Genomic DNA, 127662 nt, shown 5'->3' with positions numbered 1-127662 from the left:
TGACGAGGTCCTTTCTTTAAACAAATTAACCTTTATAGAAGGAAAAACCATCCTTCCGTTGAAGGAATATATAATAAAAAAATATTTTGAAGAAGAAAAAGAAATGAAAAGCGATTCAGTAAAGGTAGAAGGAAGTTTATATAGCTTGGGATCAAAAAATCCTGAGCACGCCGACGAAGAATTATCCGTCAATAGTTTGGGATTCAAATATCCTGAGCCCGCCGTCGTTGAATTATCCGACATCCAAAGTTTTAATAGTTTGGGATTAAAATATCCTGAACACGCCGTCGTTGAATTATCCGACAATAAACAATTTAAAAGTTTGGGATGCAAAAATCCTGAACGCGCCGTCGTAGAAATATCCGACATTCAAAATTATGCAAATTCTGAATTGAAAAAAATGAAATTGTATAACACAATAACCTACAAAGAGGACAATTTAGAAAATCTCAGAGAGAAAATGGTATCTATCATCGAAGAAGACCATGCCAATATAAATTTACAGTTACCGTTCAGAACGGATATAAAAGGAGAGATTAACACTGAACACGATAGACCGGTATATGGCAAGCAGTATCCATACGCTTATTCGGTTAACGATTTCGTTAATAACGAAATAAGTAAAATGTTAGATGAAGGTATAATCAGACCTAGTAAAAGCCCATATAATTCACCGGTAATAGTAGTACCAAAGAAGGGAGTAAATGAGGACGGAACTCCTAAGCATAGATTAGTAATAGACTTTAAGAAACTTAATGAAAACACTATACCGGATAGATACCCTATGCAAGATCCTTCAGTAATCCTTGCCAATTTAGGTAAAGCGAAATATTTCTCGGCCATTGACTTAGAGTCAGGTTTCTATCAGATTTTAATGAGGGAATCAGATATTGAAAAAACATCTTTTTCCATAAATAACGGCAAATATGAATTTCTAAGAATGCCTATGGGATTGACGAACGCTCCCAGAATTTTCCAAAGGGCAATGGACGATATACTTAGAGAACAAGTTGGGAAAACTTGTCACGTTTATATGGACGATATAATAATATTTTCAAAAACTATAGAACAACATTATAAAGATCTAATTCATATAATTCAGATATTGCAAAACGCTAACATGAAAATTTCACTTGAAAAGTCTAAATTCTTTCAATTGGAAACCAAATTTCTGGGATACATTGTTTCCCAAAATATCATTAAAACAGATCCAGACAAAATCTCCACAATACAAAACTATCCAATTCCTAAAAATATCAGAGAGCTACGTAGCTTCTTAGGACTAACAGGGTATTACAGAAAATTTGTCCGAAATTATGCCACAATTGCCAAACCTTTAACAAAATATCTGAGCGGAGTAAATGGGAAAGTTTCACGAAGGGCATCCAAGAAAGCATTAATACAGCTGGATGAACCAGCAATTGGAGCATTTAATAATTTAAAGGACAGTTTAATAGCACATATTGAATTAGTACAACCAGATTACAATAAAAAATTCACATTAACCACAGATGCATCGGACATAGCAATAGGTGCAGTTTTGTCGCAAGATGGGAATCCCATAACATTTATTTCTAAAACTTTAAGTAAAACCGAGCAATTATATGCTACTAATAAAAAAGAATTATTAGCTATTGTATGGGCATTAAAAAATTTGCGAAATTATTTATACGGAGTGAGTGGAATTGAAATACATACAGATCACCAACCTTTGTCCTTTGCAATGTCGCAAAAAAATCCAAATGTTGAAATGAAACGTTGGTATTACTTCATAGAAAGTTTCACACCAAAAATCATTTATAAGCCAGGCTCAACTAACGTAGTAGCGGACGCGTTATCTCGGATTAAAATAAATCATATGACAGATAGTGATGTCGACCAGACAGAATCAGAATCAGACATAAATACTCAGCATTCAGCAGAGAGTAGTTTCGAAAACGTCATTCAAGAGACTAGCAAGCCTCTAAACCAATTTAAACAGCAGCTACTATTAGCGCAAGGGAGATTCACAGTTCATGAGTTAGTAAGAGTTTATGAAAATACCCGACATATTATTGAATTTGATACGGTTGACAATCTGCTAATCATTTTAAAAGAATTTATTCAGCCTCACTTAACCACAGGAATACACTGCACTTTAGAAGATTTATACCTTATCCAAAATAAGCTAAAGGAAAACTTCATAAATAAATTTCTCTTCACAAGAAAGTTCCTCCAAGATGTAGTAAATTCAGAAGATAAAGCTATAATTATAGAAGAAACACATTGCAGAGCCCATAGAGGACTAGACGAAAATTACAAACAAATAACTAAGCTGTATTATTGGCCAAACCTGCACAAAAAATTAAAAGAATATATAAAAAATTGTGAGATCTGTAACAAAAACAAATATCGGAGACACCCTGTAAAAATTCCAATTGGGGAAGCTCCCATTCCAGCAAAAGAAGGAGATCAATTACACTTAGACATATACTATGCCCAAAACCTAACATTCATAACTTGTATAGATTCTTATTCCAAATACTTGGTGGTCAAGGAAATTCAAAGTAAATTAAACATTGAAAATAAGGTAATGGAAATTTTACAACACTTTCCGTTAGCAACATCATTAATGACTGACAACGAACCAAGCTTTACTTCAGCACAATTTAGATCATTCATACAAAGAAGTAACTTAACTATTTATTATGCTGATCCCAGACACAGCACCTCAAATGGTCAGGTAGAAAGGGTACATTCCACACTAACAGAAATAGCGCGGTGCATCAAGGATGAACTAAATCTAACAGATTATTCAGAAATAATAATAAGGGCGGCACTGAAATATAACCTGACGATACATTCAACGACCAATCAAATGCCATATGACATATTGTATAACAAAATAGAACACAAACATAATCCAATATTACTTAAGGAAGCTCAGACCAAAATGCTTAAGATACATAACAAAGATAGAAGAGAAAAAGATTATAAAATAGGAGAAGTAGTCTATGAAAAGAAATTCGGGGAAAGAAATAAACTTCAATCCCGATACAAAAAGCAGGTAGTTAAGGAAAATCGACCGAATAAAATTATAATCAACAATAGAAACAGAATTATACATAAAGATAACATCAAATATTAAATATTTTTTCCAGAAAATGTATGCGAATATACTAATACTGACTTTTGTTATATTGACGACTGCGGAAGTAATTGACTATACGCATAGTGACTATCTATTGCTCAAAGACGACAGAGACGTTTACACTTATGAAACATACGCTGAACTTTTCCATATTACTAATTTGAGTTTTTATAGAGAGATAATTGATAAAGAATCCAAATATGTCAACAAATCAATTAATTCAGACGATGAGTGGGAAATATCAATGGACTTAAGTCTATTAAAATTAATGATTTCAGAATTAGTTCCAAAACGGAAAGAAAGGGGAATAAATGAATTAGGTACCATTTGGAAATGGATAGCAGGCAGCCCTGATCATGACGACTTTTTGAAAATACAAAATAAAGTAAATGAATTAACTGAAAATAATAATAAACAATTTGTAATAAATTCCAAATTTTTCAAAGAAATTGAATTGCTATCAAATTCATTAAAGAATGTCATCTTCAATGAAGAAACGATACTGAGAAAGCATCGTTTAAAATTAATAACTTTTGACCTACTAAATTTAGTTGATACCATAACCCTCTTAAAAGTAAACATTTTCAATACAAAAATTTTAAATAAAAACGAAATAGAGGACATTTATAAGCATGAAAAACATAATGTTGAACTGTCTGATCTGTTGGACATTGCAACGGTTAAAATAATTCGAAATGCAGATTTAATAATCATTTACATAAAATATCCTCAAATTAAAGATATTTGCAAGTTTTACCATGCAAGAGCCATCTCACAAAATGATGGAATGTTAGTTATAAGTGAAAAAGTTTGTGAATGTAAGGAGAAATACTATTTAATGAATAATTTTAAAAGTGAAACTTTTAACAATTACGCACAAATAAATTTAAAGAGTACCTGTTTCACCAATTTACTTAATGGCTTTAAAGCCAACTGCACTAAAAAAAGGGAAAAAAAACAAAGAAATAGACATCATTCAGGATGGTGCCATATTAGTTTCAGGCAAAAATATCGTAGACAATACTACTTTGTTAGGATCGTATCTCCTTATATTCAACAACACAATTGTAATAAATAATATAAGCCACATAAATGATAAGGGTAAAATTCTAAAATATATATCGCATCATAGATATAGCGATTTTGAATTAGTTGATTATATACAATCAAATGATAAGCAATTTTCTTTTGATAATGTTAATATTTTAAATCCCCTTATAACATTAGGTAATACGGCCTTACCATTAACAACATTATTTTTAATCATTTTGATATTGTTAATGTTATTTTACTTCTGCTATAAATTAACCAAATTTGTACTTATTAAATCAATAAGAATACCGTCAGAAGAAATAGTGGAAAGCAACATTCAAATACTGTCAGAAGAAATTAGAGCTCTATCAGAACTTCAAAATGTATCGGGACGAAACATTTAAGAATGGGGGGAGTTAACGTACCCAATTCCATTGAGCTCTTATACGAGTTGTAAACAATCTTTGGTTTTCCAAAACGAAAACAATTTCAATCTTGGGCCTCCGCCTAATTGATTTCTAAGATGTACAATCTCAAGCGCCCCCGCCGCAATCCCATTCTTTGACACTCGCCTAAATGGAAAACCAATGTTTGCCCACACCCGGCTTCTCATAAACAATCTCACTCCCGGCTTTCTGCAGATCCTGCACTTTAGGCCTTTTACAGTTCTCTCTTTGGATGACGAAATCTAATACTCGGGATGGCGAAATCAATTGAAATGTTTATAGAAAAACGATTCCCGAAAGGGATCAACGATGCAAAGATCAGAAAGTTCAAATCAGTCTTGATCCAGCAGCGACACCGCAAAGTCTAGCTAATTATTAAGATCGCGCAATCCCTTGGCCCGGAATTCCTTTGTGACCCTCTACTTAAATCTATATCAGTGAAGTTCGAAGTAAAATAAAAACTTTTTAAAAACACAATCCGCTACCGCAGTTGTTTAATTTGCACGCTAATTCTCCTATGCTTCGTCCCTGACCTCGTCCCCGCTGTTTTCTTCGTCTATCCCTCAATGCCCTGGTAAGCTGAGTCAGTGCCAGAATCCAACAACAAAGGGGGCCGAGGCGAAATTTTGAGATATACGTTTTATAGTAAGATCTAACAGGAGTGCGGATACTAAATTTGGTTACTCTAGCCTTAATAGTCTCTGAGATTTGTGAATATCCCCAGATTTGCATCCTTTGCAGGGGCGGAAGGGGGTGTGGCGAACTTTTGAAACAAACTCGTCTCGGTCCGATATTTTAGGAGTGTGGACACCAAATTTGGTTGCTCAAGCTTTTATAGTCTCTGAGATCTAGGCGCTAATGTTTTACTCTAAGCAAAGCCGCCTATGCTACGTGTGTGTTAGAGAGAGACAGGGCGAGAAAAAATGAAATTGTTTTCTTGATGCTGGCTATAATATTAATACGATCCAATTCAGATTCTGCAGTCTAAAAGATATGGTAATTCTCTACGATTCTGCGTTTTTGGTTTTATCGTATCTTTAAAAATGTGGATGCCTCAGATTTTCGTCCTTTGTGGGGGCGGAAGTGGGCGGGGCAAAGTTTTGAAATATTTTTGTAGCAGTGACATATCACAGAAGTCTGGATCCAAAACATCGTTGCTCTAGCTCTTATAGTCTTTGAGCACTAGGCGCTAAAGGGGACGGACAGACGGACAGACGGACGGACGCACAGACAGACATGGCTCAATCGACTCGGCTATTGATGCTGATCAAGAATATACATACTTTATGGGGTCGGAAACGATTCCTTCTGGACGTTACACACATCCACTTTTACCACAAATCTAATATACCCCAATACTAATTTTGAGTATCGGGTGTAAATAGGTTGCTTGGTCATGACACAGCAATTTATGTTCGATGACCTCGCACTAGTGAATGGTTCAAAGCGGAATACCCATTGTTGAGTCGACTGAAGTCTGGTGGAAAACCACCATATCTTGCGGTGATCACGAAATAGCGGCATCTCTCTTTCGCAAAGGTGAGTAGGGAAAAATAGATGGGCAGTCCGAATGCACGGTGATATAAATATATATATATGTATGGATTGTATCAAAGACAATACCTAGATATTGCATCAGGAAAAAATTCCGGTTCAATTTTCATTTGGCGCTTCGTGGCACGGGCGTTCGGGTTACCGGTACTTCAATTCTGTTTTAAGCTATCTGTAAGCTTCATCTCTGACCGCGGCCCGCTGCCTACCTACTCGGGCCCGGTACAAACGCGCAGAAACTAGGTAATTTTCGGCACGGTAACTGTCTAGCCAAAAATACACAGTCTTTGGCGATGCACAACTTAGATCGAGGCTTGAGACCCTTCTAGGTCGCAAGATTGTAAACCTAACTGCATTGCTTGGGCATGATTCAGCCCATGGGTTATATGGGCTCTTGAGCAGAGCATCCGATTTTCGAGACGAAAACAGGTTTATGCATGAATGAAATAGTCCACAAATGACAGCAATATTGAATGACAGAATGCGTGTGCACCCACGCATGATTTACAATATGTTTCCTCAAGGGAAACAGAAATATGTAGATGCGAAACACGAGTATGCATTAAAATAGTGAATTACAATGAAATAAGAATAACAATCACATATTTGTTTTTGTGTCTTAAACAACACAAACAATTGCGCCATGAGCTGAACGTGATGCCACCGGATGCCGACTGCATAAACACCGGAGCCGAGGACCCTGGTTCCTCTTGTATTCGTTGTAGGTTAGACTACAAAATATGTACATATATGGTTTATATGTACGTATATACAAGGAAAAAGGTCCAAAACTATTTTACTCGAAAGTATTTATTTATGCTGAATACATACGTATGTATAGTATATGGAAAGTGCAGGCTGTAGCCTGTTCAAATCACCAACAAAATATGTACAAATGGAAAACGTAAGCAGAGACGTGCCCTAAACGCCGAATCAGTTTTGAAAAACAAAAACAAAACAAAATACCTTTGTGTAATATCAATATTTTTCGATACAAACATAAAACGTATCTGAAGTTCTTTGCTCGATCGAAGTTTTGCTCTTTTAGTATTTATTCAATGTTTGTATTTCAATGTAATATTTCATGTAAGTTTAGAACTTGTTTATCGGGAACAACTGAATTAAATAAAATCATGAATATACAATTTAAAAAAAAAACCTTAGGCCGGCCTTATGGCAAGATAAACGTTATCCAAAAAACGGAATTTCCTCGGGATGGGATTTGAGTAGTTAATTATCGTTTTACACGACGGTTAAATTGTATCTTGACATTGAGAAATGGGCGCTTAAATATGAGCTAATTATTCAGGCTAATTTTAACATCATCGGATGGGCCCGATGCAGATATAAATGTGGGAATTACAATTTTAAAAGAAGCTGAAATGCCACTATAAATAAATTAAATTACAATGTAACTATGGACTATGGGCAAACAAAAAAAATATATGATCCCGATTACGACCAGGTTTTGGGTACGCTGAACGATCCGAAGCGCTGATGAGCGTCCACGCCACGCACAGCGAAATAGTAGCGTTGGTTCTCTTGAAACTGGTTGAGCGTAACGGCCATGGGCAACAGCATGGCTTTGACATCGCCCACGTGCCTCCAGGAGTCGGTGCTGGGCTCATGTAGTGTCTCTTGGTACGCAAAAATCTGATACGTTACGCATTCGGCATATTTACTACTCGCATCCTCCAAATTCCAGGAGATGACAATGCCTGTATCCATCAGGCTGATGCGTATGAGAGGCCGCGACGGCGGAAGTTTCCAGGCGGGATTGAAGGGCTGTGCAGGCGATGATGGCAGCGGCGCTGGATGCGAGTACCTTAATCGAGTGGCGGCAGGCGGCGTATTCTCCGAACGTATCTGCATCGTCACGTTCGATCCAAGGGAATGGCGCTGACCTGGTGAAGACGTCAAAGCGAGTCAGCCAACGATCGTGGAATCAATTAAATGCACTCACCTCCACCATTATTGGTGACTATTTGTCTGGCATTGGCTCTCGGCATTTGCAGGGGCGACAATCTCACAGCATTTCCACTAGCAAGTGTACGAGATGATCCCGAGGCTCTTGTCTCAGACACTGTTGCCCCCAGAGAATTCCTCTTCACGGCCATGTTGGATGATTGCCGTGAATGTGTGTGGCCCTCTGCAGCATTAGCTGAAGCCGCCATAGCTGCCGCAGCATCGTCTTCATCTGTGAGATCAATTACGGCCTTCTCTTTCGGCTTGGCCGTAGCCAGGTTGGGTTGGCCATAATTGACGGCACTGCCGCCTGGTCCTCCACTGCTGGTTGAGGAAATGGGTACAGAAACCATACTAGCTCCCTTAGGACCCATTGAGCGCACTTTTGTTGCACATTTTGGCCCCTGCTTGCCCGACTTGGGACCAGGAACAGGGCGGGTTCTGCGAGGAATTAGAAGAGCATATATTACAGGAGCAAACTTGGTAATCGAATGACTTACGCTTGATATTGTTGCTTTTGGGTTGTGTATGGACCTCTGTTCCGCATTGCAGCCGCCGATGCAGTGCTTCCTGTGTGCTTTGAGGCATGCATAGGCCTTTGAGGTCCAGGGGCAGAGGTCTGTAAGCGACTTATTGTGGTCTGGTTGTTGACCTGGGCTGCTGGTAATACATTTCCTGGCACAGGTCGCTGTGGGGTAATCTTCTGCATGCATCCCCTGCGTACAGGAGGCGCAGCAGTAGAGGCAGTCGAGGCAGGAGTCTGATTGTAGGAAACGGAGGAGCGTTGCGGTGGCAGTTGCTGCTGCTGGTTCTGCTTTTGATGTTGTTGTTGTTGTTGTTGCTGCTGTTGCTGCTGCTGCGCATTGGAAGTCGCGACCGAGCTAGCTGCCCGCATCGACTGCAACGGCGCACGCATAGGAGCTGTGCTCGCCTTTGAAGTACTGCTACTAGGAGGCGCCAACATGCTGCCCGCAGCAAGTGCCTGATCTACAGCACTGGGTGCTGCACTCGGCTTCATGACCTTAAAAGGAATGCCTACTTGCAGTCCAACAGCTCGTGTAATTCTTACCGGTGCCGTGAAATGTGCATTTTTGGTCTCCAGATCCTTCAGCACCCGCTTGTGCACCGTGTCCAGGTCGAGGTACTGTTTGGATACTTCGGCTATCCTGCGACGATAGATGGCAAGTGTGTTCTCATACTTGTCCAGCCGGCAGCAGATATCCGCGAGCTCGCTTTTCACCATTATACCCTCAACGACCTTCTGGAGGACGAATTCTTCCAGATCATGGCGGGTCATGTTGTCAAAGCTCTTGCGAAAGTTCTTAAGGAACTCAAGGCGCAGAGGTTTAACGTCTATTTTGCGCTCTGGCTCTGGTTTCAGCTGCAATTTAAGCTCCTTTTGTTCCTTTGTATTTACTGGTTCTTCCTTATTAACCAACTCGCAATCCACCTCTTTGTCCTGTACATCCAAATCAATTTGAAGTGTGCCATCATTAGAGCTACTTGAATCGAAATCATCAGTCCTGAGCTTCTTACTGGGAATGCCTTCCTCTCCTTCCTTTTCCGCGGGGCTGGCGTCTAAGGAATCGTGGCTACGCTTGGCAACAGTGGAAATGGGTCCGGTCTCGCTGCCATCGGTGGACAGTCGAGACTGCTTTGGCTCCGCATCCACATCTGCATCAGCTTTCGTCTCTGACTCCACATCAGAATGGGATTTCTCCACGGTGCTAGCCTCCACATTGTTCGGCTCAACTGGTTCGACAGCTTCAGCGGGACACAACAGATTGCTGCTCGAGTTGCTGTCCCCGTCTTCCGTGGCAGTGGTCTTTATATTATTGTGTGGTTTCAGCTTCTGCTTCTCGAACTGATCGCATGCATTGTCGGAATTGTCCGCTTGAAGTTCTTTGCTTTCAGTGGACTCTATTGGTATGTCATCTGGAGTGGGGCAGGAGGACTTCTTTTCGCAATCCTGGGTTCCCTTATCTTGGGGTTTCTTTGGAGGTAGCTCCTCCTCTTCGTCCTCGGATACCAAAACGATGTCGTTTTCCATATTGTTAGTCACATCTGATTTAATTTCCTTTCCCTTCGCAGGATCTTCTGGATCCTTGGGATTTTCAATAGGTTCAAAGAAGATGACTTCGTCATCCGAGTCTGCATCTTTGAAAGCTCCTTCAGGGGATTTTTTCCCCTTGTACAATTCCAATTCCATGCCCTTCCCATCAGACAATGTCTTGGGTGGGATCTCTAGTTCGCTATCTGTAACCCCATTAGTCGTTGGCTCCTTTTTATTTTCACTAGTTGTGTCTTCCTTTGCATTCTTTGCCACCTTTTCCGCCTCTTTGACAGCATCTTTGAGGGTTTCTCCTGTTACTTCCACTGCGATCACACCAGTGGTACTCGTGGTATCCATTGTTTCCTCCGTCTGAGCTTTATCTTTTGGCTTCTGGGTATCTTCTGAAGCAGCTATCTTTTTGTCTGCTACGTCAGTGTCCATTGGCTCAAATGAGTTGGTATTTTCTAGGATCTCCTTGGCCTTATCTTCAGTAATCTCATCTTCAACCTTTTTCTGATCTTCAGCTAGATCGGCAACTGTTTCTTTGTTATCTGTTAGGTCGTTCTCGCAAACAATACACTCCTCCGAAGAATCTAAATCGATGACTGGTACAGTTGAGGGATCCTTACCAGGGGTCTTATCTTTGAGAATTTCCTCATCTGAGGAAATGTCATCTAGAGCATAAGTGGGACTTTCACGAGAAATGACTTTATCCTCGGAAGCCTCAGCGGTTTTCTCGTCGGATGTCTGCGATTTCTTCAAGTCCTGGGAACTGGTGGCATCAAAATCATCTGAACTCGTTATGTTATCCAGAGCATCCAGAAAAATATCATCCGTGGATTGGCTTAGCTTTTCCTTGATCTCGGCTGCAGAACTATCTCCATTGGTTTTCTCCCCAGGTTTTTTCACATGTGATGCTTCTTCTTTAATTTCCTCCCCTGTCTCGGAATCTTCTTTGTTGTCTACCACTTTTTCCACATAGCTTTCAGCTTCAGCGGAGTGCTTGGGCTCTTCAATATCCTCCTTTGCTTTCACGGAAGATTCAATCTCTTTCGCACTATTTTCAGCTTCAGTTTTCTCCGATTCGCGCGTCACGCTGCTTTCACCCGCTCCGGCTTTTTTGCCTTCTTCTTTTGTGTCAGCTGTGTTTTCCTTTTCGACCACAGGGTTGCTTTCCTTTTCCTTATCGCAATCGTCTGCTGGCTCTTCGACGAATGCCGCCTTCGAATCTGGCACAGCTTCTGGGTTAGAAACTGAAGAATCCTTGGGACAATCCACAATTGAACTGATTTTATCCAGCAACGCGTCCAAGTCATTTCCAGCGTTTCGTTTTTCTTTCAAGCCCTCTGTTGTCTTGAGACAGGCGATTGCTATTGTTTCGTCGCCATTAGTCACTTCATTGAAATCTTCGTCATCCCTGGACGATCGTCCCGATCCATTACCGATTTCTGTAACAATTTATGGCATAAAAAAGATTCGTTTTTTTATTTTTATTTTATTTTCACTTACCACTGGGGCTGTTATTATCAATGAGTTCCTCGGGGATTGCTCCCATGATTGCGCCTTCTTTTGAGAGTTCTTCTAATTCCACGTTCTGACTTACTTCCATCATTTTATTATGGTGTTTATTTTTTTATTTTTTGTGGTTGCAAAGCATTGAACTGTTAAACAATTTAAGAAAAGGAATGTCAGCAACTGAGAACCGGATCAAACGTGCAATGGTTTACCAAAGGAATGATTCCTCGTAAATTAAAAACCTTAAAGCATTAAAAGCTTTGAGGGAAAAGCTTGTGCGAGCTTTGCGAACTTTCGGCTTGATTGGTGCAAAGGTCAAGAATTGGGTTTACAAAGCATGTCTCATGTCTTCCAAAGTTAGGCCTACTAACGTCCAAGGGACAAACCCTGGAACACCCATCCAGCCCGGGGAAGACCCGCCATATTTCGGCGAGACAAGGCGGCTAAGGGATTTTTAATTATTGTTTTTTTATCTCCTAATAATAGATAGTAACACTATCTAAACCACTGATCCCAAAAATCGAAACTCCAAACCAGAAATATAACTCAAGACCACCAGCTTTCTGCCTGACGCTTTGCGCTATTTCGGTTTCGGTGTGTATCTATCAAACAAAACCATGTGTTGTTGTTGCTTGTTCCGAGCGGTCGGTCGTCGTTCGCTTGTCGGCGAACGCGAGCGCAACAACAACACAACGAAGTGATTGCAGCAGAAAGAAACAAAGCAAAGCAAGGGAAACGGCGTGCAAAAAGAAGAGAAAGAAAGCTAAAAGAAACTGGAGGAAAGGCGAAACATGCACAATGTGTGGGACGGGACGGGACGTAAAGGAAAAATTTTTCAGAATCGTCGCTATAATAATAACAAAAGTGAGGTTATGTTATGTCAGAAAACTGTGCCTGCACATTATATATTTGCATTTGTATCGAATTATTGTTTGAGGTTACTTACTTATTATAAGAAAACTTGGACGGCTTGAATTGTTTTGCTTGGTATTTTATTATTTGAGTTTAACTACACTTGAAGAAATCGAAATGACTTGGAGTTCTCGCCGAGTTCACGGCAGCACTGAAACACAGTGCCGTACCGAACGTCAAACCAGCTGACGACGAGCGCAAAGAGAGAATAGTTTCGGCTGAAAGCGGCGAGAGAGGAAGAGAGCACGTACAGCAGTATGGTGGTCGGTGGTCTAGGGAAAGAGGGCGTGTCAAAGTGGGACGATAAGACACGATAGTAATTCTACAATGGAAATCACTTTAACATCCATCTTAAAGCCCTTACGCTTATTTCCAGCCGTACATAATGTATGTACATATGTCGATGTCTGTGCTGATTTTGTAGGGCAGCAAAGAACTCTGGCCACAGTTGCACCTTAAAATGTCCTAGAGTCTACAGCACCTCGCAGACGATGTTTTACGGGTTTCGCCATAGCAAGTTGGCAGTCTCGTTCATGACGTCGTTGACCCACTGGATGGTCGTACGGGGTAAGGGTAAGGGTAAGGGGGTTTTTAAATTGACCAGGGATCTTCGTTGGTTGACGAGTCAACCCCGCACCGTTTTGATAACAGCGCAAAGAAAAAGCAAACGTAAAATAATGGCAAAGGTAGCGCCGCGTTTTTACAAACAGATGCGCTTGAGTGTGTGCGAGTGGGAGGGTAAAATGTGAGAATAGTCTGCGAGAGCGGGACGACCGTATGATTTGGTGATTGAAATGTAAGGGGGGAGCGTAAATTAAATAAATATATTTAGTATTTGTTTTAGTTCCGAATTCAAAGATTATTAAACACTAAATACCAATTACCAGGGAAAAAATTAAAAAGTATACAAACATACATACATATGTACATAGCTTTGTTTGTAAAACTAGCCGTCATAATAGAAAAGTGGGAGGGGTGGGGTGGGGTTGCGTTGGGTTGGTGTTATGAAAATAATGTCTGCCGAATATAAAATTTAACGTTAAGACTTGGAATCTAGGGTTTTTAATGCAGTTAGGACCATGTCAGGATACCGGTTTAGAATAGAGTTGAAGAGTGAGCGAGATGGAATGAGAGCGAGAGAGTAAGGTGAAGAGCGTACGAGAGAATAAGAGAATACATTCATATATGCAGCTATATGTATGTATGTATGCATGTAGATATAATTGAATAAAGTTCGCGTAGCGCCGAACACAAAACGACAAAATTGTTGTTGGAACGAACCGAAAGATACAGCAGCAGAGTGGAAAAGCAACTTCCCAGACCAACGAAAAAACAAATTGTTGCGAGGATAGCCATATTTTCTTGTGGAATCTTGTAACTCTAACTCTATGTGGAAAGTTGGTCCTACCAGGGGAGTTGGATGCGTATGATCCCATTCCTATTCCCTAACAATATGAGAATATCCCGTTCTCCTCGAATAGTATTTGATTTACTCATACATAAGTGTTTGCACAAGCAAACAGATACTAACATAGATAAATGTATCTTTGCATCTTTGCATATAACGAAAAAAGCTAAACTGGACAATTGGCTTTAAAAATCGGAATTTCATCTATGGCTCGGTCTCGACCCTCTTGGGCGTTATGTTCATTATATCTGTTTCGCTCACACTCACGATTACGCCCGCTTAAGCAATTGTGTGTGTGTGAGCTCGTGTGTATATCAGAATGTCTGTGTGTGTGTATGCAATTTTGCAACGCGTTCACATTCTTTTTAGGTTACGTATCGATTTTGGTACAAAGTGAGGTTAGGTTGAAAAATATCTACGTTCCCGAAAATTCTAGAGATCTGAGGACATGCATGTAATCTTCATAGCATTCTTTATAAGGATCTAAGATAACATTGCCAAAGCGCGAAAAATAAAACTCAACCAAACTAGCATCAGCCAAAAGTAAAAGCAAAAGGGGAACATTTTTATTCATCTATTAAACATATTAATGTTTGCATGGTTGCCAGGTCTGCAACTCTGGTTGTGGAATATTAAATAGAATGGAAAATCATATACGTTTATATGTAAATATATAATTGTGACCATATTGTGGAGCAGGGTTGTCACCTGCAATAGGTCAGACAGCTCAACAGATATATATGTGCTTAATGGCTATTGTTAAGCTGTTGGGAACAGGTGCTTATGCCAAGGGCACATGTCGATTTTTCAACATAATCGTTAGAAAAGATAGATCTGATTTGATACTATATACATATCAACATATCCAAAACGAAACTGCCTGACAACTCTGAAACACACAAACAAATGATTTGGGAATGGTGACGACAAACGAAACAATCCAAATTGGATCACACAAAGTGTAATTCCAATAAACCAGCAAATTAGTAGCTTATATTCTAGAGCCAATACTGGTACACAAGTTAAAACAACTTTAAAATATAATAGTCTCAAGAAAAATGAGCACTTACCTTCTTAGACGCGATAAACGTGTTTATTAACTGGATTATAGTTGTTATAAGGCAAATTTTACGATGACCCAAGCTTTCTCAGGTTGATATTCAATAGTTTAAGTCTCGTTAACAGTTTTTTTAACAGATTTGTTTACAAATCCGCAAGGAATCCGCGTCCCGATAGCCGATGCCGCTTCTCGCTGGAACAGTGACCAAATCGGAGTAGCAACAACAAAAGAGTAAGAAAAGAACCAGTTCAACCATTACTAGATCCAAAGTACTTTCACCTTATCCGAAACAAAACATCTGTTCGCTTCTAGGGGTGGAAAAGTACCAACAAAAGGAACCATTTTTACTAAGCGAAGTAATAGACAATGCAAGAAACTCAATTCTGATCAATCAGTGAAAGTATGACGAACATGTTTTTTTTTTGGAGCTATGAATGTTGACTTTATAATCGCCAATTACACATGATATATAATAAAACGAATCAGTATTTAAAATCGATAGTTCACTCGGCTCGCGTAGACACCAACCACTGCTGCCACCCCTGAAGCTCTGGTATGAAACAAGTTCCGGTTCGTTCGCATGAAAACATAAACATCTGTTTGTAGGTTATTTTGTTTTATAATAAATGCCAATCAAATCCCAGAAATATCAATTAAAATGAGTAATCTCATAAACTTTGCCCTAAGAAAGGGTGCAAGTTTTTTGACACGACACAGCCTGCCATGTTTTCGACTAACAGTTCCGTATGTGGTTAACAAAACGCCGGTTTCTGGCGCAATTAAAAACTATTCGACTCGAGCTGCGCCGTTTGATGTGAGCACAAGCGTACCAAAGGACTTAATCCTGTTTAAATATGAGAATCCAAAGTTCTACAAGATGCTGAACTTTTTCGGAATCTGCCAATTTGTGTTCTGGACCTATCTTTCCCATTTTGCGTTTACAACGCTGAAGGATGCGCCAGTGGTGGAGAAGCCAGGAGAGGAGCTGAAGTGGTTTCAGCGCATAAATCTTGGCGACAACAAGTACAGGAACGGCATCACTGCTTGCTGCTTTTTGATTGGTTCGTATTTGGAATTGATGGTGTGGTTCGAAGCAAATTATGTCTTTATAAATTTATAGGATACGGAATTCTGTTTGCGGTTTGGATGTTCACACTTCGTTCCGTGCGCTTTCTCATCCTGCGCAAGGGCGGTCAGAGCATCTCCTTTGTTACCTATGGACCCTTTAACAGGAACCGTATCATGACTGTCCCACTTAAATGCATCTCAGCGCAAGAGTCCCGTGAAATGGCCAGGGTACAACTGCCAATCAAGGTGAAGGACAGGACACTTTACTACGTGCTCGATATGCGTGGAGAATTTCGTAATCCCCAACTGTTTGACTACACGGCGGGGTTAAAGCGACGTATTTAAAAGCGATTTGTTTAGTTCATTGAAAATTTGTAAACTTATTATTTGTAAATACACATGTACCCTAATTAAAATTCAACTCTGCTCTGTCTTAGTACACGGGCTCAGGCTTCTGTGTGAGCAGCAGACTAAAGCGCTTCTTGATGGTAATGCGCTGGCGGGAGTACTTATCTTCCGGAGAGAAACGGGCTGGATGGGCCGACAAGGTCGGACGACCATCTTCGGTGCGTTTCTGCAATATCAACGAAACATATAAGTTTAACACACTAGAAAAGCTGGAGAACTTTTCATTTACCTTCAAAGTGTACACGCGGTTGCCGCTTTCGTTGATGGTGTACATGAGATACATTTTGGTGAGAAAATTCAATAAATTTCGCAGTAAATAAAAAAAACACGTGCGTGCTTTGTAGTTTTTATCGGACTTATCGATAAAATATCGACCCACAGAAATATACCAAAATATACCGTCTCATTTCAAAAATATACCGTAAATATACTTTCTATATACCGTTGAAAATGAAATTTAATAGAAATAAATGTCGAAACAAACAACAATAAATACCGAAAAGTAAAAGTCTCACCCGCAGAAATATACCGTCTCACTTTCAAAATATATCGTAAATATACCGATGAAAATAGAAAATAAGCCCGCTTAAACTTCCTTTATTTAAACAAGATAAAAACTTGAGTTAAATCGCGAAAAAAATGCGTATAAACGTAATACAGTGCCAATTAACAACGGCAGGTGACAATTACTCGCACGTGACAAAACAATCGCAATGAAGTTGCGTATCGATGATAACTATCGTTTTCCAAATCTGGCTTAAAATGGCGCAAATTGTTTGTAAAAAATGTCGAGTAAATTAGACAAGTTAAAAAAGCAAGTGATACGGGAGCAACAAAAGCGAATCAAACCAGGAGAATGCCAGAAATATGTGCGTATGGTTATAGACGCTGGTTTCTTGGACATTCCGGTTGGACAGGAGCTTTTGCAGCAAATAAACTCCGCCGATCTGAAGTATGAAATTCGCAGGTTGCCCATCAAAAACTGCATCATCTGGGAGCGCAGTATTGGCCAGCACACAATAGTTTCAGGAAGTAGCGGTTCTGGCCTGGACGAAGCCTGGAAAATGGAGAACCACGTCCTCCACTGGATAACCGAAGCAAATTTGCATCACTCTCAGAAGGATCAAAGAGCCTGCCTGGGCCACAAGTTGCAGGTTGCATTTCCCGACTGCCAATATACGGTGGCGTTGCCGAAACTGCGCCACAGTAAGCACAGGTCGGGTAGTCAGGATCCGAGTGGATTGATCGAGCTCCAACTGCTGCAGCAACTTCACGTTGAGCAGCTGGCAAGTCCTGAGAGCCAAGAGCTGTTGTGCCTGCTCCGACGCTATACAAAGGCAATTGCCGAAGCCCCGTTTAAAAAGCAACGCGATGAATCTTTGGGGTTCTTCAAGAAGTACTTGGCCAACGACAAGAAGCAGTGCGTCCGCGTCGAGCAGGGCAATGGCTATGGACGTCTATGGCAGCAGCATCTAAATCGGTTGCCGCTGGTCACGCTCGAGGTGGCCGAATCCATCATATCTCAATATCCCTGTCCCAAGAAACTGTTGGACCACTTTTCCAATGATCCTACGGCTGTGCAGTCCCTAGCTGATTTAAAGATCAAGCGCTGTAATGGACCACAGCCCCTTCACACCGAACGACGCATAGGGAACGTACTCAGCAACAAACTTTACACTTTGTACAATTCAAGGGATCCCAATACTCTGATTTAGTTTTAGAATCTTCTCGTGTATTCGGCTGGTATCTTATGTACAATTAGAGTAAATATTACAAGTAAGATCTAAATATTTTACATTATTCCTCTGGTCGTATATAGTATATGTATATTTAAAAATCACAATATTCTTATACGCATATCTATGAATTTTTATATTTGTTGTCGAGCATCTTTCAAGATGTTCTGCGAAAAACGAATAAAAAAAGTATGATAATGATTACAAAAGAAAATAGCAAGCGACGAACGTTCTATGATGAAATTTCAGACCATAATCTAGAGCGTGGCCAAGATTCGGGTGAAGCCCAGGCATGCCGAGACTATGGTCTGTCCAAGACCCCAGACCATTGCATAAATAGGTGACATGGGCAGGCTGGAAGCGCGATGCACAAATGCAATCACCGCACTGCTAATGATCCCACTAGAAGCTGGGGACAAGAATCCCATGACCAGAATTAGTATGGAGAAGAATCGACCGAATTTATGCTTTCGAAGCGTGACAAACGCCACAAGGGCGGCACAGGTGTGGATAAAAATGGATGAGAAGAGGGCCCACAGAAATAAGTGGTACCACATTTCGCGAAATGTGTTTAGGCGAGCCTGTGAGCGGAGTCCCATGACATCGGCGATGGTGTCCAGCTCATCGGTGTCATATGCTTCGGAAAACATGGCGATGCGCAATTTTGACCTTAAGTTTTGGAAGAATATCGGGCTTGCTACTAATTACGTTGCTAATTATTGCTTTTCCGTTCCTCTGAGTTGGTCATTTGTGTGCTCTGCTGATTGATTTCTCCTCCGACACGGTCCGAGGGGGATTGTTCATGTCAATGGTGCTATCAAGTGACGTTCGTAGACCTGTAAGTTTAAGTGGATCATGCTTTAGTTCTGTTGACCTTTTGGCAGACTCGTACGATACTCACGCCCACACATGTGGCCACCTCACCCTCATTAGCTTGATTGTTGCTGTTGGCCGGAATGCACTTTCTGTGTTACTTGATTACATTAACATTTTTGCTGTTTCCTTTTTGTAAAGTTTTCTTTTGTTTGATTTTTTATTTGCGTAGCAATCGATTTGGCATTCAATACGCCCATTCAATAAGCGACTTGCTTGCGGCAGTGAATCTTTAAGTCATAATTTTTGGCCAGCCCTTTAGGATGGGGGCATGTGTGCCGTTCAATATTGTCCAAATAAAACACTGATTCTATTTTAATTATTATTTAATTTCGTGTTTTCCTTTTAGCAACTGGAGTGGAACGACGTGGAAATGGGCCAGTTCGGGAGTAGTCAGCTGTGATTCATAAGTGAACCAGCTCCGATAAATGAGCAACATAGTCGCACGACATGGCACGGAATAAATTATAAATTATGTAGGCAGGGCTAAGATTAAAGTATTTAAAATAAGCCAGGCACGTAGAAAATTGATTCATTAATCGGATAAAATTATGTGGGCAGGGTTGATGGTTCTATCAAGCTAGTAATATTCCACGGAATATCAAAAACGAGGAATATGTATAATAGACCTTAAATTCTTCAGTATATTTTTGAAATGAGCTAGTATATTTTGGTATATTTCTGAGGGTCATACTGTATTTTTGTCATTTTCATCAATCTATTAATTTAATTTTCAATGTTATATAGAAATTCAATAAATGCAAGTATTTCGAATAGACCAATCATGTATAGAATTGATTCATCAATCGTACAAAATTAAGTGGGCATGGCTAAATGTTCCATATAGATAGTATTATTCAACGGAACAAAGAATATGAGGAATTGGTCGTTTTTTTTTAAGTCTCATTCCATACACAAACATGTTGCTAATTCCATGCACACATACCCTGGGGGAAATGAATGTTATAGAGTGGTGAATACGTTTGTCTTCCAATGCTCAGTAGGTATCAGGATCGACATAAATATATACAAGATACTAATAAGGTACTTGAATATGTCTAAAGAATATCAATTTGAGAAAAGGTCTTAATAAATTACGTTTGATTTACATATACAATTAGCGAAATAGGGTGTACAAAGGCCTATACACGCATCATGTCTTTAAATACCAGCAACATTGCGACTCTTTTTTTGTTGAACTTTTTCGTTTAAACCTTTCTTTAGTCAAAATACAATAAAAGCAAGGACTAAAAACTAACCAATTGTGTAGAAATTGATTCATCAATAGGCTAAAATTATGTGGGCATGGCTAATTGTTCTATATAGCTGGTAATATTCGACGGAATATGAAAAACGAGGAATATGTAAAGTAGAACTCGAATTCGTCAGTATATTTACGGTATATTTTTAAAATGAGACTGTATATTTTGGTATAATTCTGAGGGTCGTATACCGATAAATGACAACAATCCATAAACAACAAATTTTGTGTAAACTAAAAAAAAAACATAAGCGGAAGTTGAAGGAACTCTTTTGCCTCTTATAATTTGTTAAATTTTTGTTCAGAGTATGGGATGCTAACAGGCCCTTACCAGAGGTGTAAGTAACTCTCCTGCTATGACACATTTCTGAACCGCAGACATATGTAAGTACGTACATATGTCGTGTTTATACTTATGTATCTTACGCACTTATGTATGTACGGACAGATATGCATACATATGTGTGCGTGAATCTGGAAGGCATTGTGCGGTGACTCCACCGATCGGAGAGAATCAGTTATAGGGTCCACATGCATATGTGCACTAATGTGACAGCGCCGCGAACAGATTAATTAATTGCCCTTCATTGCAGACTGTTGCAGAAGTATATTCAGCCCAACCACACCAACAACGCATTTAATCAATGTTCTCCAACGGATTGCCGTGCAATCTGTCGTTTCCGAGCTGTCTCAGTGTTCCAAAAGACGAGATTGGTAATGAAGAGCTCTTGCCATCCAATATGGGGACTAGAGAGCCTGTAATCCTCAATGTCTACGATATGGTGAGTAGTTCTCTGGTACTCCAAGAATATCCAATTTGATTTGGGATTTGGGGTATTTTCAGTACTGGATCAATGAATACACAACGTCAATTGGTCTCGGCGTATTCCATTCCGGTGTAGAAGCATTCGGGACTGAATTCGCCTACGGTGGACATCCATTTCCCTTTACAGGGGTATTTGAAATATCTCCGCGAGATCACGATGAACTGGGGGACCAGTTTCAGTTTCGGCAAAGCATTCAAATAGGCTGCACCGACTTCACGTACGAGGAAGTGCGTCGGATTGTTGAGGAATTGGGCAATCAATTTCGCGGCGATCGTTACCACCTTATGAACAATAATTGCAATCACTTTTCTGGCTCTTTGACACAGGTATGATGTCACCCTAATTAGGTGCTACAATTCCAATATAACTTACGGTTTGGTTTCAGATACTCTGCGGCCAAGAAATACCTAGCTGGGTCAATCGTTTAGCGCATTTCAGCTCCTGTGTGCCATTTCTACAAAGGTGTTTGCCCAAGTAAGCGGCCTTCATATTTCATTGTCCACTTGTACTGTACGCCATTGTATTGCTTCTGATTTCAGAGAGTGGCTGACACCGAATGCCTTGCAGCAGAGCATAACCACAATCCAAGAGCGCGAAGACTCTGACAACAGTCCTCTTTGAGACATTACCTGATCGAAAATACGAAAATCACTTGCGAACACCCCCCCAAGCGATCATACAAAGTTCACTCCCAATTGCAGTCCGAAGACCAACATTGTTAAGTTAAATTGTGCGAAATGACGGGTTACTCAAATTTACATAGGCATATATACATATATACATTCATTTCCAAGCCAACAAACGCCCCAAATCCAAACAAGAAAGAAACAAAAACAACTATTATTAATAGAATTAATTAGACGAGATAGACATATACATATACATACTTACGTACATGCATAGATACATAGATACATATACATGCGAAGTGACTAAATTATTGGCTATTGTAATTTGTATTTGTAATACGACTATTCAGAATTAAGATTAATTATTAAGTGGCCGGTTAAATCTAAGTAGCAGGCGAAGTCAGCAGCAGCAATAGCAGCAGCAGTGTCATTTATAGAATTTTAAATTAATAACTGAAAGAAACATCGAGAAATCATTATTAGGCACTTGCTAAATTGTACTAACAAGAAAAAACCACAACAGACATACATATGTATATGTGGGTAAATGATATCAAATGTTGCCCAATTTACTGGTTTACGGAGGGGGGAATTTTATTTTTTGAATTCCCCGACCGACCATTGGAACTCGATTATGGAATTAGTTTTCTGTTTAAATTCGTTGTAGCATTATACAGAGCGCTCTCATAAGCAGCCGCATGTCTATCAAAACACCAAAATGATCTGTTATCAATAAATAATATAAATATATGTACTTGACATTCTGATATTTACACATGCATAAATACTATTATTAAACATTTTTAAAGAAAAATATATTTTGATCGAAAACATTTTTTTTGGATTTCATTCAGCTGTTTAGAGCCCAACTACCGATGATCATCAGGTGCACCTTAACTTTGAAATACTGTTATTTTTTGCGTACCAATGTCAAAATATTGTCATTAAGCTCAGAAATACCATCCCATCCCTATTGGGTTGAATATGTATAAATGTGAAACTTGCTTAAGCTCCGTCCAGCCTCCGCTACGCATAATTTTCACATTATAAAGACTAAAATTTAGAAATGCTTGCTAAAGTCGATACTTCGAATTTATTAATTGGGGCAGTGGGCCATTCATTCAAATACTCCTAATAACTGTAGTATAATTTATGGTAATTATGGGAAGCTGCCAAAATTCTGCTCTAATCAACTTAGCAAAGTCACTCAAATAAATCCCATAAGATGCCAACAAGTTTTGCGTGTAATATTTATGTGTATATTTTTAAAATCCATCTGGACAGGATTGGACAATTGAGAATAAATTAATTTGTTGCTTTAGTACAGTATATGATTAAAATTATGATAAATATATTAGGAATAGCTATGTACAATAGAGAAAAGTTACATCCGATTGGTCCTCCAACTAGTCCTTGTCTGATCAAACCAGACTCGAGACATTATTGTATAAGCCAATGGCTGACAATTCCTCCACATCGATATCGTCCGGTGGCAGGCGGTTCTGCCAGGCAATCGGATGTATGCTGGGGTTGGGCGTTGCAAGTCCTTGGGAATGGGGCGACTGTAGAGGCCTATAGGTGGCTCGATTAACGTATTCTCCGCTCATAGATATATTGGATTGGGGAGTGGTGAGCACTTTTCCCGCATAGAGCTCTTCATTGCGATAGAAATTTCCATTTGGTACGTAGCCAGAGCTGATCCGCCTGTGCTGATGCTGTGGCTGAGGCGGCGGGGGCTGGGGGCGATGTGGCAGCTCATGGAAGTAGGCATCCTTTGGAATGTGTCTGTCGGGGAGTCCAAATTGGGGAACAATTCTGTGGGGTATGCTGTATGTTGGTGATGGGTTCAGCGAGGCAGCTTCAATGTGCTGGAAATTGTTGTTCAGATGGGACGGCGATCGCGAGGCCATCAAAGTTGCTGGCTGTGAGTCCTGCTCCTGTCCCTGCTGTTGATTAGAGTCTATTGTGCTCTGCAGTTGGGCCACCATGCCTCTGACCTGGCCCACATTGGGCTTTTTGAGGCATTTGATTTCGCTGTTTCTGATCTCCACTTTGTTTACGGTCTCGCTGCCATTCTGCCTGATCTCCGCTTCTTCGGCATACTCCATAATGGGGTTCGAGTAGAACATGTTCGGTATGGTGGGAAAGCTGTCCTCCAGACAGAGCGGTTGTCTCTTCGTTAGATTTGAGACCCCTCTCTGACTGCTGGAGTGCGGCTGTCCAAGAGCTGCTACTTCGCAGGCCTGTTCTTTGTACAATAACTTATCGCCACAGATTCTGTCTACACTCTCGTTAAGGGCAGCTTCCTCCTTGCTCAGCTCCGCGAAGGAGGCGTCTTTTCTCAATGCCTTGATCACGGAGTTAAGCATGTTCTCTCCTCGGCCGATTCGATGATAATATTTGTGATAGTCGCCTGGGGGTGGGTGACTGCCGGTCGGTGATGCCTGCCAGTCCCAACTGTTGGAGTTCTGGGAGGGATTTGACGTCTCACTGGAGTTGGGATAGCGCCGTAACACGTGCGTGTACTCATCAAAGTTGGGGCTGTTTACACTCTCCTTGTCTTCTTGCAGTCGGGCTGAGTCGGCTCCCGGACTTGGTTTATACGGAGGGGAGAGCGAGGAGAGCTGATGTTTGCTCTCCTGTTCGCTATCTCTTTCCATAATCAACGTGGTTTTCTCCAGTAAAACCCCCAATCGTTCCGACACTTTCAGGAAATCTAGCTTCAACTCGTCGAGCTTCGAATGCTCCAGATGCTCGACTTTTTCCGTCTCTTTGGCCTCCGCCCGGCATGGAGCCAGATCAACAGCTGCATCTTCTCTGGCCGCATCCGAGTCGTCATCTGTGTCACTATCGAGCTCTACTTCGGGTGATTGATGAACAATAGCTTCTACTGCCTGATCCTCCAGGACATCCACACTTCTGGAGTTGGTAAGCCTGCCAGTTTCATAATTTTTCTCTAGCTCGAGCAGTTCCAGGCTTCGACAACGCGAAAGTGTCCGCTCGATCCTTGAACTTTTGTTTTGGTTATCGTATGTGGATCGCATGGGCTCACCTCTTCGCAGAAACTCGTTGAGATGCTGCCTCTTGTTCTCGCAGCGCAGCCGATCCTCGATCATTGTTCTCGTTAGCTGCTCTATCTGGTCATTTGTCTTAATGGCCAAGGCTTGGACCTTGTGACCCAAACGCTCCTTAGTCTTGTTCACGTACTTCTTCAGGCTCTTGCGGTTGCAGTTAAGTTTGTTTTCAATGTGACGAAAGAAGGGACCACAGTAGCAGGTGTTGCCCACGCTCACGGGCCCCTTGTGTATGTGCCCGGCTAGATCCAAAAAATATTGCTCGCCCGGCTTCAGTGGGTCTTTTGGAAGGGTTTCCAGCTTTGGTGAGGGAAATGCTCGCGGATCGGGAAAATAGTGGCAGCCATAGGGCGACCAATTAATGCCCTTATCCACTACATCCCTATCCCTATCCTTGTCGGACCTGCTGCCCTCCTTGTGCTTTTCTTTGCGGTTTCGGATTTTCTTCGGTGTATTCAATATCTCAATTATTTCGCGATAGTTCTTTCTGATGGCAATGTGCATTGGGCAATCGCCTTGAGCGTTTTTGATTCCCAAGCGAGCATCAGCCTCGAGAAGAATTCTGGTTAACTTTCTTCGGCCCATGGCGCAGGTGATGTGCAAAGCGGTGTCTCCGTTTAGGTTCGTCTTGTTGGGATCGCACAAGGCCGAGAGCAAAATCCGTGTGACCCCGGCATGCCCATAGCGGCAGGCTGTGTGCAAGGGCGTGTCGCCATACTGTAAAGCCGATGTGAAACATATTACAGCTAGTAAATAATTACAAACGAACCGTCTCGCTTACATTGTTCTGCACATCAGGATCGGCTCCAGACATCAGCAGCTCCCTGGAGCTCTGATTGTGCCCGTTCTGGGCAGCCAAGTGCAGGGCCGACAGACCCTCGTGGTTGACAACCCCCAACGTGCTATTGTGTAGGGCTTCAATTGTGTTGGCCACCCTTGCCTTGAGCCTGCTCTTCTCTTTGGGCTGCACCTTGGCTGCGGGTGGGGGTGCGCAAATCAGTTTAACACAGCGACTGAAGCCTCGACTGGCCGCCTCATGGAGTGGCGTGTTCCCGAGACTTGACTCCTTGGCCATGCGGTCTGCATTGGTGGACAGGAGAACCTCCAAGCGCCGGTCGTCCCCTGCGACCACTGCCTCATGCAGGGCTGTCCAGTTGCTGGAGTCGGGCTGAAATGTTCAAGGGTTAAGCGCCACACAACTTGGACGTTGCTGAACTCACCCCAGAAATTGCGTTTGGCAGAGCTTCCTGTTTCTGAATGCGGGTCGATCCATGCTGCATCGTCTTCAGGAAATCAAGACACAACCACTCGAATTAAACTACCTCAGATGGCTGTGGCCATTGACCATTGATCTTGTCGGAGCCAGACATCAAGACTGTCAATTCTGCGATTACATACAAGTGTTTGCTTGTATGTGTCCCATGTACGAGTACGTAATGGCGTACACGTAGTAATTACAATTTCAAATCAAAATACTCGTTTGTAAAACCGTTTTAAGAACCCTATCTAACACACAACTTGTTTCAACTCGATCCAAGAAGTTTCTTTCTTGGCACTTGCAAGAACTCGGCGATAGAATTACATGTATATCCAGAGAGACTACATTTCACTTAATCCTCAGGTTAAAGCCAACTTGAAACTGCGTCTTGCCACAATTGCGATCCGATCCACTTTAAATTGAATTCTAAACTGCGCGCCCTTGTTTACACACTATTCGTGTCAGCTAGGACGCATGCGCACATGCTTCTGTTGAATCAGATTTCCAATTCCGTTTTTTGCACTATTTTGCCTATGGAACGGAACTATGGAACGCCCAGGGAGATAATTTGGCTAAGCCAGGCCTAAAAGAAACTACAAGAAGAAAGCCATTCGGGCAAAATTGGCAACAGGTTTAGCCAAGAGTGGCCATATGCGCAAATATCGCCTCATTCAGGCTTCTCGATAGTTCAGTAAGTTCAGGATTATACGATAAGACGATATATCGGTATATAATGGTATAATTTCATAAATTTTATTTTCAACGTTATATAGAAATGCAATAAAAGCAATGACTAAAAACTAACCAATTGTGTAGAAAATTGATGCATTAATTGGATAAAATTATGTGGGCAGCGCTGAGGGTTATATTTAATTAGTTATATTCCATGGAATATGAAAAACGAGGAATATGTAAAGTAGAACTCGAATTCGTCAGTGTATTATGGTATATTTTTAAAATGAGATGGTATATTTTGGTATATTTCTGAGGGTCGGACGGTATAATTTATTGGGTCACACCTCTAATGAATACCCTGGGGGAAATGAATGTTATAGAATTGTGAATACGTTTGTCTTCCAAGGCTCAGTAGGTATCAGGATCGACATAAATGTATACAAGATACTAATAATACACATGAATAAGTCAAAACATATCAATTTGAGAAAAGGTCTTAATAAATTACGTTTGATCTTCATAAAAAATTAACGAAATAGGGTGTACAACGGCCTATACACGCATATTGTCTTTAAATACCAGCAACATTGCGACCTTGTTTTAGCCAAAATACAATAAAAGCAAGGATTAAAAACTAACCAATTGTGTAGAAAATTGATTCATCAATGGGCTAAAATTATGTGGGCATGGCTAAATATTCTATATAACTAGTAATATTCGACGGAATATGAAAAACGAGGAATATGTAAAATGGAACTCGAATTCGTCAGTATATTCACGGTATATTTTTAAAATGAGACTGTATATTTTAGTATATTTCTGAGGGTCGGACGGTATAATTTATTGGGTCACACCTCTAATGAATACCCTGGGGGAAATGAATGTTATAGAATTGTGAATACGTTTGTCTTCCAAGGCTCAGTAGGTATCAGGATCGACATAAATATACACAAGATACTAATAATGTACTCGAATATGTCTAAGGAATATGAATTTGAGAAAAGGTCTTAATAAATTACGTTTGATCTACATATAAAATTAGCGAAATAGGGTGCACAAAGGCCTATACACGCATCATGTCTTCAAATACCAGCAACATTGCGACCTTGTTTTAGCCAAAATACAATAAAAGCAAGGACTAAAAACTAACCAATTGTGTAGAAAATTGATTCATTAATCGTATAAAACTATGTGGGCATGGCTAAATATTCTATATAGCTAGTAATATTCCACGGAAGATAAAAAACGAGGAATATGTAAAATGGAACTCAATTTCGTCAGTATATTCACGGTATATTTTTAAAATGAGGCTGTATATTTTGGTATATTTCTGAGGGTCGGACGGTATATTTTATTGAAAAGCGGTCACACTGAGCTCCAACTTTTTGTTTGTCATCCGCATTGAATTTAATTTTTAAAAAATTTTAAAAAAGTAAAAGCAACAATGGCATTGGCTGAAATTTGTAAAATCTCCAATGCTTCGTACATGAAGCCCACTGCCTGGACTTCGGCCGATGCAAATGAAGACTTGAAGACATTTTCATGCAACTTGGCGAACCCCTACACATTGGCTGCTCCGCCATTCGAGAATGTGAGAGCAAAAATTACTCGCTTACACAGAAGGTAATTTATATTTTCTTGTATCTTTGCAGCCTATGCTCAATTTGAATCAAATTCAAGCAAATTCTGGTAAAACCGGCATCAAAATAGATTTCGATCATGGCACCACAACCCTTGGCTTCAAGTACCAAGGAGGCGTAATTTTGGCTGTTGATTCACGCGCCACTGGAGGCCAGTACATTGGCTCGCAGACAATGAAAAAGATTGTGGAAATCAACGACTTTCTACTGGGAACTTTGGCCGGTGGTGCTGCCGATTGTGTTTACTGGGATCGTGTCCTGTCCAAGGAATGCCGCTTGCACGAGCTGCGCAACAAGGAACGCATCTCGGTAGCCGCAGCCAGCAAGATCATGGCAAACATTGCCCACGAGTACAAAGGAATGGGTCTCAGCATGGGCATGATGCTGGCTGGTTATGATAAGCGTGGTCCCGGCCTTTACTATGTGGACTCTGAAGGTTCCCGCACGCCTGGAAATCTATTCTCCGTCGGCAGTGGCTCTTTGTTCGCTTATGGTGTGCTCGACTCTGGTTACCGCTGGGACTTGCAGGATAAGGAGGCGCAAGATCTGGGCCAGCGTGCCATTTACCATGCCACCTTCAGAGATGCTTACTCTGGTGGAATCATCCGAGTCTACCACATGACCCCAACTGGATGGATCAATGTTTCCAACACAGACTGCATGGAGCTGCACTACAAGTTCAAGAGTGAGAAGGAGGCTCAATAAAGAGAGTTTTGGAACTGTAGGAGAATATAATCATCCAGTCGAACGAAGTTTGTACACTATTGGAAAATAATAATAAAAACAAGCGGGAATAAATGTTTAATAGGCTTTTCATTGAATATTAGATTGGTTTTGTTCTTTTTCGGATCTCTGTTGGGCTATCATCTCTAGAGTCTCCTTGTGTCTCATCTCGGCTCGCTTCTGCTTAAAGGTGCGCTTGGTATTCCTTCCGTCCACACGTTTTCTTCGCAAGACACCATGTTCCATTGCCTGGCGTAGCTCTTGCGCCACATCAATGTCCGTCGGGATGTGAATTTGCCGGATCATGCGATTGCGAACCATAAAATTGTCGAAAGGATGTTGCCCGCCATTGCGGTCAATGAGGACGGCATTTGAGAGCTCACAGGTCATGTGTCCGTCGGCTATATCGACAACTCCAGCCACAGAAGTCTCATTTCGTAGGTCCATCAGCACAGAGTGTCCTTGCAGCATCACAGGCCAACAGTTGAGAGTGTTGGCAATTAAATACTTTTCTTGTGAACTGAATTTCTGCATTTTTATAGAATTTGCTGCAAGCATGCAAGGAAACTTAAATTATCTTCGTTGAAAAAAAGGTTTAAACGAAAAATTTCAACAAAAAAAGAGTCGCTATATTGCGTGCAAGCCGTAGTATAGGTCTTTGTATACCCTATTTTGTTAATTTTATATGAAGGTATAAATATTGATATGAAGATAAAACGTTACTAATAAAGACCTTTTCTCAAATTGACATTTTTTAGACATATTTATGTATATGATGAGTGTTTTGTATATATATCTCGATCCTGATACCTAGTCGTGGTCTCTGCAAGAAGACAAGCTTTAAAATATCGTTGAAATATTGAAAATAATATTAAAATATATTGAAAATAAATTGTTTTTGCCGGGGATGACAAAAATATTCATAACTCTATAAAATCCATTTCCCCCAGGGTATGTATGCATGGAATGGGACTCATTGTTGTCAACCGGTTATGACGACTAATTCCTGGTTATTCTTTCTTCCGTCGAATATTCCCAGCTATATAGAACATTTAACCATGCCCACTCAATTTTATACGATTGATGAATCAATTCTATACATGATTGGCCTATTCAAAATACTTGCATTTATTGGATTTTTATATAACATTGAAAATTAAACTAATATTAAATGTCAGCGATGTTTTTTGAATTACAGGTGGAGAACTATCGATTGCACTGTCGATGTTTTTCGAAAACCTATCGTATACTACCGATGGTGCCCACTATCGATAGCAGTGTGACCGCGGACTTATCGTTAAAATATATCGTCCCACAGAAATATTTCAAAATATACGGTCTCATTTGAAAAATATAACGAGTGGTGCGCGCCAAATCGAACATTTTTGAATGTGAGCTCCCGGTTATGGTTGCAGCTCGGATTCGTCCATCGTGGCGCGGCTTATGGAGTCCGAGGCGACTCTGTTCAAGTAATGCACCCGCGACGCGTCTCGAGGACGAGGGAACGCGGCTTCTCCACCCCCCTTCCACAAAGCACGACGGCTGCCATCCACGCGGGTGATCTCGATGAGATGAGCCTCCGCATCGGACCGACGCGAGAACATGCCCCATTCCCCACGTCTTTCCATCGCACCAGACGCCAGTTGCCGTTTCGAGGGGGCTTATATGAAAGAAACCGGGAATAAATGTTTGAAACTAACACATTTCCCCTTCAGATGTCGCTTTTGGTAATTACATAAAAATGTAGTTAATATGTAGCAGATGTGTAGATTCAATGATACAGTTATGATTACAAATAATTCGGATTTTCAAATAATTATAATTATTTCCAGATATCTGGAATTAAAACTAAGATTGTAGAGTGGATTGCTGCCTTAAGCCTATATAGCTGTGCCACGCTCCAGATTTTGCTTGATCTCTGCAGTGTGCTCGCCATAGAAACGGTCCAGCTTCTTGTTGAACTTGGAGTTGCGCTCGTTGATGAAGTCCACATCAGCGTCGTCGTTGTATATGCGCCTTCTCGAGTACTTCTTTCTGCGTTCTATTTGCTGGTCCAGATCGTTGACCATTTTGTTGATGGCTGCAGGAGTGTCTTTTGTCAGGGCATGCAATGTTGTGTGTGGACCTCCGTAGAAGGCCTCTCCGAGCTCGGCCTTTTGTTTCTCATACTTTTCCATGTCTCGTGCGGGCATACCTTTGACCAGGCGGCTGTATTGCCTTGCTGTTTGTGCCTCATACGTGGAGAAGCCTAGGTCGGGGTTGTCCTTGCGTTTTTTCTTCTTTTCGATGCGTTCGGCATCGATGGCGGACACCTCCAACAGCTTCAGGCGCTCATAGTCCTTGCCGGCGGCTTGGGCATCTTCCCGAGCCTTGTCATCTGCCAGAAGCCATTCTGCTTGGCGTTTACGAGCTTCCCAGTTTTTGGGCAGTTTTTTACGGGCGTCCTCCGCCACAACTTCCTGATGATTGTCTGTGCGGGCTTCCTGCCGTTTCTTGTGCAGATCGAGCAGACGCGCCTTGCGTTCTGCCAGTTTGTCCGAAGCAGATTTGCTCTGCTCCATTGTTAAATTTTTAGTGAAACTAGTTTAATTATTAAAATTTTGTGAATTTCTTTGTTTATCTTTCCTTGTTTTCTTCTTTTTCTTCTCTGGTGTAAAACCACGTTGGCATCTCCAACAGAACAGCTGTCTGGCAACTAGTTGGCAGGGCCACCATTTTGCGCGAACATGCGAATGTACTGTTTATCACCCAACACGTGCGAGGTTTGTTTTGTTTTTAGCTAGGAACCAGCCACCAAAATGAAGTTTTCGTACAAAGTAAGTTGCTATAACCTGTATAGAGCACTTAACCCCCAACCTCTGCTGTTATAGTTTTCCAACTTGTTGGGTACAATTTATCGCAATGGTAATTTGGTCTTCTCGCCGGATGGCAATTCAGTTATTAGTCCCGTGGGCAATCGGATAACGGTGCACGATTTGAAAAAGTAGGTTGCAATAATTTAATGGCCAACCGAATTACATTACCCTTAACCATCCCATCAGCAACAAATCGCGCACCCTTTCGTTGGAGTCGCGCTATAATTACACAAACATTGCGCTTTCTCCGGATGGAAGCCTGCTGATCGCTGTTAACGAGCAGGGCGATGCTCAACTCATCAGCATGGTGTCCTGCACGGTGATACACAGACACAAATTCCAAACTGGCGTGCAGTGCATCTGCTTCAGTCCCGATGGAAAATATTTTGCCGTGGCGCGTGAGAATTTGGTGCTCATCTTCTGCGCACCAGGAGAAATAACCGGAGAGTACAACCCGTTCGTGCTGAAACGGAGCTTCCTCGGTGGCTATGATGATGTTACCTGGCTGGATTGGTCTTCAGATTCGCGGCTACTGGCCATTGGCTGTCGTGACAGCTCGACAAAGATCTGCGCTATCAACTACACAACGAATTTCCGCACTTACAACTTAACTGGGCACACGGATGGCATTGTATCCTGCTTCTTCGAAGCCAATAGCTTGCATCTCAACACAATCAGTCGGAATGGACAGCTTTGTTTGTGGGAATGCAGCTTGGCCCCATCGGATTTGGAGGATCCAGAGAAACCCGAGGTGCAAGCTCCAAAAAGCAGGAAGCTGGAGCAAAAGGACTCGGACAATGAATCCGAAGACGATGTAGAAAACGTGGTAGAGAAGCAGGCTTTAAAAGAAGACTCGGCAGCTATCGCCCTCGATGTGAATGAACTGAAGGATGAGGCAGCTAAGAAGATGCATCCCTTCTTTTATAAAAAGCTGGCCCGACACTATCTGGCTGATGAACCCCGCAAAGAGCAAAGGGATGTCCAGTTGACGGCAGCCAACTATAACAGGCGCACTAAGGTCTTGGTCGTGGCCTTTAGCACCGGAGCATTCTACCTCTATGAGCTACCCGATGTGAACATGATTCATTCGCTGAGCATTTCCGACTATCCCATCTCGGCGGCGATATTCAACTGCACTGGTGATTGGGTGGCCTTGGCGTCGCGTGAGATCGGACAACTATTGGTCTGGGAATGGCAAAGCGAGCAGTATATTATGAAACAACAGGGCCACAGCAGCGAGATGACCTGCATTGCTTACTCTTCAGATGGCCAGTACATTGCCACTGGCGGTGAGGACTCCAAGGTGAAGCTGTGGAACACCCAAAGCAGCTTCTGCTTCGTCACCTTCAGTGAGCACACCAGCGGTGTGACTGGCATTCAGTTCAGTAGGAACAAGAAGTTTTTGGTGAGCAGCTCCCTGGATGGCACAGTGCGTGCTTTTGATGTCATCAGGTAGGTTTTACACCGTACAGTTCTTACAGAAGACGATATCTAACATATGTTGATTTTCGTATAGATATCGAAACTTTAGGACCTTTACCTCACCGAATCCCGCTCAATTTTCCTGCGTTGCAGTGGACTATTCCGGCGAGCTAGTAGTAGCAGGCGGGCAGGATATCTTCGACATATTCCTTTGGTCGGTGAAAACGGGCAAACTTCTAGAGATCATCAGCGGCCATGAGGGTCCAGTGGTCTCGTTGGCTTTCTCGCCAGTAGCCACATCTTCCACTCTGGTTTCCGGTTCTTGGGACAAGACAATCAAGATTTGGAACTGCCTGGAGAGCAATAGCGAGCATGAAACCATCGATGCTGTCTCAGATGTCACAAATGTGACATTCAGTCCCAGCGGTGAAGAGGTGAGAGCGAAAGATATGCCGCACCTAGATCATACTACAATACACTCCTATTCAGATTGCTGTGGCCACATTGAGCGGTAACATAACCATTTTTGACATCAAATCTGCCAGTCAAGTGACCAGCATAGAGGGACGCAATGATCTGAGCAGCGGTCGCATGGAAACCGATGTGATAACAGCCAAGAAGAATGCCCAAGCCAAGTGAGTCATTGTAGCAATCGAAATCGTTCAAGTTTCAATTTAAGTCAATTACGATTTCAGTTACTTCTCTACCATTGAGTACTCTGCGGATGGGGAGTGTCTGTTGGCTGCTGGAAAGTCTCCCAATATTTGTATTTACCATGTTAAGGAGGCTATCCTCCTCAAGAAATTCCAAATCACTCAAAACCACAGCTTAGATGGCCTGAATGTAAGAATTTTCCAAAAGTACATTGTTTTAATGTAATATATAAATGTTTTTTTTTTGCTACTTATTAAATTAGGATTATATCAGTCGTAAGAATTTAAGCGAATTCGGCAATATGGCTTTAGTGGAGCAACGCGAAGAGTTTGAGGGCGGAAAGGTTGCCATTCGATTGCCAGGTGTACGCAAAGGAGATATGTCCTCCAGACGCTTCCAGCCCGAGGTGAGAGTGTTCTCTGTAAAGTTCTCGCCCACTGGTCAGGCCTTTGCAGCTGCTGGAACGGAGGGTCTCTGCATCTATGCCTTGGATAAAGGTAAGCTATATCTAAGGGTATAAGATTGTTTTCCCATATTTTCACTTCATTTTGTTTCCCATCAGGCGTTGTCTTTGATCCGTTTGACTTGTCGCTGGAAGTGACGCCGAAGGCGGTCCATGAGTCTCTCAAAAAGCTGGACTTCACAAAGGCGCTGGTTATGTCCTTGAAGCTAAATGAACCCAATTTGATTGCTTTGGTGGTGGAGCGTGTGCCGTACAGGGATAGTAAGTAGAATGCTAAATCGTTTTTTATACTATTCATGGGCCAGTCCTTGTCAGTTGGGCAACCTTCGGCCTTGCCGTGTCTAAAAATAGCAGCGACACACTCACCAGAGGCGGTCGCCATTGCCCTGACTCCATTTTTCGATCGAATGTGCAAATTTGCACTTTTGCTGTGTTAATAAACAGTTTCAAGGCTCTCTCGGTTTGCCTTGGTTAATAACCCCTTGCAATACCTTCCCCTTTCACATATATAAATGGCCGTAAACTGGTCATAAACTGCTCTGCCATCTGCCCAGCACGTGTCTGCATTGCATGCATATGGAGTGCTTGTATATTCATGCCAATTTTGCCTTCCTACTTACATCTTTCTAGTCGAACTAGTCTGTGCGGATCTGTCGGCAGAATTTGCCCAGCGCTTGTTGCAGCAATTGGCCCGCCTCTTGCAATCCACGCCACACATTGAATTCTATCTGCAATGGAGCTGCTGCCTACTGACACTGCATGGAAACCAGGATGGCGTATTCCAGCACACTGGCCTGCTGGCCCTGCATGAAATCCTCTCAAGAAAATACGAAACCCTCAATAAAATGTGAGTATTACCATCCTTCCCTTTCTCTGAACCACTGAACTTACTGATTCCTTTTATATACTCACAGCTGTGACTATAACAAGTACACTTTGAGGGTTCTCCTGGACAGGGCCGACCAGTTGGATCAAGGAAATGAGGGAAACAAGAGCACCATGGACGGGGACAGCGATGATGATATGCTGCTTATTAGGACAAAAGAGAATGGGTCATCACAGATGCAGTTTAGCGACGAGGAGGAGAGTGCCACCGAATCCGAGGATGACGAATAGGAATGTTGTTCGATACATCCGCCTTCGGTCCATTGTCTTGTTGGTTGTGTTTAAATGCAAATATTAGTTTGTTTGGTAAATGTACGCGACTTTTCTTTTATTAAGAATAAATTTAAAGCTTTTCCTAGAACCCTATTCGAGAGCTCACCGAACTATGATCAGCTTAGTGAACACCGCAACTTAAGAGATGGAAAGGATACATACTTACATATATGTAAACTGGACTGGCATAGCAGATAAATCTTAGATAAATATATTTATGTTAATATAGTGATATAATGTATTTACATTGTGTCTGTATTTTCATATCAAATATAAACTCGATTTAGCTTAACAATAATATGTTTACAAAAACCTGCCTGATGCCTGGTGTGCGCTGCTTGAACTACAGGTCGGTTTATACAATACATAGATGTTCTCGAATTAGTTGTAAAAGCCACAGCTCTAATGCTTGCATAAAAATACGCTATAATGGATAAATAATTCTAAATATGTATGTAAAAATCTCTAAAAAGCGTTCACTGTTCCTCTGTTAAGTTATTTACAATCCAAATATCCTTAAAGGCCATTTTATTATCTCCTTAAAGCACCAATGCAATTTCTTGGCTGATTTGCCTAAGCCTAATACAAAAATTCAACTGAAAATAGCTGTCTGCTAGAAAATAGCTGTCTCGTTTCGTAGCTCGAACATACTAGGTATGCGCATACATACGATATGTATTGAATACTTTCAAAGCAGGGACAGCCATCCCTTTCGATTCAGGGGTATATTGTCACTAGCACAGTGATATATAAATATATATTCTCCAGCTTATCTCATTGACAAATGTGTGTGCTGAGATTAAAGAAATTCACTGCAAAGCCAAATCATACATAGGTAGGACTGCAGCTCAAGCATATACTCGTAGTTCTGTGAGTGGTGTCCCTCGTAGCATAGATTAAAATTAATGTGAAACTAAAATTATCGTTAAATATAAGATACGTTTTATACAAAGCAAATACTCCAAACGAATCAAGTATTCTCCGTGAGCAAATTGTCGATAACTTAGTTATATTTCGTTCCTAGCACAGTGTGTCCGATATAGGAATATGTAGCATTGTAGCTGCTGGCAATTACTTATGTAGGTAACTGTAGTTTTCACTTGTTGGTTGTACTTCGATGATAGATTTTGAGGTTCAAAGACTCTTCTTTTTGATATTACACTGTGTGTCTTCAAAACTTGAGTTTAATTTGTCAGATTTACCGCCCATTGCCTATAGAGTTTTTAACGGAGTCCAGACATATGCAATCTGGAACTCCCCAAGTCCTAGGACGACTTCATCAGCAGGATCGGCCAGTACAGGAGAACAAATACAAAGAATAGTATGGGAAAGACAGCGCGGGAGACCTTATCGATCTCCCGCCACATTATCTTCTCGACGCCCGTGTCCGTGTCCGTCCATGCCACCGAAAGTAGGCTCTGCCGCCGCGCCGGCTTCGGCGGTCCTCCGTTTCCCTGCAGCGATGTCTGCGAAATAAGGCGGCTTGACAGGTGCACACATTCCCTAAAATTATCTAAAAAGATAATAACTCACCTGTCCGGGCGTCGTGGGCGTTTGGGTGGCTTTACGCGACCGCACGGCTCCGCCCTCCCAGCTAGCCACCGTTGCACATTGACCTTTTTCCATGTTACTGATGCGCTACGCGATTTCAATTCGGGACGATAAGAAGGTGGCATTATTTATTAAAGGGATATCCACAGCTCTGCCTTACCATTGGCAGTACCTTGGGTATGCGGTTCACCTGGTACTGGTACTGTACGTCCAGGACTTTCACCACAACGAACTCGGCCAGGGCTGCGAACACGGACAGCATGCAGCCGGCCATCCACAGGTCCAGGGCCTGCAACAGAAATGTTGTTTAACCTCTATACTTTATTTTGCTGGTTAACTCATTGGCCACCTTCACATAGGCCACTGGGGGAATGTCCGCCCCCGTGAACATGGTGACCAGCGTCAGCATGCAGGTCACAAGCAGAGTAACCCGTCCCGGTATGGCGTCTAGTCCCAGCCAGAAGCTGAACCAGGAGAGCATCACCACCAGCGAGGAGGGGGCGAACGTCTGGATGAGATGATGGCCGATCTGGCGCTCGAAGCGGAAGAACACGGTGAGCCGCGAGAAATTGCCCACCTTCTCCGGCATGTAGCCATCGCTCTCCTCCAGCTGCAGGGGCTGGCCCAGATTGTACTGCAGGAGCTTCAGTTCCGGATTGAGGGTCACGCCCGAGTCCGACCAGCGGAGCTTCACCTTCTGGTTGTTCGATGAGACTTCATTGAGTGAATTTTGAATTGTAAATTTTGTTAGAGGCTGCTCTTGTCTGCGGGGAATGGGAGGGGTTACCACTCACAGCTCTCAATGTGGATGGGACACACTTGTATGTCCATGGGGTACAGCTGGAACTCCATCTGGCAGGCAATGATGGCATGCATCCGCGCCGCATAGCGAACCGTCTTGTTTTTATACAGCGTCACTGATGTGAACTTGTGTGTCAGAGTCGCTATTTCTACAACGAGAAGACATCGAGAAGACGTTGCAGAGATGCGGAACAAATGGGGTTTGATTAGAACTATGGCATTGGAATCGAAAGACTCATTTTTCTTTGCTCATTTTTGTGGTTGAGTGGTTGATTGTTTATTGGTTGATTTGGCCGGTGCTCGTGATCGCCTTAGGTCTAGTTTAAGCATCAAGTTTCTACAAGGGAAGAGTGCGGTGTCTGCTCTACTTAGCATAAATAACCCTGTCCGGTACCTTTACCGCCACTGATTTTGGACTACAGAGGTACCACTACTCTAAACGGAGCAGGTCATTGACGCTCACATTGCAAAAACAACATACACAGCATGTGCATGAGGAGGCACATTGATGCTTGAATCGAGATTTACCGAAAGAGTCTTATGTAGTTGTTGTGGGAAATATTTGCTCTTCTAGTACTTATATGACTTATAGTCTGTAAAAACTCTACTCTTATTCGTTAAGAAAATATGTGTGCACTTATCGAACTGGGATCGTTGGTAAAAGAGTATAATTAAAAAGGGTCAGTATGAAAAGGGTTATAATATTATAGACTTTGATTTTATTGAAGCTGATTTTTTTTATTGAAATACCACGAGGAACATTCTAGTTTTTTTCCATAATAATAATTTCCACGATCAAGTATCAGTGTATGCCATTAAAAGAGATCCATCCATTACCCACACTAACTGCAAAAATCTAAGAAAATTTAAAGGAGATATTTCGGAGCATGCCTTTCAGACGTTAAAAATTTTAATTTTACCCTAGATCCAACGATTCTGGACTTCTGCACTGATAAAACATGCAGTTGTAGTAATCTTGAAAATAACGTGACAGGACGGAATAAAGCTTGACCGATTCGCAATCGATTTTCGTCCTTTAAATGTTGACAATGGCAACCAAAAAAACGTAAACCAAATAGAAAACCACATTTTCCCGACAAAGTACAGCCGTGATTTCAAGGTGAGAGATCTAATCAGGGGACTCCGAGTGCAACTGCAAATTTCGTTTTTCATTTTTCGTTTGGAGCGTGTGGGTGAGAGGAATGTTTAGAGTTCTGGCTGGTGTGGTTGGAGTTGGAGTGCCCTGGGTGACCATGGCATTGGAAGTGGATGTGGAAGTGGTGGAATGGATTTCGTGCGTGCAATGACGCGCCACGTGGGCGGTACTAGTAGTATCTCCTGATGGGGGGGATTTAACGAGTAAAAGCAAACGAAATGTAAATTTTTTTGTTCACAAATGGTGGATGCCAGTATGGGTATATATTTATATATATTTATAGACAAGGTATATACTACATCTTGTTCATTAGATATCATAATAGTATTCTGAGAATGTTGAATATACATATACAGATTTTATGGAGGATATGGATTGATTTCGATTTGGATGGCTTTTGGCATAACACAAAATTGTAAACACAGATCTAGATTCATTGATATACTTAAATCTTTGTTCAGATGAAAGTTTTTCGAATCTCTTTCACCCTTATTGCGTAGCATAGAGGTGGACGCAACATATGGACTTCCATATCCTATGTAGAAGTTTCAGTATTGTTTGTTTGGAAACGATTAGTCGTTAGAGAAAACAACGGAACGGATTAGGAAAAACAAACAGATACAGAAGAATTTGTTACTATATACAAATGATCATCACTAACTTATATGTACTATATAGTAGATATCTAGATAATAGACACATATTGTAGTAGTAGAGGTTGTCGGCTGGACAAAGTGCACGATTGGGAATTGTTTCAGATCCTACAGACGCACACACAAAGGCATACATGGAGTTTGATTATTTAAAGTTTTAAGAACGTACCGGCAATCTTCGAATTGAGAAAGTACGGATCCGGCTGCCAAAAATTCTCAAAGACTTCTGGAAGCAGTGTCACATAGTCGTCGCCCTCCTCGAAGATGTCGTCGGGGATCTCCAGTCGTGGCTCATGCCAGCACTGATGTATAAACATGTCTACTCTGAAAATATACACAGTATTGCTGTATGATCCATTATGGTCGCCCGCAATTTGATCTGGGACGCGGCTCCACTTACCTAAAGTCCATATCCTCTACGTTAATTGAGTTAATATCTACAACAAAAATGCTAAAGTCTACTATCACTGGGGATCCCTTCTTCGAGGGCGGTCGTATTTCTGCAATAAATCATCAAGGCGATCGCTGATTATCTTCGACTTTGGTGTGAACTCATTAGCATATACATATATGTATGTATGTATGTACATATAAACAATGGTTAGACCAGCTCTTCCCCATGAACACCGGCCATCCAGCCATTCAAAATAATAGAACGTCTCGTGCGCAAATTCATTTTCGTGTGCCTCTGTCGGTGCGGTACGGTGTGAGTTCTCTAAAAAGGAAACACACATCACCCACAGCCACCTCGGGCTCTCTTCAAGTTCAGGGCCAGTCTACGGGGCTAATGGTAATGCGTATTACACAACCAGGGAAAATCGATAGAAATAAAGGTGTTGATTAGCTGCCACGAATGTTTTTCTTCCAATGAAAACTGCTCTACTCGGCACAGTTAAAATTGTCCTTAATTATGCATTTCCTTGCAGGCGGTTGGAGGAAGCTTCCCGTATGGGGGGTAATGGGATTCGAATCCGTGGAAGCAAAGATTCAACGTTCCATAAGTTAGGAAATAGTTTATTCTAGAAGTCCCATTCGATTATATTCCCATTAGATCTTAAGGGTTCTTTCATAGTTCCAGTGAAAGAAATTGTCGCCGGTAAATGTTATTTTGATTTGAATCGATCGTAATTGTGGATGACGTCAAAGACCTAAATTGCGGGTCTCAGATGGAGACTGTGGAGAACCGTAACCGTAACCCAGTAACATAGACGGAGGCCCTGAAATTTACCGCGTCACGAAATGAACAAAACCGTGAAGAAAAACCGAACACGCATATGCATATCCTGCGGCTGTTGGTGGTTTGGCGGGTTTCATGGTTTCATGGTACAAACAAATCAGAAATCACAAAAAGAATGGCGAAAAATCCATGCAATTAAAAACAAAGGCTGGAGAGGAACGAATCGCACTCGCACCTCAACCCCATGCTTCAAGTGGATGGAAGCCGCCGACACAGACACAGCAGACACCCATAGAGAGGAGTACGAAAGGTAACCTCCCATTACAATAGTACGAGTAATTTGTTCAGAGGGGGGTTTGATTTGGTATTGGTGTTGGTGTCGGCCGGGCTGGCCTCTGGGGCTGGGTTTAACTTACCCTTGACATAATTAGGCGGAAGAACCACTCGCGGCTTGGCTGTGTAGTTCACTTGGGTCTCCGTTGCTTCGCTCAGCCTGCAAAATGAGCAGCAAAAAAAAACCAAAGAAAAAGAAAATTTCAAATACAATCCTTTATATGGAGTCACGGACAGGGGGGTGGGGCTAAGCTAAGGCTGGGCGCTGTGGCTGTTGGCTGATGGCTGCCACATGCAACTATTGCAAACTTTGTCAATTTAAGTCTGAATTTGAAATTAACTTCATTCGTGTTTGCTGGGCTGCCTTCTGTACTGCTGTGTTCCGGTCTGTTCTGTTCTGTTCTACTAGACTTGACTTTAGCTTCTGTTTAACTGGTTTGTAAGCGAATTATATTATGTACTTGGTTTGCTTTTTGCAGTTTTTTGATATTATTCCAATCGGATGTAGTACTCATATGACGTGCAGAATTCCCATTTGACTGGTATCCAAGTGACCTTGCTTCTGGGTGATTTGACAAAAACGAACCGATTTTCTATTTGGCAATGCTCATATCCAAATGAAGGTTGTCGAGATACCTAACGGTCGAGTCTGTTCCTTGAACTGAATCCACATCGAGCCTAGCTGGAAAAGGAAGGGGGAAATTCGAGCTGAGCTTACCATATCAATATGAATCCCAATCCAACCGATATGAATGCGTTCCTTTTGAGTTTGCCAAGCATGGTGTTGGGGCGACGGAACGGGAAAGGAATTTTGTAACTTCAGGCCTCAAATCATCTCACTTTACACCGACGTGGGAATTTCATAATTCGGTCTCTGTAACACAATATTTGAGCATCATTTTTATTTTCAATTTCATTTTCAGTTTCGGGTTTTGGTTTCAACGGAGTACTTTGCGGAGTACTGGTATGTTATATCTCTTACATTTTATTTCGATTGATTTTGTTTTCGTTTCTTAACGTGTTTTCACTTTTCAAAGACACTATGCACATGCACTCATATGTACACAATTGCACTTGCAGCAGGACACGAACACGAACGATCACTGAACAAAACAAGAGAAGGGTAGGGAAGATCGTAGCTGAGTCCTTGATTCGAGACTTGTAGTCCCGCAGTCTTGCCTCCAGCTCGGTTCGTTCTAAACTCAAACAAACAAAGAATCTCACAGTCGAAGACAGTCGAGCTTTGGTCGCGAAAGTGTGCTCATCCAGATATGTATGCCAGTGTCTTTGTGTGTATCTACATACCATACGGACGCTAGTGTGTGTCCGCATCCATGATATGTAGATTCCTCAAGCGAGGGCCTCTGTGTGTGGGCTGGCTGGATGTTACTGTTAGCAGTCAACCAGCGGCGTATGGCGATTGCGGATAGCGGCCGTAAGCTGATACCCAGTGAGATGTTCTATGTGTGGTGTGTGTTCTGTGTCGTGGTGCTTGACGGAGGAGAAGCAAAAGCAACGACAGCGGTCAAGGCATTGGTCGTGTAATTGCCCCAGCACTGGGGCCGAGCACTAGCACACTTCGCGCCAAGATTCAATTGAATCGCGTGCCAATTTTACTTAAGTCCGGTACATTTTGCTATCCGCCTGGCGATGCGATACGATATATGTATAATAACAGCTCAATCTATGCCACTACTTATGCATCCGATTGATGGTCGTATCGTATAAAGTACGCATCCAGATATCAAATATGTACCTTTAAGGAGGGCCAGAGAGAGATGCCTGATCAATTACACACTTCCTGGCTTGTGTGACTGGTTCAAGCACACATAATTGCCTGGACTGGTGTGGACTGGACTTCCATTTCCTATAAATTACTTTCTGTTTCTCACTCAGCTCTTATCTTCCTGTTCTCTGACATTGACACTGGCAATAGCATGGTCGTGTGCTCAAGTATTTTTCGCAAATTAAAAATTCCACTTCCAGATCTGAGAGCATGCATACCACTCGTAGTATGTAGATCGTCAGATGAACAGCATCCGGCTAAGCCCAACGCAAATGGTCTAGCTGTAGGTGTAGGTGTAGGCAGACGCAGACGCAGACACAGACTCAGATGCGACACTTTTTTTTGTCAGATATAGATCTTAGATGGGAGTGTTTAAGTCATTTGCACTAGGTATGCATATAACACGTATTCGTATTCCATACTTTTTGACAATTAGTTATTTTATTACGTAGGTACATATTTATATAAATATTTGGGCTGATGTTGGTTTGCTTTGATTTGATGCTGCCACTAATTAAATCAACAAAAATCATTTATTTCCATTTGTACTCGCACTCGTTGAGCTGTTCGGCTCGGTTCAAAGATCCACACAAAATTTAAACAAATGAATTTTTAATTTAAATTTTTTTAACTTATGCCTGATTATATAAAAGAATAACTGCCTAGTCTTGGCAGGCAGGCAGAAAACGATTCTCGGGGACTTTCGATTATGAATTGGCAACATTGAAACAAATGTACTTCCCCCAACAATTGCATTAATTTTGTAGTTAGTGGCATTTATGAATGTGTTCTGTTGCGGTTTCATTCCCAGAACCGCCTGCAATTACACTAGTTTAACGCTTGGCTCACGCGAGCCCCGGCTCTCCACCGCTACACTCCACTCCACTCAACTCCGTTCCATCCAATCAAAATCTAAATATTATAGGGAAATTACCGCGTTACGGGAACGACGCGCGCCCGAATCCGTTCGCCTTCGCTCAGGAACTAAAACTGAACTCAACGGACAAAAAAAGTACGCGAATTTCTTGCCGCTTTCCTTGCCAGCTTTAATACGAAATACAATAACACCAACAATAACTAAAAAAAAAAAAACCAACGTCCCCCAACGCCGCTCGACCGTTCAATGGAGACTCAGGCACGACAACCAACTGTAACGGGTTTCCATTTACAAGGAGTTTGGCTTGTCGGGGACGGTCAGGCGGATAAGAGGAATGGCGGAAAGGAGCATGAGCACGAGTGCAGTTCGGTTGCAAATTGGTGTTGGATTCCCATGGAAATGTGTTTGGAAATTTCCAATCTCCATTACATTACTTATATGATGTATTGGTGAAGGGATCAACTGTGTAAATTATTCTTATAATTGTCCACATACGAGTGGGAACATATGTACATACGTATGCACAACAACCGAGAAACGGATCCTGACTGACGTTGGTTTTTCCAATGAAGTGCATGCGATTTGACTTGACGTTTTCCACAAAATAACCAAAACACTACCTAACTGCCACTGCCACTGGCACAGGCACTGGAGCGGTGTCTGGGCTAGGCAACCTTCCACTAACTATGGTAACAGCCGAGCGTTAAAAGGCTGGAAACAAGGCCTTCCTTCGCTGGCCCCCAGGCCCCATGCCTCGTGGGAAATTTCTATATGGCAATGTAAATACAAATCGCGTTTGTAGGACTAACTATAATATACAAAGACAATTACACTCATGAGTACATACAAAATAGTATAGTAGAGTGTGGTTACGGTACATATATGGGATATACCCACCATACAGATGTACTGTATGGAGACCACATCAGTCAAGGGGCAAGGTAAAAGGAACATTTTGTTATGACATTATTGTTGCTGTTTTGGCAACATTCACCAAAAGCTGACAATGAAATGAACTTTATTTTATTTTCTTTTCGATTGTCTTGTTGTTGATTCCGTTTTATGTTCGGCAGTTGAGCTCTTGTACATAGCTAGCGATTCGCGAATCGTAAGCAGTCGGTGAGACTGTTTTAGAGCTGAGCTAATTGTTGCATGGCAGGCCAAGTCAAGTCTCTTGTTATCTGCAACTCTATCCGCGTCAGTGAGTTGGGACATAGCTGGTTGGACGTCCGTGCGGTGACAGGAGAAAGCCAACTGTACGGCATATCCTTTCAGGGCATCACGGCTTCGCATAGTGGTTCGTGTATCAGCTTTGCTTGGCACGCACAGCGTGGAGCAGGCAGCGCGTGTGGAGCAGGCAGCCACTTTGATTAATGGCCAACTGACAACTGACGATGACGCCAACCAAAGCGCGACATCCAGAGCTCCAATTCCCCATCCATGCATCAGCATATAATTCGTACAATTTTCCATTATTGGGTCATTGGACCCAACAGTTTTCGAGAGACATTGGCATAAAGGACTAGCGACCAGCTGGCGGAGGGATCGAAAGAGAAACGCGTGTCAGTGTTTATACTCCTCATATAGATATCACTTTATACATACGCCATGTGTATACAATTCACATTTAAACCTAAAGAACAGAGCTGGGAACTAAGCTAGACAATAGTGGCGCCCTGCTGATTGGATCGCTGGTTGATCTTGACGTGAGTTTGCCGCTTCTTCTCCTCCCTGAAGGCCTCTGTGTTGGCCTTCTTCTCGATGCGTCGTTCGTTTCGGTAGTCTTTTAGCAGACGCTTCCTCTCCTTCTTCTCCTCGGCGGACTCGTCCTTGGGGCGTATAGACAGAACGCTTAGCGTCGACAGCACCGACTTGGCGCACAGCGACTTTGGGCCCGTTGCAGCGTTCGAGTCATCACCCAGATTGGCCAAAGCTTTGGCTGTGAGCTGGCCATCAACGCCGCCACGCAAAACATTGGCGGGCAGTCCAGTTTTGGGATCGATCTGAATGGGAGCTGGGTTTGAACTGGCACTGGAGCGACGACTGCGCCGTGGCTCATCAATCAGCTTTGGATGATTGTAGATATTTGAGTAGGTTGACAGAATGGACTCACAGTCCCATTTCTTTTGCTTGGGATCGTCTACTTCGTATTCGACTAGCTCCTCGGTGGGGTCCTCTTCGCCCTCGACCACGTGCCTGTACTTTTCAATGCGCTCACGATCCCAATCTTTGTTGTAGTCGATTGTTTTGTTCTTCTTTTTGAATTCCTGGAAGCATTGCATGACGACCGGGTGCTTCTGGTGCCAATTGCCTTCGATATCTTCCAGGGCCAGGTCACCCAGCTCGGGATCATCATAGCTGGCATAGAACTTTTCGAAGCGGTCGTCCAACAAGGAGAGCTGCTCATTACGACGAATGACACTAGACGACATGGAATATTCTGTGAAACGAGACTTGACTTCCTCGTCATCGAAACGACGTTCTCGCATCAAAGGAGCCAGGCGATCCATTAGCTCATCCTCATCTTCGTCTTCATTCATATTATCGGAATTAAAGTCCATGTCCTCATCGTCGCCCTCCCCTTCGTCAGTCCAATCTTCCTCGTCATCTTCATCACCGTCGCCCATCGCCTGCATAACAAAATCATCCTCCAGTTCTTCATTTTCGCAATCGCTATCCAGTGCCGCCACTACATCTGGATCCCAGTCCAAGCGCAATGATTGGGGAGCTGCCTTGTTCAACATTCCCTCGGTCTCTTCAAACTCGCTGGCAAAAACCGAACTGGGCAACACTAGTTTGGGAGCTGTCGACGGCTTATCGTCCTCCTGGCGCTTCTTGGCATGGTTTGGATTCTCCATGTACTCCCAGACCACATCGTTCTCACGTTTCTTCATGTGCTGCAAGTAGTCGTAGTCGTCATCAAAGTGAATGCCGAATTTCTTTTGCTCCTCCTGACGCTTTGCGGGATCTACTGGTGCCTCGTCCTGCGATTTTGTCTGGGACTGTCGCTGCCTCGCAGCAGCCTCCAAGAGCACACGCTGCGGCGCATTTTCGTCTGTGACAAGTGGATCGTGCTGACTGCGGTGGACCAAATGGAAGGTTACCGCCTTCTTGCGGTCAATGTATGGTTTCTTTCCCTTTACCTAAAAGACGTAAGCACAGTTATTGATTAAGTTGTATGTATTAAGGGGGGGTTCGCGCCAAACTCACCATTTTAGATTGTTTTTATTAAATTTTTTGTCAACAGACACAGAAACACATGTGCCTTGCAGTGTGTTTATCGGAGTTATCGTTAAAATATCGACCCACAGAAATATACCAAAATATACCATCCCATTTTTTTTAAATACCAAAAATATACTGACGAATACAAGTTCTATTATACATATTCCTCGTTTTTGATATTCCGTCAAGTTTTATTAGCTATATAGAACATTTAGCCATGCCCACATAATTTTATCTGATTAATGAATCAATTTTCTAATTGTCTGGTTTATTTTAAACACTTGCTTTTATTGCCTTTTGCATAAAAAGAGGTTTTAGCGAAAATGATCAAACAAAAAACACGAAAGAGGATAGTCGTTCCTTTTGTTCAATTTTGATATTCCGTCGAACATTTTTAGCTAGATAAAACATTTTGCCATGCCCACATAATTTTATCCGATTAATGAATCAATTTTGTACTTGACTGGTCTGTTTTGAATACTTGCATTTAATGGGTTTGACTAAAAAAAGACTACCGAAAATGGTCAAACAAAAAACGTTAGAGAAAAGTCGTTACTATTGCTCAATTTAGATATTCTGTTGAAGATTCAAAGAGAGCGAAAAATGCCTAGTGGTGCGCACCAAATGGAAATTGTTTGAAAGTGAATGAGCTACAAGGATTTAAGTGCACATTTTAATAATAATTTTAAGAATCCCCCCGTTTGGCAATAGAATTTATTCTTCGCACTTCAGGGAAAGTTGGAAAAGTCCTAAGATCGCAATCAAAACTAACACAATACTCAAAAATATGTACTGAATCGCAGTAGGTTGTTGCCAGCCTAACTACTCCTTCAAGAAAGCGGTCGATATGATCCCCTTGCTGGTCGTGAATCCTGTGGCTATCCACTTCTCCTGTAGCTTCCTTCAGCGACAAGCGCTCGTTCCTTAGCTCGGTGAAGATGTCTTGGTTGAGTTTCCGCCGACCTGCGCCTCGTACTTTGGCGTATTCTTGCCGAACTATTTCTATACACACACTGGAAATTGGCTGTGTGAGGCTAACACCACGTCCTTCCACTTCAGCGATCGGTGGACAAAACCCTTCACCAGTTCCGACACTTGTCTTAATATAACGTACATACATATTTTTTTAGATTATTTTCTAATTTTTTTGTATTTATTTTTTTATTTTTTTTCAAACACCAACATAAAACATGTACTTGTTTTTGATGGGTTTTCATGGCAGAGATTAAATGAAATGAAATATGATGCAAGAATAAGTAGTGTAAGAATTCAAATGATAAGATAAAATATTGGCTAAATATTAAAGTTTCTTCTGAGATGCTTTTGTTGGGTCTTGGGTTTTTTTTTTTGTATGTATCATAAAGGGGATGTGTTTCTGGAGGAGTACATCGGGGCCAGACTAGACCAGAGGATAGCTGGATGCAGAGGCAATGCCGCACTGGTTCTCCTTGTTGCGCAACATCTTGATGAAGCCCTTGTCGCCCCAGGTGGTTCCCCAAGAGTTCTTCACCAGCCAGTAGTCCTCGCCAGACTCATCGGTGCCAAAGCCCACAACCAGAACTCCGTGATCCAAGTTCTGGGCATCGCACGCGGGTTCATTGTAGACGCCCTCGGAGTAGAACTGGAACGACTCGTGAGAGGCATCGATGGCAACGGCGACGGGTCCAATGGTGGCCACTGCCTCCGCCATCTTCTTCTCATTGCCCTGGGGAATGTCAACGAATCCGCGATCTGTGGCTCCGATCGAGCCCTTGTTGAAGTGGCAAGAGTCATCGATGGCCTCATAGGGATAGGACTTCTCGGTGTCGATGCCGCCATTGTCCTTGATGTAGCGGAAGGCGTTGTCCATGAGACCGCCATTGCAGCCGTTGTTACCATACTTCGTCGAGCAGTCAACCAGATTCTGCTCGGATAGAGACACCAGCACGCCCGACTTGCGGTAATGCTGTCCCTCCAAGGCACCGGTGCTGGAGAAGGCCCAGCAGCTGCCGCAGTGACCCTGATCCTTAACATCGGTGACAGCGCCCTTGGTGCGCCAGTCCACTTGCTTTGGCAGGGTCACATGTTCCGGCGAGATAAAGGTCACACCCTTGAAGCTCTCATCGGCGTTACTGCAATAAAATATATATATACATAAGCTCCTTAGTCTTTCTTTCGAGGGGGTACGAAGCACTTACCGCAGCTGCTTGTGCAGGGTGTAGTTGAAGCCGTTCATTGTGGAGTAGAACTCGTGGTGCAGCATATCTGCATACTTGTTGACGGCCATCTTGAAACTCACCGCGCCGGTGGCCCATAGCTGGTTATGCTTGGCGATCTTGTGCTTGTTCTCATTGAAGATCTTCAGCCGGAAGCGCTCCTCAGTCTCGTCCTGGTAGTTCTTGCGGTGCTCCAGCTGTGGATGGCAAACACATAGTTGAATATACATACATATAGCATGTGTAGTAGTAGTCCCGGTATCTCCCTTATCGCCAGGTTTCCCTTCTTATCGAGACAATGTTTTAATAAATCAATATTCAAGTCACGCTATGGTAGTACGATTAGATACGACGTTGCCTAGAGCTCTCGAGTAGAATGCATTTGGACTGTTGGGTCTAGTCGAAAATGTGGAAAAATGTACAAAATCTTGCATTTACGTAAACTGTATTTACGATTCACCTCCCATCTCTCAGCTATTAAATAGTTTCCAATCTTGAGATAACCTTATCACGGACTAACTAACCTGGCACGAGCTGTCCAAACTGTCTGCGGTTAGCCAACAACAGTAGCAGCGTCCATAAACTCAACATAGCCATAAAATTCTTTACGACTGCCGCACTAAAACATCCACAGAAACTGTCAAATGGTGTTAATGTTCCAGGTAGTAAACAAACACAGAGCAGCCGTTTCCAGGGAAGAACTTTGGCATGAAAAAGAATGCGTTTCTGTATCTGTTCAAACTATCGCTGCATTGGTCGCCCCATAGGATTGGTTTCGGGGGTTGTTTGTTCTCTAGCCCGCATATCTTTTTCACAACGGAAATAGAACGAGAGTTCCACAAATGATAGTGTCAAAGAGCATACTATTGCAATAGAACTCCAGACGGCACAAAACAGCTTTGTTTGCAGTGGAACGAACGCGACAGATCTTAAATGTATATTTAGATAGCAGAAAATCCATTTAAAATAAAAAACAAATAATGACTGTTAGTTAGGGGCGCACAAAGCCCAGAGAGTCTTGTGTTCTCAGAACAGACAACAAGTAAATTACAGTGGGAACCAGGCATAATCATAACAGACAGCTTCACCATCACCATGGGACCAGGCAACAATTGTCGCCCCGAAATGCGCTCAGCCGGATGGTCTCATGTCCATGTCAGTGCGTGTTTCGGATGGCTTGACTCGTATAATTGACATAATTGATACGAATTTCAGACAAGCAGCCCCCATTCCTTCCATCTATCCATTCCATCGAGTTCAAGTGGGGAAACCTTTTCACAACATAAATCGTTAACCGTCCATCGATTTTTTTGTTTTGTTTTCTCGGACACAGACATTCTAATATACGAGTCTCGATTTGTATAGCAAAATTCACACATTTTTATTGTATATTTTGTAGAAAAATTAATGGCGAAAAAAAGATGAGCTTACAAACGTAGAAACCGTAATTAAATGCACGTGAATTATCTAAAGGTACCCGACGTATACACTCCGTATAGTATGTACTATCTATAGTATAGGCAAATATTTGTGTGGCGCATCTCCATTCCCGTAGAGCGAGACCCGATTTGCTTTTAGCTGTTTAGCAGCGGGGCTGATGGATGGGGCGGCAATTTTGTTGCAGTTGGGCTGAGCTTGGACGATGCTGAGTATCTCAAACCATCCACCGGCTAAGGCGAATTAGTTCTCACTAACGGCTTATTTGGCCTGCCTTTGATCGGTACAGATGCTACAGGTGCTCCATCTCAATGTCGGGAGTGCCAGATTCCACAGCGCCCGTTTCCTTCCACTGGCGCCGTTTTCGCATGATATAATGGAAGACGAAGCCGTTTATCACGAACATGGCCACAACAATGAGTGTGGGCAGCACCACGTCTACTGTCACGTTCAGGTCATTCGGACTGGGACTGGCCATGGTTCTGTTGTACTGCTTTAGGTTCACTTTTTCTTCCACTTTTATGTAATTTTCCGGCAGTTTGTTGGCCAACACGTTTTTTGGTTTTGATGACGCGCGTGCTTTTCTGTCTTGTGCTTTTTCTGGATGCTTTTCGTGCTGTGTGGCTCCTTTAATTTATTTTTCTCTCCCCAGTGGCCTCTGCTGTGTGCTCGCTTTGCCTGCCGCCTGCGTAGTGTCGGGCGGGAATCTGAAATAATATAAATAGCAACCACCAGCAAGCAGTTTCCTGCTATGAGCGCGCGCGCACACTATTGAGAGTTCTTCTGTGGGTACTCTAAATACTCGTATTCGTATTTCGTATTTTGTTTTGTGCAGCGCGCGCAGAATGGATTCAAACCCGAACCGGTTTCCACCATTTGGGCAATTTGTATAGGCGGAGCAGATGATTTATAAGGATTTCATTTCATAAAATGTATGCAAACATTGGCCAATCCAACCGGTTGGAGCACCTATGTATGTATGTATGTATATATGCGTCTGAAGTTGACTAAACATGCACAGGTACTAATATCATTATCATTGCTGTTTTTGCAAGTCCGCAAAATATTAGCTACTTGTCGATTTTCGGTACGGTGCTTTTTGTCTTTCTTTCGCATGTTCTTGTTTTTCAGTGAGAGGAGAGCCAAAAGCTCTAATGCTCTGTGCTCCCTTACACAAACGAAAACAAAGTGCCAATTTGATAAGCGGAGCCGTGCGTCACACGTCACTACAGTGTTATCCCCCCATTTCGCTCCCATTAGATTACTTATTGTGGTTCGTGGAAACGCATTTCGTAAGAGAATAAAAACTAAGTGTAAGCTTATCAGAGACAACATGGCAGCTTTGCAACTGTATATATGTAAATTTGCAAGCCACAGACTCTGTAACATAAGACTGTACAGCGATAAAAGTTCCACTGGGACATGACTAAAAACTGAAGCCATGTAAATTTAATTTGAATTGCGCGGCCTTTTATTTCTCAATCATGGGTAGCACTGTTTTCGGAGTGTGACCATACGATGCAGAGAACCAAGCAAAACAGCTGTTTGGTTTAACAACAAACACCAAGTGAAGTGCCTCAATAATATATAAATGGCGGGAATATTTAAAATTCAAACTAATACTGAAATTAAATTATAAAATTATAGATAGATTTGTGTAAAGGAAAAACATCCATGGCAATTACATACCCTATCACACTATATCTGTAAAAGTTATTTATAATTATACGCCCCCATAAAACAATTGGTTAGTGGCACATGTCACGCCAGTACATTAATAATGCAGACAGAAAACAATTGTTTTTCGCTTAGATCGAGTCGATACATTTTGATAGACTGATAAGGGAATACATAGATCCCACAGTGAGTACAGTCGCATTGCAAATCAATTGATATGGATGATAGGAAGACAGAATGCTGTGCGCGGCTTGGACAAAGAAAAACTGCAAAAGTGCAACCAATACAGAAACCATTTAGCAGGGAAAATGATTCAGAACGGGGTAACTGAAACTAGCCTGCCACAGATCAATGGTCAAAGCAATGGTATGATTAAGAAAATATTGCGAAAAAATTAATGCATGGCCGGCTTATCAGTGGCCCAGTCTCAGCTCAAGCCGCAGCTTATCGCTCCGGGCTGACCCGCGTCGGCACCGTACTCAGTAAAAGTAGGCGGAAAAACGTTCGTCTGTCAGATGACAACGTTTTGCGGATGGGCTAAGCGGCGGTCATGTGAGCAAGCATGTGACTGACTGAGTCCAAGACTAGCCTGGACTTATCTGCTGGGCTTTATATAGATAATGCAGCCCAGTGCAGTGCATTCACTCATGATTCAGCACGCCCCCGAAAGGCAAGCCCAATCGGCGAAAACATCATATGCAGCGAAAGACAATGGAAAAACAGTCCAACTATGCAAACAAAACATCAAAAAGATATTAATCATCGTCACAAAGCCCCCTGCCTTCTGTCACAAAACACTTGCTTAGCTCGGATTTCCTGGGTGACAAATCTCGATCAGAAACAGTACTTACCTTGAAGGTGTGCCATTCCTCCTGGATGACCTCGGCATAGGAGACGGCCTGCGCCACTGCCACCAGGGCGAGGAGGGGAAGAATCAATGCTGTCCGCATTTTTTGTATTAAATCTGTAAAATTTCACACAATTAGTAAGAAAACTTAGCATCATTCAATCACGTGAAGTTGTCCAGCTGGCTATGGGGCAAGCAGACACATTTCACGAGATTCCGAAAACATTGATTGATGCAGGGGCTTTTACGGGATTTGGCTAATAACATTTTAATTGTATGCTGACTAATACAGGGGGCGGATCGCGAGCCAACGAGGGAGTTTTTGCTTTGTTTTGTTAGTTTAGTTTTCAAATTCGAACAATACCCGCTATCTAATCGGCCATTCCACTTTGTGTCGCTCTTTTCTATCTTCGTGTGTGTATATGCTGTGTGTGTGTGTGTGGTGTTTAAGAGTCTGGTCTGCCATATTTGCTGCAATTGTTTTTGCGATCTTGTGGTTCATTTCGAATACGTGAGAGGCATTTGATTAAAATATTATTATTGGTGCAATCATTTGTGCCAAGTTCGAGGGCTACAAACTGGTTTTGAAACTGATTTCAAGGTGAATCATCTACCCTAACACAGGTGTTGCAAATAACCGAACGGTAGATAAAGCAAACAGAAAACAAATGAAAAATGAAAATAGGTCAACACAAAGGGGAGGGAAAGCAAAGTGCGTCTGTTTGCTGAAACGAAGAAATGGCCGCCAGCGCAATAAACACCAAACAAAGAAGAATATGCGGGATGCGGAAAAGAATAAAAACAACAAAGCAGCTGACGCTTAGATGCTGCTAGAATGCATTATTTGTTCCAATCAGTTATTGACATACACAAACATAAATATACCAAAGGGACGTGAGGGACAAAAAGAGCATGACGCAATTTGTTTTAGCAATTTCCCTATTTGCTGACTCTGGTCGTGATTTATAAATTTCACTTACCACTCGAACTACGCCGCTAAAACCGCCACAAATCACTGTTATTGTTGTTTTTATAAGCTACAATCACAATGTACTCTAAATGCAATTATTCAAATATTTAAGTCGTTTCTTTACTATTCCAAGTCGCAATAGCTCTGCACCCGAAGAATTTTCGTTGTTTAATAAATATCAATTGAAATTGTTGCTCCGAAGAAACAACAACAAAACAGTCGTAATGTTGCTGGTAATTGAAGCATGATGCGTGTACAGGCATTTGTATACCCTATTTCGTTAATTTTATATGAAGACGAAACGTGATTTATAAAGACCTTTTCTCAAATTGATATTCTTTAGACATATTCATGTGTATTATTAGTATCTTGTATATATTTATGTCGATCCTGATACCTACTGAGCCTTGGAAGACAAACATATTCACAATTCTATAACATCCATTTCCCCCAGGGTATGTGTGCTTGGAACTAGCAACATTTGTGCTTGGAACTAGCAACATTTGTGTATGGAATGGGACTCATTGTTGCAATAGCGAAACTGCGGCGAATCGGGTATTGCCTATATTTCAAGCTATATAGATTTGCCAACTTAGCTTTATCCCATAGATAAATGCATTTTCTACAAGATTGCTTCTTTAAATTACCTTTATGTATTTTATTTTGACCAAAAAACGGTTTTCAAGTAAATGTTGCCGCAACTTTTGTGTATGGAATGCGCAACATTTGTGTATGGAATGAGACTCATTGTTGCTAAAGCGAACTGGGGCGAACTGCGGCGAATTCAAATTTCTCATATTCTTTGTTCCGTTGAATAATACTATCTATATGGAACATTTAGCCATGCCCACTCAATTTTATACGTTAGATGAATCAATTCTATACATGATTGGCCTATTCGAAATACTTGCATTTATTGGATTTCTATATAACATTGAAAATTAAATTAATAGAAGACAAAAATACCATTTAGCACTAAAAAACACCTCATGGGAGCGCGGCGAAAACCAGTTTCTACAGTATATACGGTCTCATTTGAAAAATATACCGAGTGGTGCGCGCCAAATCTAACTTTCTTGAATGTGAGCGACAAGGATTTAAATGTTGTCAACCGGGCCTTTATCTATGCCCACATAATTTTATACGATTAATGAATCAATTTTCTACAAGATTGGATGGTTTTTAATCCTTGCTTTTATTGTATTTATTGTAAAAAAGGGTTTAAACGAAAAAAGTTCAACAAAAAACGATCGCTATGTTGCGTGTAAGCCTTAATATAGGCCTTTGTATACCCCATTTTGTTAATATCATGCGAAGATATAACGTCATTTATAAAGACCTTTTCTCAAATTGATATGTCTTAGACATATTCATGTGTATTATTAGTATCTTTTATATATTTATCTCGATCCTGATACCTACGGAGCCTTGGATGACAAAACTTTTCTCAATTCTATAACATCCTTTTCCTTAGGGTATGGGAATTAGTGTTGCCGGTAATTATTGTTGTCAACCGGTTATTCACCAATAAATACTCGTTTTTTATCTTCCGTCGAATATTCCCAGCTATATAGAACATTTAGCCATGCCCACTTCATTTTATACGATTGATGAATCAATTTTCTACTTGATTTGATTGGTCCTGCCGAAGACTTTTCGTGATTTAATAAATGTCAGCAGAAATTGTTGCTCCGAATAAATAAAATATAGCGTTTGACCAGTGCTGCACCTTATCGATAAAATATACCACTTAAGCCCCCTTTACTTAAACAGCATAACAACTGGATTTAAACCGCGGAAAATAATGCTAATAATAATAATAAGAATTCTTCTAGATCCATCATATCCTCCATCTTTACTTACAAAATAAAACGATATCTCCAACTGCTAAACGATGGACTACAAGAAGAGCATTATCCGTCAGAAGTCGCAGCCGTTGCATCAAGAGCACAAATTTGACTGCTGCTGTGAGAACTATTCCCGAACGGATCCAGACCAGGAATACGTAAATATAATGAATTTTTCTACTTTGATTCAACAATGAAATAATCCAATCCCAGCCCTCGGCTTGGCTGTAAAAACAACCTGTTTTCAAGCATTTATACTAAAGTTACTGCCCCACCAGAACAACCTCAACTGATGCAGCCTCAATGCAGCCCACGAATGCAGTGGGGCTTCCGGTACAATAATATTTGTCTCTCATCGACTTTTGTTGTGAGGCCAAAGCAAGGCGAGCCATGTACAAGGCATTCGATGGCCTGGGACTGATGATGGGACTGATCATTGAACCATACATCGCTGAAATGGACGGTAAGATAATAACATAGCTGCCTGACCCATATCAAGATAATGGCAATCATTTATTCCTTAGTGGGAACTGGAATTCCTGGAAGGCACTGAGGTACCTCAGCCAGTTGGCCTATCTGTGGGATGTATGGGCATTGAGAAAATACAATTGCCACAATCAGACAAGGGATGAGGGGTAAGGTGGAGTACCTGGCCGGTAAGCAAAGGCAGCTCTTCGAGAACTATTACAACGATTTTATTGAGCAACAATGTAAATAACGCTATACACAATATAAATTCCACTAGTTTCGAGCTACAAGCATTCTTGGGCACTGGCACTTTTTGTCCTACGACTACATAAACTAAACTTCCTGCCTACCTGGGCCTCTGTCTAAATAAAGTGCGAGGCATATTCGTGCGGCATCACTCCACGCCGCGGATAAAACGTATGTGTGGTCGAGAACTTGAGCAAGTTGGTTATGTCACTGGTGTAGATGTCCGCAAAGCGGAAAAGCCGCCTCGAGAAGTAAGTTGGGTTGTGATACGTGCGGAAAACACTCCCGAACTGCTCGTTGAAAACATTCTTCGTCTTGTTACTGCAAAAAAACGATCAATATTGATGGCTGGGAATTATAATTTGTATCGTTGTTCATACCGCAACTGATCCCGCTCCTCCATCCATTCGCGCAGGCAAGCCTGGGCTGGCTCACTCTCGTCGTCCTGTGTGTCCTCGATGAGCTGCGTCAGCATCTGCAGCCAGTTGGCGCTCATCTTAAAGTCCTCTCGGTTAAGGGTCTTAATTTCATGCTACAAATGATTTATTTGAGTAACATCATCACGAATACACAAGTTGTACACCCACCGCTAGCTCACTGATGATTGCCCCTGTCCGCCAGCTGTGCTTCAGCGTGACATCAGCCAGGTCACTGTATGGATGATCGCCAAAATAAAGCACCGAATGACCGCGCCAGCCCTTTAATTCCTGCAGCTGTCGCACGGATCCCTCGTAGTATATTTTTCCCTTCTCCAACTTAGAGACTCGATCCCAGAGGTGGGATCTCGTCTTCTCATCAAAGAGCCGAATGGGCCGAGATTCATCGGTGAAGAACTTTGGCTTGCGCGCCTGTACGATAACCACATCAAAGAAATCTCTCCAATTAGCGCCCACCAGAAACGTCATGCCGCAGTTCCTGTATCACAGAAGAAGATCTATCATTTAGTGGGAACTACATTAAAAGAAGGTACTAGAACTCACACAAAGGAGAACGGACTGTTGGTGACCAAAAAGAGATTCTTTCCCGCATTCTGAAGTTTCTCAAAGAACTTGACCAGCTTGGGATTGCGTTCAATATACTTGGCGGTGTTTACCATCACTTTGCCGTGCATGATGGGATGGCAGGAGCCCATGGCCGTTCTTGTGTCATGGAAAACGATCTCCGGGTTGTAGTCGATGCGATTCCGTTCGAAATATTCGATTATATTGCACAGGAGGCACATTTCTGGTACAGAAAACAGATCCGCCAACTGAACCATTTTCGAGTTGGTATTGTGCTGCCAAAGCAAAAGGGATAAGTACTACTGATTGGTACAGATCGAAGTGGATTCTCACCCGGTAGCTGTTATTCGGTCCTTCAACATAGGCAATGGGCAGCAGCCGGTTGTGATATAGCTTGAGCACCTCGTCGGCCCCGAGCTTTGTTCGCCCTCGGTAGACGGAGCCTAGCTGCAGCTGCAGGAATGAGTCCAACTTGACCAACAATCCCTTCTCCACATCATAGTGCAGGCCACGCACAGCGAAGTTCGGCTCGTATTCCAGATCCAGAATATCTTCGGGGTATCTGAAACGCTTCACCAGCATTTCTCGCGCCAAATTGTATAGGAGGTCCTCCAAAATGGGCTTGTAGCAGGCCAGGGTGTAGTCATAGTCGAAGCCATACACCTGCACCTCGCTGAGATCGAGCTCGTTGCAGGCGAACACAGCATCTGGATGCACGTCCACGGGTAGCTTTTTGGCTGAAAAGGTCAAGCGTTTGGATGTCAAGTAGGCGCACTATACTGGGGGGAGGACTATTTATAGAATTGTGCACACGAACTGCATATTCCCACGCTACGACAGGTTAAGGCTTACATTGAAACTTCTTTTTTGTGGATTTGTAGAGCTCTTGGAAATCACTCACTGTTTTGGGATTCGAAAATTGAGCTAGAGCTGTGGCTACACTGTTTGGAGCTCCTGTCGCTCCAGGAGAAGCCCTTGTAACGGCTGCTCCAGAATCCGTGCTCAGGCCGCGGCATTGTGATTGGGATCTCGGTTCTGATATCGACCTGACCGCGTACACGTTACGCAGGTGCACATTTTGTCTCAATATGGCGCTGAATATTGGACCAGCTGCAGTACACATTTAAATTGTTTGTTAATTAAGTCCAGTTGTTATGTACACTACTGTGGGGGGACAGATTCTGATCAGAATGCGTGGGTGCACCGATAACATATGTGGCGCAAACGGAAGCCAACACTGCTTTTTGATTCCTGGTAATAGTCGTTTTCCACTGCATTTCAATTGAAAGGCTTTGAGAGCAGTTATAAGAACGTTTTGGAAAGAGAGTGCACTTCTTTGGATTTGTTATTGAATTGGTGGCAAAGCAGAAGGCCATACTATTTATACACTGTTTTTGGCACAAATAATGCTACATCCAAATTCGCTTTTTCGGTATTAGCTGGAGCGCGGAATTGTGGGATGTGGAAGTAATTCCAATCGTAGTGGAAACGCACGAAACCACCTATCGCTATTATCGATTTCCAATGGTTCATTTTCCCAAAATGAATTCTACTGTAAAATTACCCATATTTTGTGGCACATTTCCCGTTTTCATCGCAAAACTTGCCCTACATCCCATACTCTTACGTTTTATACCGTTCGCACTTCTGTTTTGTTTAAACCTTATTTTAGTTTGACCACCATGTGTAGCTCACACACCATGCAAATTTTACACTTTTCATAGTATTTTCTAGTATATTTTAAGAGGCCCACATGGAATAAAATTGCATGATCAGCATCGAATTGAAATTCCTGATCATTCGCCATAAATATGATTACCTTAATTAGCCAGTTTGGTAGGAAATTGATTTATCAATCGGATAAAACTATGAGTTCTGAACTGAGGGTCCTAGCTAGCTAGTAATCCTAAACCGAATATCGAAAACGAGGAATATGAATACAAATCATGCGTCAGTATATTTACGATATATTTTGAATTTTGTGACGTATTTTCGGTATATTTCTGAGGGAAAACTGGAAATCATTTACAAAATCAACGAGGAGTGCAAACAACTGTTTTGGGAGTTCCCAGTGGTCTGTCGATCGAATCTTAAAATTTCGAATTTAAAAGAATATAAAAGTAAAAAGTGTAACGTGGACAGCGAGGCTCGCCTGAGGACCTGACGAACCGGAGCCAAGAAATATATCTCTTTGTGCTTGTGTGTGTGCGCGAGTTCATTTCTGTTTTTGCTGTAGGTGTGCGGATTGATTCATATTATTTTATTACGTGAGCCAGTGACAATATTTCGACAAGACAAGGACGAGGCAGTTTTAGTTAACGAACGAAGGCCGATTCTTCATCTTTTTATCGTTCAAAGTGTGTAAATAAATGCTCTTTGTGATGTAGAGCTGCTGAAGGCCCCCTTCCCACCCGGGGGCCCAGCCATAGCCATGCAATAAGAATTAATACATATAACAAAACTATGTCAAAAAAAGAAAACAGTCGGTATACTAGATAGCCTTTTACGCCGCAATTGAAAAGAAAATCGACAGCAAGAAGAAGCAAAACATACGTCAAATATCACCAATACAGTGGCATTGGATGTGTCGTGTATTCGAAATTTCTGGCTGCCCCAAAAACAACAACAACAACAACAAGATAACTCCCCCGACATCCGTTCAAGAATTGACAATTGCTACGTAGAATTATGAACGTAGAGAACTTGAAAACACCGCCAACGCAGCTTCGTAATTTGGTCAAACACGTGAACAAGCGAAATTTTAATGAAACCAGCGAGCAAATAAACCAGGTACGTTCAGATTTATTCATGTTTTTCTCGCCTCAATACCAATTTTGGGATAGAAAGAAAACAATTTGTCAACAAAAACAACAAGAAAAACCGATTTCAAGTGTTGCGAAGGTTAGCACCAGTGATGCCAGATTTTGAGAGTCACCATAAGCTAGATTGAAGAATAGAATAAGCTAAAAATTAAAAAAGAAGCTAACCATAAAAACACATCAAAATAATGGATAATTGTTGCTTTACAAAAGCAGTAGTACGCTTTTGTGGGATCAGTTGCGTAGCCCCTCCTTAAATTCATGGAAATTTTGTTTATAAAACACTTTTGGCATTTTGTAAATTCTAGCTTAAAATAAGCTAAAATGGCAGCACTGGTTAGCACATATCGGACCTTGGCCAGTGTTGCCAATTGACTCAGTGGCAATATATTGCCATTTCACTCGCTCGTGCATTTTTGCCGACGCCATTACAGTTTTTTGTGGAAGTAGGCAGAAAAAATTTCTCTGCACAGCGTTGTGCGATTTCTTCCCGGTTTGTTTAAGTTAAAAGTTATTTAAAATGTATAAATTTATATGAATTAGTTACAATTTACCGCGTACGTGAATGCAGCCTGCTGCACGGAGTGGGAGCTGTGAAAATTTGAACGAAAATTTTACGGAACCGAGCTGAAAAAACGAACAACGAAAAGGGAAACTATAGCCCAAGCCAAAGGGTTTTTACCCTCACTCCCCTTTTTTCCTTTTATTGGGCGCATAGTTGACCAAGCCATTGGAAGTTGTAAGTTTATTAAATAGTTATGGTGTATAATATTTGCGACCAGGCCACTTTCTTTTTGCTGAAAATACAATCTGCTGGCAGTCTTTTTTCTTCAGCTCCTCTTCTCTCCCGCACCTCTTTTTCCATGTAACGTTGAAAGTTGAGCGAATGTGAGTGTCGAGTACTTTTGTGTGTAATTTTTTTTTGTTGTGCAGCAGCTGCGACGACACACGGTCACAGCTGTTGTCTCGCTTCTGCGCGCACCTTCAAAGCAAATCTGAACTGAAACGAAACCTTGGGTCTCCGTCCCCCCCACCGTCACCGTTCGAGCAAACGTAAATTTCGAAACGAAACAGCCCTTAAAGGAGCCTGGAGCTTTAAATCAAGTTTTGTTATTAAATAGACACGACAGGTCTTAGTGCCCGTCAAAATTGCAAAAGTTTTCAATAAAAATCGGCCACTCTCAATATTTTATAAATATGACTCTGCAATTGCAAGAAGGTGCTGCTCCTGGCGCAGCAGTGCGGGCGCAGGTCCTACCTAATCCTGTGCTCCGCTTCAATTACCAATGCCATTCTCTGTCCCCTCTTCCACTCTCCTTGCAGTTCATCAAAGACCACGGCCTGGAAGCTGATCGTAGCAGTCTGCGCTATCTGTTCACTGCGATCAACTTCAGTGACCCATCGCCGACCGTCACCGTCCAGTTGCAAGCCAAATTACTCGGTGGCCAGTTGCAGCGGCAGTTGCAAAGCTCCTCGTTTGTGTCCAACATCTGCTTCGCGTTTGACCAGCACTTTGCCAACAGCCAAAAGGTAAGTAAGCATACATTTTTTCCATTGCGAAATGGATTCTTGATCCCTCTCTTCGATCAGTCTCTCAAGCCGTCTGAGACAGCAGAGCTCATTGGCCAGGTGTGCAGACTGACCGGCATAAACAAGCTCTGCGAGTGCGTATTTGCCTTGGCGGTGACCCACTCGTCGCATCCAGAGCTTCGAGAATCGGCCAGAGACTGCTTGCGAGGTTCCATAACCGAGCTGCTCGATTCCTATTTGGGGAACAACAACAGCTCCTCAGCTACCAGTGGACTGCAAGATATATCGATCGATCTTCTGCAGTATTTGCTGTGCTGCCTCAAAATTTACGTGACGCCGAAGCTGCACGAGCAATTTTTGATCAAACTACGTGAGGAGTTTCCGCGGCAGGCGGTGCCTTTGATTTTGGCGCCATTCCTTTACGGCTCAACGACGGCGGCGACCTCGAATCCAGTTAGGGCCAACGCCAGCGAAACTGATGCAGAGGCTGAGGCAACGACAACGACAGAGATAGAGACGGCCAGCAGCAGCATCAGCCCCAGCACCAGCAGCAACAGTTGCGGCACGGATGCCTTGAATGAGGTTGGAATCGAGGATATCTATGATCATTTAAGCGAAATAATATTCACAAACCAGGTGGGTACAAGAATAGAAGGTACTTTGTTCCATCCCATGCCATAATCAAATATTCGGATACATTTTTGCAGGGTAAAAATAATATTATGGACACATCTTGGATTAATCTAATCCTTGAAATCGGTTACGAATTTACATCGAGCGTCGAAGAGTGTAAAAATCACCTGTGCTCTCGCGAACGAGAGCGCACCGAACTCCAGCCAAAAGATGTTGCCAAAATCGTTGGTCTCATGTGCCGGCGGCACTCGTCTTTGCTCGATTGTAATGTAAATCTACCGACGCCAGCTAATTTCTGGCCTGGACAGGGTCAAGGCGGTGGCAGCAACAGTAGCGGGGGCTCGTCACAAGCACAGGCCACCCCAGCGCAGCAGGGACAGAACTCAAGCAGCAACAGTAACAACAACGATGGAGCCAGCGACGGTGGAGGCAGCTCGTCCAGTGATAAGAAGGACAAGAAGGAGACGACAGATGCCACACAGACATGGAAGCCGGATGTCTTTGTGCAGGCACTCAAGGAACTGGTGCCACAGCTCAACTGGAAGGACGTTTGCATTGGTGAGGCTAGGGACTAGCAAGCGTAAGCAATATCTGTCATTCCATTCAATGACGCTTTCGAAAATTTCAGAGCTCGATCATCCCGAGTTTGTGCTGAAGGATCGCATCGGCTTGGACCTGCTGTTGACAATTCTGCGACTGGCCACACAGTCGAACATCTTTCCACATCCAGAATGCATTTACCGCCACTGGGCCAACACGGAGGGTCAGCTGTCGCTGATCTCTACGCTGCTAAAGAATCCGGATCTGTTCTCCTTTGCCGACTTTGTGTTCAGTCAGCCAACGCTGGATGTCCTGAAGACGGCACCGGATGCGGACAATAAGGAGATTTCGGCCTGGAAGTCCCTCCACCTTGTCGAGGTCCTGCTCTCTATTGCGGACAAGGGCTACTACACGCAGGTCCATGAGCTGTTCAAGTTCCCTGCACAGAACTGCCCGGACGTCCTGTTTTTGGCACTGCTGCACATAAATCCACCACTGACACCGCTGCGGCAGGACTTGTTCAATTTGCTGATACCGACGTTCCTCAACAATCATCCCAACTCGAATGTGATCCTGGCCAGCGCCTGGAGCTCGACCAACTTCTCGCTGCGGCCGAACATTATGAACGCCATGTCCGAGTGGTATCTGCGTAGCAGCGACTTTGATCAGGTGAAGCTGTCGCGCATTCTCGATCTCGCCCAGGACCTGAAGGCCCTCTCGTCGCTCCTGAATGCACGCTCCTTTCTGTTCATCATCGATCTGGCTTGCCTGGCCTCCAGGCGGGAGTACTTGAAGCTGGAGAAATGGCTGACCGATAAGATCCGCGATCATGGTGAGCCCTTCATGCAGGCCATGATAAAGGTGCTGCTGCGGCGCTGCCCACAGGTGGCCAATGCCAAGGTGCCCGAGGAACAGTTGCCACCGAAACAGGCCCAGCTGCTGCCCGAGACGGTAACCACGATGATCAATTCCCTCCAGACGTGCATCAACAGTTGCATGCAGCCCGAGATGGTCGAGATGATCATGCAGATGACCGCCAATGTGGCCATTATGGCGAATAAGGCACGTGCCCAACAGCAGCAGCAGCAGCAACAACAACAGCAGCCCGGTCTGGTGCCGCCACCGCCGCCGAGTATTCTGCGTCATCGCGGGATGGATCTACCCGGAGGCATTGTTCCCCCATCACCGCAGCAGCAGCAGCAACAGCAGCAGCCCTTCTCCGGCAGCCTCAATGCCCAGCAAATGTTTGGCCCCGGCATAGATCCACTCACCAATATGTCAAACAATCTGGCAGGCCTCAATCTGAGTGGACCGAATGGAGCCTTCAACTTTGGAAATATGTTAAGTAAGTGAAAGCATTTTTTGTTCTCCCTTCCTCCTGTTCTGTGCTCCTCTCTCCCTGTATCTCTCTGTGTATGGGTGTGCGTGTAGCCTGTATGTGTAATTGGATTTACATTACCTATAGATAACATGGTTTCTACTACTCCAGCATCTCCGTCCCGCCTGATGGGTCCCGGAGGCAGCCCCTATCCTCTGAATCCCATGCAGATGCCGCAGCCACTACCGCCGCCACCGAATGTCGGAAATCTGGGTCGCATGCTACCCGGGGGATCGCAACAGCCGCCGACACCATCATCGGCACCGCCGACGGCACCCAATCCCAACAATCCGGTGATGGCTGACCTGCAGATACCCGTGTCCAAGGAGGTGGAGGATGAGGTGAACTCGTATTTCCAACGCATATACAACCATCAGCCCAATCCGACGCTCTCGATTGACGAAGTGCTGGACATACTGCAGCGCTTCAAGGAGTCCAGCAATCGACGGGAGCAGGAGGTCTTCCTGTGCATGCTGCGAAACCTGTTCGAGGAGTATCGCTTCTTCTGCCAGTATCCGGAAAAGGAGCTACAGATCACCGCTCAACTGTTTGGCGGCATCATAGACCGCAACCTGGTGCCCACTTTCGTGGCGCTCGGTCTCTCGCTGCGCTGCGTCCTGGATGCCCTGCGCAAGCCAGACGGCTCCAAGCTCTATTACTTTGGAGTGACGGCCCTCGATCGTTTCAAGACACGACTCCACACATACAACAAGTACTGCGAGCATATCCGCTCCATTCCGCACTTCTCGGACTTTCCGCAGCACCTCATCCAGTATGTGGAATATGGGATGCACGGCCAGGAGCCCCCGCCGCATAAGCTGGTGGGCCTGAGCAACACAATCTCGGCCCTGGCCACAGGACCACCGACGGAACCGCTCTATCGCACTAGTGCCATGCAAGGTAAGCCATTCAGTAGCGGACTGAACGCTGCAAAATAGCTAACGTTTGTGTTTTCTTTCGATTCTTAGGTCATGTGCCGGCAACTGCAGCTCCCAGCTCCGGCCAGAAGCCCACTGTGGCTGTGTCGCATGCCACGCGCATGAAGTCCATTGCCAATGCGACGAATATCGACACTCTGCTGGTGGCCAATCAGGAGGAGAAGGTGACGGTGCCGCCGGAACCGGTGCAGGACAAGACGGCCTTTATATTCAACAATCTCAGTCAGCTGAACATACCGCAAAAGTGCGATGAGATCAAGGAGATTATGACCCAGGAGTATTGGCCATGGCTGGCCCAGTATCTAGTCCTCAAGCGAGCCTCCATGGAGTTCAACTTTCACACGCTCTACTACAACTTTCTGGATGCGCTCAAGAACGGCGAGATCAATCGTTTTGTGACCAAGGAGACGCTGCGCAACATCAAGGTGCTGCTGCGCTCCGACAAGGGTGTGATCAACTTCTCGGACCGCAGTCTGCTGAAGAATCTCGGCCACTGGCTGGGCATGATGACCCTGGGTCGCAACCGACCCATTCTGCAGCTTGACCTCGATCTCAAGTCGCTACTGGCCGAGGCCTATCACAAGGGGCAGCAGGAGCTACTGTTCGTTGTGCCTTTTGTGGCAAAGATCTTGGAATCGTCGGCAAAGTCGAAAATCTTCCGATCCCCCAATCCCTGGACAATGGGCATCATGTATGTGCTGGGGGAACTGCATCAGGAGCCGGATCTCAAGCTGAACCTTAAGTTCGAAATCGAAGTTCTCTGCAAAACACTCAATCTGGAGTTGGCCAAGTTGCGGCCAGTCATCTACCTGAAGGATCCCACCCGGGCCCTGCACATCGAGCAGCAAATGTCCCAGCCGAAGCCCAAGCAGACGGAATCTGTGCCTTCGCCGGCAGCAATCCAAGCGATCCAACAGCCACCGCCGCCGCAGCAGCAGCAGCAACAACAGCAGCAGCAACAACAACAACAACAGCAGCAGCAGCAGCCGCCACCACAGCAACAACAGCAGCAGCAGCAGCAACAGCAACCTCCTCCACCGCCTCCAGCGGAGGTGGATGCCGCCCAGGCGGCAGCCATGATGATGAACGCTGCTGGAGGAGGCTCGAACAACGCATCAGGATCGGTTGCCTCGCCCAGTCTGCCCATCGATCCCAGTCAGGTGTCCCTGCCACCTCCAGAGCCACGCTACTCTTACGTGGAGGTCAACGTGACCAACTTCCAGCTAATAGCCCAGCAGCTGGTGCTGCCACCCAACATACCCTTCCTGCACGCCAATCCGGGCATCAAGCACATCGTCATAAATGCCGTGGAGCGCACCATTACCGATTGGCTGCAGCCCGTCGTGGATCGCAGCATCCGCATCGCCTGCGCCACCACAGAGCAGATCATACGCAAGGACTTTGCCCTGGATGCGGATGAGAACCGCATGCGCACAGCTGCCCACCAAATGGTGCGCAATCTGGCTGCCGGCATGGCCATGATTACCGGCAAAGACGAGATCGCGCGCGCCATTAGCCAGAATCTACACAAAGCCTTTGTGTCGGCTCTGACGGGCATGCCCAGCCTCTCAGAGATTCAGGCCGCCTCCATGCAGCTGGCCAGCGAGAATGTGGAGCTGGTGTGCGCCTTCATCCAGAAGACATCGGCCGAGAAGGCGGCCCTCGAGATCGATCGGCGCCTTTCCACCGACATCGAGACGCGGAAGATTGCCCGCGAGGAGGGAAGTCGCTTTGTGGATGCCCAGATCTTGAGCTATCAGCAGGAGCGACTGCCCGAGGCTGTGCGCATCAAGGTGGGCGCTGCCCCGGCCACACTGTATGCGGTCTACTCGGAGTTTGCTCGCACCATTCCGGGATTCCAGCAGATGAGCGACAGGGACATTGCCCTGTTCGCTCCCAAGCCGCAGGACCTGCCACCGCCGAATGTGTTCGCCAACGATGACAGCAGCATGGTGTACGCCGAAGTGGCCGCCAAAATGGAGGCCTTTATGAACACGGCCATTAATGTGCCGACGCTGCAGCTGCAGGCCGGCAAAATGCACATGCTCCTCAACGCCCTGATGTCCACGCGTCGTCTGCGCGATCAGGAGTCTGCGTTCATTCTGCTGACCCGCGCCGTCGAGGGTCTCACCGAGGGACTCATCAACGTCCAGGAGCACTTGGAGCAGATGAAGCTATATCGCGACATTCACCTGCGCATCCTCAGTCTGCTGCACAACAGCTTTGGGGCCCCCAACACCGAGCGAGCGGTGACCAAGTGCTTCTTCGAAATCCGCGAGGAAGCCCGCTTCAACGTGGAGGCCGCCCGTGCCCTGATCACTGCGCACTTTGTCAACCTCAATCAGTTCGATGGAATGCTGCGCGACTGCATGGACAATGGCAACAATTACATGGCCATCTCGTTTGGAATTGGTCTGATCGAGCGCCTTATTGTGGAGGATCGTGCCATTAACATTGTGTCCGACAACGAGTTCATGGCCACCGTCGAGCTGCTCGGCCGTCTCACCCAACATCGCCATCGGTATCCCGAGTGCATTGTCAATGCCATCGATACACTGTGGTCCGGCAACTTCAACTCCACCGCTGACTACAGTCCGTTCAATGCCAACGAGCGTTCTCTGGCCGGTGCCTCCCAGTACATACACTCCGGCATGCTTCACGTTAGGGTAAGTCCTTCCCTCTCAGTCTTACTCTTATCTCCCTAGCTCCTTTCGACGAAAAACTAATCCTTTTTGTTAATATCTTTTGTTCCAAACAGTCATGCGACACAGACGATCCGCCAGGCTTGCAGGAGAAGACCGAGTTCTTGCTCAAGGACTGGGTGGCCCTCTACGCACAGCAGACCCAACAGACGACGCGCGATGCCCGGAACTTTGGGGCCTTTGTCCAGAAGATGAACACCTATGGGATACTAAAGACAGACGATTTGATCACACGCTTCTTCCGGCAGGCGACGAACATCTGCACGGATGTGGTGTACCGCATGTTTGCGGATCCGAGCATGCCCATTAACCAGGCGAAGAACAAGATATTCCAGTGGATCGATGCGTTTGTGCATCTGATTGCGATGCTCGTGCGACACTCTGGCGAACCGGGTAACCCCACAACCAAGATCAACCTGCTGAACAAGGTGCTGGGCATTGTGCTGGGCACACTGCTCAAGGATCACGAGATGCGTGGCGTTAGCTTCCAGCAGGTGGGCTACCACCGGTTCTTCATGATGCTCTTCATGGAGCTGTGCTCGGCCGATGTCAACCTGGACTCGCTGATGCACAGCATTGTGTCGGCGTTTGCCTACACATACCACCAGCTCAAACCCAGTGTGGCGCCCGGCTTCTGCTTTGCCTGGCTGGAGCTCATTTCACACCGCGTCTTCCTCGGCCGGATACTCGTTCAGATACCCGGCCAGAAGGGCTGGCCGCTGTACGCCCAGCTGCTGCAGGATCTTTTCAAATATCTGGCTCCATTCTTGCGCAACACGGAGCTGGGCAAACCCGTGCAGCTCCTCTACAAGGGCACCTTGCGCGTCCTGCTGGTGCTGCTGCACGACTTTCCAGAGTTCCTGTGCGACTATCATTTCGGGTTCTGCGACACCATACCGCCCAACTGTGTTCAGATGCGCAACATCATCCTGTCGGCATTCCCGCGCAACATGCGCCTGCCCGACCCCTTCACGCCCAACCTCAAGGTGGACATGCTCTCGGACAGCAGCAATGCCCCCAAGGTGCTCAGCAGCTACATCGTGAACATCAAGCCGCCGAACTTCAAGAAGGACCTCGACTCTTACCTCAAGGCACGCGCCCCAGTCACCTTCCTCTCGGAGCTGCGCGGCCATCTGCAGGTGACCAGTGAGCCGGGCACCCGCTACAACATGACACTGATGAATGCCCTGGTCATGTATGTGGGCACACAGGCGATTGCTCTCATCAGGTAGGAGGTTTTAAAGAGCATTCCACATTTGATTGTCGGAACTAATGAAGCAAAATAATGTCTCGTTGCAGGAACAAAAACTTTGTGCCCAACACTTCCAATATTGCACACAGCGCGCACATGGATATCTTCCAGAATCTGGCCGTTGACTTGGACACTGAGGGTCGCTATCTGTTCCTCAATGCGATTGCCAATCAGTTGCGGTATCCCAACAGCCACACGCACTACTTTAGCTGTGCCGTCTTGCACTTGTTTGCCGAGGCAAACTCGGAGGCGATCCAGGAGCAAATCACGCGTGTTCTACTCGAGCGTTTGATTGTGAACCGGCCGCATCCGTGGGGTCTGCTCATCACCTTCATTGAGCTGATCAAGAACCCCATCTACAAGTTCTGGGATCACGATTTTGTGCACTGTGCTCCGGAGATAACCAAGTAAGTTGTTGGAACACTCTGCTTTAATTTGTTGTAGCTTTTGTTAGTACTTTGTGTAGATTTATCGTACGCCGTATGCCACATCTTAGTTCCACCCCCATCCCATCTTATTCATGTTCTGTTCTATTCGCCCATTCTGTTTTCAGATTTTATTGTGAATGTTTGCTTCTCATTTAGGGATTTCTTCACCTGAAAGGTGTGGTTCTGCAATCAATAAGTAGCAAGATTCCTGACTAAAAACAAACTAATTCATACGATCACCAAGCCCTTGCATGTTACCTTTTTTCAATTTATGTTTATTACTTTTTTTTTTTTTTTTTTACAAAAAAAGATATAGTACTTGGAGGATATGTTGGTTTGATAATTAAACATGAATCGAATCTCTCTTTTTCCAGGCTCTTCGAATCTGTGGCTCGCTCCTGCCTGGCCAAGTCGAACGTCACCCAGCAGCTGAACATGGCCATCGTCGATGGAGAGAGCCAGGAGGTGGGCAACATTAACTGAGAAAACGCTACGGTTCGCCGCTTCTGCCAGCAGGTCTGTGCCCTTAGAGGCAGACGCAGGCAGTAGCCCCCAGCCCCATGCCCCATCCCACTGCAAGCAGCCGTTAATTGAATTCTACAATTTATTATTCTGTTTAGTTGTTAGTACATCGTTTTTAAGGAAACAGTCAAATTACGCAGAAAAACATCATAAGCCACAAAAACAGAACCAGAAACCGAAACAATAAGAACAGCAGGCCAGGCCTAACTGCCGTGGTCGTCGATAAGAAACGAAACCCCGAAACTCGAGCAAGAGGAAACGATTGTAACATTTTAAATGCACCTCTTCACAAACAAAAACAAAAGTAAGAGAATGTTATAAATTTTTAATAGAAATGTAAAAAAAAAAAACTGTTGTAAAGTAATCAAAAAAGAAAAAACAAAATGAGAAAAAAATCGAGAAAAGCAAAGAAAAATGAAAAATATTTTCAACAAAAAAATTGCAAAAACGTACAATGAAAATGTGAAAAAACTAACAAATGCGATGTAAATATGTAGATGGTTGTTGCTACAGACTTAATAAGAACAATCAGAGGAAAATCCATAAAGAGACGGTAGCAACAACAACATTTTATATATGTATACATACAAATTCATTCATGAACAACCACACAAAGATGATATACCCTATGGCGCCCACTCTCAAACGGGCGGGATACTGATAGACATAAATCGAAGTAGAGGAAGAATAATTGTAAAATTCTCAAGTCAAGTCAAGTCCCTTAACTCTATGATATATATTGTTTTGTCACATCTAAACCTAAACCTAAAACAAGAGGTTCTTCAGTTAGTTCTCATCGTTTACTGTACTTTAATTTTTAAAATGTGCCGACAAAGCCACAAAAATCAATCAATGCCTGATCTTATATTCATTGTATACTACTACACTACGTTCTTGTTTTTTAATATTTTTACAATTATTTACTGAAATGGGAATATGCATTGGACTCCAACTCCAACCTAAGATTGTAAGCCCTGTAATCGTCATCCCTTGTAGAGATAGAGATAATGGTGTGAGATCAGAGGACGATATGCAGTAGAGAGTGTGGCAATGAGTCGTAGCAATTATCTATATATAAATATATAAAAATTGTATTTCTAAATATAAATACGTAATGTGTAAATCAAATCGGTGTTGATTGTGGCCGTCGGAGTGCAACTGGAGCGGATGGGGCCAGTGGAAGATAGTGAACAGCGCCAGTTAGGACTATCTTGAAGGTTATTGCAGCAGTACTGTCGCCCCTCTCTCTCACGCACCCACTGCAGCAGCGAGCAAAGCCCAACTTTATTAGTTTATATTATACATACATTATATATATATACACATAAATAGCAACCAGAACATTCATTGTATTTACGCACGTTAAATTGTATTTTGAATTAAACTGAATTGAAGCATCATTCGAGACGGGACGGGGATCTGATCTAAAGGAAAGCAAACCAGGCTGATAATAATGGCAGGACATACCATACTCGTTGAGGATCAGGGCGGGAGGCGGAGGTGGCCCCAAGCTATAGGCTAAAACGGATATGATTATGAACATGCTACGGAATTCGATTCTGATGTACATATATGATGTATGTATGTATTTATTTAGCTGTGCACACACACATATTCATTAACAAAACTGCGACACAAGAAATATTGATATCCTAATCCACTAAAATTGAAATAAGTAACATTATCAATTAAGAATATATATACATTGATATATATATATACGTATATATACATAAATGAATAAAAATGTATAAACTGCAAAATTATAAAAAATCCAATCATGCGTTTGAGAAATCTTCCCCTATGCTTAAGCTTTTCACCGTTACCAATGAGGTACCATTTGTGTGTGTATCTGCATCTGTATGTGTGTGTGCATGGGTGAGGTGCTGGCGGCCCCCCACTTAAAAAAGCTCATTTGTAGGAGCAAAAGGGCGTCCGGGGACCCTTCTCCACCCACTTTGCCCTGTACATATGTAGTCCATTTCCGCACCCGCAGGCTTACATAAGCTGCCCCCCCATATGTATACATACATACACCCCCTTCTCAACGAACAAGTCATCGCTCGAGGGGCATCTGTTGGTGGTGGGGAGCATTTGGGTTAAGTAAACAGAGCCACAACGAAATGTCGATAAATGCACAGACCGTGTACGAGCGAGAGAGCCAGCTACACAGAGAGCGAAAAACTAAAATGTGTCTGTTTATATATGTATGTATGTAAATATGTACATATGTATATGCCTTTGCAGAAGGCTATCTTTTGTGTTGTATGTATGTGTTTGACACGAATTTAACATTAATTGAAATGCTGCAGTCATCGCAGTCGTTTTCCCCATTATTGCCCCCGCCTTGTCTTGTTTTGGCTGCCAATTCACATGAATTTGTCATAAGGCTGATAAAAGAGAAGAAAGCCAAGTGAAAAATAAAAAATGACCAAAGAGTTGAGTTTTTTGTAGCTGTGTTACCGCTTGGCAACCACAACGGCAAGGGCGCACGGGGGGCAACGGCAGAGGCACGAAAAAAATTAATGTGGCACACTTAAGCGCAGCGCAGCGCAGACGCTGACGCAAACGCCAACGCTGAGCCAGCGTCGCAGCGAAAAAATTCCCCTGCTGCCTGGCCTGGCTACAAGGCTACAAGGCTACAGCTACAAAGACTCAGCCTGCCGTGTACATGGCCATTTGAACGTGCTTAGAAGTGCGCGCGCGCGCGAAAGAGAGAGAGCAGGGTTTCGTTAAAAAGCTCTCGGTCCAACACAGTCACGTGTTCGGCCTGTGTGTATCTGCTGCCGCTGCATGTGTGTGGGCTAGCGTGTGCGTGTATATTTAAAAGCTTCTTTTTGCGGCTGAGTCAGCGTCAGCAGCAGCGCCATTAGTTGGAGCATATTTGGTTTTTCTGCTTCATCTCGGACTTTTTGTAGCCCCTCAGATACACACACACGGCCACGGACACACATACACTGCTCAAAAAAGAGTTGTGCTATAGTACATAATTCTTCGTTTAGCCTCCCTGTTCGATTTGTCGCTTTTGAAAAGTTTGCGCAGACCAAGAACCAGACCCCAACGCTCCGCTCAACCACAACTAGTTTTCTTTTTCTTTCGCTTCTTTTTTCCCACCAGCCCCCCGTTGCACTTCCACCCGAACCATTACACATACACACACACACAAAGATATAGTTGTGACCTAGTTTTCTAGGCCTGCACCGACACCGACCCAACCGTCTTGTCATCGGGCGCTCTTGGCTTTCTGCTTTCACACAGCTCGAATGCTTCTCCAATGCTGCCACTCTGCTGCTGCAGTGAGTCTTCCACTAGCCAAACCCTCTGATTATGTCCAGTTTGGGCCGGGAACAGCCTGCTCTCGGCTCAGAAAATTTAAACTGAATCTCGTTAAATTAAAAAGGCAACGGAAATTAAACCAAACAGAAAAAACCCCTGGCGACACTAAGTGAAATCGGAAATAAGACGAATTGGTCAAGCACTGTCGCTGCCAGATTATGCCATGCTGAATGGTCTGCTTTTGGTGACCCCGACGCACACTTTCTCTTCCGCCCGAAGAGCACTCTATAATCGTTGTATTGCAAGGTATTCCCTTACGAGTACCTACTGTCGGCGACCGCAGCACACATTAGCATTAGCTAAGCGCTGCATGGGGAATCTTCAAAGCTGCTTGGCTGATGTCGCTTGATGGAAAGCATAATTCAATCATCCAGGCACGGGCTGCTCTAGGGTGAAGCCACGCTGGGGCTGCACAAATGTCTAATTTAAGATGCGCCGCGCTGCTGCTGTTCTTGTTGTTATTCCAACCCAATTGCATTTGAGAAGCGCACAGGAACGAAAAGGGGGGCTAGCTGCGAGGCGAAGGACCAGGCAAAATGCGATGGTAACTAGCTTGGCAACAGCAAAAACTGGAGCACATTTATGTATCCGAATGTGGCACACTGGAGTGTGGGGGTTTGGGATGGGGGTTCGTTCCTTTGGCATAGACAAGCATAAATTTCCTTAGATTTATAACGAAATAAAGATGCACAGATGGTGGGTTTTCCACTAGTCAGGCACAGACGCAGACACCTCCTCCAGGTTGGTTTTCCCACCTGACCAATTGGTTCTGTCGTTGAGTGAGTGAGTGAGTGACTGGGTGACTAAGTGATTGACTGATTGAGGTTGACTGCCAGTTTGCCGTTAATTGAATTCGCTTTCACGTGGCACCCCCAGCCAGAGCCAGAGCCAGAAACAGAGCCACAGCTTCAGCTTCAGCAGGAAATTGCTCTGCTGGGTAGCTCGATGCATGTGGAGCATAACAGCCGATTGGCATTCGATTAGAAGGAATCGAATTACCCATCCTGAACTCCCCTTTGACACTCCCACCACCTATCCCAGTTAAAAAACTCATTTAACTCTGTTGCATTTTAATTGAATTTCTTCCCAGAAGAGGAATATGATGCAACACCTATGGCTGGATATTGCCATACGGTCCAATGCCTGCGGCCCGGGCCATCATAGCGGGAATATTGGTCTGCTCGTAGTTGCCGCTAAAGAACTGGGAAAAAGGACCAGAGGCATAGACTGCCACGTCGTCGCCACCGTGTGACTCAGCATCGAGAGGCACCATGCTGGGAAACTGGAAGTCCGTTTTGTCCGTGAGCTTCTCGGTGAGGCGAGCCCTGCCGTCAGCCAGATTGAAGGCGCTCTTGTAGCCGGGACCATTGGCATAGGAAAGGATCGCATAGGGCAGATCATCGTCGGTATCGTCATCGGTCAGGCCGAAGATCTCCTGGTCGCGATACTATACAGGGGTACAGACAGAAGAGGATTGTGTTAGACGAATCTCCCGTAATTCTGTTGCAAAGAGACAAACACTCACCGGATACCCGTTGATGGACATGGTATGTGCGTGATCCGCGGTGACCACGATTAGAGTATCCTCGTCGGAGGTCATCTCACGCGCCTTCTGCACAGCTCGCGCGAACTCGGCCGTGTCCTCGAGGGACCGCCTGGCATAGGTGTCGTGGTGGGCCATGTCGATGCGGGCTCCCTCGACGAACAGAAAGAATCCCTTCTCGTTGCGCTGCAGCACCCGGATGGCCGCCTCCGTCAGCTCGGTCAGCGATGGATCCGCCAGCTGACTGCGATTGCGTGCCCGGTCGCCGTCATAGGGCAGATGAGAGGTGGCAAAGAGACCCAGCAGATACTCGGTCTTGTCGAGATCCACGAGGCTGAGACCCTTCCGACTCCAGACATAGTTGGCCGAGGCATTGGCCGCCTGCTTGTCCGCCAGCCAGTCCTTGATGAGGTGCCGTCCGTCGGTACGGTAGCCGGGATAGCCTTCCTCGTCGTTCACCGTGGTGTTGATGAACTGCTGGCGTCCGCCGCCGAGGATCACCTTCAGTGCCTTGCCCACCTGCCCCTCCACCAGTTGACGAGCTATGTCCGGGGTCTGCTCGGTGTTGCACTGCCTGTTCGTCACCTCCCAGTCGTTCTCCCAATTGCGGTCAGCGATGTGGGCATAGACGCCCGCTGGAGAAGCGTGTGTCACCCTGGCCGTGGTCACGAGGCCCGCATCCTTTCCCGCCTCCTGCGCCCACTGGGCGATGCTCTCCACCTGGTTCTCCTCCATGGCGGCGCCGTCGCAGCTGTAGCGCGCTACGTTCGCATTGATGCCGATGGTGCCGTAGTTGCCCTTGACCCCGCCCAGATAGGCGGTGGCAGTGCAGGCCGAATCCGCCACCTGACGGTTGACGCAGTACGTCTTGGACAGGCCCGTGTAGGGGAACTGCTCGAAGTAGACCTTTTCGGCACTGTCGCCGAGCAGGTTCCTTGTGGCGGTCACAGTGTGCACGGACATGCCGTCGCCCAGGAACATGATCACATTCTTGGCCGCGTTTGTGTGGGCCGCCTGCGTCTCGGCCAGCTTGGCGTGCAGGGTTTCCTGGGCCTTCTCCACCCAGTACGCGGTCTTCTGCTCCTCCACATATTTGATGGGATGCGGCTCACCGCTGCCCCATTTTCGTGGATGATCTACAAAAAGGGAAGGAGCTATAGGATCGCTGATTTTCGATTTCCCTAGTGGAGGGCACAATAAATCCTAATGACATATCAGGGGGATTAGTAGTACGTTCTTATCACTCCGAATGGGTTGATAGCTGCTCCTTTGGACCTGTGATCAGAGTATGCTCTTCCAAGGACACCCCGTCTCAAATCTTACCTCTCTGGCCACTGGCATTTCCGCTCAGCCAGACAGCGACACCGACAAGCAGTAGAATCAATCGTTTGTCCATTCCGCTAATCCGAGTTACCTAAAAGCCGCACTTTCTTGGACTTGTGTGGAGGCCAGAATTTGGCATTCGACTAAACGTGATGGCCAGAAGCAAACCAACATTGGTCAGGCCGCTGTGAGCCGTATCGCCCAGTTGGAAACGTAAATCTAATCAGCTGAACCAAAAGTAATCTAACGTCTAAATCAAGTCATCATTTATGGCTGGCCAAGAAATTCCCTGAAGACGATAGAGCGGTCCAATATCACGACCACAACCACTCACGTGCCTCGTCCGACTCTCCGTCTTTGTCTGAATCGCAATCTCATAACCACAGAGATGGTTACGTAAAGAGTCCTTGTAACTGACAGTTCTCTGCCTTTTTTTCTGCACTTTTTCGATAGATTTGCTACACCTTCAAGGACTTCTCTAGTTCCATAATAAATACTCGTGTATGGGGAAGCATTTCTGCAAATTGACGGAGAAACTTTCTTTGGATAAAAGTTTACCTCTGCATCTGCGGCAGCTCCTTCCTACCCAAGAGTGGAAGTGGTAGTGGTAGTGGAAGTAGCAGAAAGCTGCCTTTTCCCTGACCTCTGCCATATGATTGACTTGGGACTTATTTGCCACACAAGATGCACGCAAACACACACAAGAAAGATGTACATGTGTATTAAATAATTCTGTGAGTTGCATACTTTTGGGAATCAATCTAAAACCGAAACGAAACCAACAAATTCGCATTCGTTTTATTGCCAAATGGGTACAATTTTGATTCAGCTACAAGATGGTCTTGGCCAGCGCCACAATGGAGCCCGTAAATTTGATGACCTGCAAAGGTTTGGGGCACAGATGAGACAGGAAACAAACAGCAAACCGTAATACCCACCGCAGTAAAGACCGGCAGGCAAGGCGTAAAGAAGGGCACTCCAACGGTGATGGGTCGCTGGGCACGTAGGATAATCAAGTAGACCCGTCTACGCGTCTCCCGATCCCAAGCGTACCAGGCACTGCCGTAGGCCGCCTCGCCCACGGAGAGGCTCTGCAAAGAATTATCGATGAAATCGCAGCTAAAATTGGTGCCCACTCACCTCAGTGGAAATCTCAGTGCCGCCATAGCAGTAGAGGAAAATGGCCGAGCAGACCGTGAACGTGTACACCACATAGCGGATGATATTGTAGCCGGAGTACTAGAAGATCGCTTACGGTTCGACAGATACATAAAGAAACGAGTGGGGTATGCTCACCAGGAGTATGTCTATGACACTGGTGGCTATCACCAAGCTGGCCGAAACAAAGTGCACAAAGGCCGGGGCCGCCATGATCCCTGAGAAGCGGCGGACAATCAGCGCAATCTCATTATGTCGATCGACAATGTTGGCCAGGCGCCGACAGCACAGATCGCAGTCCCTGGGGCTGGGATCTGGGAGGCGTCAAGTGTGGTTTATGGAAATTTTTGGTAGTACGATTATACCCACTTTTAACCAACTGGAGGGAATCGCTCACGTCCAATTGGAGGACCCGCAGTAGGAAGGCTACATAGAGGGTGAAACCGAAGAAGAAGCCATCGGTGCCGGCGAAGGCGTAGACGGTCACCTGTCCGCTCCAGGTGGAGTACAGATAGAACAGCGGAAACCAGGGCATCCGATGGGCGAATTCCGGGAACCTAAGGAATCGCAGATTGAAGGATTAGTACTCCGAATCCCTGTGGGGTTGGGAGTACCCACAGCATGCGGAAGGGCATATCAAACTTAAAGTCAGCCAGGCCCCGCGCCCACATCTCCCACAGGGAGCGCAGGACGAAGGCACAGGTCGTGATACTGCCCAGGGTGAAGACGAGCATCCCAAAGCGAGTGGCCTTGAGGTAGTAGCTCCTTCGCGCCACATTTGATCGGCGAATGCCTCGTCCAGCCTGCTCCTCGGTAAGCAATCGGATGCGCTCCATCAGGGCGGACACTTCCTGACGGCGCCACCACATCCAGCCCAGCTTGAAGAGGGTCGTCAGGCTGCAGGCCAGCGGACAGAAGGCATCCATGGCGTCCACGGGACTGATCCGCAGATAGTGCCAGCCGAAGACGAGCTCCGCCTGGCAGCAGTGGGCCAGGTTCACAAAGTTGAACACCAGCCAGGCCAAGGAGATCCAGGACTGCGACTTCGCCTCTCCGAATCTGAGACCCAGGAGGCCAAACGAATACCTGGTCACGAAGAACAGGTGCTTCTCCAGCGGATAGTTGCGGTCTAGGAATCGCGGATACATGACTCTAGGCTCTATGCAAAGTCCAGCCAGAGCAGCCCTCCTTTATACCCTTCGATTTGGTTACGTTACGCTAATTGCTTAATTATTGTTTTGAGAGGACGACACCGGGCCAGCTGGCCTGTGTTTAATAACAGGATTACCCTTTATAGAGCCTTTAATTGAGTGGGCGACAGACCCCAGACGCCTCCAGCAATTACATATGTATATCATTATTGGGCTAAGACAACAGTGACCGATTGAATGGTGGTAATTGCTTTTGTCAGTGTCCCTTTTTCTGCTTTACAATTAAACGAGTAAATGGATTTTACTTTTCGTGATCCTTTTATCCTATAAATATTTACTCGTTTCCTTGAACTATCAGTGTAGTATTCGTAGCATTCGTTTATCGTTCAGCATAAATGGTTGGTATTCGCCAAAGTATTCGCCAGTATTGGTCTTCCAGTTAAATCTTGATACCTTTTTTCTTTTCAGCATAAATTCCCATACATTTCTGTATTCCGTATTCTTCTTTAGGGGAAGTTTGTTGAACTCCCGATGAACTCGGGGCACCGCATTCGAATTTCAAATCAGCTCCGCGATGTGGGTCAAGCCAGAGCCACATGAAACATTCTTCTCCGGCAGGCCATTTCCATAGGGTTTGCCACAGATTTATGTTGATGCATGCAACTCGGATGGATATATCGCTTTTAATTGAGTTATACTCTGGGCTCACGTTGCGTATGAGCAATCAGAGTGTGCCTCGGCATTCAGTTTGCATTGATTTCCATGACAGAAGTTTTGATTACATTTTGGCAAGCAGCTGGATGGAGCAGGGGTGGCACTTTAAATTGGAAGCTCATTTAAGTTCATCCTCTGCAGCGCCGACCGACCCTCCCTCTCCCAGTGGAAACATCTACCCTAAATGGCGCCCAGGCTGATATCATCGCATCCATCCCCAAACTCCCCAAAAAAAAAAAAGCAGCAACAGCAGTGGGGGGAAGGGGAACCACCCCCAAGCAGTAAGGCAACAAAGGTGACCCCGACACACCCTGTTGTTGGGGTAAGCAACCCCCGCAGTAAGGAGAGCCGAGCCAAGGGAAACTGAAAGCTTTTCAGTGGAAGCCCTAAGCCAAGGAGAACATTTTCTGTTCTCACTTCCTGTCTTTCTCTGTTGGAGTGGAACCTGATCCTGCATGGGGGTCCGAGGAGGGGTAGCCACAGCAAGTGGAAAATCAAGGAGTGCCAGCTGGAAGCGAGGAAAGGAGGCCATCGTGTCACCGAGTCGCCAAAAACAGTTGCAGAACCCGACCGAAAAAACCCGTTTTACCACTCAACACAGACACACACCGACGAGCACCATGGCGCTCTGTGCTTGTGCCCCACTTTCGGGTGTCGTTGTGGAAAATGGATTCGAGTTTTCCTAGTTTCGATGGGCCCCTCTCCTCCCGACCCTCCAGCCGGGTGAAAGGTGCAGCGGGCCAGAGGGAGCAGAGCTGGTTGGAGCTCTGTGAAACAGGTTGATTTTCCTGCTGACGCCGTTGGCCATTAGCCAAATGGGATTTCACACGCTTCCTGCCCCCGGTCGGAGGTTTTCGGCTCCGATGCGTTTGCCGCACGTCATGGCCCAGTTGGATGGTCGGGGATATGGACAGGCTCTGCATCTCGACATCATCATTGCCATCATTGTCAGCGTGGGGCGCCCGGCGCCTGATTAATTATTAAAGCACCACTCGGCCTGCTTCCTGACAACTTGCTCAGGATGTCCACACTCAATTGTATTTGCTATTCATCTCCGATTCGAATGAAAAGCACAAGGGACATCATGGCATCTCAATGGGCAGGCTTCAAGAAATCAAATCAAATGATGGTTCAGAAACCTCGTTAGAGTTTGCATAAGAGATAGATAGATAGGCTTCCCATCAAGGAAGAGTTTAAGTAGATATTTCCAGGAAGCACTCTTTAGTACCAGGAACTATAAGGATAACAGCTGGATCTTCGCGTTCTGGCATTCCCATAGTGTATCCACTGAGTCGGCATTCTTTCGGTGGCTATCTATCTATCCATTGGCTGCTTTTTCCTCGCCTTTGTTAATTCACAAAGCGGCGTTAATTATAATTAAAAAGAAGCAAACTACTAAGCATGTACATATGTCTATATAGCAGCCATATCTGTATCTATATGCCTGTGAACAAGTACCTTGTACATATATATTTAAGTGCACATATGTGTTGTACATATACATATATCCCCGTTCACATGGCCACAGATCGAGCGTGACACAATACAATTTGTGGCGCTTTGTTCTAAGCGCTCGAAACTCTTCGCTTCTAGCCCCACCCTATCCCAGGCCTCAGGCTACAGGCCCCAGAACCCCAACCGCCCCTCCCTCCCCACGTTCTAGCCTTTGGACAGACGTGACATAAGCTAAATTGTTTTAAATTTTGTTGAATCGCCTTCTCACTGCTCTGCTGGGCTGGGGATAAATTGAAACCGCTTGGCATGTCGCAATCCATGTGGCATACTCGCAGCAGTGCGGTCGAGGAACGTGGTTAGCTTAGCCAGAGATCTTTAAACTAATGGACTGCGGCACAAACCAGCCAGTGCGGTCAAAAGTGCACACATACGATAATGGTCGATTGAATGGAGCTGTCAGCTGACAGTCATCTGCGAGGGAACCGGGAAAGAACCCCCACTTCTGTCAGAGGCATCTGATTAATGGCAATTAGCGTGGATCGATAGACTCCGGGGTTTCAGTTACATTTGCAACATGATGAGGCATTAGCAAACATCTCCACCCAATCAATTTGGGTTGAGGGGCAGCAGGGCTGTTTACAGAATGCTGTTTACATTTAGTATATTTCCCCAAAACACCTTCCCACGCAAAGTCATGAATAGTGGTGACATCCCCTGACAGCAATTAGATCTATTATATCCATTCGCGGGACTGTAAAGTACAGATTAAATGAGTATATGTTTGGCTCTATTTACAGATATAAAAGTTTTTTATTGAGCGATCGCTCTGCAATCCTCCTTATATAGAGTCTCTGGCTAATCCCAGTATGGATCAACTCGTATTGTACAAAAAACTAAAAAGCTCAAAAAGAGTGTGAGTCAAACAAAGCCAACCGAAGGTTTCTCTCCCAACAAAAACAAACATTCATCACACACTCACACAGTTAGAAGAACACTAGAATGAGACTTTGGAGTGCGGCTCGTCGCCGACTCTGGGCTCGGGTTCTGAATCCGAGACTTAAGCTGAATCCAAATTCGAAACTCGCTGCCTTCAAGGCTAACTTCTTATTAAATGCCAAGAAGCGAGCCCAAGCAGCCGCAACTACAACAAAAAGTGGCAAGAAGCGGCAGGATTATGTATATTCGTAATTACAGCTCTTCCAAAGATCAAATGCGACAGCCATTAGGATGAGGGGCTCTGCTCTCAAACCATCAATATGGGTGACGAGGCGCTGGAGCGGGAGCCACATGTGCCAATGCTTCAGTGGCAACGTCAAAGTCGTATAAACATATATGTATGTACAAATATCGCATGTAAAACTAGCTTCGATTGCCACCAAATGCAAGATGGCGTCATTCGCGGCGTAGAACGGTAGAGCGGAGCAGCCGGAGGGAATGCCTCTGCTAATAAGTAACAAGTCTCCTTAGACCACATAGCATACAATACATATGTATGTACATACATATCTGTACAGACGTTTGCTTGAGAGTTGTTGTCTGTGCCTGTGCTCTTGGCTCCCAAGGTCATCTTCTGTTGCAGGCGTTAGAAACAAACTCCGATCCGAGCAAAGTCAAAGTTTTGAATGCAAACGTATTATTCAGTGCTTTGTTAGTATTGCCCGCGACTGTGGTTGTGTGGTCGGCATTGGAGTTTCAAGGCAGCGAACGCAATTACTTGATATTTTCTTCTCATATCTACATATAATAAAATATAATCCGAAGACACTCATTGTGAACATGCCACATTCTAACTGGAATGACACGCTGTCCGGCCGCTCGTCCCTCTCCCTCCCGCTCGGCGGCTAAGCAAATGTTTCCAGCCGAATGCCTCGGGTAATGAGCAGGGGCAGCGCCAGGGACGCTCACCTGAACCCACCCTCCTACACGCTTAGAAAAACTCATTTATATAATTTTTCCGACGGAAAAAGTTGCATCACCAGCGGCAATTGCAGTTTTTATTTCAGCCTTTAGCATCTCTTAGTCATTTCATCTTAATTATATTTTTTGACGAATGCGAATGGGAAAAAGTCCCATGACACACGACGATTGCCGTTTCACTCATGCAAATTTAAAATGGCTGGGCATTTGAAAGTCCAATTCTCTTTCCAGTTCCCATAGTGAATCATACGATAGAGGACAAACTTGATTTCTTCGTTTTCAAAAACTAGAAATATTATTCACAATACACACACGCATGCATGCAGACCTCTCCTCATGTGTGTTTACGTAAGTTTCGCTTTTGTTGTATTTCCTCGTCCTATTTCTCTTTCCCATTCATTGTACAGTTTCATTTCGTGTCTCTCCGTTTCTCTCGTTCCATTTCTTTCAGCCCCGTACATATCATTGACTGACTTAGCAACAGACAGCAAGAACAACAGTCGTAACGGTTTCATTTCCGTCCCCGCTGCGTCCTTTCCTGTGATGTTTCGTGGAAGAACAAAGCACACAACGAAACATATTTGAGGGAGCTTCGAAAGTTGTGCGTGTGCGTGCGACAGAGCTAGAAATATGAGCGATGCGTGCGGAATGGAACGATAAAACGTGTAATGAAGTCATGTAGCACGAGAAGCGTAGCACAGCTCACTGGAAAGAGCAGAGTAAACGAACGTTTGCTTTTCCTATTGAGAGCTGTTGGAAGAGAGCATTTATTTATTTGAATTACATACAAAAAGCAGCTTATGAATAGGAACTCTGTATTAACAACTAATATTAAATTTGGTAGGGACGGCACTTTGGTCGGTTCAACATGTTGATACGCCCGCAATTTGTATAGGAGAGAGAAAAAGACTGACTACTTCAAAAGCACAGTGAGTCCCCGTCTCGCTCCCACATGAATGCAGTACGTTGATAGAGAGTTGAACCTAAACCCGCCGCGCACTCCTCAGAGGCGTGTAAAAACTTGTAAAACAATTGCACAAGCGCGAGACGCGAACGGAAAAAATTCCATTAGATTTGGTGTCGTCGGTGTCGCGGCCACGGCAGCGGAGAAAACGCGGCCAACTCGGCTCGTTGTGCAGCTGCAAATGAACGAAAGCAGCAAAATGCCGACTGAAACTTAACGACGACAAAGCAAACTCAACGAACGCGAAAGCGTTTTCGTTCGTTTAGTTAGATTCGCGCGCGCGCCTTTGTATACTTGTGTGCGTTCGTGTGTCTATGCGCGAATGTGTTGGTGTTCCATAAAAATATGACGTTGGCAGAGCTTTTTCTCTCTCGCTCTTTTCCGCTCTCACTCGATGAATTTGGGTGAAAAAAGTATGTAGACATGTGTATTTTTTTTCAGACTTGCCGCATGTCTTTCGACACTAAAAAGCACACTCACACATACAAACATTCCCACTAGAAACAGGGGACTGCTAGAGCAGGACAGCATCGCATTTTCGCTATAATTTTGCGCTACTTAGAAGTTGCGTAATAGGCGAAAAGAAGGAGAAATGTGTCATCCAGTCGCCGCGTAATTGTGGCTAGTTCCTGCTTCCTTCTCCCTCTTTTTTCAATACATTTTATTTAATCGCTGTTTACGTAATCCGCGTTTTTCATTTCTTTTCTTTTTTTAAATTGCGTTCCGCGTTTTTATTTTCTGGCTTTCTCACATGATTTATTGTTCCAGGCAAAGTTCACTGGGGGAAAACCACCACCAACAAACGGTCCGGTCCCCGTCTCGCCACTGTTTGACGACTATTTTCGACGTTAGCAACAGCGTGTTTTATTCTTGCTTTTTCGGTCTCTCTTTTATGTGTGTTCTCCTTCGGTTGCTTTTCCGTTTCACTTGGGGGATGGATGGATGGGATGGGATGGGACCAGAAGAGCACAAGCGTTGAACCGTTGAGCGAACCGCACTGCGCAACGGCCGACGCACGAATAAAACACAGAATAGAAAAACGCGTGTAAAGTGCTTTGTGCGGCGGCCGTCGTCGGCTACAGGCTACAGCAGCAGCGCGACGCGGCCACAAAACCAGTTTTATATAGACCCGCGCGCGCAAGTACACTATATATAAGAGCCTATACATATACATATGCTTGCGCTGCCTGTTGTGTGAGTGTGAGGGAGCGCGTTGAAGCTTTTGCAATTGTACATGGCCGTCTCAGTTTGGCTGTGTGTGAGTGTGCTTTGTCGCTGACACACATTCAAGTTGCTGTTCACTTTTTTTTCTGCCGTCGTTTCCTTTTCCACATAAATGTGGTGTCTGTAGTATTGCAGCTTTGTGGCGCGGCGCACTTTGGCTAAAATTTTCCGTCTTTCGATGTTTTTCCAACGAAACACAATGATTTTTCAGGCACGTAACCATGTAAAACCGCTAACTTTGTGCCTAGATAAATTACAAAAGATAAGGTTTCCTTGGGGGGTGTGGGTATTTAACTCGAAAACAATCACAAATCTCATTAGAAATCAGTTGGCTAAAAACTATTTGATTAGATTTTGTTGCAAGGCAGTTTTCTTTACATACATACTATACATATGTACATACACAAATATGTATGTAAATATTTACATATATACTTCTGTGAAAAATTGTGTCATCACTTTGCACATCTAGAAAACTTGTTATACACACACATGTACATATATACTTATATGCATATGTATGTCTTTACAAAAACAGCCGCTGCACTTCTTGTTCTTTTCTCCTTTTTTTCCAAGCAACACACAACTACAACGACAGCGTTTCTTGTATGCTTCGACGAGTGCCAACTAGAAACAGAAAACTGGGTTATTGGCGCAAATGCGCGCGCGAATCTTCATCTCTCCCTCCCCCACTCCACTTCATTGATCACATTCTCCCTTTCTTGCTGCAGTTCCACTTGGCACGCGAAGCTGCAGCAGCAGCCAAGTTGTCTGTTTGTGGGGTGCGGGCCTTAGCATTCTCACAAGTTCCCCATTTTCCATGCCTTACCTATTATAAATTCACCTTGGCTGTCTGCTTTTGCTGCTTGTATTTGTTGCCTAGCAACGCTGGGTGGGGGAAGAGGGAAGATGGGTCGGAAATTGCAGCAAATGACTAATTTCGTGTTTGCTTTCTGCGGCGGTGCTGATATGCTGATGACGACATCAAAAGAAAACCAAACCAGTTCGAAAGCGAAACAAATTTTTGGCGATGACGCCACAGCTGCTCTGGCTGCTTCTTTGTTGCTGTTTCTCTTATTGCGTTTTATGTTTTATGCTTGGGAATGAATAGCCACACACGAACATGATCGCAAGCCAAAAGAAAGCTAAGAAGAGAGACGCAGCGCAGCGCACAACTGACCAAAGCTTCCTACACTCCTCTTTTCTTTGCTTTGATCTCTTTCTCTTCGACTGGGTCTGTGTCTGTCTCTGTCACCTAGTCTCCCTCTCTCTTTCGAGTGGAACGTGTGTTGCATGTGATTTCATTTAATTTTCGTCTTGCTCTTTTCTGTTTACGTTTACCACAAAACAGAAACAGAAAACGTATTCTTCTCTTTTTTGGGTTAAAAGTTAATGCGCTCCAGGCACGAATCTTGGGGTACTTCCCCATCTGTATGGCTTTTGACCAGACTATCGTTCAATTAAAATCTACACGCTCAAATGGTATAAGTCTTGATGGACTGAAAACTTTCCTCTGGCTACAATATAGCTGAAAGAAATTGTGAGGAAGTAGAATATCTCCCATTTAATAACTTGACTCTCTTCCTCCTATGCACTCCAATTCTCTAGTTTTTGGTTCCACTCTAATCCCAAATATATTTGATGCCTTGAAATCAAATCACTTTTGAATAGAGGCTGGTCTGGTCCGCCTTGCAAGTTGAGCTTTTGAAATTTAAATTCCAATACATCGGAGAAAAACTGGAAAACCTTGAATAACCCACTCAGATGACTAATTAGAGAACCTCTGAATAGAGATCGATGGGAATAGATCGATTCTCAGAGATAGAGTCAAGCTTTTGTTGGTTGAATTTATACAATTATTAAGCTTTCGCATGACCATTAATATTTAATGGGCCCGATTAAAGGCAACATCTGGCATCGCTCAAAAGTGTACTTTGCACATTCATAAAGATGCTGTCAGCAGGAAGCCCGACACCTTTCGCCATAGTATTTTTCGTTACTTACATACATATTCCAGAATCCCCAGCAACTGTCGATCCCGATTTGTTTGATAAGAAATTCGCGCGCTCTTTCTCTCTCCAAGTAACACTGGGACATATGGAGAGTACTAGGCTAGGTACAAGAAACTAACGCGTCTACTGCCAGCGAACAGCGAATAAAGATTGGCGAATGACTCCGCTTCGGGTTTAGTTCTGTCTCTGCTGCTCTGCTTCTGCTCTGGCGCAGTTTCATCGAAAATTGTTTCAATGTACACGCATACACACACAGCCACAGACACATAGTCACGGCCCTGCGCTCATAGAAACCGTATATAAAACTTTGTGTCTAAGCTTTTTCATACATATACTATTTCATGCATATGCATGCTGTGCGGGGGTGGTGGGGTGGGTGTTTGTGTAGGTCAAACAGCTTCGACGTCAGCGATGCCGTAAGGGTTTTTGCTGCGCAGCGTTCAAGTCCGCCCACAAAATGTCTGCAACAGCAGCAGTAACTTTAGAGAAATGAGATGGAGGGATACAAATGGGGGGAGAGATCCTCTGATGTCGCTTCCAACTGCGTTTCAGCTCCTGGCCAGATGGAGGGGGTGCGGGAGGGGGGCAGAAGTGCGCAGGAAAGTCAGAACGCCCAGGGCCCAGCTGCTACTGCTGACTGCGCAGCGTTGATAAGAAGGAGAAAGAGAAGAAGAAGAAGCACTCACTTCCAGTTAATAGAATTTTTCTCCTACTTCCGCAATGGAATTGATTGGGAGGCCCTGACTGCCTTTATCAGTCGTTCACTGGAACCGAGCTGGGTTTTTGTCAAACGACTGCCGAAGCATGTGCGCCCCTCGGCCCAAGCAACCCTCGTTATATGGGCTTTTTCCCGCCTCAAACCCTGCCTAGAAGTCGGACCGGACCACTGCGCACATTGTAATACTGCGCATGTTTCCAGCATTCTTTTGCTGTTGCTTTTGTGTCACCTCTTCGTCCTGCATACGAGGGGGAAAGTTTCATTGTTTCCTTCTTTCATTTTCTTACCTGGGCGGTGAAGGAATTTTTCATTAGAATGATAACTTTTGCTGGAATAGGGTGTTTTGATATGGTTCCATTCGCTCCTTCTCACATTCGATGCGTTTCGAGAATGCAATTGCAAATGGAAATCTGAACTGTCTGGCATATGCATATGTAAATACGGCTTGTCTGGAACGCTGCAAATGGATCAAATAGTATGCTACTTGATCGTACCTTAGGTAATGCAATATGGATAAGGTTTAATCAGTATGTTCTACAACCGGAGACCCTTGATTCTACTAATTACTCTTCTGTCTGTTTAAAGGAGACAGCTATAGAGGAACATAGCGATATATGAGCTATTTATTTATTTATCGCATAAGCGGACTCCTTTTACGCTTACGAGCGCAATCACTGTACCCATTTTGATTTTTGCTTATCATTTTTCAATTCCATTAATTGGTGTATTTTTCCTGATACTCCAATTCCCTTCACTTCACTCCACCAAAGAAAAACAATTTGCGTCTAATTGAAAATCAGATACCTGATGATAATTAGAAGGTCTTTCGGATTTGGGTTTCGGTTTAGGGTTGGGGTTGGGGGTTGAGTTTTTCGCATCAGTGAGCCGCTCGGTGGGTTTGGGAAATGTGCTCGGGGTAATGTCCAGGTAGGGATTGCGAAAACTGTAAACCGAAACGGTGTGGAGGGATGTTGGACAAGAAGGTCGTTTGCGGACATTTGCCCTCCCCTCCCCTCGCTCACCCACATGCCATATCCATATCCGCGCCACAACATGAAATTTCCATTTGGCTGAGAGATTCTCCTACTCAACTCCTCTCTCCCTCCTTTTCTACTGAGTGTTGGTTTGCGAGTGTGCGTGTGTGTGTTAATGAAGGCATTTTGAGCTAAACAAGTTGCAGTCCCTCTTGAAAGGAAACCCGAAAGAAACTTACACTCCACTCCGGAAAGTCGTAGCCCGAAAAAAGACAGAGAGAAAGAAAAAATGAAATGGAACAGCGGCAAGTAAACAAAAAGGGAACGAGAAAGAAAGAGGGATGTAGAGAATGAGGCGGCGGAGAAAGGAAAACATTTACAAAAGAGAGTCCATTGAACCCGCCTAGCGTTGGTGGCTACTTACGAGCCACGGCGACGGCAGCGCAGCAATGAAGACGAAGTATGCCATGGATGTTGATGACGTCTTGAGGTTAAATTGTCGATCAGGGTGCCCGCGAACAACGGGAGAGGCAAGACAAGAGACTACCAAACAAACCAAAAAGAAAAAAATGTCAACGTCAACTTCAGTGTCGGATGTCTGTCGAATGTATGTGTCTACCCCCTTCCACGTAATGAACAAACATATTAGAAGTGCTATCCTGCTCACGCACTTAACCAAACATATATACATACGTATCTACTTACATATGTATGTATGTACATATGTACATTTGTACGTTGAATAATAATTATAGGTCAAAGAAGTGCCAGAAACATTCGATCAGTAAGAGTAGGCGAAGGAGAAACTGATCAACGTAAAAGTGGAATGCAATCTCCCTCCCACCCACAACAATTCAAGCAATGGGAAGTAGGGTACAAAGCGATCGACGTTGTCTGGTTTATTGATGCGCGTCCGCCCCGCTTAGTTAGTGCGAATATTTATCAATAAATAGCAAGTATATGTATGTATACATACGTACATATGTATGTTCATATAAGGCATGCAACGGCAACAACAAAACACTACGAATACATATTGTGCAAACATTTACATAAATACATACATGCATGCCTACATACATACATACATAATAGGTACGTACGTTTGGCATTCGTTGAGTTGAGTTGGTTGGCAAGCAGCGCCGCGCAGCTGACGAGCGACTACGAAACGACGAAACAAACGATGAAGAATAAAACGCGAAAACAACGAAACGATGAAACTGACTGTACATACAGTACATAAACACACACGTACACACAATACGTGTGCTAGCGACGAACGAGAATGTGCGTGTGTGTGTGAGTGTTTGCTCTATGGCCCCGGCACACGGTGGAGAGGTACAGACGCGCCTGTTGCAAAATTCATTCTGGCGCTCTCATTCGTGACGAAAGGATGTACGCCCGGCTGTAGCCCGTATGAATCTACATCCGTACATTCCTTGCGCAAGGCCCACGCTCACAGTCGTCCCCACAGCACCCACACCCTTACAGTTGGACATGGCCAAGGAGCAAGAATACGAGGAGCTGCGCGAGCTGCTCCAGTCATGGGATGTTGCCGATCTCCTCCCACACTTGCAAGGTGAGTGCTAGCTGGAGAGCAGAAGAACGACTTTAACTGTAACGGCATTTGGCCGCCTCTCTCTCCCATTCACAGACGAAGCCATCAACGTGGACGAACTGCAGATGATCAAGCGGCACCACCTGGCCGAGCTGCTGAGCAACTTTCGGTTCGGCACCCGCATACGCTTCGAGCATCACTTGGAACGTTGGCGACGCTGGCTGAACGTGCCCCTCCAGGGCGTTCAGGGGCAGAGTCAGACGCACTGCCAGGGCTGTCGGTGCGCGGAGTCGGCGGCCCCGTCCATTATCTGCCATCCCCAGATGGGCGGGCAGTCGGACAGCGCCGGGGACAGTGGCAAGTCCGATGATCTCGCCAAGACACTGCCGGCAGAGCCACTGGTCTCCCTCACTGATCCCAGAGAGACGGTACAAGCCCCCTTTCATATCCCTATGCAGCCCCAGTTGGAGCCCAGCGAGATTCTGAGTACGACGCTAGTCACTAACGTCAAGGAGGAGGACAGCGGGGACCAGGTGACGGGGGAGGATCGAGTTGTTACAGTGCTAGGCATCCTGCAAGCTGGCGGCATGAAAAGCCAGTCCTTGCTCGACCGCCTGGGTCAGCAGGAGGCGCTGGATGCAGTGCAGCGGCTGCTGCTCATCCAGCTGATATGCAGCTACTATGAGGACAATCAGCTCCATCTGACGTTGCAACGCAGCCACCTGCTGGAGCGCGAGATTCTCCAACTGTTCCCGAAGGAACAACTGCAATACTACCGAACCGAACGGCGTGGCAAGATATATGTGCGGTTCACCAATATGAAGCGAAACAAGAGGGTTAACTCTTCCCGCCAGGAGCTGAAGCGAAGGCGCGAAGATCTGCTCAAGCCGGCGGCCCACGTCTATACCACTGATATCGTGCACAAGGGCCAGACCTTTCCGGCCGACAACGTCTTCAGTCCCGAGAGATCCGATTGAAAACACCCATATTCCGTTCTAAGTTGATTATTTCTAAGCTGAATCTATCTCGTGTGTGATACAGTGAGGGTTCTCTTGAGCGGCCACCACAGTGCCAAGAGATTGGATGTGTACATAGATTGGCACCAAATTATCTGTAGGTGTCCACCCAAAAGAGCTCTCCTTGTACATATTTTTATTTCTATGTACATACATATATGTATATTTTTATTTTGTATGCTCTCTAATCTGTATAGGGTATTTGCGGGTCGACCCGATCCCGCTGACTGACGAAATTAAATCAAAAATTTTGGAAATTCGCGAGAAGAACTTTTTCCTCCGTCTCCACATCTGCATGCTCGGCTTTTTAGGGTTCGTCGTGGTGAACCTTAGGATAGTTGCAACACTGCGCGGTAAACAGTGATGGTGAGAGAAAAAGTGATTACATCAGCAATGTAAAAATAGCCAGCGGCCGTGTTAACAATCGTCGAGCAATTTGCTGACTAGCTGTAAAATGCGGCCACAAGTACACTATTTTCCTGGTTCTAGTTTTCGTATCGTCAATTAAATCCACTCATCATGATGATGATGTGGCCTCTGACTGTCTGCGGAGGGAGTGTTTAGGGGCGTTTCACATGAAACTAATTAATTAAGTTGCTCGCTTTTCTTCCCCTTGCGTTTTTTTGTGGTTCTCATTTGCTCGTTTCATGTTCAGTGCTAATTGACTTTATCAGTGTCGCGAGTCGCGACACAGAGCAAACGAAACTATCTAAAATGCCCCACCATCACCCGACCAGAGAAGATATCAGGCTGTGTTATCAGGCGGGGGGCTGCATGGTAATTGCCTTTCGGTGGGCGATTCATTTTCACATTTTCTGCATTGTTCATTCTGCATTCCAATAGATATTACTCTGTTATATGTTTTCTCATCCATTCCATTTGGTCTGTGCATGTATCTGTCATGTGTACCTGCGTGTGTAAGTACAGATGTGGGCAAGTCCGTGTGTAGCTAGTAAATAGGTCGCTCGCAACAGGCGACAAAGCTGCAGAGCTACAAACTAACACACGAGCTACAAACTATTTTATTTGTTGCTCTACCCCAGCGAAAGCTACACGAAATGTATTGTACATACATACATACATATGTACATATGTATGGCTGTGTTCGTGTTCAAGTTTCGATAAGCTGTAAAAGCTCTCGCGCTTATGTACTTGTTTTTTCTGTAAAAGCGAAACATATGGTTGTATAAATGTATGTATGTACATATGTAGTATTTTAATTGTTCGCTTGCAAACGAACACATTTTGAATTAATAATGTTGATCAAAGTTTGTTAATTGTTCTACAGCACAGCTGTTAAATTGTTCAGTTTTAGTTGCATTGACATATATATGTACATACATACATAAGTTGCTCAGTTGCTGGAAAAGATAAGCTTGAAACATCCATAAAGGTTTGGATTTTGGAAATGGGGAAATTCTTATACACTATAAATGTACACGTGTATGTACTTATGACACGTTCATTTATCTTATCTAGGTGTGTGTGTGTGTGTGCTGCTTTTTCTGGCTTTGCTTTTGCTTCTCTCGTCTTCCTCTTTTTGTTATTTCCAATGCTTTTGCTATGGAATTGAAATGGCTGGACAAGCAGGCCACACACATACACAGCTACACTTGTAGGTACATATATTTTATGTAAATATGTATGTATGTTTGTTTTAGTATATATGAGTTTCTTTTTCGAGTGGGGAAAGTAGGTCAATTACACGTGTCGTGTGCATATGTACACTCTGTGTACATATGTAGACGTTTTATGCTTAGGCAGCATAATCATCCAGCCAGCGTTGTTGATCGAAAAAAGCTTACTTCTGAGCTATGTTCTCCACGATTTCTTTTCTTTTATCTTTCGTTTCTAGGCCAAATCGCGCTGTGGGGCGGACGTTGTTCTTGTTTATCTTTCGGAGAGATGATAAATTAAAAGAGTTTCAAGAAGTGCGAGGCATCGGTATCCTCTTCAAGGCTTAGGAAGAGTGAGAGAGCAGCTGTTGCTGACATTTTCCTTCCCGTTTTGGAAAGGACGTTGTAAGGACAAGGAAAACAAGGCACTGGAAGTCACTGTGCGGGGGCGCAGATAAAATTATACGCAGCCCAGCAAATGGCGCAGGCTAGCAAATGGCGGGAGATAAAAAACAGCCCCACTATGTACTCTATGTACATATATATGTATGTAAGTATGTACACTTGAGAATTGGGTCAATCGATAAAAGAGGAAACAGTTGAGCAGCGGCAGTGGCAGTGGCAGCACCAGCAGCTACGGAAGGAATCTAGCACATGCGCCAAATTGTGGGGAGAGGGTGTGGGATGAGGATTGGATTGCCGTCTGGGGGTTGCTTTGTGGCGCCCAAGGAGCTTTTTCCATCGTCAGATTCAGAGAAATTCGTACCAAATTGTTAATGTAGATATGTATATGTATGTACACATATTTACTCATTGCGTTACATACATAGATTCAGCAATATGAAATTACATCACGCGAAAGAACCTCTCGCACTTGGCTCCCTCTTTGACTCTTAATATTTTATAGGGCAGCTGTTACTGTGCTCCACATGGCACATTTACAGCCACATAAAACGAAGTTTTGGGGGAGATTCATTCAAATATGTAAAAGTACTGAATGTTTTTCCGACGACTTATTAGATTAAGGCCAGTAACTCGAAATATCGTAGCAAAAAGCTAGTAAATGATATCCGTTCAATGAAATTCGGTTATTATCTATAACAGATATTATAGAATTGAGGACATGTTTTTCATCTATTTCAGTTAATTCTTGTTACAGAAAATAATATAGATTTAAATGAAATTGCAAATGTTTATACTTTTAATCAATAGTCTAAATTAAATTAAACATTTTATACGCGATATGGCAGCGCTCATTAAAACTTTTCATAGGTCTGGCAGCATCCGTTAAAATCAAATAAATTTCGGTAATTCTACATGTAGAATGTAAATTGTATCAAAATGCATGTAATATACACATTTGGCACGATTTTAATGGGTGCTGCCAGACCGATGAAAAATATTAATGCGCGCTGCCAGATAAATGTTAAGCGGTGGCCTGCCCGCCAGATTCGAGTCGTGGTTTCCTTTCGAGTGAAAAGGCAGTGATTCTACCTTTCGCACAAGGAGCGATTAGAAATATCCGAGTTGGACTGTCTTCAAGGCTCCTGCTCCACCTTCAGGGGCTAATTGAGATCGGGCCGGAGGGTACTCCAGATGAGAGGCTGGATGGTAGTCATCACCCGAATACAGATAGAAGTTAAATTGTGTGGATCGCTGTATAAATCTATATAATCAACATTCCTAACTCAAGTATAACTCAAAAGAAAACGCAATCATTTTTCCGCAAACAGCTGGTGAAACTCTGACGGCGTCTTAAAGTAGTCGATCAGTAGCATGGAAGAGCGGTTCCCCAGCCTGTACATAATGTGGCTCCAAGGATTCAGTACGTTCCTGTATTCAGCAATCTGTCCCCTTTCGAAATAATGCTTCACAGTTCCCAACGGAAGCTGCGATCCATAAACAGCCACATATCTGAAAGATATAATGCAGGATTTACATAGATATAGAGCCACATATTGAAAACTTACTTATCAGCACTCTTATAAATCCTGAGGGGATATTTGGCCACAAATGTGCGTATGGCCAGGTTGATTAGCACAAATCCTGCCAAGAAGTAATACAAATCTGATTCATGGGACACCAGCAAAGATATGTTGATTTTTTGGGTGATGTTTTCCAAATTCATGTTCGTGGCAAAGTGAAAGGCGGCCACCAGGCCAAGCATAGAAACCGTCGCCGTAGACACATTCTTGGTCCAGCTTACATAATTTTCTAATGGTGCACGATAGATTAATCTATACGTATCCGGCAACCGGTCATTAAATAGAAGCTTTCTTTCCACATCGGGGGCCGGCGCCGCATTCCGCAACTTGCATCGCAGGGAACTTGTTCTGAAAGAAAATGTACATTGGTCACCTAAATTATAAGATGTAAACGTTCCCAGTACTTACTGCAGGCTTCTGTGGAGCCTTGTGGCTGCGCTGGGTCCTAATTTAACAAATTTTAATATAGCAGCACACATTTGTTTTTCTTTCTTAAACAGCTGTTGAGCGTTGCCACCTCTAGTAAAAGGGAGTATTTAAAACAGTATATTTTACTTTCGTTTTTTTAGACAAGATTCAATAAAAGCAAGTATTTAAAATAAGACAGTCAAGTAGAAACTAATTAATTCATTCATTAATCGAATACAACTACTATCAAGCTAGATATATTCGACGAAATATCAAAAACGAGGAATTTCTATGACGGAACTTGAATAATTTGTCAGTGTATTTACGGTATATTTTGGTATATTTCTGAGGGTCGATAAGTCCCATTTTTTGTGATAAATAAACAAAACAAAAATCAAGAGACAAAATTTATTTAAAAATACAGTTTTCTTTAAGTTATGGATTTGAAACGCTGCCCCCCGGCAATTGGAATCGGAGCAGATTCCAAACGACCCAAGAAGAACAGCCAGGATAAGGGCATCGAGATACCGGGCGATGGGAATCCACAAAATTTGCCGCCGTGCAGCCCCGACAACTGCTCCGTTTCCTTACCGGAGTCACATGTATCTCCGAAGACCGCCGTTGGAGCGCAGCCCGGCTCTTGGCAAGCAGAGACTATCAATTCTGATTGCGACACAGGCTCGCTTTCGGAATTTGATAGGAATTCTCTATGGAAGAAAGGTACGCTGTCACAGATCTTACGTATGCTCTATTGCGTGTAATGAAGCATTTTGTTGGCTCAGATATTCACGGGAACAAACTGTCGCGGCGGGAGATGGCAAGAGTACGTCGAATGGAGTCGCTCAAGTGTTTGGAGCTGGAGCGCGAGTTGGGCTCGAAGTCTTGCAAAGATACCGCCTCTGTTGTACTGTTTATTCGTTTTCCTGACCCTGAAATATCCACAGCCATGGTGGCCGGACTATCCCCGGCAATCAGAGATGTAGGTGTTCCCAGTCAATTGGAGCCGCGCTACTGCATGGTTCACCTGAAGATAGGAGCGGACGTGGACTCGACAATAAGCGAGATCAATCAGGTGCGATTTGGCAACGGCTTTCTGGTGGCAGAGCGCAAAGAATTTTCCGCTGAAGAGGAGGCAAAATTGATCGACCCCTGCAGTCTGTATGTGTCTAACATACCCTTCCACATGACCACATCAGCCATCAAGGGATTCTTTGTGAGATCCATGCGAGTGGATGTTGGCGTCCTCAGGACGGAGAAGCGTGCCCGCTACGCCTTTGTCCGCTATGCTACAACCGAACTAGCCAGAGAGGCATTTAGGGAGTTGTCCAGGAGTCCTTGTCTGTCCAATCGCACACTAACTGTTCGCTTTCGGCGTATTAAAAAGCGACCCGGCCAGTTCAAATTGCAGCCAAACCCATCGAACCTCACAATAAACACACTGGCCACTGACGATGACGATGCGGCTGACGCCGACTGCAAAGTTATCTCCCCTCCACCTGTTGAGTCAATCACAATCAGCGACAGCGATGGAAACTGCTCTGATTCGAACGGTGCCACCAAAGAAAAGGCCAAGCGCAAGAGCAAAATGAGTGAGCACGAGATGGAGATCCAAAAACTGAAGCTACAAATGGCTGAATATGGTGCCATCATAAAGAGCTTGCAGGCCAGACAAGATATTTCAGGTAGGTAGACAGGTTGTGTGTAGATGCATTGTGTTCCATTACGATTACTTTTTGTGTCTGTTGTGTTGAATTTCAGCAGATTTGTCGCCAAAACTGGAGCCTAGCTCATATCCGGAAATGTGCAGGCATGCAAGGGGTCCCACTCCCGTCCACCTGATACAAGACATTAAAGCGGAGTGTGCCTATTTGGGTCTACCAGAGGTCACCGCAGAGCCCGAACCTGCTTTTCGCCCTACGACGTTACCTATAGACAAGCCTGGCCAGGATGATGATCCTAAAAAGACCAAAAGTAAAATGAAACGGACCTATAGCCTAATATTGTTATGCCACTCCTATTATCCTACTTAGAATCATTTTTTCTTGGCCGGATGCTTTCAGGTCTTGCCAGACTCGCCAAAAGCCCAAAACCGGCCGACGAGAAGACCACATCTTCAAAGGCTACCCAAGCCTCCCCGGAAAAGGACGCACGACTGGAGGAGCTTTACGCTCAGTTGGAAACCGACATCGATACCTAATTTTTCATTAGGTGTGCGGGTCTCTTACAAATTTTTCGTGCTGTGCAACAATTTCACCCATTGTGAATAACAATTGTGTTGTACATATACTATTATTTATTAGTTTTTGTTTTATTTGTAATTTTTTTCGTTTTTGTTTGACTCTCATTTCCAGCGTACATTTAAAATTATTACACATAATAATACGTAAATTAAATAATATTTCGGTTTTAAATATTAAACCCGAACAAATATCGCTTAACGGACTGGCTTAAATATCACTTATAAAATATTCAAATGTACTCGATGATGATATGGGTCGTCCAGTCAAGTCAAGTCAAGTCAATTCAAGTCACTTTTTGTTCAATCAAAAACTTAAAACACTGATACTATAGTTTGCAGTAATGTTGTTACACAGCTTTAAGAACTTTAAGAACTGAAGCTCGGGCTTCTTAGTATTCCGTGTTCCACGTGCAGACATTAACAATTATATCTAAACTAAATTACATTTAACATAGGTCGAATCGTTCATTTGATGTTTTAACGTTTGGTTTTCTCTCGAATTCCTGGCATATGGCTCGTTAAGTTTAATATCGCAATTTGTCATTACCAAAACAGTAGAATACAATAAGAACGTCTGCTATGACATGACTCCTGATTGGTTTTTGTCGTTTAGAATGCGGAATGTTATCAACTATTTTATTATATTTAAGGCTGATTTTATTTACACAACAACAAAGATATTTGATAAGGCACCTGTTTCACATGCTGATCGCTCAATTTACAATTGATATTCTGTTTGATTTCAATTTTTGTTGGGACTATTTTGATTTGCATTTCCTCTCATTGTATTCGATATGATGTTACGCATTTGAATTTCAAGCATTTTCGGTGTCCAACGTGCGGTAAAATTTTAGAAATTTTACTTGAGTTGTTTCGGCTTTCAGTTAGTTCAGTTTTCCTAAGTTCCTAAGTGTTTCGGAAAATGCTCTGCCTGGCTCTTTTAGCTAACAATCAGTTTGGAGATGAAGCACAACAGGATGGTGGAGATCACAGTGTTGACTGCCGAGCTGCCAGTCATCTGCGAAACGGACATGGCTCCGGAACCCGTACGCTCGGCCACTTCCGGTCCGATGGGCTCGTCGTTGCTTTGGTGATCGCCAACTGCTATGAAAAACGGGGCAATTTCCAAATTCAAGTTAGTTAAGCGAATAAATAGGCTAAAATTAAACGTTCTTAGGTGCATTGCATAGTGGACTTACATCTAAGCTAAAGATATTGTTGGATTAGGTGTTTGTTTTTTTTTTTGGTGGATTTTTTCTGGGAAGTTTGTGCGATTTTGAAAGTAGAAGCTCAACTTAGGAAAACGGAGTAGGATAATAAATGTAACTTAAGTAACTTAATGGGGGAGGGGGGGAAAATAAATAATAATTGATACAACATACTCTTCACTTCACTCTGTGCGCAAACGGATTTGAGTTCGTTTCATTTATTTGGTTTGGCTTGGCGTTTCGGCAGCGGCGCAGGTCTTGGGCGTGGCATGTTTTATATGTATGTTTATTTTTGTTTGTTTGTTCGGTTTTGTTCAGACAGAGATCACTCAAGCGATGGATGTACAAATGGTGTACGCTGTACAGTACAGCTGAATGCTGGACAAATCACACTTGGACAGGCTACACATTGACGATGGACAGAGCAGGGGCTGAGCACGAGGATATGGTATGATCCTCTAGAAGAACCTGTTCGTTAGGCTCCACATCCAGCCGGGCAGCACACCCTGATTCGTAACTTGCGGCACTACTTATATGGTTTCATAGGAACCGCAAGGAATTAAAAATGTATCATTTTTTTGTTTTTTTTTTTGTTTTGTGGGTTTCCCCAAAAATAACGAAATGAAAAGTGTAAAGAATAGCATAAATAAACAATTCAGCAAAAATATATACAAGTACATATATCATAATTGAAGCGTATGCTTTGTGGGCATGGCATGTGGTGGGGAGGGATGTGCTCATACAACTACGTAACAGTTTTCTTTTTTTTGCTTCGGTCAATCAATCGATCAAAGGCTGATGTCTACGCATGAATGTACAGTTTTGTTTGGAAAGAGAGTAAGAGGAGTACGTAAAAGGAAAATAACATGAGGAGCAGCATGGCGACTACAACTACACACACAAAAAAACGCACACAAAGGATGGAACAGAAACAGAAAAAGAAGTAGAAGCAGTAGCAGAGAGACAGAGAGAGTCAGAGAGAGTGGGGCGGCACATTCACTTTGTAATTCTTCTGCGGTGATGTGCCTGTGTGGGAGTGTATCTGTATCTGTATTTGTAATTGTATCTGTATCTGTGGTTCGTTCAGTTGTTGTTATATCTGTGTGCTGTTGGTGGTTAATGGTTCTTGTTTTTATATCCGCGTCTCTTAAAGCCTGCAAGAAATATATGTATATGTATATGTATATGTACATACAGACAAACATGACAATGACAAATACGAGTAGATTTCAAAAATTCGGCTTTTTTCGAATGCAAATTCAACGGTTATGGGCCAGGCACGTGCATGCAGTGTTAAGCGTGTGGCCTGCAGTAATACAAATGGCCGTTCGCTTTGTGGGTCATAACGGTGATTGTGATTCTGATTGTGGACCACATGCGATGTGGCCCACTATTGTCTCATGCAGGTGTAAATCTTTTGTTTGCTCTAGATTAGTGTTTAGTAAGTACATATTCAGTGGATTCATGCAATTAGAGGGGGCTGTGTGTGTTGTGGGGGTGTAAGTGTGGGGGCAGTGTTTAATTTGATCACAGGCGGAACGGGGGTGGTGGGGGGTTGGAGGGGTGGTTTCAACCAAGCCGTAGCCATTTTGAATTTTGTGCCGGTGGGGTGCCAAAATAAGGAAACAGTTACACTTCATTTCGGTTTACGCAAAAAGTGTTGCAAAATACCATAAACTACAGGATAACGATTTTAGTCTGGGGCCAGAGTGGATAAAGAATATTAATAATTAATAGTACCATATCTAGATAAATACTTAGTGCTACAGAACTAAATACATACGCTTAGACCATAGATAGGAAGGTGGTTTGGTAAGGGGTGGGGGCCATTGTGGTGTTTAACAGAATAGTGTTGTTAAAGTGTTTGCGTTAAGAGTGTTAGTAACCGAGGCTGCTATATATAGGTTCTATAGATTAATCAAGTTAGTTATAGTATGGTGCACATGCTAGGATAGGATCGTTGGCGAGGCGTTGAATGTTGCGGCTTATAAGCTAGGGAGATGGTTTTATCTGTTTTTTTGGTGGCTTTGATCTGGGATCCCGGTTAGTGAGACCGACTGACCAGTAGTTTGTTGTAGCTGCTGTTTTTTCTTGTTCTTGGTTTTTTCTTTGGGTTTTCAAACTGTAAGCAAGATATGGGATTATTTCCGGCTTTTCCTTAGTCTAAAAACTTTTTTTTTACATGGTATGCTTAAACTCAAATTCAAATACCGAAAGAAGACAGACAAAAGTTGGTTAGGTTTTGTTAATGGAAAAATTACATTAATTTCAATGTTAATAATACATTTTTGGTGTTAGTTTTAGTTTTTTGGTTAAAAAAATTGTTAATTACCGACTACCAAAACGAATAAAATTAAAAATGTTTGAATGAAGGTCAGTTAATGTTAGTTAAAATTGGTTAGAAATGTACAGAGTTCGAGGGAAAGTTCAGCTTGAGAACACCGAAACAAAACTAAAGTAAAACACCACAAAATATAAGAGAAAAATATATAATAAATTATACAAGAATACATATATATACATGATATATATATAGACTCTGAGAGATAGGGAGAGAGAGAGAGAAAGACATTGGACACAGACAGTTTAACAATTAGTTTTTTTGTTTTTATCTTCAATAAGAATTAAAATGTATTTCTTCCATAGGCAACAAAGACAAACACATTCAACTTGAGTAATAGACTAATTTCACTGCATAGATATAAACTTAATTAAACATACCATATAGATAGGATTTATAAACGTAATTCGGTCATTCCTTATAATCATTTCTTGACTCCTTAATTGCTTCACGCTAAGTAACAACTCACACAAGATTGCTATGAGATCTTTTTGACTTTACAGAGTTTGGGATTTCAATCTTGATTTCTGTATCGATTTCTATATCGATTTCTGTATCGATTTTTAGGCTCAAACAAAACTACCGCCGCGTCGGTCCCACTCACCTGCGTCCAAATCAAAATCACTATTACCATCATCGGCATGCGATACCATCGAGTGCTGTTCGTACTCAGAGTCCGAGCCCTCGACAATATTACCTGTGGACGAGGGCGTATTCTTGCAGCCGAACCACCAATGTGCCGTCGGTCTGGGGAAGGCGGGCGTGGCAGTGTCCACCTGCGTACGGAATGGATGGAATGTTGCAAATCATTAGATGATGAGATCCACTAGGGGACGGAGAATGGTATGCTTACCGCAAAGCGAGCATCGTGGAATCGATAGTACTTGTCGCCCTTGAAGAAGTACGTATAGCCGTTGGTGTACTTGAGCGCCGCGTCCAGGTTGTTGGGCACCCCCTCCCAGTTGGAGATGGGCTTGGGGTAGCTGGCCTTGACGGGCGGCCGCTTGGCGGGATCGAAGCGCCAGAACTTGCTGCCCTTGAAGAAGTAGATCTTGCCATTGCCTCCCCAGACCATGGCCGCGTCCAGATGATCGGGAATGCCGGTGAATCCCTCGCTGATCTCCTTGGGATAGACGCCGTCCATCTGTCGTCCCTGGTAGCGCCAGTACTGGGTGCCCTTGAAGAAGTACGTCTTTCCGTTCTTGTACGTGAAGGCGGCATCGATGTTGCCCGGCAGTCCCGGCCATCCCTTGGAGATGAGCTGGGGGTAGCCCTCCTCCACGGAGTCCGTGGTCAGCTTGTAGTACTTGTCGCCCTTGAAGGCGTACGTCTCGCCCTGGGCCGAGTTGAAGAGCGTATCGATCTTGGAGTCCTTGCAGATGCTGTCGTCCAGCGGCACCTTTGGTGGCGTAAACGAGGGGCGTTGCGTGCTGGGCGGGTAAGTATTGGTGGGCTTCAGCTGGTTGGTCTTCTTGCCATACAGCGACTGGATGGCCGCTTTGTCGTCGTCGTCCAGCCTGAACACAGGCTCGAAGCCGCGGTAGAAGGGCGCCATCAGAGCCGAGCTCTGGTCGGAGTGCGACAGGCCCAGGGAGTGTCCAAATTCGTGAGCCGCCACCTGGAACAGATTGGTGCCGCGGGGCGAGCCAATAGTCCACAGCTCTGCGTCGTCAAAGTGTGCATCGCCACCGAAAACGGGGAAGAAGGCGTGGGCCAAGGTGCCGCCCTGTCCATCGAAGGCATCGCCATCGCCATGCTCGCTCTCTACGAACCTGTGTGGAGAATCCATTGAGAAACCGGTCTGAAACGGACATCTGTGTATGACACTCACTTGATTTCGATGTGCACGGGGCCGGTGGTCTTCTTCGTGAAGGTCAGATCAGTGTCCTCGGACCAAACGGCAAAGGCGCGGCCAATCTCAGCATCGACATCCACGCGCTTCAACCGCTTGGGGTATTTGGAGACCTTGTAGGTGAGGTTCTTCACCCGCCAGCGACTGCCCTGCAGGGCATAGCGCTTCGAACGACTGTCGCCCGTGCCGACGCGATCCCTCACTCCGCAACGGGGCAGGGACATCAGCTTCAGGGTCTCGTCGTCCAGCTCGCCGGTAATGTTGAGGCCGGCAAAGTTCTGGAACTCCTGGATGGCGTTCAGCCATGTTGACTTGTCCTGGAGTCCACTGTTGGCAGGATTGCGGGCGGAGGCGGGCAGATAGCCGAACTGGGAGAGATACATCTGCAAGAAAGGAGGAAAAAAAGGGGACACAACGGTTGAATGACGGGCTGGCTGACAGCTCTGGCTGCAAGTGAAGATCAATGGGTTGCGGCGCCCCACCAGGGCGGCCGTCTTGATTTATGGCCATCCGATTATCCCGCTGCGGCTTCTATTTCTGCCTTGGCACTGGCATGTCCTGACAGTGCCTCTGACTCTGTCGCAGCTCTATCTGACTTGCATAATTTATGACTGCCACACTTGCTAATAATTTATATAAGACGGAGAGCGGAATAGAGCGGGGCAGTGGGGCGGAGGGGCGGAGGGGCGGAGTGGTCGGACAATCGAGTATATGGAAACGTATATGGAAACTACATTGCGACGTGACTGGCGGAGGTGTGAAAACTTCTTAATCGATCTCCGTCGGAGCATCGAGCATCGAGCATCGAGTATCCAGCATTAAGGAAGCGTTTCAATTACAACCTCTGGCTGACTAATTGAGAATTGTAACATTGAGAAATCGTATTAAAAAAGCAGCCGCTTGTTTGCCTATCAGGGAAGTGCACCGAACACCGTGGAGAACAATGCGAGGTTATCTTAACAGTTATCTCTTTATATAATACATATTACGTTTTGTCTAATTTTATTTTATTCGCTGTAGCTGTCCGACCAATTACAACGGCAAATTGTGTTACAAGCAGTCGGTCCGACGGAGACGGACGGGGTCTGTCTGTCGGCCAGAATCGAGAACCGAAACGGAGAAAACGGAGAAAAACATTGTGTGTACAATTTGGCATGTGGATCAGGTCTCCATTCCGTTTATGTGTCGCACATTCTTAATGACACCGCCATATGTACTGTATAATGATTTGCCGAATCTTGCATAATGCCAGCTGACTGTTAATTTAATTATACGCGTATATTCATTCCGAGGAAGTAAACATTGGGTTTATCGCATAAGTATGCATAGCCGGGTCTCAGTGCTCTGCCAGAACCTCTCGCTCAATAATCTTGTGGTCTTCTGGGTGGGTAATCCACTGATCAGCTGACAACAGTCCGCCCCCGGGCCCGGGTCTCGCCCAAAGGTAAACGAACTTTCCTGGGTCTGTGGTAAACAAATGCAGGGTTCAACTGAGAAGGCAATGCAAGTCCCATCCCGCTTGTGAATCGATGCGAGAACTCAGAGCAAACTGACACATTTAGGACTGGCACTCGAGCTGGGATTGACTCATCTCCCGCAATGACCTTAGGAATGCCTCTTTATGTAATTAACATAATTATTCGCTTGACTTCTGTGGCGAGCCCACAGAATGCTGAACACCTTCCTCCGGGGCAGGCACGCTTCGCTTGATTACAGAACTTGTGTGCGGCTCTCCATTGTGGGGAAAAGCGTTATGTCTGTGGCGTGACTCCGATGCACCTTTTGTCATAGAGCAAACAGCTCGACCCAGCTGGAGGGCGATTGCAAGGCATTGTTCTGGACTCAAACGAGAGCTCTTTCGGGCCTTAATACCCCCCCTCCACTACCGACTATCTCTCTGTCCATCGATAAGATAACTTCATTTGGCAACAAACAAAAGACACTCAATGCCTCCCATCTGTCAGTCAGAAATTGACTCATTTCGTGACGCATTGTTCTTTGGCTCTCTCTGTCTCTCTCTCTGGCTGGACAGGTTTTTGTGGATTCGCAGTGTGTGCGTCACAGGGCAAGCGGAAGTCGGGGATAGAACGGAAATGGCCCGATTTTATACGGTATTTTTTTTTGGGAGTCATCGATACAGTTCCCCCTACCCCCGCACCTGCCGATTAGCTCGTTAGATGCATCCGCATGCATATCGATTGAGATTTACGTGCAGTTGCATGTGATCACTGGGGGAGACACCGTTCTGGGATGCATCGTGTGCTCCATGACCATGCAAATCATTGAAAATTACACAGGTTTCCAAGGGGGGGGCCTGGGGCCTGGGGCCTGGGGCCACGAGCTGTTGCGGGTCACGTTTCAGAGGGCGTTGAAATTGCACTTCAATTTATTATTGGACATTGACACAAATTTGTTGTGCTGCTTTGGATAATAACAAGCATTTCAATGCTGGCCAAAATGTCAACACAGAACGGCTCCAACCACGCCCCATCACACTCTGCATACGAGTATATCCACAGTCGCTGTGGATACCTGACCCGTGTGTCTATTCAGTAGTATAGTCGTATGGTTTGACCTGCTTGCCTGGTTTACTTGGACAGAGAGCTGAACTTGCAGGAGGAAATGCCCCAAAGGGGGCTTGCAACTGCGCTGTGTGTGTGTGTGTGTGTGTGTCTGTGTTGGCTCTGTAATGTATGCTACACTGAAGTAGGACTCCAAGCATGAAACTTAAGCCACAAATACAACTGCAGTACAACCTTCAAATATTTAACACAATTTGCTGGCGCAAAGTTTGCAACTTAATTCGATTTCGAAAGGCAAATGGGAGTGGAACACAGTGGAGGAGGTTGGAGAATGGCCCCTGAATGTGTAGCTACTGGGAGTCAATGAACTTTCGATTCGATTCGAACAGTTCTTCCCTGGGATTGTGGGCGTCTTCGCCGCCTTGTACACTTCCGTCAGAAACAAGACCAGGACATGCATAAATTATAAACAGAATCGGTGTACGAGTCGTGTATACAAGTATACAAGGAACGACTACAAATTGATGGGAAAATTATAGCTTGTTCGAGTGAAAATTTCTTGGTGGCCCACGCTTTCCGTTTTTCGGGGGGTGGGTGCGTGCCCAGTTTACGTTCCGAATGTGGGTCATTCAGGTCGTTGACTTTCGCCTTTCGCCTTTCACCTTTCCCCCTGTGCCCCCGCACACCACAAATAAACCTAGACCTAGTTGCACAAATATTTGCGTGGGGCAACCACGTGCATAAGCGAAAGTGTCGCCGCCAATTACAGGCCAATGGATGAGGTTTTTCCTTTTTCCCACAGCAATTGCAGTTGATTCCCGGCCTAGCAAACGCGTTTAACTTGTTTTAACTGTTTTTTACTTAACGATTACATCATTATCCACTAAACAGACCCCTGGCCAGCCCCCATTGGGCGGTGGCGGGTGGCGGGTGGCGGGGGGGAGTCTAAGCGCAGGCGCCTCATTTGGCTGCCAGGCGGCATGGCATTTCTTTTTGACGCACCGCACTCAACTGGCTTGGCTCTCTCTATAACGAGGAGACTGAGCAGATGGAAAAAGAAACCGAAATCAAAGGAAAACAGAAACTGGGCCAACTCGAGGCTTAAATCCAGCTTTAAGTTGTATAACATTTACAATTTGTTTTAGTTGGGGCTTAGAGTGAGTCGAGAAATCATTTTAATTGAAAGAATTTCCAAGTCAAGTAGCTGTCGATGGCAAACAACTCGCAACGAAAGGATTGTTTATACTTTGATTCATAAATATTGTATTTATCGTGGAGCCATGGTGGATGGGAGGTGGATTCGATCCGTTAATGGATGTCCAGGGACTGAATACTTGAACGCCACTTAACATGTGATTATAACTGAATAACTAATGAATTTTCCCTACATATCTGATAATATCTACAAGTATCAATCCGTATAAGTTTTCCATGACATTTACTTGGGCTGAGAATGGGAAAGGCAAAGTAGGGGAAACCTTCCATAAAATATTTGACATTTCCACCGACACACACCGCTCGAAGGTGGCTCCGTCTCTGACACATACACCTCGCTACCACCACCCTTGCCACACTTTTTCAGCCACTTTTTGTGGCCTGTGGCTAATTCACTTGGCGATAAATAAGCGTCAAGATGCGAAGATAACCGGCCAGGCCAAAACAAAAAAAAAGGTGAGTCGTTTTTATGCAAAAGTCTGGCAAAAAAAGGATTTCATTGCTGTGTTCCTATTCCTATTCCTATTCCGGATTCCGATTCCTGTTTGGGCTGTAATGGAGGCAGTTACTTTTTTTTTGTTTATGGCGAGACGCGTGAAATGCCAAGCGATAGACGACGACCTTAGAGGAGTGCCTGTCTGAAAAAGGATGTTGGCGCAGCAAAAACTATCATTTGTTTGCCCGTGTGGCAAGGTTGCTGCAACCGTGTTTGGCTATCCTTTGTGCGGCGGCACCTCGCGAAGGTCGCACGCAACTTTGTTCATAGGCAAATCAATCAAACTTGGCAAAAAGTACATAAATACCAGCCAACTTTGCTGTCGGTAGAGTTTATCGATTCGTTTGCCTAACGGGGGGAAATGAGTCCCGAAGTGTGGGTAAGTGCGAATTAGCCTGGCTGCTTGGCAGGGGTGACGCACGCTGAAGCTTCCCCCTGCCCCAGCCCCAGCCACAGCCCCAGCTCCTTGGCTTGGATTTAGTTATAATTAGCCCGGGAGTAGAGTTTTGCCCGAGTTGCCCGAATACATATGACGAATCTGGAGTCTGTGGCCCGCGCTCATTTCAATTTCCTTCATTGTTAATTAACCTCTTGACAGTACGAATAATGTGCGAGGCGGGACTTGTGGATGGTTTTGGCTGGGGGGGAGGGCATTTCGTCGTCTCCCTAGAGCGCTAGGAAAGTGACTCAATCTTTTTCACTCGTATACATATATGCAACAGTAGAGCCTAACTCTATTCCCTGTTTAGATCTGATCGGATCAGATCTAATCAATGATTTGTTGCACTTTGCGGAATATTAATCGCTAACAAGAGAATTGGCGGAGATTCAGCGAATCACGACTTCCCCATCGGTGGTCTCTGTGATTTGCATTCCCCTGGAGATTTATTAGAAAAAGCTTTGAGGAAGAGAACAAAGGCGGGCGGCCACGGGAGAGAGGGGGGGGCACAGAGGCACAAATGGAGCCGCACGTCAGTCGTCAGCGGCTGGACTGTCGCCTTAGCTGGTTTTGGGGCGACTGGCCAACGACAACGAGCCAAGTTACTGGCAACGCACCCAACATATCAATTAGCCAGATCGCTCACTGGCTGACCAGAGAGTTACGTAAAGCCCAGGCAAAACACTGGACTGGACTGAACTCAAATAAAACACAATGTTAAGCACGCGCTCATGCGTGCTGGTGCAGAATGTTCAGTACTGTTTCTGTTTCAGAATCAGAATCAAATCGATTCTGAGCGATTTTCAAAGGTTCCAGGGAAGGGGAACTCGCAGTCGTCTCTGGATAGCTGGATATCTGGGGAGAGGTGCTGGGTACACACGTAAATGGCTAATCAGGAAGTTTCACTACAGGTGCTCGTGCCCCTATAAAAGTGTTTATGCCAGCCGTCCCTTCGCCCCCGCCCCTCGTTTAGTTAATGCCTTTCGATTCTCCATTAATTTATGCAAGTCTGCGGCTACCAAACGTGATTAGCTTCGGGTAGATAGATCGAAGTGCAGACGTGCCGCAGCTTTGGCCGTTGCTGAATTTGTAAATGGAAATTTTCAGGGGGGGGTAAGCAGCACTCTTGACAAGCAATTAAGCGGAGATAAATATTTATAATAATTAGCTGGGAAAACAAGTTTTTTTTGGGGGGAAGAAGATCCAAGAGAGCGGGAATTCTATACCCAGTTCCTACAATTCTTTGCAGAGGAGTTTCGGGTGGAGTTTGCCTCAACTGAAACACATTCGACATTCATTCATGTTTGAATGTTCAGAGTGGAAATCCAATCGTAATCAATAGCAGTGTTTTCTTGGGAATGCCTCTCCCTAGAGGGATTCGCCCATTGAATTGAACGGAATGCATTGGAATCGATTAGTCCGGGGGCGGGGGCGGTGTGGCCCAGTCAAGGGCGTGAGATTTTCCCTTGGGGGGAAGGTGCAGCGGTGCACAAGTCCACGTTTTCCATAGACCAATGTCACGAACGATAACGATAACGATAAACGGACTGCAATTAGCCAATGTGCATGCATTTTCTGAAAACCACCAACAAAGGCTAAGGCCAGAGTCAGAGCCAGAATCAGAGGCAGACCCAGTCCCCAGTCCCAGTCCCCCAGCCAGACCAACATGTGAGTGGAATACAAATTTGTGTTGACATGCGATGCGCGTGAGCCTGTTGCACAGTCACACACAGCCATATATCACATATGTTCGTATCACATATATATAGGTATATGTGCATATATGGAGTATTGTTCAGTTTAGTGTAAAATTAAGTATAATTTCCGAATGCAGCCAACCCCGAAAATCAACGCTCGCCAGAGCTCTGAGCGCCTGGCACGTTTGTCATGCAAATCGGAAGTAAAGTTGCAAATTATATAAAATAATATATATATGCCTACGCTTTATAGAGATACAGAAAGAGTGTGAGAGAGAGCCGGACAAAGCGGGTGTCCCGTGCAGTTAACTGTCACCTCACAAGTGCAACAAACCCCCACCTCAGCCCCCTCTGTCCTGGTCTCTTATCACAAAAAATGATTCATTACTCGGCAGGGTATATATATTTTTCCTGATCAATTTTTTGCTGTGCTCGGCGCCCTTTGCGCCCTTCCTATGTTTTCATTTTTCATTTAATTTTTTATTTCTGGATTGCATGCCTTCCATTTGATGGTTTTCCAGGAGGAAATAAATGCATTATATACCGTTTTTTCCTTTATATGAATTGCAAATGAGTTGGAAAAACGTTCGATTTAATTTAACAATTTGATGGGAATTATTCAGCAGAAATGGATTTTCTAGTTATGGAATTATGGATTTAATGAATTATTTACTCACCTCGGCCTGTGTGGTGGTGGATACTGGAGCCGCCTGCACTGCCGCCAAAATGGAGAGCAGGGTGCCTACGGCTATGAACACTGAACTTTGGCAGTTGGACATTTTGTTGCTTTTGCTTTCGCTGTTGGTAGTTGTAGTTCTCCTTCTAATTGTCGTGTACATGTACAAAAGTTCCACTTGCACTCGTGCTGGGGGCGCACTTTGAACTTTATATCACTGCAAAATGGGGAACAATGGGAAACGAGAACGTGGAGAAAAGGTCAATTAATATTTCATAAAGCAAAGGAGAGTAATAAAGCACCAGGCACAGACAGTCCCATGTCCACACCGGTCCTCGCCAGAGCAGACCAGGCCAAGTACAAGTGCAAAAGGGCGAACGGAAGTCGTGTCCAACTCGTGCCAGCAGATTTCCCCCTGCCAAGTGCCAACAGGTTGAATGTGGCACACATTCTCTGTGGCAGGCGGAACGACAAACGGAAGTTGCCGGCGTTGCAAGCAGCGCATGGCCGGGGATAGTAGAGGGAGCAGACGAAGACGAAGGCTCTTTATAGTACTCAAAGTCGTAGTAAAAAATAGTAAAACCTGAGTATTTCTACTCGAGCCCTGGCAGGCCACTTATGACGCTCTTGACATGGAGAAAATAAAACCAGATACCCTCTCGAAAGGAGAATAGAGGAACTGAACATTCAGATGATATCTGTATAGTATAGAGACCTCATCCGATCAACAGACTCTATCACCAATTAGTTTATACTCGTAGTTGTATTTATGATTATTTCCACCCTCACTTTTACGATGTGAATAATGGTCTTTATGTTGGGGACAACAAACTGAAATCCACCTTTAGTACACCATCATCATCAGGCCCCATTAGGTGTACTTCTTATCGTCACAAATATTTGCAGAGGCTCTTCCCTAATCTCAGCCGCAAGAGCATTACGGATTCGTTGAGCTGTCCTGTCGCTGCTGTTGATAGGATAGATATATGTAGAAAGTCATGCGGTCATGCGGCTCTTGGACGTAATAAACGATTCGTGTAAGTTTAGACTCCAATTAGAATTTTATTTTAGACAGCGCCTATGGTAAATACCAGCTCGGCCGTAACTGTAAAAGGAGCCCGCTCGGTTTATTATGTGATATTTGATTTGGTAAAAATAGTTTTCCCCTACGATGATGTTGACCCAGTCACGGCCACGAGACAAATGCCAGCGACAGTCGGCAACAGAATCGGACAAATGGGCTTTATCAACAACGGTTATGTTTATGACGATGTTTACCGGCCGAGATCGGCGGGATTTGCCATACACCTATGCTGATCCGACTCAGGCATTCACCTCCTCCTCCTTGGGGGAGAACCAGCACGCTGCGTGTGACATCAGCGCAAATGACAGGGCGGAAAGTGCGATAAGTCAGTGCGATATCAAGTATACGCCAAGTGGCAACGGTTAGGGTCTACAAACAAGGTATGAATGTACATATATGGCTGGTATACTTCTATATACAAGTTAAGTCTGCCCTGGCAGCGATGGTTGGCTGTTGTGGGGGCTGGCTGGGCCAACACAATGGCAAACTCTCTCTTTATACTCTGCAATTAGCGGCGTGATCTGCCCAAATGATCATATAAATATATATAATAGATGTGTTTGCATCTGCTCCATTGCTCTCACTCTCTCTGCTGTGAACTTGACTTATCTGATTGTAACAATTTTGGTTAAAGCAATACCATAAACAATTTTCATTTTGGGCAAATGTTTCGCTCGGGTTGAAGGTCGCCCGGTTGACAGTTTAAGGTTGGCTCCGTTTGGTTAACTCCGCTGATGGGTTGAAGGGTGGGGCTGTGGCTGGGGCTGGGGCTGGGGCTATGGCTGTGGGGTCGCCATAACAATGAACGCATTTCATTGTTTGTTAGATCAATATGAGCGAAATTCGAGTGCCTTCAGTGGGGGAAATTGCATTATGCTCGAAAGTTTTCCCTGCCTGCGGCTTCCCCCTCCCCACCCTTCCGCTTTTATCGGAATCGTTACGTATACGACATGTGGAGCATGTGCGAGTGTATGCGCCTGAATTGGGTCATAAAGAAGAGTTCGTTTAATGGCTGATAAGCTTGATTTGGCCAACTGCTAACCGGTTTCTCGTTCCTCTCAATATTCTTCTGAATTTTGGCCGAGTCGAAATTCTTTCATCGAGAAATGAGTGACTCAAAGTTGTTGTCGTTTCGGAATCTAATTAGATGCAAAAAGATTTCGATTCTAACCAGTTTCGTCCAACTCTTGGGCTTCTCTCTCTCTCTCTATGTCTCTCTATCGATCGCTCTGGCGTCTTTGGCTATTGAAAAATACCCTGGAATTACCGACAATTACTCAACCCGACAATAAATTCCACTTGATATAGCCTTTTGGCATTGTTCACCTTATCAGCCGACAAGAGCCCGTGCATACATGCATATATGCTCGGCGATAAGATATGATTGGGCTTGGCTGGGAGTTATGCTCCGGCCCAAGTGATTTAACAATTATTTTGGTGTATGAGTCGCGTCCACACGCCGAAATCAATAAATATGTGTCCGAGGTGTTCAGAACTTGACCTTAGTGATATGGCCCGGGCCCAACTATATTTCGATTGTGCAAGAAGACTCATTACGAAACTAAAATCCAAATCGGAATCGAATTCAAGTTCACTTCCAAGTGGAGTGCATAAAGTGGGACTGGGACCGGGCCCGGGCACTGGGGAATTAGGCCTGATGAATGGGCTGATTTATCAGCTTGGTCTCTTGTCTTGACCTTTCAATTGAGTGCGTGTGAGATGTGGTGGGGTGGATGTGGGGTCTGTGGATGGTAGTTTCTGCTGGCGGCACTCGATGCAGTCACAGATCATTGAACTATTGTTGCTGCCTTTGTTGGCTGCTTGCAACACTTACAAATTAATTAATTAGCTTTTTTGTTGCTTTTTGTAGCTGCTGTCGTCGTCGTTGTTTCTGTTTCTGTTGCTGTTGTTGCGTATTCCACTGTGGGCGTTTTCATCAGCTCTGGATGTGTCGTTGTTTATTATTTATTACGCCAGTCAGCCAATCCTTTTGTCTCTACTCTTGTCTCTTTATGTCTGACTGTGGCTCTGGATCTGGACGAGAAACTGCACTAATTGCTCGCTGACATTTTCCGGCTATTGTATTTCCGCGAAATCAAAACTCAAAACTCAAAACTCAAAACTGAACTGCGTAACGGTTCACTTTTCGACTCCGGTACGGTCTCCGATCTTGTTCCTTAAAATATTTTCAAATCTTTTCAATACATTCGTTGGTTGGATTCTTGAACTCGAACTTCGTTTCGGTCTCTCGCCGATAAACACACAACACATCCGCTCTGGGCACCGCGCAAAAAACAAGTGATCTTCGGCCAGCGGCGGGGGCCAACGACAACGACAACGACAACGACTGCTCTGCTCTGCTCCGCCCGATCGGTCGGGTGAGCTTTTGAAGCTCTGCGGAAAGCTCTTTGGCAGAGCAGAGCTGTTCGCTGTTCGCTGTTCGCAGAGCTATGCTAACAGCTGAGTGTGGGGATTCCGTTGCTGGGGGGAGGCGGTAAACCTGTTGCCAATAATCGAAGTTGATCTCCCCCTTCGCCCTCAGCCTCAGCCTTAGCCGCTCCCTGCCGCTCTGTCTCTGCGGGAGGGGGGAATGAGTAACGCGTTTTCTTGGAATCATCAACATGTGTCATACGTCGCCGGGTCGGGTCCAGCAAACAGAGGCAGCAGAAGCCTCCACAGTGGCGATTGACAGTTTATCTTGAAGTTTAGCGTTTCCCCCTTGAGACACCCACCGCTGGCTAAAGTAAACTGTAAAACTCAAGACTCTTTGAATCTGTTGAATTTCCGTTGTGGTCGTTGTGGTGGCCACGCCCCTTCAAACGAGTAACGCCTATTCAGAAATTTATGAATGAATCTGCGCTTTGGTATCCCCCGTCGCCAATCGATTTCTCAATGAATGAACGAACGAGTCGAGTGAGTAATGCGTAAGCAAATAAACTTTCCGGGGCGCTAATTAACCCAATCCGTGGCACACGTCTGCCAATAAGATCTATTCGAATGTGTTCCCAGAATCCATGATAAAATTTCGTGTAGTACTATTCCATCCTCCCATTACCAGCAATTGTGTGCAATTGCAGTGACTCAGAGGCTCGTAAATTGGTACCTAAGCGCAAAAAAGATCTAATAATCTCTTATGTGACGATCGTTTACAGACCGAAGGTTCAGTTGGACCTTGGAGCTGACTGAAAAAGAGCAACTGACTTGTAAATTGTATACTCGTTTAATAATTGACAGTTTTTGTACCCTTGCAGTGGGTATGATGAATAATAATATGCCACAACTGCTGTATCACTGTATACTAGTTCTACGATCGTTGATATCCCACAAGGGTATCTGAAGAGTCGCGCCACAATGCCAGTGCATCTTTCTTGGTTCTTAACGATTCACGACAAGACGGGAAGCGACACAAAGCCTGGGCTGATTCTGCCATTTGTTCATGGACCCTCTGGAACTGGCCTGGTCTCCGACCCCCAACCGCCACTCCTCCGCCTCTTTACTGGGTTCTGGGCTCTCTATATCCACACAACACCATATCGTATCTTGCCTGCTGTTATGGCCATGGACAAGTTGTTGTCCCCGCCTGCTGTGATGCAGTTTCCAGTTGCTGTCCTCCCCTCCGCCGCAGTCTGTCTTCATAGGAACAATGAAATATTTATGGGCTTCTTCTGCCTTTAATGACAACTATTTATGGTATTTTTAGACCACTCTCCCCTCAGAACTCTGCGCATCGAGTTTGTTGCCTTCGACCGAAAGATAAATGAACTTTTTCGAACCAAATTTTTGCATTGAAAACTGCCTTTGAACTGTGGACGATGAACGATGAAGCGAATCAAACCAAGCAGAACATTCTATATGTTCATGTACAAAATTGTCATATAGATTAGGAAAATAATGCTAATTGTAGGGGAATATTTTATGTACTCGCTTATGCATCTGAACAGTATGTATTCGAGTCTATGGCTCGACTTTGAGTGCGAAAAACTATTTCTAAAACTCAATCACGTCACGGTCAGGCTTGGATACTCGTTTGGCAAGCGATATATGAAATATTTGATGTACCCATAATTATATACATACATACCGACATACATATGTATGTATATACGAGTATGTCAATATTTATCTCTGTTTTGTATAGCCTATGAATTAGAATTTTACAATGCGTCTACGTGATGACTGTTGGGGCTTGAATGGCAGAGAAACAGGCAAAAGGCCAATGTCAAATGGCAGACAAAACAGATCGAAATATTTCCCAGAGTTCAATATTGAAGATCCCATGGCGGAGTAGCTCCAGCCCAAGAGTGAGTGGGTGAGTGACTCACCACTTACCACAAAATACACTCAAAAACTTTCGTTAATTGAGTAAACACACAATTTGCATAAATAATCAAGTCGCCTGCACGGGTCGTCTACACAAATATTGCACAGAAAGTTTTTGTTTTTTGTCTTAAACTTTATCACCTGTTATCTTGCTCCGATGGCGATTAGATCTTGCGGGTAGTTAGATAAGAGGCAATCGTAGTCGTGCACTCATACTCTCATTCACTCACTCACACTCGCTCGCAGGGGCTACGGTTGCGGAATATGCACTTTATTCACACTGCCTGTTCGAATATTCGCCCGACTCAAACGGTTAGTCCCAAGACGTTGGCAGAGGACGAGCGGCGCGACCGTTTCAAAGCACGTTTCGTATACGACTCACTGGGGCTGGGCGCTACTTCTACTTCTGTGGCTGTGCCTGTGCCTGTGGCTGTTGTGGCAGCGAAAATATGTCTGCTTCTGCCGCTGTGTGTGCCATGGGTGTGTTCGTGTGTGTCTAATGGCTATAACTAAACCTGTACCTGAACCTATACTCGTACGTGTGTATGCCCCGTGTGGAGGTGTCTGTGTGGCTTCTTATTTACGAGTCACGCGAATAGCAATAATAAAGCACTGCCACACACACACACACACACACACACGAACACAGGAACACCCATGAATCCTAGTTTTGGTGGTTGAAAATATTAGCCAGGCGGCCAGCCCTTGCATTCGATTAAAAAGCAACAGGAGCAGGCGGAGCGGCGTCAAAAGCTCTCCTTCTAGCCGAAAGCCGAAAGCAGAACAGAACAGAACTCACCTCGAGCTTGCAGTCCTTCCTTCCGCTGACTGTTAGCACGCACTGTTGTCTAGCTGTTAGCCGACTGTTAGCCGAATTTTACCGATGGTGATTCACTCGAGGGCGCAGCCCGGTTCGCGCTCTCCCTGTCTCTCTTCTGTCTTCTCTCGCGATTTGTCTAGCGAAAAGCTCTGCGCGTAGCGGAAGCACAAACAAACAGACGTTTTTCGATTTGAAATTAATTGAATTAAATTCGTATATTTTAGTATTCGTATTCGTTTAATGATATGCCTTGCTGCAGCGTCACCTGCTGCTGTAACTGCAAGTTGGTTATGCGTTTTTTGTTTGTGCTAGACTGAGGTCCGGAGCGCTCGGCTTAGATTCTTTTATACGGCCGGGCGCAAGGCGATCAGTACGAGACGATCCGACCCGGGCCGATACGACAGTCGCTCAGTTTGACGCTCGCGTCCTTCCCTGTCAACATGCATCCCATCCCCCGATCCGGTGCTTGAGCATAGTGGAATCTTCCTCGTTTAGTGCGCATGGAGCGATGAGTATAACGGGAAGCTCACGCATTTCTCCGTGATCCCGTTTTATCAATGGCGGCATGAGTCACCCTCCCGCCCTGGCGAGAACTGGGACTGAGTTGGGCCTAAGCGATAAGCCCTCGTCTTCTTCTTAAGGCCCATGAATTGCGTAAGTAAGCCTCTGTATCTGTTTCTCTTCTGGTTTGTATCTTCTGTGCGAAGTTCAAGCTGAATCATTTGAAATGCACGCCGCCGCCTTCCTCCACTTTCCTCTGTTTCGATTCATTTCTGATTCTGATTCGTTTGCTTGCCAGCGCTGCGATGCTAAATTTCGTTTTATATTGTTCTTATATTTTGATTTATACGCACACAAACGTGCTGGAATGCCGTCCTCTCGCACTCGCACTCGCACTCGCACTCGCTCTCTTCCTTTACCGCCTGCCACCTTCGATCCATCCCTCCCTTGCCGAGCTCTTGATGCCATAATGTCTTCTTTTGTACTGCCATTAAATGTTTTGAAAATGTCGCCTCTCGAACAAATAAACTAACGATTTTAGATACAAAAGAAAGACAGAAAGACAATTGCAAGCAGGAAGTGTGATTGATTGACTGATGGATGAATTGGTTGGTTGCCTGGCGCTCCTTATCAGCATATCAAAAGATATCCTTCAAAATAAATGTCCATTAAATATAGATTTTATTCCATACTCATTTTCTGTGTGTTTATTAGAAGACGAAATTGTAACCCCAACAGATTTTCATCTGAGAGCTTTAAGATACGGTCTATATCTCAACGAAATGTACATAAGAATGGCCGACTGGCACGACAAAAGCAGGTTTAGCTCGTAATTAAAGATACTCTTTACTGTTTCCTAGACATAAATATATAGCTTACGCATCTGTTTCAGAAGATAATGAAAGACAAATAATGTTGTATCCCGACCTTGACTCCTCTCAACCTGGCTGTTCCAGCCATCTTTTGTCTGAATCTTGGCTGGATCGGACTGCAGTTGTCTACGTGTTGTGGTCGTAGGACACGCCCTGATGTCTCACCCTCACCCTGGGCACACACACTCGTAAACACACTCGCCCACCCCCTGTCTGAGTTAACCCTTTCATCAATGGAAAGCCCCACAAGTGCAGAAGTTATGGCTTGTATTGTGTTTCGGCATCTTTGGCCTGACTATCCCCGCAGTTCTAAGAAATCTCTTGAGTAATGCTATCACCCGAAAATAAAATTTCAAAACAAAAGCAGACCACTGCCAGCTACGGCTAAGCAAACGTGCAATGCAAATGAATAAACCGAGCGAAGAAACACATATTATAATATTTTTATTGTTTCTTTATTTTCACTCGAGTGTTGTCCACTGACTCATGAGTTTTCGCTTGGATTCCAGCAGCCCTCTATCGAATCGAATACATTCATCCGCAGAGAAAGGATAGATGGACAGACATTTCATTTCAATTACCACAACACAGAAGCTCATCCGAATCGACATGCCAGAAGGGCGGGCGGGACAACCAGACAGAATCCGATTTTGATTCTCAAAACAGATGTCCATGTCCATGTCAAGCCCGATGCTCGTTGCTACTGACCCTCTCTGGCGACCGGGGCTGTCATTCACCAGTTGATAAAAATCCAATAAAAAGGCAACATTTTTTAATTTGCATGCTACGTACTCGTAAAAGCTGCACTCCGAACTAGGGGCGCATCTATGGAGCAGTGTGGCACAAGGCGGAAGGGGGAAGGGGGCCCCAACTAAGAGGAAATACATTCGAAATGTGACAAACAGCTAAAGATAGATATTTATGGAAACCTAAGGAAAGTTCCCTCAAGGCAAATGGTAAAGCTTTTCGTACATATGAAAATATGTACAATTTTCATTAGGGATATTCATATAATATGACAGTGATGATAAATGATAATCCTCTCTGAAATCGAACAGCAACTGAAACCATCAATATCTGACATACAACTTACCTCCACAGCCCCTTTGCTAGTTCCACCCTTACCAAAGACCTTTACACAATCAGCAATCATTTTATGACTTTTAGCTATAAAATTCATAATTCTGTTTCGTTAAATTTAAGTATTGCAAACACGTTCACACGAGGGCAACGAACGCGACTGCGCAAAGAGCTTTAACTTCAGCAAAAAATACAAAGAATATAATAAAATAAACAAAATCAAAAATATCCAAAAAAATCGTCGACTAAACGCCAGCGAACAGTGGACGACGTCCAACGGCTAATGGTCAGTGGTCAGTGGTAAGTGGTAAGTGGTAAGTGGTCAGTGGTCCCTGGGCAGTGCGAGCCGGGCTTGGGCGCTGCACAATTACCAAAACAAAGAGCTGGCAGGAGGCAAACATAAGCGTAAACACGTGAGCTGTCTGGCTATTTGCATTTGGCAAACAACAATACAAAATTGGAAGCTTAAATCAAGAATTCGGACTACAGTTCTTTTGTGTTCAAGCCGAGTTAGGTGAACTTTCTGTCGGGGCTGTCGAAAGGAAGAGAGGATAACCAAGGCTTCAAGAAAGGTTCACCTGGCCGCTGGGTTTGAGTAAAATAGAAAAATCCTTTCTGAAATTTGGATTAAATTAAAATCTGCATGGCGGGCATTCCAAAATCACTTCCTTGAATTGTTTCCTTTGCGTTGCGGCGGCCGTTACTTTCGATGCATGTCCTTTTCCTGGTTCAATGGAACCCCAATATTTATTTTGGCTATATTTTATTTAATTGCGCATACGCCGCATATAGCAGCGGGACAACAACGGCGGAAAGCGACCAGAAAATTGCCATCATATTTCTGACTCTCGGCTGTCGCCTGTTGTTGCGTCGGCGGCTCCTGTTTGGCAGTCGCTGCACGTTCAGCATGCCGCATCACGTATTAATGAGTGCTGTCCCCCCTCCACCCTCTCAGCACCTCTCAGCAGCCACACCCACCCACACCCACACGCTGCTGGCATCCTTGGGGCTGAAATAATACTTATTGCACTCAGGTCGTCCGTGTAGACAAACAGTTATGGCATTTAATGGGTAGAAAAACATGGATCCATGAATCCAGTCATAATTCCTCCCCCACCACCTCGGGGCTCCCATTCCCATTGCAAGCCAACAGGAAAAGCAATCAAAAGCCAAAAGAATCAACTGCTCAGCCACTTGAGGCTCTGCCCCAGGCTCTGGCTCCATTGCAGGCGTGGGCGTCATTCCCCAGAGAGACAAGGGGACAAGCGATCCAAGTATTGGTAAATAATACTTCAGTTTATATTCATTGCAAAGTTGAATTGTTTATTGCACTTGGTGAAAACCGCTGATTAAATGCACGTCGATTGTCCGTCAGCTCTGCTTCCGCTGCTGGCTCGCCTTCCTCAATAGCCAAAGAAGTTGAAGCCGCAGAGCAGTTTGTCCGGCCTGCGTATACGCAATATGCCAAACTGGAAGACAGACATGTCATCCGCCGTATTCATGTCCAATGTCATCAGCTTCTCGGCGGCCAGGGGATGCCAAGAGCCGAATGTACAGGCGGCATTCATCTGAATACAAGCGAAATAATTGAATCAACAATTGAATCGAAACACTGCTGGGAGGAGAATAGAGCGAGGGTGGTCTACCTCCTTGCTGTAGTAGTGACAGCGTCCATTGAGCCGCGTGGAGGGAATATACTCCACAAAGTCCACCTGAGGACAATGGGGCAAGAGCAGGGCCAGACCTGAAAATACATATATGCAATATAATATGCAGATGCAATATTAAAAGCGCCCAGAAGCAATCAAAATGCTCACCGATGAAACCCGAGCTGGGTGGATTACGCCTAATAGAACGGTTTCCGGCAAACATCTGCAGTGTCTGCCACAGTCGCCACACGGAATGGGGATCAATAAGGAAGGCCCGCGACTTGGGATAGCGACGCCTATAGATCTCGTAGTTGCTGAACAGGTCATAGTCCGCGCTGGTGAGCCAGTCCTCCAACGTCCCGTTGTACTTGCCTGGATCCCAGGCGGCGATCGTCACATTGCGAAAGATGGGAGCGTGGGCGAAGTCAAACTCGGGCTTGGTGACCACCTAAGAACAGAGGGGAGCAGAGGAGCACAGTTGTGGGGGGAGGGCAAAGTTGTGGGGGGAGAGCACACGCAGTGCGAGTGCGGAACTAGGTTGTGGTGCCAGTTCGGGTTCGGGTTCGGGTTCGGTGCCACCTACTTGAGAATTCACCACACGAATTGTGGTTTTGCTGCCAACATCCACCTCGTGTCCTTGCGTAGGCGCATGATTGAATCGCATCACAATGTCGTGCGTGTCTGGGAACGAATCGAATGGAAATAAAGCAAAACGAAATTGGAGTAGACGGGTAAATCATCAAACTGATCATGATCATGAGCAGTTCTTCCGACTTATTGTGCATGCGTGCAGCTCGTTGCTGCTGCGGCTGCAGCTGCTTACCGATGAAGCGACCCAGCTTGGAGCCGGCCAGGGAGCCCGCGCTGGAGACAATCGCACACGTCTTGATGTTCTTGATGTTGCGAAAGAGCTTCTGGCGCGGAAAGAGGCGGCCGAAGGGAACCTTATCGAAGGGTTTGTCTTTACGGCGGAGTACCCGCACGCCCGCCTCCATGACCAGGCAGGTGGAGGGATAGTACTGCTCCTCGAAGCTGTCCCCGAACACGGGCTTGTAGTCGACGTGGTAGGGATTGGGCTGGGAGTCGTTGAAGGACTCGCTCATGGACTTCTCGAAGGTCTGGACGATGCGCTGCCGGAACTGCTGCGTCTTGTTGTGGCACAGCTCCGAGTACTTGTCGTGGCACAGGTACAGCTTGGGGCTGAGCGTCAGCTTCGTGTTCTTGGAGACCTTCAGCCGCGGATGTGGCGCCAGCTTGGAGGAGTTGATGGCCGGACTCTCGCGACTCTCCACAACGAACTTTTCGTTGGGATTCCATCGCACATGGAACACACTCCGCGGCAGTCGCCTCGACACATTTCCACGTCCATTTTCTGGGGGAGAATCCAACCATTTTCGCAATTACTTTGCGCAAACGCTTTCACGCCATACGCACCGTTGACCGCCTCGGCGCTATTCACCTCACCCACGCCGGGTTCGAGTCTCGGCTGAGCTTTCGCGGCTCCTCCGATTTGTGCGCTGTGAATTATTAACGCGGCGCTCAGAAGGAGGACACCGAGTAGGGTCTGACACTGACCCGACAATGCGCGTTTCACTTGCCACATTTTCCACACATAATACCCCTTCCGGCAGTGTTCTCAATTAATATTTAAGTAGCTTAAGAGAAGTCTGGAGCTGGAGAAGAATTAAGTATTATATTAAAATGGTTTTATTTATATGGATTTAAATAGATTTATATGATTTATATAAAAAGGTTTTTTCTGATAACATCCGCCATACAATTAGTATATTCTTATAATCAATTAAGAGAAAAGCCATGTCAATGCTGGTATTATTGCAGAACTGCTAGTGTCACCTTTGACCTTCTAGCCATTCACAATTCATCTGAGTAGAAAACCATGTAGCTGTCAATTCCGCCAGCAGATTTGTTAACCATAATTCGAATGGACTGATTTGTACTCTTTTTCGCCTCATTTTCGAAAATTTCTGGTCGTCTGGTGCCAAAAAGCATGCAATACAAAACCGCACATGCAAATTACACAGTGGGGGGAAAAGCGAGTGGAAGCACAAACAATACTTGGGGACAGGACAGGTTGTGTTGACCGTTAACCGTTGGGCAGCGCCGCACTTTAATGGCTGGCAAATATTTAGCCAGAGGCAAGCACAAACACGCGAACGCACACCTGAAAAGCTACATACTCCTTAAATATACACTCGTATACACTAGCCGCCAAAAGTGCGTTCACTGGCAGCACGCGCAAAAGTTCGCAAAAATTACCGCTCAAATGGCGCTGGCATCCGTATCCGCTGCTCGAACTTTCCCTTTCGCCAGTCGAAACCAATCTGAGTTCCGTTTCCCGGCCAGGCAGCCAGGCAGCCAGCCAGCTAGCCGAGCCGATGACCCGACGAGCCGAGAGATGAGCCAGCTTCGGCACTGGTGGCGGCATCCCGATGCTACTTGTCGGATCTTTCTTGCTCCCTTCGGCTCCGCGGTCTCCTCGGGCTCCGCCTCCTGTGCTGAGTTTTCCCTTCGGCTTAGCTTAATTAGAGTGTTGTTGCTTCTGTTACTGTTGCTGTTACTGCCTTTTGCCAGAGCCGTTAAGCACCTGCGTTGGGAGCGGGCGCGAAAAGTGAAAGTTACATAAAACCCACAGTCCTTTGCGGCCCCCCACAAGCCTTGGCACTTCAAAGGCAAATCCGTGAGAGATTTTTACACATGCCATTTGCCAGAATATACTAGGACTCTGCTCCAACGGACTTCCCGCAGCCCTCTGAGCATGAGCTGAAATTCTGGCCAAGTTTCGGTTTGATTGCAGGCACTTCGCTGGATTCTCCTTTGCGGAAATCAAGTTTTGACGACTGAGCCCACGTTAGTAGCGATTATTTTGGCAAAACTAAAGCCGCGCAGTATTTTATAGAAATATTTGGCATGGCAGTGCGATCACGCCGTTCACCAGAAGAGCCAACATTTCTACACCCTTACAGAGCGTTTTCTTAGTTTTTCCTGGAGCGAAGGAACACTTTACTATTTCTATATGTTAAAATGTGAAAAATGTCTGCTAAAGTCGGTTGAACCTTGGCTGGCTTTTCCTTGCTTTCCTGGAAAATTCTCGGGGGTGTCATTAAGGGCCTGCGTGGAGGTTGCCCTCGCCCAGCCTGGTTGTGATCCTCCGCCGTACCAGAAGGAAGTCAAAAGCGTGTTCTCGTATATATATATATTTGTTTTTTTATGTGTTTTTTTTTTTTGCTTTTTCGGCTTGAACAATAATTATTATTTTTGTAATCATTTATTATTCATCGTCATAATCATAATAATTTTTCTATACAAATACATTCAATAACAACAATTTTTTTTTATTATATTCCTTTTGTTTTCTGCTTTGGTTTTACTTTTACGTCATTGTTTAATTATTTTACAATTACCATAATTATGCCAGTTGCCATTATTATTACATAGTATTACTATTTTCCATCTCTCGATAGTCAGAATTCAATTTCATTACTTTAGATAGTTTGGCTGGGGAATTTCCACTGTTTTCGTATTTAGATTTTAGCTTAAGGACTATGAAAATTTCGTTTTCCGTGTTCTATTTTTTTTTTTTGGGTTTTTTTCGTTATTTTTTTTTTGTTTTCTATTTTTGGTTTTTTATGACGCATTTTGGTTTGCATTCTTTTTAACAACAAGTACAGAAGATTTCAGTTTATTTTGTTAAAGTTCTTAGCTGTCTCATGTGGGATGTTAGATGTTAGATTTTTACTTGTTTTTATCAGTTTCTTCTAGGATAGTGTTATTTGGGAGGGGTGGCTGCAAACGTTTTCCCTCGGAAAACTCTATGGTTTGAGTAGTCGTTTTCAATGGATATTGTTTTCTGTTTTGTTTTGTTTTGTTGTCTAGCAGCTTTGCTTCCTTTTTTATTTGTTTTGCTTTCATTTAATTAAATTAAATTTGTCTGACTTGACGCTATGAATTTTCATGTATTATTACTCTTCCTCCTCGACTTTTCGACTTCTCTACTCCTCGACTTTTCGACTCCTCGACTTCTCGACTTTTCGGTTTCGTATTTGTTTGGCTTTCTGTGTTTTCTTTTTTTGATATCAAATACATTTAATATTTTTCGTTCCTTTTTGCCATGGCACACAATTATGTAATTTCGTTCTGACCTAAAAGAATTTTGGTTTTCGTTTTTAAAATTCTCTTTTGTTGTTTGATTTTTTTTTTTACATATTTTAAATAGTTTTTTTTTTTGGTTTTTGTAGAAAATAATTGCTACCGTTTGCCATACATTTTGTTGCTGCAGCGGAGTTTTTTGTTTCATTATTGGTATCATTATTTTTTTTTTTTTGGTTTTTGTTTGTTGTGGCAGCTGCTAATCAATTACAAAAATTATTGTATAATTCGTGCTAACTTGTTATTGATTCGGATGGGGACTGGAATTCGTTATTGTGTGTGGATCGCAGATGAGATGATTTCAATGCGACTACTGCTGCCTGTTTGCCTGTTCGCTGCGGTAAAGTAATGTTCGCGATATAGTATAATCGTCGCTTGATCGGAGCTACGCTACCCCCGTTACTCACACAATTCAATTCAACTAGTTGTTTTCCTCGCACAATGAAAATTGTCTCGCTCTGGACACACACTCTCGCCAACCGTCCAACGTGTACAATTTATTAAATACATACATACTCTAAGGGAGACGTGGAATGGGAATCGGGATCGGGATCGGGATGGGGATTGCCCGCCTCCGTCCACCGTCCACCGTCTACCGTCTACCGTCCACAGACCTCCTTCTACTTTCTCGTCCATTTATTGTTTACATTTAAATAAATTAACATTTAATTTATTATTATTTAGGCATCTATTCATGTTAACTATTTTATATATATCAAAAAGTTTTACAAAAGTACACAATAATTCATAACAATTTGCATTTCAATATGCGCGCAATTTGTGCCAGCGGCTCTCTCTTTCTGCTCTGTTTGTTTCGCCCCCCCGATAACGGTGCTTGGCCTCTTGTTGTCTCCTTCGTTCGTCCGTCTCGCTTCTCTTAGAAATGGGTTGCATTCGCCTCAATGTACAGTTATCTCGCTGACGACGGAACGAGATAAGCGAAAAGTTTGGTTGCTAATGTAAATTCATAAATTTCGTGCTCTTCATTGCGGAAGTTGCGGAAAGAGTTTTACACAGACGGGGTCAACAATTGGGGAAAAAAACCTTGTAAACGAAAATTCATGTAGGACACAGAAACTCACATAGCAAAAGCACCCCAGTTTCCAGGACATGAGGCCGTTAAAGGACATGAGGCGAATTGTTCATAGTTCTTTTCTATTTACAAATATTCATTGATATGGGGGCAAATCAAAGAAATCAAATGGATGAGAGGTCTTTGATGAATGCTACTACTTCTGTTTGTAATATCCTTTATCCTTTAGGTTTCTATAACAACATTAAACACAATCCATATACCATTCCTATTATTCTATCTCTTCCTAAAGTAATGCGTCAGTGTTGAAAGAAATTCGAAAACGGAACGGAAGAGTAACAGAATTCAGGCTGAAAGTTGAGGAACATCACTAGTGGTAGACTCAAAAGAATTTTCGGTTTCTCTGCCACTGCCTGCAGTGGGCTAATATTAAACCTTTCGTTAACAGATCTCCGAATGAATTTGGGAAATGTCCAAAGCGTTTAGCGATGATGCGGTGAGTAGAAACTAACTAAACTAATTATATTGTATAAGAGTGCTTAAGGTATATGTATGTGTGTATGTTTTTTTTTTTTTTTTTTTTGGCGAGTGTGCTCTATCAGAGTGACTTTCTCACACTGTTTCGTACTTAGCTTCATAGTTAATTAGTTAATACCAAATACGACTATTTATTTGAATATTTCTTAAGGGCTTAAGTTTTGTTTTCTTTCATTTTTTTTCGTTTTTCGTGTTTCCTATAGTTTTCCATTTCTGCAAGTTATGTACGATAAATTGATAATTTATAAATATATACCTCGCAAATGTATTACATATGTATACGCTACATAGAGTTCACTTTATTACAAAAATTATTATTATTCATTACTATTATTATTCATATAGTAGGTATGTTGTTGTTGTTGCTGTTTGCCTTTCTCCTGCCTATCTCCTGTTGCTGTTTACGTTGCATATTTTCCTCTCTATTCCTATCGTATATATAAATATATATACGTTAATGGGGCGCATGGATCATGGCTCTATATGCTGGTAATGCTTCCGTATGTGTCCGAATCCTTTAATGAACCTTAAAGATACGTTTTACTGTGCGCTTTGCATGCCTCTTTCGTCCTCCCTGGTTTTATTTCCGTTACGATTCGGTTCCTTTGGGTTTTCAAATCAAATCGTGAACCACATCATGCTTCCGTTTTAAAACTAAATAAAGACAATTCTTAGACACGTTTGCGGTTGTTATTTTTGTTATTTTCGTCTCGTTAATTGATTAATTAATTTGTTAATTAATCGCTCCCAACCCTCGTCTCTGCTCCTTTCTCGACTATAGTATTTCATATATAATATATTCTTTTATATTTCGTTAAACTAATTTTAAGTAAAGTTCACGTTTCGTTTTTGGTTTTCTTTGAAAGGTGGTTGATACGCGGCCTATACGTCAATTTGTTAGTGAAATTGTATTTTCTCCCTTCTTCTTTTTTGGCTGTCGTCGTGGGTTTTTCCGCTAATTAGTTTAGTTATGCCGTTGTTTTTTTTCTTTCTTTATTTTCAAAATTTCCTTGTTATTCTAGTTGTAAATTATTCCGTTTTCCGTATCCGTTTCCGT

The 127662-nt window shown here is 44.3% G+C and overlaps 24 protein-coding genes across 41 annotated transcripts; 8 read left to right on the top strand and 16 right to left on the bottom strand.

The window, feature by feature from the left end:
- Positions 1-7168: 7168 nt before the first annotated feature.
- On the bottom strand, positions 7169-15261 carry LOC6592516 (activating transcription factor 7-interacting protein 1). Its single transcript, XM_002017638.2, has 5 exons — positions 15083-15261; positions 11687-11838; positions 8625-11625; positions 8123-8565; positions 7169-8063 (listed from the first exon to the last, which is right to left on the bottom strand). The coding sequence occupies exons 2-5, from the start codon at positions 11787-11789 to the stop codon at positions 7615-7617; spliced, it is 3996 nt and encodes a 1331-aa protein (XP_002017674.2). The 5' UTR covers positions 11790-11838; positions 15083-15261; the 3' UTR covers positions 7169-7614.
- A 454-nt stretch (positions 15262-15715) lies between these two features.
- LOC6592517 (transmembrane protein 223) lies at positions 15716-16561 on the top strand. The gene is made up of 2 exons (XM_002017639.2): positions 15716-16133; positions 16193-16561. The coding sequence occupies exons 1-2, from the start codon at positions 15731-15733 to the stop codon at positions 16483-16485; spliced, it is 696 nt and encodes a 231-aa protein (XP_002017675.1). The 5' UTR covers positions 15716-15730; the 3' UTR covers positions 16486-16561.
- On the bottom strand, positions 16501-16862 carry LOC6592518 (H/ACA ribonucleoprotein complex subunit 3). The gene is made up of 2 exons (XM_002017640.2): positions 16778-16862; positions 16501-16714 (listed from the first exon to the last, which is right to left on the bottom strand). The coding sequence occupies exons 1-2, from the start codon at positions 16829-16831 to the stop codon at positions 16574-16576; spliced, it is 195 nt and encodes a 64-aa protein (XP_002017676.1). The 5' UTR covers positions 16832-16862; the 3' UTR covers positions 16501-16573.
- Positions 16863-17333: 471 nt separating this feature from the next.
- LOC6592519 (crossover junction endonuclease EME1) lies at positions 17334-18330 on the top strand. Its single transcript, XM_002017641.2, has one exon. It carries the CDS (start codon positions 17334-17336, stop codon positions 18261-18263), a length of 930 nt encoding a protein of 309 aa, XP_002017677.1. The 3' UTR covers positions 18264-18330.
- A 67-nt stretch (positions 18331-18397) lies between these two features.
- LOC6592520 (transmembrane protein 170A) lies at positions 18398-19478 on the bottom strand. The gene is made up of 2 exons (XM_002017642.2): positions 19186-19478; positions 18398-19120 (listed from the first exon to the last, which is right to left on the bottom strand). Exon 2 carries the CDS (start codon positions 18932-18934, stop codon positions 18542-18544), a length of 393 nt encoding a protein of 130 aa, XP_002017678.1. The 5' UTR covers positions 18935-19120; positions 19186-19478; the 3' UTR covers positions 18398-18541.
- Positions 19479-20686: 1208 nt separating this feature from the next.
- Positions 20687-22647, top strand: LOC6592521 (deubiquitinase DESI2). 2 transcript variants are annotated; one of them, XM_002017643.2, is made up of 5 exons: positions 20687-20756; positions 21012-21200; positions 21263-21571; positions 21631-21719; positions 21785-22647. In XM_002017643.2, exons 2-5 carry the CDS (start codon positions 21063-21065, stop codon positions 21864-21866), a joined length of 618 nt encoding a protein of 205 aa, XP_002017679.1. In that variant the 5' UTR covers positions 20687-20756; positions 21012-21062; the 3' UTR covers positions 21867-22647. The 2 variants fall into 2 exon arrangements, with proteins under 2 accessions (XP_002017679.1, XP_026841340.1); XM_026985539.1 differs by lacking the exon at positions 20687-20756 and adding an exon at positions 20786-20802.
- Positions 22648-23124: 477 nt separating this feature from the next.
- On the bottom strand, positions 23125-26437 carry LOC6592828. Its single transcript, XM_002017644.2, has 3 exons — positions 26169-26437; positions 25730-26116; positions 23125-25665 (listed from the first exon to the last, which is right to left on the bottom strand). Exons 1-3 carry the CDS (start codon positions 26226-26228, stop codon positions 23296-23298), a joined length of 2817 nt encoding a protein of 938 aa, XP_002017680.1. The 5' UTR covers positions 26229-26437; the 3' UTR covers positions 23125-23295.
- A 1867-nt stretch (positions 26438-28304) lies between these two features.
- On the top strand, positions 28305-29342 carry LOC113565059 (proteasome subunit beta type-5). Its single transcript, XM_026985285.1, has 2 exons — positions 28305-28472; positions 28534-29342. The coding sequence occupies exons 1-2, from the start codon at positions 28326-28328 to the stop codon at positions 29224-29226; spliced, it is 840 nt and encodes a 279-aa protein (XP_026841086.1). The 5' UTR covers positions 28305-28325; the 3' UTR covers positions 29227-29342.
- LOC6592830 (U7 snRNA-associated Sm-like protein LSm10) lies at positions 29316-29778 on the bottom strand. Its single transcript, XM_002017646.2, has one exon. The coding sequence runs from the start codon at positions 29776-29778 to the stop codon at positions 29335-29337; it is 444 nt and encodes a 147-aa protein (XP_002017682.1). The 3' UTR covers positions 29316-29334.
- A 1213-nt stretch (positions 29779-30991) lies between these two features.
- Positions 30992-31839, bottom strand: LOC6592831 (pre-mRNA-splicing factor Syf2). The gene has a single exon (XM_002017647.2). It carries the CDS (start codon positions 31803-31805, stop codon positions 31125-31127), a length of 681 nt encoding a protein of 226 aa, XP_002017683.1. The 5' UTR covers positions 31806-31839; the 3' UTR covers positions 30992-31124.
- Positions 31840-32042: 203 nt separating this feature from the next.
- Positions 32043-35945, top strand: LOC6592829 (periodic tryptophan protein 2 homolog). Of its 2 annotated transcripts, XR_003408464.1 has the most exons (11): positions 32043-32060; positions 32115-32227; positions 32286-33551; positions 33616-33955; positions 34011-34156; positions 34217-34364; positions 34438-34672; positions 34738-34899; positions 35269-35485; positions 35553-35829; positions 35883-35945. XR_003408464.1 is itself a non-coding variant. In XM_026986087.1 (10 exons), the coding sequence occupies exons 1-10, from the start codon at positions 32043-32045 to the stop codon at positions 35752-35754; spliced, it is 2847 nt and encodes a 948-aa protein (XP_026841888.1). In that variant the 3' UTR covers positions 35755-35884. The 2 variants fall into 2 exon arrangements, 1 of the variants encoding a protein (XP_026841888.1); XM_026986087.1 differs by having other exon boundaries at positions 35553-35884.
- A 50-nt stretch (positions 35946-35995) lies between these two features.
- LOC6592832 (glycine receptor subunit alpha-2) lies at positions 35996-44243 on the bottom strand. Of its 6 annotated transcripts, none has more exons than XM_026986089.1 (11): positions 44188-44243; positions 42186-42341; positions 41551-41627; positions 40358-40457; positions 40127-40281; positions 39750-39839; positions 38142-38297; positions 37697-38061; positions 37508-37636; positions 37330-37434; positions 35996-37262 (listed from the first exon to the last, which is right to left on the bottom strand). In XM_026986089.1, the coding sequence occupies exons 2-11, from the start codon at positions 42245-42247 to the stop codon at positions 37062-37064; spliced, it is 1440 nt and encodes a 479-aa protein (XP_026841890.1). In that variant the 5' UTR covers positions 42248-42341; positions 44188-44243; the 3' UTR covers positions 35996-37061. The 6 variants fall into 6 exon arrangements, with proteins under 6 accessions (XP_026841890.1, XP_026841891.1, XP_026841889.1 ...); XM_026986090.1 differs by lacking the exon at positions 44188-44243 and adding an exon at positions 42450-42724 and having other exon boundaries at positions 37520-37636; XM_026986088.1 differs by lacking the exon at positions 44188-44243 and adding an exon at positions 42450-42723.
- Positions 44244-45693: 1450 nt separating this feature from the next.
- Positions 45694-47377, bottom strand: LOC6592833 (protein LTV1 homolog). The gene is made up of 2 exons (XM_002017649.2): positions 47341-47377; positions 45694-47273 (listed from the first exon to the last, which is right to left on the bottom strand). The coding sequence occupies exons 1-2, from the start codon at positions 47341-47343 to the stop codon at positions 45789-45791; spliced, it is 1488 nt and encodes a 495-aa protein (XP_002017685.1). The 5' UTR covers positions 47344-47377; the 3' UTR covers positions 45694-45788.
- A 1267-nt stretch (positions 47378-48644) lies between these two features.
- LOC6592834 (cathepsin L) lies at positions 48645-54568 on the bottom strand. The gene is made up of 4 exons (XM_002017650.2): positions 54492-54568; positions 53516-53628; positions 49533-49747; positions 48645-49466 (listed from the first exon to the last, which is right to left on the bottom strand). The coding sequence occupies exons 2-4, from the start codon at positions 53612-53614 to the stop codon at positions 48755-48757; spliced, it is 1026 nt and encodes a 341-aa protein (XP_002017686.1). The 5' UTR covers positions 53615-53628; positions 54492-54568; the 3' UTR covers positions 48645-48754.
- LOC113565053 lies at positions 50907-52290 on the bottom strand. Its single transcript, XM_026985220.1, has one exon. The coding sequence runs from the start codon at positions 51463-51465 to the stop codon at positions 51280-51282; it is 186 nt and encodes a 61-aa protein (XP_026841021.1). The 5' UTR covers positions 51466-52290; the 3' UTR covers positions 50907-51279.
- Positions 54569-57001: 2433 nt separating the features above from the next.
- LOC6592835 (5'-nucleotidase domain-containing protein 3) lies at positions 57002-59214 on the bottom strand. Of its 2 annotated transcripts, none has more exons than XM_026986925.1 (6): positions 58896-59214; positions 58377-58780; positions 58023-58318; positions 57630-57957; positions 57423-57574; positions 57002-57363 (listed from the first exon to the last, which is right to left on the bottom strand). In XM_026986925.1, exons 1-6 carry the CDS (start codon positions 59164-59166, stop codon positions 57159-57161), a joined length of 1656 nt encoding a protein of 551 aa, XP_026842726.1. In that variant the 5' UTR covers positions 59167-59214; the 3' UTR covers positions 57002-57158. The 2 variants fall into 2 exon arrangements, with proteins under 2 accessions (XP_026842726.1, XP_002017687.1); XM_002017651.2 differs by having other exon boundaries at positions 58945-59132.
- Positions 59215-60118: 904 nt separating this feature from the next.
- On the top strand, positions 60119-71168 carry LOC6592945 (CCR4-NOT transcription complex subunit 1). The gene is made up of 11 exons (XM_026986926.1): positions 60119-60833; positions 62186-62392; positions 62453-63028; positions 63100-63583; positions 63654-64910; positions 65055-65843; positions 65912-66777; positions 66835-68547; positions 68640-69811; positions 69883-70242; positions 70638-71168. The coding sequence occupies exons 1-11, from the start codon at positions 60732-60734 to the stop codon at positions 70744-70746; spliced, it is 7635 nt and encodes a 2544-aa protein (XP_026842727.1). The 5' UTR covers positions 60119-60731; the 3' UTR covers positions 70747-71168.
- A 4006-nt stretch (positions 71169-75174) lies between these two features.
- Positions 75175-77106, bottom strand: LOC6592947 (membrane-bound alkaline phosphatase). The gene is made up of 3 exons (XM_002017655.2): positions 76988-77106; positions 75647-76800; positions 75175-75568 (listed from the first exon to the last, which is right to left on the bottom strand). The coding sequence occupies exons 1-3, from the start codon at positions 77058-77060 to the stop codon at positions 75233-75235; spliced, it is 1563 nt and encodes a 520-aa protein (XP_002017691.1). The 5' UTR covers positions 77061-77106; the 3' UTR covers positions 75175-75232.
- Positions 77107-77816: 710 nt separating this feature from the next.
- LOC6592948 (odorant receptor 45b) lies at positions 77817-79293 on the bottom strand. The gene is made up of 6 exons (XM_002017656.1): positions 78764-79293; positions 78515-78702; positions 78284-78459; positions 78128-78226; positions 77926-78078; positions 77817-77867 (listed from the first exon to the last, which is right to left on the bottom strand). Exons 1-6 carry the CDS (start codon positions 79291-79293, stop codon positions 77817-77819), a joined length of 1197 nt encoding a protein of 398 aa, XP_002017692.1.
- Positions 79294-90387: 11094 nt separating this feature from the next.
- LOC6592950 lies at positions 90388-92105 on the top strand. Its single transcript, XM_002017657.2, has 2 exons — positions 90388-90853; positions 90929-92105. Exons 1-2 carry the CDS (start codon positions 90691-90693, stop codon positions 91807-91809), a joined length of 1044 nt encoding a protein of 347 aa, XP_002017693.2. The 5' UTR covers positions 90388-90690; the 3' UTR covers positions 91810-92105.
- A 3003-nt stretch (positions 92106-95108) lies between these two features.
- LOC6592951 lies at positions 95109-95928 on the bottom strand. The gene is made up of 3 exons (XM_026985638.1): positions 95858-95928; positions 95435-95797; positions 95109-95378 (listed from the first exon to the last, which is right to left on the bottom strand). The coding sequence occupies exons 1-3, from the start codon at positions 95926-95928 to the stop codon at positions 95180-95182; spliced, it is 633 nt and encodes a 210-aa protein (XP_026841439.1). The 3' UTR covers positions 95109-95179.
- A 325-nt stretch (positions 95929-96253) lies between these two features.
- Positions 96254-98153, top strand: LOC6592952 (protein painting of fourth). 3 transcript variants are annotated; one of them, XM_026986966.1, is made up of 4 exons: positions 96254-96577; positions 96640-97539; positions 97619-97828; positions 97888-98153. In XM_026986966.1, the coding sequence occupies exons 1-4, from the start codon at positions 96295-96297 to the stop codon at positions 98052-98054; spliced, it is 1560 nt and encodes a 519-aa protein (XP_026842767.1). In that variant the 5' UTR covers positions 96254-96294; the 3' UTR covers positions 98055-98153. The 3 variants fall into 3 exon arrangements, with proteins under 3 accessions (XP_026842767.1, XP_026842768.1, XP_026842766.1); XM_026986967.1 differs by having other exon boundaries at positions 97616-97828; positions 97918-98153; XM_026986965.1 differs by having other exon boundaries at positions 97616-97828.
- An 82-nt stretch (positions 98154-98235) lies between these two features.
- On the bottom strand, positions 98236-116270 carry LOC6592953 (matrix metalloproteinase-14). Of its 8 annotated transcripts, none has more exons than XR_003408547.1 (7): positions 116088-116270; positions 110544-110759; positions 103477-103880; positions 102499-103417; positions 102343-102421; positions 99479-99830; positions 99130-99197 (listed from the first exon to the last, which is right to left on the bottom strand). XR_003408547.1 is itself a non-coding variant. In XM_002017660.2 (6 exons), the coding sequence occupies exons 2-6, from the start codon at positions 110703-110705 to the stop codon at positions 99037-99039; spliced, it is 1821 nt and encodes a 606-aa protein (XP_002017696.2). In that variant the 5' UTR covers positions 110706-110759; positions 116088-116270; the 3' UTR covers positions 98236-99036. The 8 variants fall into 8 exon arrangements, 6 of the variants coding, with proteins under 6 accessions (XP_002017696.2, XP_026842762.1, XP_026842761.1 ...); XR_003408546.1 differs by having other exon boundaries at positions 99134-99200; XM_002017660.2 differs by lacking the exon at positions 99479-99830 and having other exon boundaries at positions 98236-99200; positions 102250-102421.
- Positions 116271-120550: 4280 nt separating this feature from the next.
- LOC6592954 (beta-galactoside alpha-2,6-sialyltransferase 2) lies at positions 120551-123183 on the bottom strand. The gene is made up of 7 exons (XM_002017661.2): positions 123146-123183; positions 122303-122541; positions 121692-122240; positions 121452-121549; positions 121037-121316; positions 120866-120963; positions 120551-120787 (listed from the first exon to the last, which is right to left on the bottom strand). Exons 2-7 carry the CDS (start codon positions 122469-122471, stop codon positions 120623-120625), a joined length of 1359 nt encoding a protein of 452 aa, XP_002017697.1. The 5' UTR covers positions 122472-122541; positions 123146-123183; the 3' UTR covers positions 120551-120622.
- Positions 123184-127662: the final 4479 nt, after the last annotated feature.

The sequence above is a fragment of the Drosophila persimilis genome, unplaced genomic scaffold (assembly GCF_003286085.1).
Source record: "Drosophila persimilis strain 14011-0111.01,24,50 unplaced genomic scaffold, DperRS2 tig00000002-arrow-pilon, whole genome shotgun sequence".
Lineage (NCBI taxonomy): Eukaryota > Metazoa > Arthropoda > Insecta > Diptera > Drosophilidae > Drosophila > Drosophila persimilis.
This window is presented reverse-complemented; position numbering and strand designations above follow the sequence as displayed.

Bases quoted from the DNA above. Each gene is read 5' to 3' on its own strand.
- LOC6592516 (XM_002017638.2), bottom strand. From the start codon at position 11,789: ATGATGGAAGTAAGTCAGAACGTGGAATTAGAAGAACTCTCAAAAGAA. The intron at 11,626-11,686 runs GTAAGTGAAAAT...AAATTGTTACAG, and splicing joins TGATAATAACAGCCCCAGTG to AAATCGGTAATGGATCGGGA. The intron at 8,566-8,624 runs GTAAGTCATTCG...AATTCCTCGCAG, and splicing joins CAAAAGCAACAATATCAAGC to AACCCGCCCTGTTCCTGGTC.
- LOC6592517 (XM_002017639.2), top strand. From the start codon at position 15,731: ATGAGTAATCTCATAAACTTTGCCCTAAGAAAGGGTGCAAGTTTTTTG. The intron at 16,134-16,192 runs GTTCGTATTTGG...ATAAATTTATAG, and splicing joins TGCTTGCTGCTTTTTGATTG to GATACGGAATTCTGTTTGCG.
- LOC6592518 (XM_002017640.2), bottom strand. From the start codon at position 16,831: ATGTATCTCATGTACACCATCAACGAAAGCGGCAACCGCGTGTACACT. The intron at 16,715-16,777 runs GTAAATGAAAAG...TTGATATTGCAG, and splicing joins ACCGCGTGTACACTTTGAAG to AAACGCACCGAAGATGGTCG.
- LOC6592519 (XM_002017641.2), top strand. From the start codon at position 17,334: ATGTCGAGTAAATTAGACAAGTTAAAAAAGCAAGTGATACGGGAGCAA.
- LOC6592520 (XM_002017642.2), bottom strand. From the start codon at position 18,934: ATGTTTTCCGAAGCATATGACACCGATGAGCTGGACACCATCGCCGAT.
- LOC6592521 (XM_002017643.2), top strand. From the start codon at position 21,063: ATGTTCTCCAACGGATTGCCGTGCAATCTGTCGTTTCCGAGCTGTCTC. The intron at 21,572-21,630 runs GTATGATGTCAC...GTTTGGTTTCAG, and splicing joins TTTCTGGCTCTTTGACACAG to ATACTCTGCGGCCAAGAAAT. The intron at 21,720-21,784 runs GTAAGCGGCCTT...TTCTGATTTCAG, and splicing joins CTACAAAGGTGTTTGCCCAA to AGAGTGGCTGACACCGAATG.
- LOC6592828 (XM_002017644.2), bottom strand. From the start codon at position 26,228: ATGCAGCATGGATCGACCCGCATTCAGAAACAGGAAGCTCTGCCAAAC. The intron at 26,117-26,168 runs GTGAGTTCAGCA...TGAACATTTCAG, and splicing joins TGCCAAACGCAATTTCTGGG to CCCGACTCCAGCAACTGGAC. The intron at 25,666-25,729 runs GTAAGCGAGACG...TCGGCTTTACAG, and splicing joins ATCCTGATGTGCAGAACAAT to TATGGCGACACGCCCTTGCA.
- LOC113565059 (XM_026985285.1), top strand. From the start codon at position 28,326: ATGGCATTGGCTGAAATTTGTAAAATCTCCAATGCTTCGTACATGAAG. The intron at 28,473-28,533 runs GTGAGAGCAAAA...GTATCTTTGCAG, and splicing joins CTGCTCCGCCATTCGAGAAT to CCTATGCTCAATTTGAATCA.
- LOC6592830 (XM_002017646.2), bottom strand. From the start codon at position 29,778: ATGCAGAAATTCAGTTCACAAGAAAAGTATTTAATTGCCAACACTCTC.
- LOC6592831 (XM_002017647.2), bottom strand. From the start codon at position 31,805: ATGGAGCAGAGCAAATCTGCTTCGGACAAACTGGCAGAACGCAAGGCG.
- LOC6592829 (XM_026986087.1), top strand. The intron at 34,673-34,737 runs GTAAGCTATATC...GTTTCCCATCAG, and splicing joins CATCTATGCCTTGGATAAAG to GCGTTGTCTTTGATCCGTTT. The intron at 34,900-35,268 runs GTAAGTAGAATG...ACATCTTTCTAG, and splicing joins GCGTGTGCCGTACAGGGATA to TCGAACTAGTCTGTGCGGAT.
- LOC6592832 (XM_026986089.1), bottom strand. From the start codon at position 42,247: ATGCTTGGCAAACTCAAAAGGAACGCATTCATATCGGTTGGATTGGGA. The intron at 41,628-42,185 runs GTAAGCTCAGCT...CTCATTTTGCAG, and splicing joins TTGGGATTCATATTGATATG to GCTGAGCGAAGCAACGGAGA. The intron at 37,435-37,507 runs GTAAGGCAGAGC...GAAATCGCGTAG, and splicing joins TACCCAAGGTACTGCCAATG to CGCATCAGTAACATGGAAAA.
- LOC113565053 (XM_026985220.1), bottom strand. From the start codon at position 51,465: ATGGCCAGTCCCAGTCCGAATGACCTGAACGTGACAGTAGACGTGGTG.
- LOC6592834 (XM_002017650.2), bottom strand. From the start codon at position 53,614: ATGCGGACAGCATTGATTCTTCCCCTCCTCGCCCTGGTGGCAGTGGCG. The intron at 49,748-53,515 runs GTAAGTACTGTT...TGCCATCCACAG, and splicing joins AGGAATGGCACACCTTCAAG to CTGGAGCACCGCAAGAACTA. The intron at 49,467-49,532 runs GTAAGTGCTTCG...ATTTTATTGCAG, and splicing joins ACCCTGCACAAGCAGCTGCG to TAACGCCGATGAGAGCTTCA.
- LOC6592835 (XM_026986925.1), bottom strand. From the start codon at position 59,166: ATGTGTACTGCAGCTGGTCCAATATTCAGCGCCATATTGAGACAAAAT. The intron at 58,781-58,895 runs GTAAGCCTTAAC...TGACCTTTTCAG, and splicing joins CACAAAAAAGAAGTTTCAAT to CCAAAAAGCTACCCGTGGAC. The intron at 57,364-57,422 runs GTATGAACAACG...GTTTTTTTGCAG, and splicing joins GAGGAGCGGGATCAGTTGCG to TAACAAGACGAAGAATGTTT.
- LOC6592945 (XM_026986926.1), top strand. From the start codon at position 60,732: ATGAACGTAGAGAACTTGAAAACACCGCCAACGCAGCTTCGTAATTTG. The intron at 60,834-62,185 runs GTACGTTCAGAT...CTCTCCTTGCAG, and splicing joins CCAGCGAGCAAATAAACCAG to TTCATCAAAGACCACGGCCT. The intron at 66,778-66,834 runs GCAATCCAAGCG...CAACAACAGCAG, and splicing joins AATCTGTGCCTTCGCCGGCA to CAGCAACAACAACAACAACA.
- LOC6592947 (XM_002017655.2), bottom strand. From the start codon at position 77,060: ATGGACAAACGATTGATTCTACTGCTTGTCGGTGTCGCTGTCTGGCTG. The intron at 76,801-76,987 runs GTAAGATTTGAG...CCCTTTTTGTAG, and splicing joins AAATGCCAGTGGCCAGAGAG to ATCATCCACGAAAATGGGGC. The intron at 75,569-75,646 runs GTGAGTGTTTGT...ACCCCTGTATAG, and splicing joins TGTCCATCAACGGGTATCCG to TATCGCGACCAGGAGATCTT.
- LOC6592948 (XM_002017656.1), bottom strand. From the start codon at position 79,293: ATGTATCCGCGATTCCTAGACCGCAACTATCCGCTGGAGAAGCACCTG. The intron at 78,460-78,514 runs GTGGGTATAATC...GACGCCTCCCAG, and splicing joins TTCCCTCCAGTTGGTTAAAA to ATCCCAGCCCCAGGGACTGC. The intron at 77,868-77,925 runs GTGGGTATTACG...AAACCTTTGCAG, and splicing joins GCCTGCCGGTCTTTACTGCG to GTCATCAAATTTACGGGCTC.
- LOC6592950 (XM_002017657.2), top strand. From the start codon at position 90,691: ATGAATCTACATCCGTACATTCCTTGCGCAAGGCCCACGCTCACAGTC. The intron at 90,854-90,928 runs GTGAGTGCTAGC...TCCCATTCACAG, and splicing joins TCTCCTCCCACACTTGCAAG to ACGAAGCCATCAACGTGGAC.
- LOC6592951 (XM_026985638.1), bottom strand. From the start codon at position 95,928: ATGTGTGCTGCTATATTAAAATTTGTTAAATTAGGACCCAGCGCAGCC. The intron at 95,798-95,857 runs GTAAGTACTGGG...ATTTTCTTTCAG, and splicing joins AGGCTCCACAGAAGCCTGCA to AACAAGTTCCCTGCGATGCA. The intron at 95,379-95,434 runs GTAAGTTTTCAA...TATATCTTTCAG, and splicing joins ATTTATAAGAGTGCTGATAA to ATATGTGGCTGTTTATGGAT.
- LOC6592952 (XM_026986965.1), top strand. From the start codon at position 96,295: ATGGATTTGAAACGCTGCCCCCCGGCAATTGGAATCGGAGCAGATTCC. The intron at 96,578-96,639 runs GTACGCTGTCAC...TTGTTGGCTCAG, and splicing joins GAATTCTCTATGGAAGAAAG to ATATTCACGGGAACAAACTG. The intron at 97,829-97,887 runs GTAAAATGAAAC...TATCCTACTTAG, and splicing joins TGATCCTAAAAAGACCAAAA to AATCATTTTTTCTTGGCCGG.
- LOC6592953 (XM_002017660.2), bottom strand. From the start codon at position 110,705: ATGTACACGACAATTAGAAGGAGAACTACAACTACCAACAGCGAAAGC. The intron at 103,418-103,476 runs GTGAGTGTCATA...TTCTCCACACAG, and splicing joins CCCGTGCACATCGAAATCAA to GTTCGTAGAGAGCGAGCATG. The intron at 99,201-102,249 runs GTGAGTGGGACC...CGTTTTTCATAG, and splicing joins TGATTTTGATTTGGACGCAG to CAGTTGGCGATCACCAAAGC.
- LOC6592954 (XM_002017661.2), bottom strand. From the start codon at position 122,471: ATGTGGCAAGTGAAACGCGCATTGTCGGGTCAGTGTCAGACCCTACTC. The intron at 121,550-121,691 runs GTAAGCAGCTGC...ATTCGTTCCCAG, and splicing joins CAAGCTGGGTCGCTTCATCG to ACACGCACGACATTGTGATG. The intron at 121,317-121,451 runs GTAGGTGGCACC...CTCTGTTCTTAG, and splicing joins TTCGTGTGGTGAATTCTCAA to GTGGTCACCAAGCCCGAGTT.